A 135,449-nucleotide genomic window follows, 5' to 3' on the forward strand; every position below is an offset into this window, starting at 1 on the left:
AAGTCGCCTCAGCGCCTTCGCCTTCGCCTTGCCTGGTTTTCTGCAGCTTGTTTGTCTGGTTCAAGGAGGAGGCCGGGTTCAGACGGTCCTATCGCGGGTCAGCGCACCCGCCTCAGGCCTCTGGAGCCAAGGGGCGCCCTCCCCGGGCCCTCGGGCGGGACCCTGGAAGGGGCCGATTGGACACTTATGCCCGCTTCCCCGTACAGTAACTGCCCTTCCCAAGTAGCCTGCCTCGGGCCTGGTTCACACGAACGACCTGATGCTGGTGTTAGTTTTGGGTTCAGTTCAGAATGTTAACTCGTGTATCACTCTGGAGGCCTTTGCAGAAGAGCCTCTGAACGCGCGTCAGGGAACTCCGCTCCAGGACTGACTTCCGAGGAGGCCTCGGGGCCGCTCGCTAGTCACGCCGGGGCCGGCGGGGATGGCTGCGGCGACCCGGCAGGATCCCGGCCGAGGCGGCGCAGCGCGGTGGGGCCTCCGGAGCTTCTGCGGCCGGGAGCGAGGAGGCCGGCCTGGATTCCAGGTAAGGCCAGACTGACTCCGGGGGGGACGTTTCACCTGCAGGCGTTAGGATAGCAGGGGAGGCGGCTCCCCACGCAGGGCATGAGGGGGGGCGCCCTTCCCAACCTCGAGGAAATCGCGCAAAGAAAGGGGGGTCTTTGCCCCCAGCACAACGGGGACTCCTAAGGCGGGGGGGGGGGCTTGCCGCCGTCTGGAAGGTGAGTCCGAGGGAACCTCCAGGAAAGGCCCGGCGGAAAAGCACTCCTTTCCCGGTCAGAAAGAACAGCAATGGGAGCATTTGAGGACTGCTGCTGCGGATGAACGAACCGCTTTCTTCTTAGCACGCGTGCTGGGCTCGCACGTGGGAACTTAGGCAGGGGGTTGAGAGAGGGCGAAAGTAGATGCTTCCTCTACCGCGGAGCTCAGGTGGGAAAAGCAGGTATTAGGACGTGGCCGGGAGGAGGATCTGGCCTTTTGAGTAATACGGGGGGGCACCTTCGGGTGCGGGGGGGAAACGGGCCTCGAGTTTGGGGGTCCGGTCTCCGCCTGATTCCAGACTAAGCAGCCGCCGCAACGCGGGTCAGGGCTTTGAAGGGTTTCCCCGCCTGGTTCCGACGTGTCGGGCTGGAGAGGGGGTCTCCGCGGGCACTAGGTGGTGCTGCCGCCCGGGGAATAGCGCCGGGGGAGGGGAGGGGAGGGGAGGGGGCGGCCGCGGCGGGCGGGGGGGCGGAGGCGGAGGCAGCTCCGGCCGGGCGGGTCTGGCCTTGCACGTGCGCGGCCAGAGAGAGCCGAGACGGCGGCGGCCGAGCGGGGCTTCGCTGCGCGGCAGGCAGGCAGGCAGCGGCTGGGTCCGAGCCCGCCCCCCGCTCCTCCCCCGGGGACGGGCTGAGCTCCCGCGGGCCGAGGGCGAGAAGGGGCGGCTGGGTTCGGGTGGGGCGCGGAGCCGACGGAGCCGCCGACGCCGCACTGCGCCCAGCCAGGCGCCGCTTCGGGACTCGGAGCGCCGAGCCGGGACGATGCCGACGCCCGCCCGCCGACCCTGCGCCTGAAGCCGCGCCTCGATGGAGCCGCGGGTCCTGTGCGGCGTCCTCTACTGGCTGCTGCTGCCGCTCTCGCTGCTGGCCGGTACGCGGGGCCTTCCCGGGCTGGGCGGGGGGCATCGCCCGCCTCTTTCGGCGCTTGAGCGCTCGGTGCCGGTCGCGCCCCGTCCCACTCCGGCCGCGGGGCCGCTTCCTGCCTGAAGGAGCGGGAGGGGTGGAAAGACGCTGCCGACGGTCTGTCTCGGGGAGGGCTGGACTAAATGACCTTTGAGACCCTCCCCGAGCCCGCCGCAGCGCTTTAGCTGTCATGTAAGCGCTGGAGGCTGGCTTTGGCCCGTGAAATGGGGCGGCCCGAGCCCCCAGCCGAGAGAAAGGGCTGAACTTCCCGGTGGAGCGGGCGACCCGGGGCAGGTCTGGCCGGACTTAGATAAAAGCCGCCGTGGCAACAGCTGCCTCCACTCACCCCCGCCCCCAAGATCCTCCTTGGCCCTGCTCGCGGAGCGCTTCTCCCGGGGAGGATTTGTATTGCACGCACGCCCGTGCTTGGCTGAGCCAGCGGAGGCGGCTGCGGGAGAAGGCAAGTTGTCATCCGGAGGCTCTTCCGGCTTCCAGCCTGTTAAACCAACCCGGGAGGAATGTTGCCGGCGCCCAGGTCGGAATCACCTGGTGGGAGAGGGCCAGCGGTTGAAAACAGCCTGGCTCCTGGTCGCTGCGGTTGTACTGAAGCAGCCTCAGCCAGCCAGCCTGTCTGCTGGAACTGCCCAAAAAAGTCAGAGCAAAAGTTTTGCCAGTCAGCCCAGCAGCTCCTGGGGTGAAAGTAATTGGCTGGGTAGGTAGGTGTGTTGCATGAAGGTAGCAATTACTTGTGCTCACATAGTGGTGAAACCTCTTGAAAGCTTCATACTTTCTATATTAGGGTGACTTGCTTGTTGAAGGAACTGAATTAGTGGAGACTCACAGGAAATGCATGTTGCAAAAAGCAAAGTCCCATCCAGGGGGCTCTCGGGAATGAAACCGAATTGCTGGGGTCATAAACCTCCCCTCAGATGCCTGCTGTGGTGGTGAAATTGAAGGGTCAGCAAACAGATTGTTAATTCTGATGACCGGAGGCTGGATGGAAAAGCAGTGTGTGAACAATGACTCTTGTGAGCTGACAGGGAAGAGGAGGGCCGCAGAGGGAGGGGTGATAGATGGTGTGTGAGATTTTGCATGAAGCAAGAGCTCTCCCCTCAAAGAATACTGGAAGAAGAACGGGAAATTCCTGGCAGTCCAGGTGCCCCCAAATACAGCCCCATCCTCGGCTTGAAGGACAGAGAGTCCTCCCAGCATCCTGCTCTGGCTGGTCACTGTAGAGAGAAGATGCAGGAAAGACGTGGCTTGAATGAGGGTATGTGGCCTTTCCAGCTGTGGAAAGCCAAGCCTGGTAGACGTCAAAGTGTGCAGGTAGCCTTGCCTTCCCAGAGCCGAAGGGGAAGGCCAGAATCTGCAGAGCAGCAGAGGTAGGTCATCAGCCAAGGCGCCCTCTGTGCTCAATAGTCAGGCCTGGCTTTCTCTGTCTCTGGCACTATCAGCAATTCCAGGGAATTTGTATAAGTCTGAACTGCTGTTTCCCAGGACATCGTTCCAGGCTAGAAGTGAATTCCGCAGGGGTGAGGAGGCCTTGTTCAGTGGCCCTGAACTCTTTCCTGTGTACTCATAACCGGCCCAGCGGGTGCAACCAGTTCTTCACAGGCGCTTCTGCTCTTCCTCACTGGGGCTGCGCTGGAGCCACTGGGGTGCACATTTATTTATTTAGCGTATGGCTGGTCACACACAGAATTAAAAGCACTTCATATTTACAAGTTAGAACAGTTAAAACATTTTTTTAAAAAAAAGAAGCAATTATAAAACCTAAGAGGAAAACAGAAATAACATTTCAGAGTTTAATGTCGAGTTTGGAGATCCAGTCAGTAGCTGCCGTTGTTACGCAGAGGAAGTCCTTAAAATCTCCTGGGTATCTTCTATTAGTGCATTCCCTCACTATATGTTGGATAGTCTGTCGGGGAGCCCCGCAATCACATTGTGCCGAAGGTGTCTTTCCCCATTTATACAGAGAATCGGCACACACCCCATGAGTCGTTCTAATTCTATTGTATGTCACCCATATGTGTCGGGGTAGATTAAATCCTGGAGGTATACTATTAGGATTAATATGCTCAGAACTATCTTGGGAGGTATAGCTACTCCATGCTTCCATCCATTTTTGTGTAGTGCTCTGATGTTCGGCCAGCAGCTTAAGCGCTGTGAGGAGTGGTGGATTTCTTGACTTTAATCGACATCTTAAGAGATCAGAGGTATAGGCATGAATGGGTAGAGAGGAGTTTAGCATGATCTTACTATACTCCCGAATGAGAGCTTCTTGTCATCGTAAGTGCGGGGGAAGTATGTGGCTAAGAACTGGTAGCCAGTGAATAGGTGTAGATTTTATGCACCCAGTAATTAATCTCATCGTATGGTTGAGTTGAACATCAACAAGTCTTGTACGTGAGCTGTTTATCCATACAGGTGCGCAGTATTCCGCTACAGAGTAGCAAAGCCCAAGGGCTGCGCATCGAAGAGTTGGAGCTGAAGCTCCCCAAGTTGCACAGCCCTGGGGAGACGGGGCCTGGCTTGCATCGCGGAGACGGCTCCTCAGCTTGCGTGGTTTGTGTGATGATCCCTTTTCCTTACATCTGTCTTAAAACTGGCACTTGCCCACACACACACTCAGGTATGTGAACCTGAGTATCCCAAAAGCGCCTTTTGCTGAAATTTGTTGTGAAACAAGGTGATGCAAGTTTCCTAGTCTGCCTCTGACTTCATTTGAGGATTATTCTGATTGGGAACTATCTGTCCCATTAGAAGGCTTGGCTTTACTACAGCCCCCTCCCCACCACCATGTCTGCCTTAATTTTCCTGGCTTCTCGTCCCAGGTCAAAGGGCAATGAGTGAGTCCATCCAAAGGGTTGCCGCCTTTTTTCCTCTCTTTCTCCCTCCCCTCCCCCATACACGCTAGGCGGCCTCTGTTTCCAAATCCGTGTGCAGCCAGCCTGTTTTACACAAATATTTAACCAACACGTACAGTACATCCCTGCCATCCTCCGACTGTTGTGAAGGCGCAGCTTCCAGTTTATACAGCAGCAAGAGCAGGAAGAAGGGCGGGGGGGGGCTGTGTCCCTCCAAGTTGTTCAAGCAAGAACATCCTTGGCCTTCTCCAGCGTGTGCTACTGAGTTGCCTCAGCCCTGGTGGGCATCCCATTTATTCTGGCTGTGCAAGGCGTTTTAATCCTGCCTCTTGAAAAATGGTTGCATGCTTACATACTGGGGGGAAAGAGACTGGCCAACGCTTCCTTCTCCTCCCCACGAGCCCCACGTTGGTGGTGCTTTGCTTCTCACAAGAAACCTGTTTTTCAGCAGTAACACACTTTCTAAAGTGCTCTTCGACGTGGAATCTGCTCCCGTGAATTGTCCTTCTGCAGACATTTCGGAAGAGAAGGATACAGCCTTCATTTCAAGCTTTCTGGGTTGATCCCCTGCAACGTGTATTGTGTGTTGTGTTGCTTTGGTAATAATGGAGAAATGCGTGACAGCGAGAGCACTTGTTGTAAAAAGTTTTTCCCTTTTGTTAGGGCTCCATCTGGCACCCCTCATCCCTTTTCCAGGGTGTTGGGCTAGTTTGCCCTGCCCCCCAGCGAGAGTTGTGCTCGGAACAATTGAACTGAAGGGGAGAAAGAGTAATGCAAGGAGCAGGGCCGTTTCCCACCTTGCTCTGCAGATGGAATCGTCTTGATCGCTTTCCCTCTGGCATTCTGAACCAGGAAGCTGTGCTTCTCTGGACTGTTTGGGTAACATGCCCACGATTAATCATAAATGCTGCACACAATTACAGAGGCGCATTGGCTGTTGACTTAAGTTGCCACATGTGGTGTTTTTTTTTAATTAGACTGGATTTTTAGCAGTTTGCTGATCGATGGTCTGAGGGTTTTTTTTTAATCCTAGAAGGAAAAAAAAGGATATTCTCTGAAATGGAAGGTCCAGATTGGGTAAGGTGTGATGGATGTTGTAGTCCAACATCTGTGCAGGACGAGGGAGTTGAGGAACGCTAATAGAGGGCAGCCATGGAGAAGTTCTCATTGGACTCCCAAGTAGGTGTGAATGGGGTCAGGCCATTAAGTGCGAAGGTGTGCAGTCGGGCAAATAAAGCGGCAGTTTTTCTTCTTCTCCTCTTTGGTGACACAGAAGCATTCTGGGGACAGTTGCTGGAGCAGAGCAGGAGGTGGGCCTGGCCTTTGGGGGGGGGGTTGGCTGGGGAGTGGATCCCGCAGGAGGGGAAGAGGAGCCAGAGTACTTCATGGGGAAGTACTTACTCTCTCCAGCCTGCCCTCCTCGGTCTGTAGGAAGCGGTAGAAAAAGTCAAGAGATTTAAAAATGGGCAGACTCTTCCCCACCTTGCACCCTTCTGATTTTGGGGACCAGGCTGGCTGGGGATTCTGGGAGCTGTAGTTTCATCCAGCTGGGGCCCCCGGAAGCCCCCCCCCCCCGGTGTTACTCACAGAAGCGGGTCCTTGGCTCCAGAAGGTGCTGAGGCTGAAGACTGGATCAAATTAAATGCTGGCTCCTCCGACAGGCTGCCAAGGCCAGGAGATCAAAGAGCTGCTGCTTTGTTCCTCTCTGGCGTCTGCTACTTTGTGTCTTCCTTGGATTCCTTTCCAGACTGAGGCCTTTGGAAGTACACACTGTGCGCGTGCACACACACACACACACACACACACACACGCACACGCACATCCTGCCTTCAGGGACACTGATTTCGCCTCCAAGGTGGGAACTGAAGTCCACAAGTCTTAAAGCAGCCCCGTTTGGAGACCCCCGTACCGTATTAGAACTGAAGACCTTGAGGTTTCCTTGAGAAAAGGCTTTCAATAATTGACTTTACTGACTGTGATGTACCTCCCCCTCCCCTTATTTCATATCCCATCTGCCCCTCCCCCACAGTGCCAGCCTGGCCTTCTGCCCGCCCTCTCGGACTGCCCTGGGGTGGCTTGGCATTTCTGAGTCTGACGGGGAGGGGGGGAGTTTCTGCCAAGCGTGTTCAGCAGCAGCAGCCTGGATGGCTGGGAGGGGGGCAGGAGGGGGGCTGGGAAGGGGAGGGGGATCCCTGCCCCTCCCGGTGACTCAAGCGGAGGCGGCTTCCTGACTTGGTTCCCCGGAGAACAGCAGCTGCTGCTTGTTTCATTAGGGAAGTCTGCCCTGCCCTGGCCTGCCTTGCTTGGCCGCTGGGCTTGGGTAAGTTGCAGGGCTGGCTGCCCCATCTGAGCTCCCGGACTGGACAGCGGCAGAGCTGGTGACTTCCTGGCCTTGGCTCTGGGTGGGGGTGGGGCAGGAAGGCCCTGGGGCACTTCAGCCATGCAGGGTTTGGGGGAGGGGGAGGCTGCCAAGTGCCTTAGAAAGAGGCCGGGGCTCCTCTGCTCCCGCTGCACTCCCCCATTCACTCCTAGCACAGACACAGGTCATCCCTGACTTACGACCACAATCGGGCCCAAAATTTCCACTCCTAAGAAAGACAGTTGCTAAGTGAGTTTTGCCCCATTTATGACCTTTCTTGCCAGAGTTGTTAAGTGAATCACTGCTGTTGTTCAGTTAGCAACAGGGTTGTTAAGTGAATCTGGCTTCCCCGTGGACTTCGCTTGTCAGAAGGACACAAAACGGGATCACGTGACCCCAGGACGCTGCCTAACCGTCATAAATGTGAGTCAGCTGCCAAGCGTCCGAATTCTGATCACGGGGAGGCTGTAAGGGCCACGAGTGTGAAAAAGGGTCATAAGTCGCTTTTCCCAGGGATGTTATTTTCAAACAGTCACTAAACGAACTGTTGTAAGTCGAGGACTATCTGCAGCCAGGGAGTAAAGGTCACCCAGCCTAAATGAGACCCACCATTGAACGGCTGCTAACTTTAGCTTTTCCTGATGTTCTGGCACAATCTGCAGTTTGGCCGCTCTTCCTTGGAATGCCTGCTCTTGTCCTGGGGACGGGTTCCGCCCTTCCCCGTCGTTTATTTTAATTATTCCCTTATTTAAAAGATCTATATGGCCTCCCATCTTAAGCGACTCGACTATAAAACAATCATAAAAACAGCAAAACTGTAAAATGAAACCCCTGTGCCTTAATCGGCCCCCTAGATAGCCCCTCAGCTGCCCTCCTTTCCAAGCATCTATCCCAATGTTACACAGTCCCTTTAAACTGTGTGGACTTCAACTCCCAGAATTCCCTAGCCAGCCTAGCTGGGGAAGCATAGCTGACTTGGGAATTCCGGGAGTCCACAGGGTTTAAGGGGGGCGAGATTAAGAAACACTGATCTATACAACCCTATCCAGCACCTGGGTTAAAAGCCAGGTCTTAATGGCCTTCTGAAAAGCTGAATGGGAGAGACCTGCCAAATCTCGGGCTGGGGGGGGGTGTTCCCTAAGATAGGAGGAGACACCAAAAAATCACATTTCTGAGGTCCCACTAAATGACAGGATTTCAGGGAAGCAGTGCGCTCAAAGGATCTGCTTCCTGTGTCCGGCCTCTTCAGGGCCTTCTCTGCTCTTGGTCATTCCCGGGCCCCTGTCCTCCCCCACACTCCCCCGAGAACACTGCTAGATGCCTGCATTTTGGAATTGGATTAGTTTCCATAAAAACAGGATAGGGTGGGTAATATGGTTCCTGCCGCTCATTTGTGTTTTTTCCCATTAAGCCAGAAGCCCAGACCAGGCCCCTCTCTTTGTGTTCGTTCTCTTCCTTTTGCTTTTCCTCCGAATATGGCCAGCTTAGCGTGAGCAGACCTCTTCCGCATCTTCCCTGGGGGAGCCGAGAATTTGGCTCTGCCTTTTCACGAACACCAAATTAGTGTTCCTCTGGCTGCTAAAAGGAAATTGGCATCTGTGCTTAGATTTCTCTGAAGCTGAAGCCTTCACTTCGAGGGGGAATTCTTTCTTCCCCCCCCCCAAAATAGGGCATCTTGCACCCCCACCTCCCCCTAAATCCCAAACTATTTTAGGCTTCCCCTTAAGCACGAGGCTGCTCTTCCCCTCTGAAGGATCCCGTGGCTGCGTGAGTGAGCAACCTGCTCTTCTTGGATCACTGCTTCTAATCTGCAGTCCAAGCTTCAGAGATTCGGTCTGTGGAAATGAAGCAGGGGTGTCCAACCTTGGAACTTTAAGACTTGTGGACCTCAACTCCCAGAATTCCCCGGCATCATTTTTCACCTTTCAAAGATTCTTAACTGGTACCCAGAAACAATTTTCAGTGGCCCCAGACAAGGAAATCCAGATGACTTTGATGGCTGAGCTTGAGACTCTGGAAACGGAGATTGTGAACGAGGGGATGCCTTGAAAGCTGGTGTGTTGGTGACTCGTCTGCAGAAGTGACTTGCATCCCTTTTCCTTTGACAAGACAAACACCTCGGAAACATTGGGACGTGCCTCACTTGGAAGCACAAAATGTATTTAAAAAACCTGAAATGTATCTTTCCAAGGAAACAGAATCATAAAGCTTTCTGTTGTAAGCTTGCTTGTCATTTCAAGTGAATTGTCCAGGAAATTTGGCAAGTGTTGTTCTCAGATTTTACCAAAAGCAATCATACTTCTCCTCCTCCTCCTCCTCCCCCTGGCCAAGCAGGCCAGCTTCTGTCTCCTCTGCCGCCCTGTTGTGCCCAAGAGAATAAGGGGGCTTGCCTTGGAACCCCCCACGGCCTGAGCTGCTCTCCCCCACAAGCAAGTCTGCCCCTTTCTCCCCCTGGCAAGAAGATCCTCCTTCGGACAGCTCAGAGGGAGGACCGGCCGGGGCGCCTGCATCAGAACTGCTGGGCCAACCCAGCGATGTGGTTGGCAGGACTTCCAAGGCAAGGCAGCCCTCAGGCTTGGATGGCTCCTTCTCTTAGTCGAAAGAAGAAGAAGAAGGCGCGTCTGTCTGAACTGCGTTCTGAGGAAGCGCTTGGGCGAGCTCAGCAACGGGAAGAATGAGGTCAGGGAAAATAAAAGCCGGTCAGTGGCCGGAGTGAAAGTCGGCTAAGAGAAGCAGCCAGAGAAGCAGCCTGGGTTTCCCTGTGGTTGGGGGGCCTTTGCCAGCTCCAAATCATCTTTTTAACCCTCAGACAACTTTGGTTCTTTCCAGATCTCTGAAGCGTGCTTGGATTGTGCATCTTGGACCCTTTCTTCTGAGGGGAAACTTCCTGGGGGCGTTTGAGTAATCGTCTGGCTGTGTCTGGCTGTGGCATTGAATGAAATGAGAAAAAAGTCCCGCGTTTTAAGGCAGTGCTGAAAGTTCCCTGGGAAGGACTGTCTCAATTTAATCCACATGGGGTCTTTGCTTTTTTCGGGCTGCTGGCCTTGCTGAACTGACTCTGCCCACCCCTGACAGGGGGCACAGGAAAAGCCCCCTCCCCACACGCGTCGCAACTGGCTGGGTCAGGGGAGAGGCCAGAGGCAGCTGAAGAATGTGGAGAAGCTGCCTTTTGGAATGAAGGAAGGGCGAACTGGGCTTGGCGGAGGGTTTTTATTTTTTATTTATTTTAATTCCATTTATATCCCGCCCTTCTCCGAAGACTCAGGGCGTCTTACAAGCTTAGCAGTAGCCTTCATTCTATGTATATGCCTGCTTATTAGGGCTTTCACACCCCTCCCAAGCGGCATTATTACAAAGTCAGCTTATTGCCCCCAACAAACTGGGTCCTCATTTTACCTACCTCGGAAGGATGGAAGGCTGAGTCAACCTTGAGCCTGGTGGGACTCGAACCTGCACTAATTGCAGGCAGCTGGTGTTACTTAAGGAGGCATTAGCCCACTGCTCCACCAAGGCTCCCACTGCTCCACCAAGGGTTGCCCCCCCCAGGGAAGATAAACAAAGGAGAGGGGGCAATGTGGCAGTGAGCCAGCTGAGGTTTCCAGAAGGCTGGAGGGGGACTTCTGGAATTTGGTTTGAGGATGGTCTGCTGAATCTGCCCCTCAAAACACAGGAAAGGCCCCCCTATTCTCTTTGCACCCTGGGCTGGGCTGGCCTGCAGGCCTTTGAGCCGCTGGATGAGGGCTATTCATGGGGCAGTGTTTCAGAGCCCCTCCCCACCCACCATTTGGGGGCCATCCTCTTTCTTTGGGTCTGTTTGTGTAGGGAAAGGAACTTCACTCCAATTCTCTGGCATTCCAGCCTCTGGCTCTGCTGGGACATGCAGTGTTTTCACAGAGGGGCTAATAGGTTGTGAATGAAATTGGAGGCAATGAAAACTCAGCCTAAGTGATGACATCTGGAAAAACAAATATTTTCTTTGAGCGTCAGCCAGGCTTGCTTGCTTGTATACGGTGACTCAGAATTGCCTCCAGGTGACCAGGCACAAAGCCCTGTGATGAAGAGAAGGGCCAGAGTCCCATTCTTCTTTTCTCAATTTTGACTCCTTATTCCAATAAGTTGGATAAGTGGCTGTTTGCTCACCCACGTCCTGTGTCCTGTCTTCTTGAGCCGGATCCCTGGACATCTGAGGGGGATTGGCCTGCAAGACACCCCCCCCCCAGTTGACTTCGGTTGCTCCTGGTGCAGGTGCTGGTCTTTTTTGGGGGGGGCGCAAGCCTGGGCTGTGTCTATATGGCCTTCTTGACTGAAAAGATGGAGCTGTCCTGTGCAAGAAAAATTCCAGCAGGCAATTTTTCCTGCTGTCGCTACTGCTGTTTCTCAGCCCTCCTGCTGCTCCTTCTCCAGGCTGCAGCCTGGTTCGACTTCTTCCTCTTCCTCCTCCAAGACAGGGCAGATTGTTTTCACTCCCAAAATTAAACTGTCATTTTTGCCTAAAAATAAAACTGAGAAGCGTGGGTCTTGTGATCGCAGCTGAGGCCCTGCCGCCAAGCTTGCGCAAGGCTGGCCCAGGAGCCCGGCAGTGCACTTTGCACTCCTCGGTGGCAGGAGGCTTGGGGCCGACTGCTGGAGTTCAGAGTGGCAGGCGCTGAGCTTCGCCCCCTTCCCTTCTCTGCACAACTGCAGGGACAGATCCCACTGGCGAAGGGAGAAGAGGCTTCCTTGATTTCACACTAGACCTGCCTGGGACCTAGAAACAGACCCAGTTGCTGGGTACAAACAGAGATTTCTGCCTAGATTACCAAAGAGGATGAAGTTTCCAAATTTCGTGGTGCAGCTTCCTTCAAAATAAAACACTTTTCTGAGGATAATGTGGCCATGAGGTCTGGCGCAGATTCTGGATGGCCGGCGGTCAGCCCTGCAACGCAGAGCACAGGGACCCCCCATTTCCTGTCCTTTTGGGGGAGAGGCTGGAGATGCAGGGGCTGAGCCCTCCCAGGCCAGATGGGGTGAGAGAATCAGAAAGTGACCGCTGGTCTGGTGTGGGAGCCGCTTCTGAAACCTCCACCAAGCTTCCCCTTAGAATAAACGAAGGCTGTGAAAGCCTCCCTTGCCCAGAATCGGGTGTGGGTCACTCCCCTTTCATTCTCTTGTCTGGCTTCGACCGGCCTGCGCATAATTACCTTCTTGGATGGCGCACCCTGGCTTGAGAGATGTGATAAATGGGGCTGGCGTTTCTGCAGCCGCCTGCATGGCTGATGGGGCTGTTCGGATGTGCTTCCTGGAGCCCAATGGCCGGAGGACGAGCAGGAAAGGCGAGCAGGGAGGCAGTTTGGCCGCGGCTGGTGCAGAGATTAGAGCTGGAGCTACCGCTGAGATGGACCTGGCCTGCCAAGCAGCCAGCATTGCGGGGGGGGGGGGGGCAGGCTGCTAGAGCTTGCAGGGGTGAAGAAGTGCAGTTCTACCTGTCATCCTTCTCAGCCTGCTGCCCAGTCATTTCCTTGTCGCATTTTCACCCGCGAAGCAGCAATTTGCTTGCTCTGCAGCCAAGGAAGAATTGATGACTTCTCCCAAATCCCCAAGCGCTGCTCAACCACCTTCCCAAAACCACCTTCCTATTTCTTCTCCCTAATGGAAAAGATCCTGCAATTACCTTTGCAGAGAGCCCAGGCCAGAGAAAGACAGGCAGACATCCAGATACCTTAAAAGGTACAACTCCCGAGAGCAGCGTTTCCTTCCTGCACTCGATCTGCTTGCCTAAAATGCTTACCAGGGATTAACTGAACCATGGTTTATTTGGATAATCCATCAGCCTGGACTGTTTGACACAGGTGCACTGGGTTTGCCCTGCAAGGTAGAGTAAAATGTGGTTGGCTAGTTTGTGGTGCCGTATTGGTATGAACAGAGCAGTCGCTGACCCCAAAGAGCAGGACAGCGCTCCTAAGTTTTAATGGTGAGCCATAGCAAACTGCCTCTAACCGTGTTTATCTCTTCAGCTGGACTACAGCTATATAGCTTACTTTTAAAGTGTGCATGCAATTAAGCCAGTGTTTCTCAAACTTGGCAACTTTAAGATGTGTGGACTTCCACTCCCAGAATTCTCCAGCCAGCAAACTAGGAGATAAACCAAGGTTAGGATACTGGGCTTTGCTTTGGAGGTGGAAAGAGGAAAAAAAATCTGGGCCTTGTAGTGCTCATGGATACCTTAGACTACAAAATCAAGAGAGTTTTCCTATCAGGTGATGAAAAGAATGAGAGCCCCTATTTGGGAACCGTGATCTTATCAAAGGTGGGTTGGGGATAATTTTTGTTCACCAAACATTCAGGGAAGGGCTTGTTTTAAACCAGAATGATTAAGACGGAAGGCATTTCCAGCTGTTTGTTTCTCTCTCCACCTTCTCCCTTTAATTTGGCTAAGTTCTGGAGGTTTTAGGGAGGCCAGGAAGCTGGCAGGATTGGGCTGGAAGCCGATTGTGTAAGACTCCCTGTTGGAAGTTTGCAAAAGTTCTTCCTCACCCTCTAGAGCAGGGGTAGGCAACCTCGGCTCTTTTATGGCTCATGGACTTCAACTCCCAGAATTCCTGAGCCAGCCAAGTCATAAGAGAGCCGAGGTTGCCTACCCCTGCTCTGGAGTCTAGAGACAGACTCGGCTCCGTACCTCCAGTCTCCTTTCTTGGCTTGTCTTTAAGCATCAAACTGGCCTTTTGGTTACACAAACCTGGCTCTCCCTTGACAAGGCAGCAGAGCCAAAGACTTTCCTGCTTTGGTGGCTGAGTCTTGTGCAATCTTCACTGGGGCTAGGATTCTGCAGCGGTGGTCTCCACCAAAGCAGGAGGAAAGTGGCAGCCCAGCCCAATTCCTCTCACAGCTTCTGGTTCTCCTTTCAGGGGGCTACAATAAGGGAGATTGGGCTGGGCTGGGTCCCGCCACTTGCTGACTGTGGCAGGGGGTCCCTTGGAACTCAGGGCTCTGCCTGGGGGAGGTGGAGTTGAGCCTCATAGGTCCCTTGCTAAGAGGACCGGATCCCAGCTTCTTAACCAGCAGGAGACGATGCCAAGGGCAGAGCCGGACCTGTGCTCTCCCCATTACTGGCAGGTTGATCTCATCTGTCCTGCTTTGAAAAGTGATCCTGCCTTTGGCTTTTCTCCGCTTCCACCTTTGCTGTGGATTTCTAAATTAAGGTTATAGTTGAGGGCCAGAAATTCACAGCTGCGTAGCCAGTGCAATATGAGCCTCCGCACATTAATATACCCGGGCTTGAGTTCCAAGCGGCAGCTGGGCTGCGTTGCTCTTTTGGTGCCCCTTGCACTGATTCTCTTGCCACAGAGAGTAGAGAAGAGGCCGTCATTCCTCCCCTTGCGGGGCGGGGGGCAGAGGAAAAATGGATGAGGAGGGAAGAGGAGAGCAAACCAATTCAGGGACCTTTTCCTGAAGCTGCAGAAGCTCTACTATGTTTTGCAAATGCCTGAAAACGCGATCTCGAAAGCCAAGAACAAGCTGCTTCAATGTCTTACAATTTGTGGGCATCCAGATCAGACTAACATCCCACAGCTTCTGCTGATGGGAGTTATGGAAAAAGAGTCTGAATGATCTGGAGGACACCCTGTTGTTTCCAGTTCAGGACTGGTTCTTTTAACACTTACAGCAGGGGGTCCAGCCTTGGCCAGTTGCCATGGTTGCCCCCCCCCCCCCCGCCTTAGAGGAAGGCAACCCCTCCATTCTCCTCCAGATTCTCTGGATATCTGAGCTGCAGCTGTTTTGTGCAACACTGGGAAAGGACGGCTTGTTTGGCATCCCCTCCCCCTCCCTTCAAGGTTTCTGCCTGGGGGGTGGGGGGTGGGGTGGAAAAACATCAGCAGAACCTGGAAAGCCCCAAGGAAGAAATTGTTCTGCTGTAAGGTTTCTTCCCCTTTGTTCCTTGGGGTTCAGGCCAGGGCTTGAGTCAGCTGCTGTGGTTACTTTGTCTGCCAGATGTGGGATGATGTGTTGGCCGCTGGTGCTTGGAGAAGGCATCAGGGACAGGCCACGCTAAGGTGGCCCACAGCTCCAACTTTCAAAGAAGGGACCGCAAGACACAGCCAAAGCAGCCTTGTCCAAACTTGAAACTTTAAGATGGATGGAATTTAGCTTCCAGAATTCCCCTGGCAGCATTCCGTAGCTATGGAATATTCACTTACTTGAGCTTGGTGTCCCCTCATCATCACCTCCAGTCTTTACACACACACACACACACACACACACACACACACACACACACACACAAACAAAATAATCTCTGGCTGCAACCAGTGGAAGAACGAATACAACATCTCGTTGCACTCATATAGGTAGTCCTTGACTTACGACTTACGGAATTACAGTCATAAACCACAGCAGTCATTAAGCAGGTCACCATGGGACCCCGTTCAATTTTATGAACTTTTTTGCAGCGGTTGTTAAGTGAACTTATTTTTCCCAAATAGATGTTTTTGGCTGGAAGCAGATGCCAGAAACCAGCATAAAATCCCAAGGATCACAGTCTGGGAACCAACCGTGGGATGCTCCCAGTGGTTATAAATATGAGCCAATTGCCAAACATCCAAAATGTGGTTATAGGACTGCAGGGGCGGCTGTTGGAACATGTGAAAAGAGTCACAAGATGCTCTGGGGAGGTCTGTCATAATTCGAACAGTCACTAAGTGAGTTGCTCACCAAGATAAGTAGCTGGGCCTCCCCGCTTGCCGTGAGGAGCTTCCCTGTTTAAGCCAGGACTCCAGTTTGCTTGTTCTGCCTCCCCAGGCTGGTCCTGTTAGTTTATTTCCAAGATCCCCTTAAGGGAGGAAGCCCAGATCCCCGAGAAATCCTGGGCGATCCTTCTGATCTGTGCTGACTGCATCTCCCTCTCTTTTGACTCCCCAGCCTGCCTCTTCCGATTCAATGGCCTCTCCCTGGTCTACCTTCTCTACCTCCTGCTCCTGCCGTGGTTCCTGGGCCCCACGGAAGACACCATCAAAGGTAAGGCAACCATGTTCTCCCAGCTTCCTTGCCCTCCCTCCCTCCCACGGGCCTTTGCCCTGCTTTTATCTCCCCCTTAGGACTGCCCCACTGCCCAGCCAGCGTCCCTTTCCTTCCTGTTGCTCATCCCAGGGATCTGCAGGCGACACCCCTCGGCCGGCCGGGCACTGTGCCCACTCTGGCTGGGCTCTGGCAAAGGGACACACCATGTCCGGTTTCCGCAGGGAGTTGGACTTAACCCTTCCTGTTTGGAAGGCCAGAATTCTTTGGCTCAGGCGTGCTGGAATTATGGGCTGGAGCACTTAGCTCACTGTGGCCATTCCTGCTTCAGGCACAGGAGAGCTGTTTGACCAATGCCAAGCAAGGAGGGGATCCCCTGCGCGACTCCCTTGGTGAGACGGTGGGGATGGTCATCGTCGTTATCGCTCTGCGATAATTGTTAGGTGGACGGTTGCCTTTTTCTTCAGAAGCCCAAAGCAGCTTTCTCTGTTTCAGCCTCACAACCGTCGCCCGGTGAAGGAGGGCTTCTTTCTGCCATGTTTTCTCTGTTCTGTATTTGCTCATTTTTAGCTCCCTGCAAAAGGGAGGAAGAAAGAGGATTTTTATTTTTTTTGCAGAGCAAAGACAGAACTGATTTGTGGACACACACACACACACACCCAAAAAAGTCCCGGGGATGGTCCAGGCTGCAGAGAGAGCCCCAGGGGCAACCCCCATCCCACCCCGTGTGTCTTAATCTGGAGAACAGCCCTTCCGCCCTTCCATCCCTCTTCACCCCATGGGTCCACTTTGCCAGAACGATTTGCTTCGTGCACAACGCGAGGGTTTCTTTCTGAAGATCATCATCACTCCGGGCACAAATAGAATGACAGACAGTGCTTGGCACCAATTCCGGCAGCGTCTCTGCATTAAAGCAGGCTTCCCCCCAGGGGATAGAAACCCAGAGTCTTCCTCCTTGTTCCTTTTCTCCACTGAAATTTCTGCTGTTTTGTGGGTGTCCTGTGCCAGCTTGGGTGCCCCAAGTTGAGACTTTGAGCGCTTTCTTGATTGGTGGGTGGGCGACTTTCCAGAAGCCCCTTTCAGAAGACCAGGAGAGCAGCCGAGGATGCGTGCATTCACCCAGGCTGGCAAATCCTGGCCCTGCAGGCCCTTGGACGCCTTGGTTGCAAAGGCACTTGGGAGCCCTCCAAGGGTGCAGCCAGCTTCTTCCAGCTCTTGTTTAATCAACCATCCTGCGGAAAAGAAAAACAGGCCTCTTGAACAAATATTTGTCTTCCGCAGGGCTGGCAGGCAAGATGGATGGAGATCTGCTGGAGGGCAAACAACCCCAGCAGTTTCCATCGGAGGGAAAGGTTGCTGCAAACTCTTCCGCAGATTGTCAGGCTTTTAGTTCAGCTGAGTTGTTGGTTCGCTTCCAGTTGACTCCGCTGTCACACAACGTCCAAAAGCCCCCAGTTGTGTAACTTTATGGCTTTATGGCCAACCACGTGATATACGGAAAACTGGTGTCTCCGCACTTGAAAGACATTTCAGGGCCACTTAAAATCTGCCTGGGATAATCCGAGTTCTGGGACGCGAAGCATTTGGCCGTCAAGGAGATTAGCTCATGTTGTTTCTTCTGGTCCGGTTTCAGCTATTCAAGGCAGTATTTTTTTTTTTGCCCACACTTTTTCCCATCTTAGCTTTTTAAAAACAGACTGTAAAGTAATCTCTGCACCTAAGAATACAAAAAGAATCCTGGTAAAACCATTTGCACCTTAAATGTTTACATTTTCCCGTTTTCTTACTTTTTAAAGCATTCAGTTAGGTAAATTAAGACAAAAATACTTTTTAGAGGAGGCACACAGATCATGCTAACCATGGATTCTTCAACTGTGTCTAACCATGAAATCAGACTGGGTTAGATTTTAGCGGAACCAAAACAAACCACGATATGGGATGCCTATTTTGGAAGCCATAAATTCTGCGAATGCGTTCGGTGTTGTACAGTCATTTGCTTCCCTGATTGCTGGAAAAACTCTTCCCTGATTTGGGAGGCCTGTGAAGTTTCATCCACGTTAAGCCCCTTTGCACCTGGTCCTGGACTTACGACCACAATTTCCGTTGCTAAGTGAGACATTTGCTGAAGTGAGTTTTGCCCCATTTTACGACCTTTCTCGCCACAGTTGTTAAGCAAATCCGGCTTCCCCATTGACTTTGCTTGTCTGAGGTCGCAGAAGGGGATCACGCGACCCAAGGGTGCTACGACCGTCATAAATATGAACCAGTTGCCAAGAATCTGAATTTTGATCACGTGACCATGAGGATGCTACAATGGTCATAAGTCACTTTTTCCAGCGCTGTTGTAACTGAGCAGTCACTAAATGAACTGTTGTAAGCCGAGGTCTGCCTGTGTTCAGCTTTGCAACGAGTTCACAAGAACGGCTATTCCCGTGACTCAGTTGTGCCTTTGGAGCAAGATTTGGAAAGCGGCTTCGCTTGACCGCTTGGAAGTGGCAACTGCTTAGAGGTTCTCCTGCAGTCCAACTGGAATTCCTCAGGGCAAAATCCAGCAGCTTTCCTGGTGCTTGTGATCCCTCCGTGGCTGCCGTGGGACTTGGCAATCCAGTGTTGTGTATTTCCCACAACCTTTTGGATCTCCTTCCTTCCCTGGGGCCACCACAGCATCAGCCTTCTCTTCCTCTGCTCTGCCTCTTTCTTCCTCCCCCAGCAAATCTATTTAGGAATATGGAGGGGGACAGAATGAACCTCTTCGCTGTTTTCTCTCCTTCTGAGGTGGGGTGGGGACATTAGTTTAAACGAGGAGTCTCCAAACTGGGCAGCTTTGTGGACTTAAAGCTTGGCTGGCTGGGGAATTCTGGGAGCTGAAGTCCACAAAGTTGCCCAGCGTGGAGACCCCTGGTTTAAGTTATAAAGCAGCTTTATCTTCTCCACTTTCATAGCTTCATGCCGTGAGATGATCGAGCCCAGCCGAGAGGGAGTAATTAATCCAAATAATTAACCTGAAGGTTGGGTAGGTGACTGTCAACTGAATAGCTGGAAGGAAGGAGGTGGTAAGGGGCAGGAAGGAAGGGGCTGGGGAAATGGCCTTTCTTTGCAACCCAGAGCCATGGAGCCAAAGAGAAAATAACAAACTGGTTAGGAGGAATTGGGGGGAGGGAAGTAAGATCCAGCCTAGGTGGTGTAACTTGTTCACACCCACACATTTGGGGATTTGTCCCTATAGTCAGCATTGCCCACTCTGACTGGCAGCATCTTCCAGGGTTTTAACCAAATTAAATGCCAAAGCCGGAAACTCAACCTGCCCAACCTGTAAATTAGGTTTTGTTTTCAGGAAAATGCCATGGATAACAAAGGTCTCTCTTAACAAGTTAACAGCACTTTTTTTTAAAAAAAATTGCCCCATGACATTCACCGAAGGGCATTGTTAAGAGTTGAGTCAAACACCGACAAGTACAGAAGAGCGTTACAGAGCGGAGGACTTCCATTGTTCATGAAACACAACCTTCTATTAAGTGTGTGCTGTTGTGTGACACAGAACAAATGGTGGTGACCTCATCCCCTGGCGTATGAACCCAAGGAGGTAAATCGGAGAAGAAGCCCTTTCTTGGTTCCAGAAAAAGAGTAGAGTCAGACCTCTTTGTAAATGTTAATGGAGGGGTTTCAAGTTGGAGCTTGTCTTTTGCTCCCGGAGATTAAGCCATTCTGGCATCAGCTTCTGCCCATTGAAGGCAACATTTCTTGAAAAGCGGGATGTTTTGGTTGTGTGTGTGTGTGCGGGTGCGCACGCGTTCCTTCAAGACAGTTTTGACTCCTTGGAACTGTCTAGACAAGTCTCTGCATTGTTCTGGGTAACATGTTTGGAAGTGGTTTGCCTTGCCTTCTTCCTGAGCTGAGAGACAATGACCTAGCTGGCTTCATGCCTAAGGCAGGACTGGAACTCAGGGCTTCCTGGTTTGTGGCTGGGTGCCTTTAACTGTGACACCAACCTGGCTCTGCACCACCACTCAATATGCCATCAATTTTAAGGTGCCCCAGGACTCTGGTTTTGCTGATTCCAGTTGTAGCCGCACGTCTACTACGAAATAAATCATACTGTTTAATGAGACTTATTCTCAGTTGAGTACAGGTGTAGTATTAGGCTAATGAAAAAGCAGAGGTACACAGCAGCTGCACACGTGTGTAAATGCCAATGCTGAATTGTGTAAATGAAGCAATAATTTAGCAATTATATATCCCACAACTAACCCACACACCTGGCTTCTCAAAGCATTTCACACTGAAGATGTCGCCTAGCTAGGTAGAGAGCCATCCACAAATGAAAAACCAAGTTTAGAGAATCCCCATAACCCGTCCTCCAGGCTTCTCTCCCATTGCTGGCAATCCATTGCTAAAATTCCGCTCTTATCAGTTAAATGCAAAGCTGCGTAAGGACTGCCTGTTGCAGAGTAATAGTTAAAAGTTTCAGCTATTGCTAACTATAACCCCAGCATTTTCCCCAAACCTTGATTGAATTAGCTGCAGTTCTTCAAGTTGCAGTGAAACCTGGGTCTTGAATGTTGTTGGTCTCCGGCTCTTGTGAGCCCCTGCAAGCATGGCCAGGAGTTAGGGTGATGGAGAACATCAACAACTAGAGGTTCTCTGGAAGTTCCTATGCACTGCTGCTCCGGGGACAGGAGCCAGTTTAGGTAATTGTGGGGCAAGGGGCTGAGGACGCTCAAACTGGGGTTGTGTGGTAAAGAAGGTTGCTTTTTGGCCAGGCCAGGCCAGTTCAGGGCTCGTCTCTTAGGTGATCTTAACCAAGCTACTTTTAACTCTGAACCTCAGCGACGTCTGGAGCAGGGGCATAATTGCCGGCTGTGTTGGTAAGACTTGCATACAGTAGCCAAGGGTGAAGGGCTGAAAGGAGTCTCCCATTTGGCATTCTGCAGGTCACACTGGACGCCTCCTCCGAGCTGTCTTAGGAACCAGCATCCTTTTCCTTCTCGCTCATTTGGTCTTCCAAATATGCCTTTACACTGTGCCCAGCCTGGACCAGCTCCTCGGAAGCAACTGTGAGTAGTATCCTGTCCCCTTCCTGTCTTACAGAATCTCGATTCAGAGAGAAATGATAAGCAGAGCAGAAGACAGTTGTAGTAAAAATGTAAAATAATGCAATGGGAATTCGGTGATTGACAGACTATTGAGCACTCAAGGGGGGAGGGGAGGGGCAGGAAGGGATGCTTAATTCAATTCTTTTTTCTACATTTGTTCTCCCAAATGTCTGTTTCCAGCCTCTCTCGCCAAAAGAGGAGGGGGTTTTGTTCTCCTGCAGCCCCCAAGCCTGTGTTTAATCCTGTCCAGGGGGAGGGCCAACCAAGCTGGCTACAGATTAGCATTCACCTTTGAGAATATAAATATTGACCTGAAGCGGTAAAGCAAAGCTTGGAAAACTGAACGGCGAGCCCAGGTGTGGCTAGATCGAAAGATCCGGGTCCTGGTCCTCTTTGTTCCTCTGGCGATCTCTCCTTACCATGGGATCTGCTGTGGGGAGGGACCCTCCTTTCTCACTTCACACGCTAGTATTTGACCTCCCCCCCCAAACCTGGAAGTGTTGCTGTCGTTTCCTCCTGACCTTCCCCATCCAGGGGGAAAATTCTGAGCCTTCTCTGGTTTCTGCTCTTCCGAAATGGGGGCTCCTTGTCCCAGCTAAACTTGTGTTTGACAAATGCTTTTTTTAAAGATTCAAAATATTCCCGAAACATAACATTGGTTTCTCAGAAATGTACGTTATGATTTTCCCTCTTGCTTTCCCTGCAGTTTTCCATACATGGAACAAATTCCTTTATCTGCAGGGGATCTCTATAAACTGTTCCCCCTCCCCTTTGGCAGTGGGGCTTAACCCATAGCTCCACATTACCATGTTTGGAAGTGGGGGGGTGGTTTACTTGCTTTGGGCCCTTTCAGCGCCACACGAACGGAGCAGAAGCAAAGGTTTAGCAATCATTGGTGGGCCTCCTTCTCAGAGGCTGGCGTAGCGGTGACTGATTCAGTTGAATTTTACTTAGACCTTCCTAAGTTTCTCCACTTGGCTTCAGTGGGCGCAGAATCCCACCAGCCGGAGCCAGAGGTCCTGGGGGGGATGGGAGAAATGCACAGCGGTGACTCCAGAGATCAGCCGGTGGTCCTCGGCCAGATGTCCTGTGGAAGGAGCTACATCTGACCAAAACAGAGCAATGTTTTAAGATAAAGAGCCAAGCGAGAACATAATCAGAATCTATGGTCAAGTGATTAAAAGTTTTTTAAAAAAAGCTCTACCCATAGATCTGGAAATATAGTCTTCCCTTCTGATTTTCAAAAGAAACCCCTGAGACAGTTTTCAGTTCACCTAGAACTCCACGGTCTGCTCTGCTATTATTCAGAAATTCTCGGTTCTGGGGTCTGGAAAAGAATAGATGCAGGGAGCTTTAGATCCCCAGAGGAAGGATCTTTTATCTTAAACATTCAGTTTCACCTCCTGGCTATGGAAGCAACCCAAGGCTGGATCCAATTCATATTGCCTACAGATGATAGAAACTGGATCCTCAATGGATTCATTTGCTGCCAATTGGATGTGCTTGCTCAGAATTGCATTTGAAGGCAGAGCTGGTAGTTGATTTGGGTTTGTTTGTTTTTGTTGTTGTTATTATCATTATCATCATTATCATTATCATTCTCCTTGTCTTCCCAGGCAGCACATGGGAAACTCTGGCTCAGCACATTGGGGTCACCAGGTAAGGGCCGAGCGAAAAGGGTGGGCAGAGCTGCTTTTTCAAAGATGTCTGCCGTGTTCTCAGGGAGGGGATTCCGGAGTGCCCCGTTATGCTCACCCTCATGATTATCACCCTCTTGGGCAGCTGGGGGGCAGGATTTGCCCTCCAGTTCATTACTTGCTTTGGGGCTATCCCACCCCTAGGCTGGCTCAACTGCTGCAGACGACCCTGTTTGAAGACCCTGTGACGTCTCTCTCTCCCTCTCTAGGCTGGACCTAAACGACATCCCCAATTCGGTGCGCTTAGTAGCCCCCGACCTGGGCATCCTGCTGGTCTCTGCCATCTGCCTTGGCATTTGCAGCCGCTTGCAGCCAGCAAGGGAGGTCGTCACCTGGAGCCAGCAGTCTGAATCCCCCCTCCCCCCAGAACAGGTGAGCTTGGTGTGGATCTGCTGGCCTTCCATTCTCTAAGCTTCCTCTCTTCTTTGCAACTTTTCCCAGCCTGGGCTCATCCCAATGGATTGGATTACAACTCTCATCATCCCCAGCCCCCCCCCCCCAACATATTGGCTGGGAGTAGGACCAGCTGTCCTGTTGTCCCTTCTCCATAGGTGAGCCCGGCCAAAGGAAGGCGCACCCTCAATTTTTCTATGGCCTCTGGCTCTGCTCTGGGTGCATCTGCCCTTCTGATCTCCAGCTCTGCCCAAGTGGAGTTGGGGCAGCCTTAGAATCCATGCTTAAAATGTCTACGTTTTTCTCTTCTTTCCCCAAATCATCTCCGCTTGCAGTGAAACAGGAGCTGCAGGGTGAAAACCCAGCTGGGTGCATCTCCTCCTACGCAGGGAAGGAGAATGTGTGCCTCCATTCCACCCCTTCGTGTTTGCAGGATTCCTCCACACGCGTCTCCTATTTCCCCTCCCTGCTTGGGGGAGGGGGGGAGTTACCAGCCATAATGGGTGGATTCCCCCAGAAAGGGGGGGGGTTCCTCAGCTCAGGACATGTTTGGACAGTGGGCTGGCCTCGGAGCCAGGGGTCAAGGAGGCAGAGCCACAGAACTTTGCAGGTCAAGATCCCCCACCCTGGAAACATCAGTGGGCTTGGGAACCTGAGCCAGGCAGCCGAGCCAAAGAGGCCACTCTGTGTGGAATGAACTTGGCCAAGCACTTGTGGGAGACAAACAGGGCCAGGTGCTGGTCGGGGTGAGGAAGGGGCCTTGTCCATCAGAGAGCACCAGCTGGACATCTCCCCCCCCCTTGTACTCTCAAACCGTCCAGATTGGTAACAACAGCTTAAACTGACCGTGCCTTGATTTATAAATTGGGAGGGGGCTCAGTTTTGGATTTTCTACAGTGGCATTATTCCATTTTTAGATGAAAGTTTAGAGAAAGAAGGGGGCCCACATTGAAGGGAAGAGGAGGGCACTTCCATTCTGCAGCTCAGGTTGCCACCCTTGCCCCCAGATGGACACACACACACACACACACACACACACACACCGTCAATTCAGTATTGAGCATTTCCCCCCCAGCCCGTTGAATTTCTCAGAGACCTGATCGGCTTTCCCAGAATTCTTGCATTAAGCTGCTGCCCCAACGGCTGCCAGACCTCCTTCGCAAAAGGGCGCTTGAGTCTCTCGTAGGTGTGGAGTGACCCCTTGTGGCTTTTCCTTTTCCTTCAGGAAGAGGCGGCCATCGATGAAGGCCGGCCAGAGTCCCCCGGAGGGACTGACGCTCCGGCCCCGGACTCGCCAAGGCGGCGGGCACAGTTGGCTGCTCGGCTCCGGGTGAAGGCTCACGGGCTCTTGATGGCGGTTGGAAAGATCTTGGCTGTTGTGTTAATTGCACTGGCAGGTAGGTGTGGAGGATTCTGTGGAAAGGGGACGACCCAGTTGTGCATTTCAGAAGAAGCTCCTACTCTGAGTAGCTGCACCTAGTTGGAACCTTTTAGGCTTAAGTGTTAAGCTAGAAGTGGAGAGGACGTTCTGTCCAATGCAACACGCAGGAAAATATTGGCCAGCCACATTGAAGAACCCAACCTGGGTCTCTTGCTTTGTTAATTAGAAGCTTCTCTTTTACATCTTTTTAATTAGCCCCAGCAACAAAGACAGAACTCATTGCTAGCCCTACCTATCCCAGTTGAATAGGAAGCAGCCCTCCAGAACACACATACAGGAAATTTCCAATGACCTAGGGCAGGGGTAGGCAGCCCCGGCTCTTTTATGACTCATGGACTTCAACTCCCAGAATTCCTGAGTCAGCTGACTCAGTTGAAGTCCATGAGTCATAAAAGAGCCGAGGTTGCCTACCCCTGCCCTAGGGAAAGGAGCCAAGAGAGGAAGCTGCTATCGGAAAGGGAAGAGGCTGCTTCTGGGGTGCTGGGGGAGAAGCATCTCCTTGATGGCCAGGGATCTCTAATCCATCTGACTAGGAATGCTAGGCTGTTACCCAGCCCACCTGGAAGGTCCCAGCTGGGGCCACAGAAATGTGCTATGGCTTCATGGGTGTTCAGATCTTGGTGACAAAAGTTCGTCAGGACTCTGCAGGAGCAAAGAAAGCCGTGCTTTGTTTCTGGCACATCTGGAATGTGAAACTGAATCACTTTTCCGGCAGCGCTGATGTGGCTTCTTAAGGGTTTCCCAGACTTCTCACATTATCATGAAGGGTTTAATCTTCTGAGGATTAGCTCTGGATTCGTGCCTTGAAATTCCTCTTGAGAATGGAAGGTTTGTAGAAGACAAGCAGGCCTGAAGTGCCCGTGCCAGCTGGTCAGAGCTGGTGGCGCTTTGGAGCTCTCGGCCACCCCAAAACCTTAGAGAACTACCCTGGCAGTGGGATCGATGTTTCTTGCCTTAAAAGGCTCCAGTCCTCATGCTCTCTTCATGAGGTCCATTATGCCAAGCAGCCTCTAAATCTCAGTCAGCCTGCTGCTTCTCTCTCTTCCAGGGATCACCTTGCCCTCGGCCTTCTCCAGCGTCTACTACCTGCTGTTTGTGGGCCTCATGACCTGGTGGGCCTGCCACTTCTCCATCAGCCACCTGGCCTTCAACGCTTTGTGCATCATGGTGGATGTCTTTGCTGGGGCCCACCTCATTTGCCTGTATGGCTACCAGACCCCCTTCATGCAGAAAATCCTTCCACCCACTGGCCTCTGGGCACGGTAAGTGGGGTGTCCTTTTCACTGCTCTGGAAGGATGCAGCATTTGGTGGCCTGACCCTGGAGGCAGATGCACCATCCCCAGAATTTAGTTCCTGGAAGATTTCTCTGCTGGTGGGGTGGCACTGTGGAGCAGCAAGAGTCAGCCTGCATATCCACCTTCTTAATCTTTCAAACTTCCCTCTTAAAATGGGGGTGAGGAGAGGGACTCTCCTCTTTATTGGTGTAGATGTTGATCTTCTGGATCTGCCGGGTGGCAAGTGGGGGATCTGAAGCGGTTCAGTCTTTCCCCAAAGAGGAGAAGGTCCTCCCATGGCCACGTGCCAGGCAAAAGCTGGATTGGGATGGCCATCAGTTGTGAAGTTCCCTCCTGATCTGGTCCCACCTTTGACAGAAGAAGAGCAGCTGAGGTGGTCTGGGGAAAAAACAGCCTCCCCCCCAGTTTTATTTCTCCCCCCAAGTCCCCTGAGTGGCCAAGATAGCCTCCTTCCCTGATTTTGGGGGTTTGGCAGGGTCCCACTGTTGATGCATCAGGGCCCTGCGGGCAGCCTGGCTCCAGGCACCTCCTAGTTGAATAGACAAGAGGCACCTTTCCCTTTGAAGAACAGCTCAGGATCCAATCTGCTGTGGACCTCCTGAACAGCTGCAGGTGTTTGCTACCCGTTGGGTTTCTCATGGGAGGGTCTCAGAGTGGGAGGGGGCTTCCCTTCTTCTCCGCTGCAGCCTTAATGGGAGCGTCTGAGGTTCTCACAGCCTACTGGATAGAGACAGCTAGGAAGTTCGGCATGCCAGAACCGTCTTGAACACAGAGGAGCGCATGGCTTGAAAAGGATAACATGCTAATACGAGGCTCTGAACATTTACTTTCTTTGCATCCTGAAGACCCCGAGGTTTGGGTCCAGGGTGCCCCCCCAGGACTAAAGAGTAGTTGGAGAGCGACCAGAAGACCTTCAGTCATTGTATCTGCAGTCGGTCTGAATGCTGCTTTTCTCAATCTCTCCTGTAGGCTGTTTGGGCTGAAGGCCATTATCCTCCCCGGAGGCTGCACCCAGCCCAACAAGCTGCTGCTGGACCTCAACCACCCCTGGCCCGTCTACGCCAATCCAGGCATCCTCCTGCTGCTCTGTTACGTTTTGGCTACCTTGGTGAAGCTCCGAAGGCTGCGCTCCTCTAAACAGGTGAGCCCTGAGTTTCTCAGTGGGATGTTCGTCACCTCAGTGATCTGGTTACAGGAGGAGCATCAGTCGCCTGACCTTCCCTTTTAAACCCTTGAAAAACAGAGGGATTCCGAGTCTTCCACCTCAGAGCTTCTGGAGCTGGAAAGCCGGTCAAAGGACAAAGACCACCTGCCCGAAGATGCCAAGGTGAGGGGGTGGGCGGGTTTTGCTCCGGGGGCCAAGTCCCCTTAGTTGGACAAGAGGCAGGGCAGGGAGCAGGGAGGGCAGGGAGGATCCCCTTCAGCACCAGCAAGGAATCGGCTGGCACGAGGAGCAGGCTGGGTCCCTGGAAGCAGCAGAACATGGTGGGGAGGACCGTGCCATCTTAGACCGAAGGTCCAGATCGTGGCATAGCATCGTTCAAAGGGGAATCCACCCAGAGGGGAGTGAACAGGGCTTGAACGTGGCTCCTTCCGGATGCGTCTCTGATGCTTCCAGGCCTTTTGGGATGTAGGTGAGTTCGGGCTGCTGTGGGTTTTCTCTGAGACCTGCTAATTCACTTTGCAATCTTTGCAGCCGATGCTGGTCCAGGATCCTGAGGCTTCTGGGGCCGAGGACCTCACCGTGCATGAAGCTGAGGGAGCCAGTCACGCAGGTGAAGCTTTGTATTGCTGTGACAAGGAGGCTGCAGCAAGACTCCCCTGCAGCTGCTCTCCCCACCGCCCTTAAATTGGGACATTTAAGGGGGGGGGGGTCTGGACCATGCTCTAAGGGAATCCCTCCTCTGCAGCCCTCCGGAAACAGAAGCCTCCCCAGGAGAAGCTGCAGCTCCTTCATTCCTTGGGCCACGTCGTCATGAAGCAGAGCTACGTTTGCGCCCTCATCGCCATGATGGTGAGCGGGTGGGGAGGGCTCTTAAAATGCAGCTAAGGAAAAGCCCTGGCAGCAAATATTTAATCTTTTTGAAGGCGGGGGCACTCCATCCCCGGTCCCGTTGCTCTGAGGTTGGCCAGCGCTGGCCACTCACAAAACAGGCCATTCTGGCCTAGTATCACAGCTGGGTTCCTTGTGAGGTCCAGAACCAGATCTAAAGTGAACTGTGACCATCCTTTTCCTGTAGGATAATTTAACACGATACGATAACATAATGAGTTGTAGCAACCATCCTAGACTCTCTTAGACTCATTGAGAAGCACGTCATTCAATCTGAAAAGCAGGAGACCTTAGACAATCTGAAATGGTCTCGGGCCGTGGTGGCGAACGTATGGCACGCGTGCCACAGGTGGCACGTAGAGCCCTCCCTGTTGGCACGCACGGCATCTCCCCAATCCTAGGCCTTCAGCTGGGTTTTATAAAACCTTTTCGCTTTAGGCCTCTGCCACTGTGTGCAAAAAAAAAAAAAAGATGGCAATGTCCATTTTGTTCTATGAGTTCATGGTGACCTAACCCTAAGTGGCATTTTCCTCCAATGGGATTTTCCCATGTAGTTTACCAGGAAACGTAGATAGGGCAGGCTAGAAAAGTCAGTGCCCCCCCTAACCATACCCAAGCACTCCCGAGTTTGTTGGCAAAGTCCATTTTCCTGTATGAGTCCATGGTGACCTAACCCTGACCCTACGTGGAATTTTCCTCCATTGGGCCACGCCCACTTGGCACCCGACGATACATTAGTGGGTTTTAGGTCGCAGTTGGGCACTCGGTCTTTGAAAGGTTTGCCATGATTGGTCTAGGGTCTCCTGCTCAAGCAGGGGGTCAGACTAGAAGACCTCCAAGGTTCCTTCCAGCTCTATTCTGATTGATTGATTGATTGATTCCTTTAGAATTGTACGGGATTACTGAAATAATGTACAAATAATCTGTAGAAATCTATAATTATTTTCTATGTTTCCTTTTTGTATTTTATCTTCCCTCTTTTATAGTTTTTCTCTTTTTTTTCAAATCCTTTAATCTTGTGTTTTTGATCACCCATAAAGTTGTGTATATAAAAAGAGAAGCACCTCCCAGCCTGCTCACTCTGGGGTTGACTGTCCTTTCCAGGTGTGGAGCATCACCTACCACAGCTGGCTGACCTTTGTGCTGCTGCTCTGGGCCTGCCTCATCTGGATCGTGCGTAGCAGGCACCACTTCGCCATGCTCTGCTCGCCCTTCATCCTCCTCTACGGTATTGTTCTCTGCAGCCTGCAGTACGTGTGGGGGATGGATCTGGAGCCCGAGCTGCCCACCAAGATCGGCTTCATGCCCCTGGAGCAGCTGGGGCTGGTGCAGCCTCCGTACCCCTGCCTGGACCTGGGGGCTAAGGTAGGGTCAAGCCCGGAGACCACTTTGACCTATGTTGATAGCTGCGTTGGTTTAGATTCTTCTCTTGCTGTCATATTGGTCTTCCTTCCTGCTCTCTTTCTCAGCTGACGCTTTGCTGGGCGGTGGGGCTCCGAAGGAGGTCCGTCAGCCGTCCAGGGCCTCTTGCACAGCTCAGCACGGAACTGGGATGTTCATCCTGTTTCTCAACCTCGGCAGCTTTTAAGCCGTTAACTTTTGTCGGCTGCTGGAATTCCCCAGCCAGCGTGCTTTAAGATACGGGGACCCCAATGCTCAGAATTCCCCAGCCTGCTGGTGTGCACGACTGAAAATGACACCCAGTTTCATGACAAAGTGCAAGAATGGAGGACGCTGCCTTTCCGTATATGCACTTCTTTCTTTTTTAAACTAATTTTTATTGGGGAAAAATTTTTACAGAGTAAAGGCAGTACAATTAAAAAAAAGAAAAAGTATGAAAAGTAAATACATTTTAATATTGTGTTATTTTTCAATCCAGGCTGGCAAATAATTTTGATTTCAGGCGCCTTTAAGAGGGACGTGTGTGGGGTGGGGAGTCTCCCGCTTTGAGGAACACGTCCGGAGGGAAGATGCAGCTCTTTCAAGTCTGCCGTTTAAGTTTCAGCTCACAGACCATCCTTGCCTACCTGAGACCAGGCCCGCTTCTCTTCGTCCAGGGCTTGACTGAGATGCTCTGACCTGCGTTTCTGCATGCCTTCTTCCCCACAGCTCCTTTATACCTTGACCGTTTGGCTTCTGGTGCGACAATTTGTGAAGGAGAAGCTGCTGAAAAAGAAGCCCCTTTCGGCCCCCCTGATGGAAGTGACGGTTATCGAGGCAGGTGAGTACGGAGGCTCTGAAAACGTGGGGTGACAAGCAGATCCAGTAAATAATAACATGTATTTTAATTTTTAAAAATCTGACTTTAGTGGGACTTAAAGGCCATTATACCTGCTAAATGATTATCCAGCTCCATTTTTGCATTTGTGGGAGGTTTATTGGTGACCTCTTGGCAACCCAACAGTTGGACTTGCAAAGAATTCTGTCCAGATAATCTGCAAACCTTGTCTTAACTTGCACTGGAGAGCGTTTGTTTGCTCACCCAACATTTCTGGAATAAGCTGCGATGGGCTGGGTTCCCAAAACCCAGTGCATCACTTTCTAGATGGGCCTGATGTGTCAACTGGGCTGCAGCAGTTTTAATTTGAATGAGGGTTGAGTTCTGCCCTGGGGTCCAGGTCATTCTGAGCCCCACTGTTCCGCTCCCCTCTTCTTTGCAGAGCCAGACCCCAAGCATGATGTCCTGAAAGTCCTGGGCAGCTACGTGAAGGACTTCTACGCCAAATTCTGGATCTTAGTCTGTGCTGGCATGTTCATTGTGGTCAGCTTTGCTGGACGGCTGGTGGTCTACAAAATTGTCTACATGTTCCTCTTCCTCCTGTTCCTCACCCTCTTCCAGGTGATTAGTGGACCTTAGAGCAGAGAGATGTCAGTATTTTTAGGGATTAAAGGACTGAAAAAGACAAGGGTGCAAAGAAGGGGAAGAGAGCAGGGGAAACCATCCCCCTTTTGCCGCGTCCTGATGACCCACAGATTTCTTGCTAGAGTTCCCAGTCATTGTGGCTTTCAAGCCAGACTGGTCCATCTACCCATCAGATGGGGCAGCAATCTCGGTAGCTGTTCTAAGAGACTTCTTGGGGTCTCTTGAACCAATACAACAGAGGGGATGAGTTATACCACAGAGTGAAGATGACTAGGCGCTTTCCTCTGCCATCCTCTGCAACCAACTTCTTCTGCAGGTTTACTACGGTCTCTGGCGGAAACTCCTGAAGGCCTTCTGGTGGTTTGTGGTTGCTTACACCATGCTGGTTCTTATAGCTGTTTACACCTACCAGTTTGAGGACTTCCCCGTGTACTGGAGGAACTTCACCCACTTGACCGATGAACAGTGAGTGGAGCCACAGCTTCGTAGCCCCAAACCCCATGGATCTGTGGATGACGGCTCCTTACCTGGTCTAAGTCTGGGGATAGGTTGGGGTAGATCTCGTGTTGATTTCAAATAGATCCAAATACTCTCCTCTGCCCAGGTGGGCCATGGGACAAAGAGATTTGAGTGGATTGAATGGTTCCGAACTGATTTGTCAGTCAGAAGAGAACTGCACGTAGGTCAGGTCCTGTCTGGGACTCAGAAGGTCCTCCCTTCCTCTTTGTCCAGACTGGGTGACCTTGGCTTGGAGCAGTTCAGCGTCTCTGAGCTCTTCTCCAGCATCTTCATCCCAGGCTTCTTCCTACTGGCCTGTATTCTTCAGCTCCACTACTTCCACCGCCCGTTTATGCGTGTCACCGATCTGGAGTGCGTCATCTCACCCGGGTATGTCCATTGCTTCCGAGTGGGAAAGTCCCGGCTCCCTGAGCCAGCTTTTGATTCATTTGCTGGTTGGAGGAGAAGGAAGCCTCAGCCACCGCCCCAATCCCAGGGAGGCTTCAGCTCTTAAGTCCTCTTGGCGTTCTTCTTGATTTTAGGAAGGGAGAGCTTAGTGGGAGCCAGGAGCTGCTTCAGGCTGAAGGGGGCAAAGCAGAAGACCCCGAGCCAGACGATGACATTGATGCCTCTTCTGAAGGTAAGGGGAGAAAGCTGAAAAAGAAGGTGTCAAGGGAAAGCAAAGGTCCATCTCTGCAAAAGGTACACCACCCAGGAAGAGAATTAAGCTGGTTTTCCTTCTAATGGAGAGTTGTTTCATTCCAAGCATCCTTTCTCTTCCATTGGGGAGGACAAAGCCTTCTAAAGAACCAGACTTGGTGAAGTCTGAATATTCCCAGCTCTGCCTCCTCCTCCTCCTCCTCCTCCTTGCTCTCCCACAGAGGGTGTGCCCAGCAAGTGGGGCCTGGTGCTGGAGCGTCTCTCGGTGTTGGGGAAGAGCTTCTCAGATAGTCTCGGCTGCATCCAGGTCTTTGTCCTTCGCCTGCTGGAGCTGCACATCTTGAAGCTTTTGGCCCTGTACATCATGTGGGTTGCTTTGCAGGAGGTGAGTCCTGGAAGAAGGGCTGGGCCCGGGAGGGGAGCTGCCGAAGGCCAAGGGGAGGGCTTGATTTAGGCAAGGAGCCACCTGGGGATCAAAACATCTGACCTCCAAAGTGCCAGCTCAGGAAGCCACAGAGGTCCGTAAGATACAGGAGATGCAGGCTGCAAAATTTAATGCCTCGGGTATTTTCTGTCCCATGAAATCTCCAAAGTATCTTCACACAAAGCATGTTTTAGTCATTGAGCTGAGAGTAGCAAGGAAAGACGAAGATCTGCTTTGGCCCAGGGAGGTTGCAATTGGCTGTGGGCCAAGGTGTGGGCCATGCAGAGCCCCAAATCACCTTTGAGGCTGCGGGAGTCCTACCTGGATGCATCCTTCAGCACCAGGATTACCTTCTCATCCCTTTTCTGCCCCTTGAGGAGCTTCCTTTTTGAAAAACTAAAGGAAGGTTGCTCAACTCATCAGAACGCTGCCAGCCAGCCCGCCTCCCCTGCACGATCCAGGGTTCCAACTGCTGTTCTTCCTCTCCTCTTCCAGGTGTCGGTGATGAACCTGCTGCTGGTGGTGTTGTGGGCCTTTGCGGTGCCCTACAGCCGCTTCTGCCACATGGCCTCCTGCCTTTCCACCATTTGGGCCTGCATCATCATCGTCTGCAAGATGCTGTACCAGTTGAAGATTGTCAACCCACAAGACTATGCCAACAACTGCAGCTTGGTAAATGTGCCCCAGCCTCAGACCCAGAAATGGGAGGAGAGGGAAGTGCCTTCCAACTTGGGCTGTATGTGTGGGAATCGGAGGCATGGAAGGGGAAAAATAGTGGTCACCAGGGAAATGATGGCTGATGATTAGATTGAGAGTTTATACCCTATCCCAGGGGTAGGCAACCTCGGCTCTTTTATGACTCGTGGACTTCAACACCCAGAATTCCTGAGCCAGCATGGCTCAGTATGGAAACCTCTCCCATTTCTCCTCAGCATGGCTGGCTGGCTCAGGAATTCTGGGAGTTGAAGTCCACAAGTCATAAAAGAGCCAAGGTTGCCTACCCCTGCCCTATCCTAACCTCCCAGGAAGAATAGTGAATTCTGTTGATGGCATAACATCTTCTGGTTATAGTATTACAATATAATTCCTTTTTGTCCTTCTAGCCTCTGCTCAATAACACCAATCTCCAACCAGAGGAGATCAGCAATTCCACCCTCTACCAAGGTCCTGTTGACCCGGCCAATTGGTTTGGCATTCGCAAGGGGTATCCCAACCTGGGCTACATCCAGGTGTGTGGCAGCTGTTCCCCCCTAGCAGGTCCCATCATATCTGAGAGGGAACCCATTTGATACTAAGGCAAGGTGGTTTCTGTTTCCCGTTCTGCTCCTCCTTCTTCCTCTTTAGAACCATCTGCAAGTTCTGGTCCTGCTGGTTTTTGAAGCAGTGGTGTATCGATGCCAGGAATACTATCGCAAGAAACACCAGCTGGTGCCTCCCCTCACCCAGACCATCTTTGAAGATGCGACACGCCAGAACCTAGATCAAGGCTTGCTGAACTGCATCAAGTACCTCATCAACTACTTCTTCTACAAGTTTGGTCTTGAGGTGAGCTGGGCCCTGCTGGCTGGGCCGAAGAGACGATGCTACCCAAGTTATGTACAATGAAGAAGATAAGACACCAGGAGTGTCTGGAGCAAAAATATCAAGGCATATGAAAAAGGGGTGGAGCTTTTGCAGTAATGAATAAGAGAAAGAGGTGTGGCATTTGGCCAAGAGAATAGAAGCTTCTTAATGACAGAGCAGAGATTTCTCGTTCATCTCCCAAGATGTCACCAGACCAAAGATCTCTTCCTTGACTTCGTTCCCTTCTCTTTCCCCAGATTTGCTTTCTAGCGACAGTGAACGTGATTGGCCAGCGCATGGACTTCATGGTGATCTTCCATGGATGCTGGTTGGTTGTCATCCTGACGCGGAGGCGGCGTCAAGCCATTGCCAAGCTCTGGCCCAAGTACTGCCTCTTCCTGGCTCTCTTCTTCATCTTCCAGTATCTTCTCTGTGTTGGGATTCCTCCAGTTCTCTGCATTGGTGAGATTCCAACCTAGGGAACCAGCCAACGGTTGCTGCAGTCTTCCTTTCCAAATAGAACAAGTGTTTGGCATCCTTTCTGCTTCTCCTCCATCCCCATAAGGCATTGATGGAGGTCATTGCAAGTTGCTTCCATAAAATGCTCAGAAAGCCACGTACAACCCAAAGAAAGCAACCAGCCATGGTTGTTATACCAAGTGCCATTCTGATCCTCACATCACAAGGGCATCGCTGAACCAGAAAAAAAGTCATCCCAAACGTTCAGTGGGCAGTTCCCCACTGAGAAAGGCTTGCAATATCTGGGGAATTTTAGGCTAGGAAAGAGCTGACTTAAGGATACTAGAAATATACCAAATTCTGCATAATGGGGAGATGCGGACACAGGAAGAATTTTGTCCTCCTTGAACCGGCAGATCATCCCAAAACATAGGGAGTGAGAGATCCAGGACACACAGGGGAAGCTGCTTTTGGTTAAACCATCAATTAGGCTTTAAATGAGAATTGTACAACTCCCGGGGGGGGGGGGGGTGGAGATCATTGCTGTCTGCTGCTCAAAGCTACACGGTCAGCACACAGCTTGTCTCTTCCCATCCTCCTCCTTCTAAAACAAAAAGCTTTGGAGAACCTGAAATGATGGGGGGAGGGCTGCTGTGGTCCGCAGCCAGGTGCTTTTCCCTAGGTGCCATCTTTGTGCTTTTTACCTGTCTAGATTACCCATGGAGGTGGAGCCCCTCCCTTCCCATTACCTCCGTTCTCATCAAATGGATGTACTTCCCCGACTTCTTCATGAAACCCAATTCAGTCAATCTCATGAGTGAGTACCTAGAACAGCCCTCCTGCTGTGAGAAAATCTGGTGGAAGAGAGCTGTTTCTTCATTTCATTCATTTTCTTTATTTATTAAAGAAATTTATATGGCCTTCCATGAATTAACTCACAGGAATAAAGCCCCAAACACAAAACCCGATACTGCCTCCCCCCTTTTTTTCTGTCCTTATGTGGCAATTAGTGTCAAAACAAGATATGGAAGCAAAGAGACTGTCCCTGTTTGCAAGTGAATTCAGAAAGGGTGTAATATTTTGCTACTTGATTGGGGTAATTAAAATCTTCCTCAGTGATCCACTGAGCCCCAGCCTTAATTCAGGCATGAGCCAAATTCAGCACCAGGGACAGCTCCTGAGAAGCAGGTTGGGGCCATTGTCAATTTTGCCCCTTAGAGCAGAGGCCCCCAACCTTTGGGGCACCAGGGACCGGTTACCTGGAGAGACGTTATTCCACGGACCAGAGGGGGTGTGGTTTTGTGTGCTGCCTGCATCCTGCAGATGAGGCTTTGCTTGTTTGTGTGGACCGGTTTGTGGCATGCCACGGACCGGGGGTTGGGGACCCCTGCCCTAGAGTGACAGTTTGGACACTTTTCCTTCAGGATGTAGTACAGTTCTTAAATACAGTCTGTGATATTCTCTCTCTCTCTCTCTCTCTCTCTCTCTCACACACACACACACACACACACACACACACACACACCCCAAGCTGTGGTATGTAGGTTGTATGAATTGCAGAGAGGAACCCTGATGGGCCACACCCCTTGGGATGGGAGGCTCTTCCCCCTCCCCAAAAGAGGAGGCATTTCTGCATCCCACAGGCCACAACTGCTTTCCTGTGTCTGTTGGTGTGATGGGCATTAAAAAAACCCTCACTTCCCGCAGGTGATTTCCTGTTGCTGCTCTGCGCGTCTCAGCAGTGGAAGGTTTTTGTCAACGAGCAGAGGGAGGAATGGGTGCAATTGGCTGGGGACAACCGGGAGCAACTGGAGCCTCTGCAGGGGCAGCCAAACCCCGTGCCCAATTTTGTCAACTGCAGGTGAGAGCGGAATAGTTCCCCCCCACACTAGTAATAGCCATGTTTTGCCCCTGGGTGACTCTTCCTAGCTAACTTCATGCTAGCTAGGATGATTTATCCTAGTTAAGGATAAGGAGGGGTGTTTGAACCAGCGCTGCATTTATATCCCTTACAGCTGGGTTTTAAATCCACTGAGATCCATCAAAGATCCATGACTTGCTGGATTCTTGATTCGATTCCGCTGGACTCTTCTTATATTCTCAATTTTTTCTTCCCCGCTTGCCAGGTCCTACCTAGACATGGTCAAGGTGTGTGTGTTCCGCTACCTCTTCTGGTTCGTCTTGGTCATTGTCTTCGTCGCTGGGGCCAATCGCATCAGCATCTTTGGCCTGGGCTACCTGATGGCCTGCTTCTACCTGCTGCTCTTCGGCACCACCATGCTGCGCTGGTCCCTGCGCGCCCGCCTGATCCTGTGGGATTGCCTGATTCTCTACAACGTGACGGTGATCATTGCCAAGAATATGCTCTCGGTAAGGCTGAAGTTCCCTGCAAAGCCTTCCGTCCATCAGGCTAAGGGATGTTCAGAACGGTGGACCCAGTTTTTTGTGTGTGCAAAATGTGAGTCTTTGGTCTGAATGCAGACAGCCGCTTTTGGGTGGGGTGTGACTCCCTTTCCGTTTCCGCCAGCTTCTCTCCTGCGTCTTCGTCCAGCAAATGCAGAACAACTTCTGTTGGGTCATTCAGCTCTTCAGCCTGGCCTGCACCGTCAAGGGCTACTATGACCGTGAGTATCCGCTGTTGCTATCCAAGCGACTAAGAGGGAGAACTTCCTTTCCCCACTTCTGGGGGTAGACCTGGAGTCTGGCTATGGAAAGAGGGGAGCGGGAGGGTTGCGTAGCTGTGCTGTTTCTCCCCTGAGGATTTGTGACGTTGACGGTTGTCACCCAACCGTCCCTGAAGTGTCAGAGTTCCTGTCCGTGTTACTGTTGCTTTGGCCCAGTGATGATTGGGGGACTCCAGAAGTTGCCAGAAGTTGCTTGGGTGGAAAAGACTGGAGAAAGGCCAAAGACACACCTTGCTTTGGGCCTCTTGGATGAGGTTCAACCAACCAGATTTAGCCAAACAAGATTTGGTTTACTTTGGCCCCATATTAAATAGATAACCTTTTTTGGCATGTTTACCCAAGGTTATCATTTAATGTGTTGCATAAACAACACCTGAAACCTGACCTAACGGCTTCTGTTATTTCTAGTCAGTTTGAGTGGACTTGTGCATTCAATCATAAAAAAACAGATTTGTGTGAAAAGATGCATTTTGCACCTGATGACAACCGTGACCTGAGCTTGTACGGAGGCGTCCATTTGAGTGGGACGGGGGAACCTCCTCAGGTGGAGAGCCCAGAGTCCCCGCTGGGGGGGGGCGTCGGGGTGGGCTCCGAGGTGTGGGGAGGGGTTCGGGGTCCCCACCTGCTTTGCTCCACATCTGAGCCCCTCCCTGCCCCCTCCTTTGCCAGCCAAGGATGCGGACAAGAGCCAAGACTGTGCGCTGCCTGTGGAGGAAGCCGGCATCATCTGGGACAGCATCTGCTTCGTCTTCCTGCTTCTCCAGCGCAGGGTCTTCCTCAGCTACTACTTCCTGCATGCCTGGGCCGACCTCAAGGCCTCGGCCCTGCAGGCCTCCAGGTGAGCAGGGGAAGGGCTGGGGTGGAGCAGCGCTTGAGAGGGGCGCTTTGCACATCTGGGATGCAGACTGTGCAGTCCACTTTCCAGCAAAAGGATGTGCATAACAAACAGCGGGTTTGCTTAGCTCAATGACCGCCACAAGAAAGATTGTAAAATTGGGAGTGGTCACCTGTTGACCCACTTAATGACCGTCATGACTCACAACCATAATTGCTAGCTCGATTACGGCCATAAGTCAAGGACTACCTGTATTGTAATCATGCACAGATTCGAGCGAACACGTCTTGGTGTCTGGTCGCTGAGGCTGAAGAGCCGTGGCCTGTTTCTATGTTTGGTTAGGCCATTCTGGGAAATCAGGAACGTGGCTCGGCAGGGCTCTTTCTGACATTCATGGATCCTGGTTTGTGTCTCCTCAGGGGCTTCGCGCTTTTCAAAGCCAGAATGATCAAGCAGATGACCGCCCACCTCCAGGCTGAAAAGAAATCCTTGGTCCAACTTAAGCGGCAGTGAGTGTTCTGGGGAGGAGGGGGAGGAGAGGAAGACGCCCAGCGGGGGGGGGAGAGGAGGGGGGGGCAGATGTTTATCCTGGCTTTCAGGACTGGGGTCCCGAGACACCCTTCCCTGGAGCAAGGAGTAGTTTTCATTTTTGTTGATTTGACCCAAACGCCAGACTGAGGTGGAGCTCAGCCATCAGCTCCTGTATCACAACCATTTCTGGCTCTCCTGGGAGAGATCTTGTGACTCAAGTGGGGAATCTGCCAGGGGGAATCAAGGATCTCTGCAGGATCTGCAGATGAGAATCAGGGCTGTGGAGGGTCAAAGCCCCTGAGATTGCTTGGAGGTGAAGCTTCTGCCCTGGTGGACGGAGTTCCAGGGCCCAAGCTGGGGTCTTCAGGCAGGGCTGAGGAAATGCCCGGAGGAGGCTGCCAGTCCAGCCTTGGCAGGGTGGGGCAGGGAGACACGTGGTCACTGGGGAGGGAGGGCCTTGCAGGGTCAAGCCGCCCACTTTGACTCCTGGGGCCCAGAGAAATTACTTGAGGTGAGGAAACCCTGCAGGCAAAAGAGGATCCAAGGTGGATGTTGGCATGGGGAGATGAAGCCTCTGTGCCACTGCCTAGTTCCTGCCCTCTGCCCACAGGATGCAACGGATTCGAGCCAAGCAGGAGAAGTACCACCAGGGACAGCTGCCCAGAGACCCAGAAGAGGCCACGGAGGCAGACACGCCAGGTGTGAAGGGAGCGTCAGGGCCAGGCTGGGGAGCATTTCTGGAAAGCCTCTGGGAAGCCCACCGCTTGGCCACGCCCAAGGGCAGCAGATCTCCAAGTGGCCTGTTCCACAGTATGGTTTCACTGGATGCCCACGTCACATCAATGCCACACCGTTGTTCTGGCAGCGGACCCTACGAAAGCCGCCATTCTGCTCACAGGATACGCCGGAAAGTGTGACCGGATGCCGTTTGGAGCCATGGAAGGCAGGGGGGGGAGGATGTGGGTCTTCCTTTATCCTTGCCAGTCCCACCCGCCTTCCTCCTAGGATTTGGGCGCTCCCTGCCTGCCACCCCCACGTAGCCTTTGATTACACCCTGCTTGGTCTCCGTGAAGAGTGGTGGGTGCTGTCTTCTTTCACCCACTCCCAGCCGCATGAAGCAGGCATGGCTCTTGCCCCTGAGAGATTATGGGTTGCCTGGGAGGGAGACCCAGGCGGTGGCCCCGGTTCCTTTGGGCCTGGGCTCGCAGAAGGCATCAGTGTGCGTTAGGAGAGGAGCAGCTGCTCGTTCAGGCTCGGCTGGCATTGTCCACGGTCAGCCCTGCCCTGGCCCTTCCTGTGCCCCTCATCTGCCTTTGTACCATGTTCCACAGTCTCAGGTGCCAAGAAGGACCCTGGCCAGCAAAGGAAGCGCTGGTGGCGCCCGTGGTTGGATCACGCCACAGGTACAGCCCAGCCCTGCATCGGGGCTGGCAGACATACTAACCCCGGTTCATCCTCCTGTGGGCGAGCCTGGCTCTGCTGGCCATTGCAATTGCTAACCATGGTGTCATCTGGGTTCTGAATCCATCTCCTCCATCCCGCCTGCCTCTTTCTGGATGGGGCCTGTCTCTCTCTTCCAGGGTCTTCCAGCCGTCGCTTGCTTGGGCTGCCTTTCTCAGTCAGCGTCTCTTGCTGCCTGGGTCCTTCCAGAGACCGCTGCCGCTTCAGGCCTCATCAGGCACCAGGACCCTGGTTGCTCGTCTCAGGGCTACCAGACGCCTTGGGCAAGCCCTGTCTTGGTTGGAGCCCATAGCTGAGACCTTTCAAGGCGGCCCAGTTCAGGCCCTGAACTGCGTGTAGATCCCAGGCTCGGTCCTGAAAGCTAAACCACTATGCAGACCAGCTGGTTCGCACCATTCTGTGACTTTGGGGGTTTGATTTAGCCAGCTGTGCCTTAGTCAATACACCGAGATTAAAGCATGGCTTGCTTGTAGTATATAGACTGGGTGGAGCGCAAAATGGTCTTGGATCATTGCTTATCTGTCAGTGCAACTAGGTAGACCAGACTGAGATGCCAATGCTATGTAGATCAGTCCTGCTCTTAATGTAAAGCTATAGTAGCAGAACCTTGCAAGTCAGAATGTGCTTCCCCTGCCTTTATCTTTGGGCGAATTAGGTTGGGGCTCATCCTTAACACTTCCTCACATTACATTCGTGCCCAGGGCTGAGTCCCCTCTTGCCTGGCAACGGCCTTGATAGCGCCTCTCCCTCTGCCCATTAAGGACATCCCCGCTGCCCTCTACCCTTGCCTTAGGCACGTTGGCTGAGCCACCAAATCTTGCTGTGAAAGGCTTGCTGGCTTTGGCAATGCATGCTACGGGTGCAGCTGTTTTGGAGTGCTTAGTGAGCGTCGTCCTGCAGCGCAGCGTTTCTCAGCCTGGGCAGCTGGGAATTCTGGGCACTGAAGTCCATACATCTTCAAGCCTCCAAGGTTGAGAATATTTTACTGTGTGGCCTGGACTCTGCCTGGTGGACCAGGATCTGGTTTAGTAGAATGAACTTCCAAAGAGAGAGAGAGAGAGAGAGGTTGGTTCTCACTCTACGGGACAGGAACCCTCCCCAAAGAAGGGAAACGGGGCCAGTTAGGTGCCGACCAAGCCACCCCCTTGGCACCCCTGCAGTCCTAGCCAGGATGGGAGGCTGGGCTGCCAGAATCCCCGCTGAGATGTTGCGTGGACAGCTGGTGGCTGGTCTCCTCCTCCATTGCTTATGCCTGCTTGGGGAAGGAGGGTCTCTGCATGTTTTTGTTGCCTGGAAAACGTTTTCTCCCTGCAGCTTTTTGACTTTCTCTGCTTCTCTTTTCTTCCCTCTAAGGAAAACCACATTCTGTGGAGGGTAGCGCCACCTCGCCTGCTGTACCCTCCCCAGAGGAAGTAGCCCTTCCTTGCCGGGGGAGGCAGGGCCATTACAGGGGTAATGTGTTTGCACGAACAGAGCAGGGTGGGGGGAGCGGTGCCCGTTTGGGAAAAATCTTCCCTCCCGCTCACTCGAATTCCAGCCGCAGGAGGGGGGCCTTCTGAGCATTGCCCCCACCCCCAGGAACGCACTGGATTTTTTTTTGGGGGGGAGGGTACATTTGCAAGCCCCAGGGGGTGTGTACCCATGCTTTTAGGGCAGTATTTCTCCACCTAGGCAGCTTGAAGATAGGTGGGCGTTAACTCCCATGCTGGTTGAGAGATCCTGGGAGTTGCCATGGTTGAGAAGCCCTGGTTTAGGGCGCACGCAGCGTCTTGCCTTATTGACAAAGCAGTGCAAGGCAGTTTCCCAACCGAAAGCACAACATCACAAGTTGAAATGAGCCAACAAACGGCCCAAAGCATCAAACCCAAAGTTCACAACAGCAGCAAAAGAGCCTAACAAGAATGCTGAAAGATGACTTGACAAGTTTGGGACGCTTCCCCGGACTTGGTCGGGTCTGTGTTGACTCTCCGCCACGAGGTCAGTCTAGGAAGAGCCAACTCCAAGCCAGCCTTAGCGCAGATGCTCTGGCTGGTCATCCGGCGCTCTGGCCTCGCTCTGGAGTTGGACCCAGCGCCGAGAAGAGCCGCTTGTGGAGAGCAGCCGGTCCTGGCGGGTTTTGAGGCTCAGCTCCTCTGATCTGGACTCTCTGCAGTCTTTCCTGTCCTCTTTTCCTGTCCTTGACCTGCAGAGTGGCCCTTCTCTGTACATGCCTAGAGGCTCTCTTGTTCTTCTGTCCCTTTTCCCGCATGTCTCTGTCCTCGAGGGAGCCGTGGCCTTCCCCAACCCACGTGGGGCTGTTGAGGAGGGGAGGAGGAGGAGGAGGAGGGCATCGGCTGACGCTGCCTTTTGCTCTGGGGCTCCTAGTGCTGCACTCGGGGGATTACTTCTTGTTTGAGACGGACAGCGAAGAGGACGAGGAGTCGGCGGTGGAGGATCCGAAGCCCCCAAAGCAGAGTGCCTTCCAGGTAAGGCGGGGTAGATTCCCCCCTACAAGGCCGTGGGGAGCACAGGTGTTACTGGCTGGCTGGGATGGATTTATAGGAATTGTTTTACAATACAAGGTACAAAAGCTGCCTAATTCTTTTGTAGCTGGGCTCACAGCTGCTGGATAAATAAATATATTCCTCTTTTTTAAAGACAATTTTCCTGCTCCCCAGGCATTGATAGGCTGCTGCATGAATGCCATATATTAATAAGAATACCCTCTGCACATGCTCAAGGTGGCTGTGTCTTCTCTTTCCACCTGCTTGAGTTGTTCCTTGGCAAAGCTCTTGAGACTACTTGAGGCAGGCAACCCTGTGCCGTGCGGACGTGGTCCTGAGACGGTTCTCCTGGGGGTGGACTCTCCTGCTTCTGGGGCGTTCTCAGCTTGACGTTCTCCAGCAGTTGAATGAGGCCATCTCAGTCTCTCTTTTCGTCTTCTGGGTCCAGCTAGCTTACCAGGCCTGGGTCACCAGCACGAAGACTGTCCTGCGTAAGCAACGGCGCCAGCAGAAAGAGGAACTGGAGGCAGATCCAGCCAAAGGCACCTCGTCGCCAGGTGAGACCTTTTTTTCCAAACCCAGCTGTGGGACCACAAAGGGCTGCTTTCCTGACACGATTCAGAACGTGAATGGTGAGCGTGGTGTAGCCAGCTGAACACCAGCTCTCCCTCTTGCAGGTGAGGGGGCCAAAGAAGAGACTCTGCCAGGTGAATTGCCAGAGGAGAGACGCAGCCAGCAGGAGGAGGAGGAGGAGGAGGGGGAGGAGACAACTTCAGGTAGATGGAAGGCAAGGCTCGCAATGGAAGGGAATGCCCAGGTCGCCTTTGACCCCTGCCTTCAGATTCCAAGTCCCTTAGGACAAGGTTTCTCAACCTCAGCTATTTTAAGATGGGGGAACTTCAACTCCCAGGATTCCACAGCTCCATTTCTTCAACTTTTTTTGCACTGGTCATTAAGTGAAATGGTCATTGAACAAACCTATCATTTACTTTTGGGCATTTTTCATGAAAACCAGATGTAAACATCAGTTTTCAGTAGCAATGTCATTAACCGTCACGACCGTGGGATACTACACGTCTGTAAATACGGAGTAATTGCCAAGCATCCAAAATGTGGTCATGTGACCATGGGGTGGTGGTGGAGGAATCAAAACTCTGAAACCGGGTCGTAAGTACCTTTGGGGGGAGTCTGTCATAACTTTGACGAGTCACTAAGTAACTGGTCATAAGTCAAAGACTATGTGTACACAGTTAATCAGGAACTTGGACAGGGTTGCCGGCCTTCAGAGAGAGGTAGGCCAGTTGGACAGACTCCCTTGTAAGAGCTGGATCCTCCATGTGCAGGGGCAGTTTGCTGCAAGCAAAGGGAGGAGGGATACAGTATATGGAACAATTAACCAGAGGAACAGCTTGCCACCAGAAATTGTGGCTGCTCCCTCACTGGAGGTTTTTGAGAAGAGACTGGACAGCCCTTTGACTGGAATGGTATAGGGTCTCCTGCTTGAGCAGGGGGCTGGACTAGAAGACCTCCAAGGTCCCTTCCGACTCTGCCGTTCTATTACGGGCTCCCTTTTCTGCCTGGAGATTTTGGGGTGACCCGGGCGGGTCTTTTCTCAGGAAAGAGCAGCGTCCTGCAGCGGGTGCTGAACGTCCTGCGCTTCCTGTGGGTGCTGTGCCAGGCCACGGTGGACGGCTTGACCCGGTGGCTGAGAGCCCTCACCAAGGAGCACGAGCACCTCTCCACCATCCTGGGCCTGGAGAGGTTTGTCCTCACCCAGCAGCTGGAGGAGGTGAGCGCCCAGCAGCCAGGCTGGGGCTGGGTTGGAGGGGAACTCGGCCTGCTCAGGAAGACCCACCTCTGTCCCGTCCACGCAGGCAGAGGAGGTGCAAAGAGGCATCCTGGACAGATTGTACCAGCCACCCCTGCCGGCCGACAGCGCCTCGCAGGACACGGCCTTGCCTGGGACGGCAGCAGTATCGCCCAACAGCTTGGCTTCCAGGCAGGTGCATATGGGGCCGGGGAGGGGAAGCCGGAAGGCAAGGATTGGGGCAGCTCTGCCTTGTGTAGGTGGGGTTGTGGCCCCAGAGGGTGTGCCTGCTCCCTGTAGGGCACAGGAGTTGAGGAAGGAGCACCCCTGGACGTATAACGGGGCCACCTTCCCAGGAACAGAAAGTTGGACGTTGGACCCGTTGTGCCAGACCAGCTCAGGACAAGGATCCTGTCTTGGAGGTGGATCCCCCAGGCTTTCTAGCCCTCGGTTCTGCCTCCCCCTCCCTCGCCGTCATCCTTTTTCTCTCCACCATCTTGCAGCCCTGCTTTGGGGGCAACTGCCGCGATAGCCCCTGGGTGGTGGGTGCCTTTTCCTTCCCTGGAGGCCCTTGACAGCCACCTACCAGGAAGTTGGCAGTTCAGTCTCTCGTATTGATTGAAATAGGGTTGGATGACCTCTTAGAGCCCTTCCAACAGTAGACCTGGACAGTTTCAGGCTGAGTTCATTTTCTTAGTGGCTCCAACGTTAGGCGTACCAGCTGGTGCACTTAGTTAGCGTCTTGTGTAGCATGTTGTGTGAATGTCTCTGGAGAGTCTCCATCATCCAGGTCATGGTTGTCCCAAACGTGTTTTTTTTCCCAAAAGGCAACTGGACTTTCTTGTTTTTTTCCTTGAAAACTTTTTGCTTCTCATCCAAGAAGCTTGGATGAGAAGCGAACTGAACAAGCTTCTCGGATGGGAAGCAGAATGTTTTCAAGGGAAAAAACCACAGAAGTCCAGTTACTTTTTGGAAAAGCAGCTTTGGGACAGACCTGTGAGGTGAGCTGGGAAAAGGTGAATTCAGTCAAGTTTGCACCAACTTCAGCTAACTGAAGCCCCTTGTTGTGAGACGCTGCTTAGCCCCCGTTATGACTTCACAGTGGCTGCGACGGGCCAGAGGTTTTCAGTGCTGACAGCACCGGCTACGAATCTCGAAGCGCCAGCGAGGAGCAAATTCCAACCGTGGATCTTCCAGACAACGCAGGACTCCTTCCCAGCAACTCCCAGGAGTTGCTGGCTTGTGCTAAGAGTCGCCCCCGCACCGCCAGTGAATTGCTACTGAACAGGTACTGCGTTGGGCAAGCAAGGGCCGCCCCCCCCGCCCCGCGTATCTTGGCTTCTTAGGGTCACGTGTGCCTGAGATTCCATTAACATCACCCAGTTAAAGATACGCAGCTTCAAAAGTTGGCATGGAGGTCCCAGTTCATGTAGGGAAAACTGTAAGACTATAATTTCTGGGTGCCTTAAGGATTTCCCAAACGGTAAGGCAGGAGTGTTACTACAAAGTTCACGGGACAGTCTGTGTTTTGGGGAAAAAGCACAGTTCAAAGATAAAGACCAACATTGTGTGCAAGAGTCCTCCAGAGCAGGGTTCTCCATCCTTGGCAACTTTTAAGTCTTGTGATCTTCAACTCCCAGAATTCCCAGGCAGAGAGGATCATTGTGGGAATTACAAGCTCAGTATAATACAGAAGCTCTGTGAACCATGCAGGTGGTGGTGGGTGTGGTGATTACAGTTTGGAGGAACTTTGCTCCTCATTGTAGATTTCCCAACCTCCTCCCCCCCACACGCACACACCTGTCCCTTCCGTCTTCCAGATGTGTCTCTTTTGAGGAGCTGGAGGAATCTGAGCAGTTCTACCACTCCCAAAACCGCTTTGTGCAGCTGCTGGTGGCCTGTTACCACTTTGTGGCCGGGCACTCGGACCTGCTGTGTTACTTCATCATCATCCTCAACAACATGGTCACGGCCTCGGTCATCTCGATCATCCTGCCCATCCTCATCTTCCTGTGGGCCATGCTCTCCATCCCGCGGCCCAGCAAGTCCTTCTGGATGACGGCCATCGTCTACACAGAGGTGGGGCCTCCTTCAGCACAGGGGGGGGGGAGGAAGTTTCTGAAGCTAATTTTGATGGGGAGAAACTGGAGAGGGCCAGCTTGAGGAACTGTGGCTTAGGATTCTTGTTGTTGGGGTAGAACAAAAGAAGAGGAAGAAGACAGCTCAACACTCAGTAGGAACCTCCTTTGTGGCTTTGTCAAGTTTCAGGAGAGATCGTGGTTGAGCCACAAAGGCTGAAGATACTGGCTGAGTCTAGCCCATGCTCTGGACTCATTATTTATTTATTTATTCGGTTTATATACCGCCCTATTCCCGAAGGACTCAGGGCGGTTTATGATGGTTGAGAGTTGAACCTCCCTATTCAGAGGCAATTTATCTTTAGCCGCTGGGTTTCAGATAATGAGGAAAGATGCTGCCTCACATTGTTCCTTGTGAGAAGACACTTCTGGCAGAAAATCTTTGTCCCTGTTCTAGAGCTCTTCTCCGCTGGACTCTCAAGCCTCTCTTCTTGCACAGGTGATGGTGGTGCTCAAGTACCTTTTCCAGTTCGGCTTCTTCCCCTGGAACAGCTACACCAGCGTGGTGCGCTACGAGGGGAAGCCTTTCTTTGCGCCTCGCATCCTGGGCATTGAGAAGACAGACAATTACATCAAATACGACCTGATTCAGCTGCTGGTGCTCTTCTTCCACCGCTCCCTGCTGCTGGTAAGAGAGAGGCTGCAACTCCCACCTGGGCTGGGAGAGCAGCTGTGGATGAGGCCGGTGACATCTGCCAAAGAACGTGAGATGGGGGAAGTTGCTAGGAATTGGAGCCAGAGACCCATCTGGGGTGGCCTGGACTTGTTTCTCCCAGGCTTCGCTGCATCTGGGTTCTGCAGCACAGCGTGGTCCCTTTCTGAATGAGTTGTCCTCTCCAGAGCTATGGCCTGTGGGACCATGAAGAAGACCTGCTGGCCAAACCTCAGCTGGAGACAGAAGAGTCGGCAGATGCGGCCAAAGAAGAGGACGAGGCAGAGCCCGTGGCATTGGCCAGCTCCGAGGCAGAGAACGTGGTGGTGGAGGAGAAGACGGAGCCAGAAGTGCAGAAGGGGATCCGGTCACGGTTCAGAAAGAAAGGGGGAAAGAAGAAGCAACTGAGCAAATCTCTGGATGACCAAAGGGAGGCAGGTACGTAGTGACCGCTACAGAGGGAGCTGAAAAGTGGAAAGGCTTGCTTGTTCAATGGTTGCATTGATTAGATTGATTGATGTGGCCATCTGGGTCCCGTTGGAGGGCACAGATTAACAGAGGATCCCCACCCTGGCAGGCCCTATGCCAAGAGAGTTAATTTGGCTGGGATGATTCGGGGGTGGGGGGTGAGGGGGATGTGTAAATGCTCCCTAGCTAAAGCACAGAGGTTGGCCAATAGTTCATCCTGTTCCTCTCTTTCCCATCCCCCACCCCGCCCAGAGGTTGAGGAGCAGGAAGGAGAGGAAAAGGTGGTGGAGGAGGAGGAAGAGGAGGAGAAGAAGAAGGCAGGCCCATCCGGAGAAAAGATGAAGGCTGCCAAACGCCAAGTGAAGCGTTTCGTTGCTTCTGCGTAAGTGCTGGATAACTGGGCTGGTGGTGGGAGGGGAGGGGCAGGCAACAATCTTTGTGCGGATTCTCCTCCCCCAGAAATAGTGCTTGTCGTGTTTGGGCCCTTCCTCCCGTGAGTCAGGCTGTGGCAGGTTCATATTTTGTGTTCAGCCTTTGCCGTCCCTGTTAGATGGACCAGACAGGGAAATCAGTGCCACAGCAAAGACTGCTTGGCGGAGATGGGCCCTAATAACAGAACCTTGCAAGTCAGATTGTGCTGGACATCCTCCCCACCCCCCTTATACTTCTGTGAATCGGTGAGGTGTCTGCCTGAGCCTCTTCCCCATGTTACCTCATCGCTCTGGACTTTAAACACACGTCAGCCCCGTTTCCCTAGGACCCCCTTCCTGCATATCTCCATCAGGGTCCACCCTTCCTCCTTCTCTACAATCACTGTGTTCGTGGCTCAGCCCAATGTGCAGCCTGTCCATAAGCCCACCTTCTCTGTGACTCCGCTGGGCCCTTCCTTGCACCCTACACAGGTGACCTGGGTCCGAACTTCCTGGCCACTGGCAGTTCTGCACTAGAGCGCCCCTGGGAAAACACACCCACACGTCCTTACTCCACCCTCTTCATCCCTCTTCCTCCAGAAGAGAGCGCGCCTTCCAGCCAGCGTGCCAGTTCTTCCAGGACATCCTGCACAGCAAGTACCGTGCTGCCACAGATGTTTACGCTCTCATGTTCCTGGCTGATGTGGTGGACTTCATCATCATCATCTTTGGCTTCTGGGCCTTTGGAGTAAGTCTGGCAGGGCCAGTTGGGACCTGAAGCTTTCCTCAAGCTGTTGCCCTGGTTTTCCCCAGGTGACACTTCCCACCCGGAGGTCTTGGTCACCTGCTGGGAATTCTGGAGTTGTAGTCACTGGGCACCTAGCAGGTGCTTTTTGGACTATTCCAGCAGAACTTTAGGAATCAGAATACTGCAGGACTGAACTCTGTCAACTGAGGAGGGACCAAATGAAGGGGATGAAGGAACAGGGGTCTCCAGTGGGCTTACCTGCTGCCTGGGGACCACCCTCCCTTTGACTCTTGCTGAGCTTTGGGTAAAACAGAGTGGCAAATTCCAAGCATGGCTAAAATTCAGCACAGGTTCACCCGTGTTATACCAGGGACAGTTAGCTTGGGGGTCCCTGGACAGGAGGAGAACATTTCCTAGGAAACTTGGGGCCGTGGGAGAAGGTGCATCTTTGTGTTTGCCTGTCCTTCCTACCTGAGCTTCTCTTCCGCTGCAGAAACACTCGGCTGCAGCCGACATCACCTCCTCGCTCTCCGAAGACCAGGTGCCCCAGGCGTTCCTGGTGATGCTTCTGATTCAGTTCTCCACCATGGTGGTTGACCGGGCACTCTACCTGCGCAAGAGCGTCCTGGGCAAGCTCATCTTCCAGGTCATCTTGGTCTTTGGCATTCACATCTGGATGTTCTTCATTTTACCTGCCGTCACAGAGAGGTGCGCAGCTGTTCCTTTGCCTCCCCTGCCCTGACTTAGGCCTGCTCCTTTGAGGGGTGTGGAGGTTGGTTCATCCTTGATCTCCCTCCCCAGGAAGTTCAGCCAGAATACGGTGGCCCAGCTGTGGTACTTTGTCAAGTGCATCTACTTTGGCCTCTCTGCCTACCAGATTCGTTGCGGTTACCCCACCCGCATCTTGGGGAATTTCCTCACCAAGAAGTACAACCACCTGAATCTCTTCCTCTTCCAAGGGTAACAGCTGATCCCCAAGCAAAATAGGGGAGGGGGCTGCTGGGAGGCATAGAGCCTGATATGGAGTCCTTTAAGCAGAGGCAGACAGCAGGACCTTTTGGGGGGAAACTAGAACGCTTTGCAGCAAGGTAGAACTTGCAGACCTTTCTTTGGGCGGGCAGCTGAGAACATGGATTCCACCACATCCCATGCCTCCATGTGTCTCTACACCTGGTGCCCCATTTCCTTACCATGCATCGTGGTAAGCACCATGCACCATGATGGTCAGGGGGAAATGGTGACATGGATTTCCGCAGAATTGTCCAGCGTCAACCGGAATCCACCCCTGAGGGATCTGAAGGTGGGTCTCGTGGCTCCACAGGTTTCGCCTGGTGCCTTTCCTGGTGGAGCTGCGAGCTGTCATGGACTGGGTCTGGACGGACACCACCCTGTCCCTCTCCGACTGGATGTGTGTGGAAGATATCTATGCCAACATCTTCATCATCAAGTGCAATCGTGAGATGGAGAAGGTGGGCCTCCGCGGAAGGGGAGGAAGCCTGGTGGAGCTGGGTCCCCGAGGGTCTCTTCCCCAGGACAATTCCCGTAGCCCTAGTGAGAATGGTGGCCTTCAGTAAGATGTTAGTCGTAAGTGGAATTTTCCTCCAATGGGATTTTCCCATGTATTTTACCAGGAAACATAGATACAGCAGCCTAGAAAAGTAAGTGCCCTCCTAACCATACCCAAGAACTCTGAGTTTGTTGGCGAAGTCCATTTTGCTCTCCGAGTTCATTGTGATGTAACCCTAACCCTACAAGCCCAACACAACTTAAACGGAAGCTTTCTGCAGAAGATTTCCTGTGCCAGAGCTGACCCCCTCTCCCCTCCTGCAGAAATACCCCCAACCCAAGGGTCAGAAAAAGAAGAAGATTGTCAAATACGGTATGGGAGGCCTCATCATCCTCTTCCTCATCTGCATCATCTGGTTCCCACTGCTATTCATGTCCCTCGTGCGCTCCGTGGTGGGGGTGGTCAACCACCCCATCGATGTCACAGTTACCCTCAAGTTGGGAGGCTACGAGGTAAGAGGAACTGCCTTACAGAGAAGCAAAACAACAGGCCACCCAATTTGCAAATGTTGCAGACTACAGCTCCCAGCATCCCTTTCGGTTAGCCACGCTGGCTGGATATTGTAGCCTGGCCATGGCCCATGTCAGTTTTAAGGGGCAGATGGGCTTAGCTATTATAGCAGTTGCAGCCCAAGTGCCTTGCTAGCGCCTGGCACCCAGAGACCCATAGATTGGGCAGCTCTAGACACACACCCCGCAGCCCCTCTGCCTCTTGGGACCTTCTCTCTGTTGATGGTTTCCCTGTGGCAGCTACGAGTGCGATGCTGTTGAAACGTGTCCCTGAAGCTGTGGCTTCCCTTCATCCCACCCCCTTGCTTCTTCTTCAGCCCCTCTTCACCATGAGCGCCCAGCAGCAGTCCGTCCAGCCTTTCTCCCCTCAGGACTACGAACAGTTGACAAATCAGTTTGAGCGGCAGCCGGTGAGTCCTAGCCAGATGGGAGGGCAGGCAGGAGGGGCATCCCCTCGTTCAAGGGGGTGGGAGGATCAGCATCTTTCCCCCACCCATTCAAATGGAAGGAAGCCCTGGCAGGGTGGGCTTGGCCTGAACAGGGACGAGGGGGGGGGCTGCCAGGCTGTGCTCCGCTGACCCGGCCTGGGACTCTCTGCTGCCCCCAGCTGGCCATGCAGTTCATCACCCAGTACGGCTACGAGGACATCGCCTGGGCCCGCATCGAGGGCAGCTCCGGATCCCTGTGGAGTATCAGCCCCCCCAGCCGTGAGCAGCTCTGGCAGGAGCTGCACAACGGCTCCTCGGACATCACTCTGCGTTTCACCTGGAACTTCCAAAGGTACGTCAACCGGGGCCAGAAAGCCTCCCTTGCAGGGCGGTGCTCTGCCTGCTTAAGCCAGACGCCCCTTTTGGCCTTGTGGGGTGTGCCTGGGACAGCCCTGTGCAGCCCCGAAGAGTGCTGCTTCGGGCATTTTGAGGCTTAGGAGAGGTTGCAGGTGCAAAAGAGCTCCTTGGATGGAGGGTTGTGTGTGACAAAGGGATGTGGGACCCCCTTCTTTTATTCCGCTTCTCCTTGACCCTAAAATTCCCTTCCTTCCTCCTCCTCTTCCTCAATCGCCAGGGATCTCCGCAAAGGAGGAAAAACGGAGTACACCACCCAGAAACACACCATGGATCTGGACCAGAAGTCTCTCGTGAGGCAAAATTTGGCTGGAATGCTGCAAGGCACCCATCGTGCCCCTGTGTGAGTCCCCCGTCCTTGCCCCTCCAGCAAGGCACCCATTGCCAAATGGGCCAGGGAGTGGGGGGGTCCAGCAAGGCGGGGAAAGGGGTCTAGATTCACACACTGCAGAGCCTGAAGCGCACGGTGGCTTCACCCATGTGCAAATGCTGCCTGTCTTTTCAGGCTTATTTACCTCGCTGTGTTTTGTCCTTGTCCCAGGCGGATACCCCATCTCTTCCCTCCCTACATACGGGCACCCAGCGGCCCCGAGGCGGACCCGGTTGAGCCCCTGCTGCCAGGTGAGGACACCGGGCAGAAACGGCTTTGCACAAACTCACAGCTGACCCTTTAATTTCCCAGCTCCTCTCTCTGAGTTGATGCAAGCTCCTGATGCTAGTTGGAAAGCAATCCAGGGGCCAGAATTGGCTCCCCCCCATGGGCAGAAATGCCCACCTGCCATCGCAAGAACAGCCGGGGCAGCTTTCTGGCCTTTTAAGGTGGGAGCAGGAACAGGAGGCAAATTCTCCGTCTCCCTGTTCATAAAAGGCCAACGTCACGCCCGAGGCATTTTTGGTTTTCCAAGGTAAAAAGAGAGCGCCTTGCCCTCCATCTCTGCTTTCCTGCTTGCTTTTGAAACAGAGCAAACTCAGGAATTTTGCTCCTCAATTTTGGTGGTACGTAGTCTGAAACCACAGCAAGAACAGCAAAAGGAATCAAAATGGTCCGACGGACAGATAAATCCCTGATGCCGCTCCTGAACAGTGCAACTGGGGCAGGGAGGATCTAAAGAAATGGGAGCAACTGGTGAGGAATAGAGTTCCCAGTGCCAGGATGGACATCGCTCTCGACAAGCGGGCTGATGCTTTTTTCGGCACCTTCTTCCCCTCCCCCTCTCTCCCAGACGGAGAAGACAGCTACCTGGATGTGCAACTGCAGCTGAAGCAGCAGCGGATCCAGCCCGGGAACAGCAGCACCAGCTTCCTGGAGTGGTGGATGATCCAGCTGGCGGACTGCCAGGCGGACTGCCACATCCTGCCCATGGTCATCTTCAGCGACAAAGTCAGCCCCCCCAGCCTGGGCTTCCTGGCGGGATACGGGTGAGTGACCGATCCACCAGCCCATGAGGGTGAACGCTAGGTGTGCTTGGAGCAGACATGGATGCCTCAGATCCCCAGGGAAAGAGCAAGCCCCCCCCCCAGTTGAATGGGGGTCCCTGGGTTCAGCTGGCTTTGCTGCAGCCGGCCCACTTAGAGTCCACCACCTGAGACAACGCTCGGAAGATGGTTAATGCTGCCCCTTTGTGCAAGAAATGCAACCAGGGTTTCTTTGCCCTCAGATGTTAATAGCTTGCAAAAATTTAACCACCTAAAAGCGGGGGGGGGGTCCCCAATCTCCCTCCCACCTTGCATGGCCATCTTGCAAAGCGTTTCTAAAAATAAACAGCAGGATTAGGGTGTCTCCTGCTTTGAAGTGACACAACCTGTACGCATCGATCAGAGAGGGAAGGCAGGTCATTCGGTCCCTTTTCAAGCAAATGGCTGAGATCACGCCCCGGGCTAAGCCATGGGATCTGGGCTGGCAGATCCCAGCAGATCCTGCTCAGCCAGCCTGCTGGTGCTTTGGTGGTCGTGCGAATGGGCTCCGGAGTCAGGGGGTCTTTCAATGGCCTGGGGGAGGGGTTGCCTGTCCCACCAGGCGAGCTGCACAGCGGCACTATAGGGGCTCTTTCTCTGCTCAGGATCATGGGCCTCTACGTCTCCATCGTGCTGGTGATCGGCAAGTTTGTGCGGGGCTTCTTCAGCGAGGTCTCCCACTCCATCATGTTCGAGGAGCTGCCCTGCGTGGACCGCATCCTGAAGCTCTGCAACAACGTCTTCCTGGTTCGGGAGACGGGGGAACTGGAGCTAGAGGAGGAGCTGTACGCCAAGCTCATCTTCCTCTACCGCTCGCCAGAGACCATGATCAAGTGGACCCGGGAGAGGGACTGAGCGGACGGGAGCTGCCTTCACCCACGGAACAGCCATCGGAGACCCGCAGCCCAGGAGGGGGGACCAGGGCGTGGACCCAGCTGGCTGCTGCTCCTGAACACCAACCCGCCCCGCCCTGCCTGTTCCGCTGAAGGCTCGGGTGGGGCAGCCCCATAACCTGAGCCACACTTGCAGGGGGAGACACACAAAACACTTTTTTAAACACTTCCTTTTATGCTCCGCCTCCTGAACCTGGACTCCTGCTTCCTTCCCCCATGGAGACCAGGAAGTATTTGCAAAGGAATGGTGGTCCTGATGCTGAAACGTCCAGAGCCACCCACCTATCGCCCTCTGCAGCCACCGACCTTCCCTCCCTCCCCTCCCCCTCTCGGCACACATTTTGCTGCTGGAAACAAGGATGCTGGGAGTCTACAAAGTGTTTTTTCTATAGGTCATTTTATTTATACAGATCTATACAATAAAAAAAGCTGTGATTTTCAAAAGGTGGGGCAAAGTCAAGGTGGACTTTGGGAAGCCAAGGAGAGAAATTTCTCTGGTTCAGCAGCCAAGCTTTGAAGGTTCGGTTTCTCCGGAACAGTTTTCAAGAGTTTAAAGGAGGTCTTGGGAGGTCTGGATGGGGGCGAGTGCCAAGAAGGAACCTGGTTTCCTTGGGGTGCTTATAAAACTTCTTTGAGCAAGCCTGCTCCCTTTATACGTTTTAGGATTTGTAGAAACAGAAATTCAGTTCACTTGCGTATTCAAGGAGCTTAGGAGGCCAAACTGGGCACATGCGAAAGATCCTTCTCTGGCTGTTGCTGGATCCAAAATGGCTTCTTTGCTTGAAAAACACTTGCGGAAGCAGAGCACCAGGCCTTCAAGAGCATTAACCCCACACCCCTTTAGGCTGTAAAGCAGGGGTCCTCAACCTTGGCGACTTGTGGACTTCAACTCCCAGAATTCCTCAGCCAGCTGTAAAGCACCGATGCAAATTAACCATCATCTTCAAGCAAGAATTCCTGGATTTCTTGTTTCATCACAGCCCTGCAAAGAAAGAGGAAACTGGCATCACTGCAAACCTGATTTTGCGTATCACTCTAGACTAGGGTTGTTTGAATAGCGTGCCGGCTGGGGAATTCTGGGAGTTGAAATCCAGGTATCTTAAAAAGTTACCATAGTTAAAACGCACTGATGAACTGGATGACTGCCTGTTCCAAACAGGAGCCAGTGCATCCTTCAAGGACTTGTCCTTTTTTGTTTTGGCCCCAACAGCTGCAGGAGTGCAAGCAGCGTCCCGTTAGGGTGCTTCTGTGTCCCCTTGCCCTCTTTTGCCAATTCTGTCCTTGCCACTGATGTCTGGGCCACAGCAGGGGGAGCAGATGTAGCTCAGGTTGAATTGGTGGGGTCTTGGGGTCTCTGAGCTGGCTTTTCTTCTTGGGCCCCTTTTGTTACTGGGCTAGGAAAGCACATCAATGCACCAATGACAAAACAGCTGCAAATACCCAACAGTCTCTTTGGGCTGCATTGCTGCCTCGGAGAAGAGCAGCACAATCTCGTTTCTCTTGGCACAAATTCCTCAGGCAACAACTTTGCCCCATACCTGCATCGCTGGCGCTCGGCCTCCTCGTGAATGTATGGGGGTAGAGACTCCACACAGCTCTGCAAAGGAATTGTTGGAGTGAGCGGGGGCAGCAGGATCCACCAGCCTTGTTACTTTTACAAGGGGTAGCCCCTCAATTACCCTCAAACCATAGCAGGGCAATCCAACAGTCGCCCACCGCTTAACCTGAAGCGCCTCAAAAGCCAGCATGGGACCCCAGGAATTCTCCAAACTTCAAGCCAGAGTGCTGTTTGTCCTCAGCCTGGCTGCTTCTGCCTCGGGCCCAGCCCTGGGAGCAGTTGCACACCTTTGCGTCAACACATACATGGGCCCTTCTGGATGCACAAGCCCTTCCTTGCACACTTACCAGCTCCTTGATGGTTAGACGGCAGCCGTAGCAGAGCAACGGGACAAGCTGGGAGGTGTCTCTGGGGGGAAAGCAGAAACTCAGTCACCTGTGCTGACTGATGATTGATTGGGGGGGGGGGGCTACAGCGGGCTCACCACATCCAGCAGTACATTCTTTGTGAGGGCTCTTACCTTCCTGCCGGGGGTTTTGCGCAGCAACCTGCCTGGGTCCTCTCTCCGCAACACCCCTCCTCACCTGGAGGCCTCCGGCTGAGCTTTTCGGAAAGCAGTGTGGCCTGCAAGGAGGATCCGTCCACTGGGAGGAAGGGAGAATTACCGCCCCTGGCAGCTGGTCCTTGGCCAAGAGGCAAAAGCCGTGACGGCTGAAGCTGGATTTTTATACATTGCAGGTAAGCGAACCTCACAGCATCCAGGGCTCAAAGATAGGCTAGCCCCCCTGCACACATTAAGCCAGCAGGCAGTCACGTCTGGATCTTTCTGTTTAAGCAAGCAAACTCTCCTGGCTGAAGCAGCAAGTTTGCATTTATCTCAATGCCTCTTTGGCAAAACAACAGGGAGGGAAACAACCCCTCCCCCCCATTTCAATTCCCAGGTTGCTGCAAGAACCGGCTGTAATTCTGACACCGTAAAGATCTGGCATCTCGGCCCTTGCCTGTTCTAGAACCTCCAGCAGGTACCAAAAGTTAATCTAGAAGTGGGTCTCCCCCCCCCCCCCCGCCCCCTAAGAAGACCACTAACCAACATTGGTGTCCAGGGGGCAGAGGCAGAGGAGGCAGTGGGCTGCTGCTGTCGGTCCTTCAGACTCAACCTCTCGAGGACCTGCACTCAGCTTCTCTCCTGTCCTGGAACAGAGAGCAGAGGGGGCATCAGCAAGAGAGATGGAGGGAAGCCCACCTCCCACCTACCCCATTCACACTACTTGCACCTCCTGAAGAGGCCATAAAAACCCCTTTGGGACTAGACACCACTTGTTTTAAGAGGGCACTTGCAGTCGAGAGCTGAAAGGATCCTGCCTATTAAATGCAGGCAGAGAGGGCTGAGCTGGATTTTCAGAAAGCAAGCCAACCCGCCCCCCCCCCAAAAAACCCCAATCTGTTTTCTAGCTTGCTCTGCTTTGCCCACAGAAGCTCGGAGATGTAGCCAGAGCTGAAGAGGGACCATGAGTATGTGGGAAGGGAGTCGTGCCTAATGGACAACCTTGCTGATCGTTTACCAGGCACTTCATCCAGCAGTTGGTCCTTTACTGGACGAAGGGAGGGATACTCACCGGTAGACCGTGCTGATGGTAGAAGGGAATTCCGACTGCAGCTTGCAGAGAAAGCTCTCTATCAGAAGGTGAATGCTGGATCTGTCCGAGGCCTGGGGGAAGCGAAAGCATCTGCCACGCCTGCTCAGACCCTCCGTCCCCTTCCACTCTGCCTCCAGCCAAACTCCGAACTGCCTACTTTGGTGTCTAGTCCAGGCGTGAAGACGGTGGGCACCCCAAAGAGGTAGTTGTAGAACGCGATCTCTTTGGCAGGATATTCCCGCATTGGGCGCAGGATCAGGACGTCCCCATAGCGGCTGTCCAAGAAGCCCTTTGGGGAAGGAGAAAGGAAAAGGGAGGGTCAGCAGGGAAAGGGAGAGGGGGAGAAACACTATGAGCCACTTTGTTCTCACCGTGTCCATAGCCAGGAAGGCCCCACGTCCCAGACAGAGGTTGGTCAGCAGCTTGGCACTCACACGGGTGCAGCTATCTCCCACCATCACCTTCCTGTACCCATTTTTCCGAGCCACATGCAGGATCAGGTGGGTCCTAAAAAGCAAAGAGATCTATCTCCCATTCCGGCCAAGAATTTGGGATCCAACTAGGGCCCCAGAAAAAAACGTTTGTTGTTTTCCTAGAAACAGCCGCCTAGAATACCACAGAATCGGCAATCTGGGAGGACCAGAGAGAACAGCCTTTGACTACGAAACCCTCTCTAAGTCTGGTTACGGGCTGCTTGCAAAGACATCCTTCCATCAAGAATGCCGGCCTGTTTCCTGAGGCTCCTGAACTAGGATATGGCACTGAATGACCCTCTGTTAAGAGGGCTAGACAACAAGAACGTGTGAATACACCTGCAAAGCTTATTTCTAGTTCTCATCTCATCCAGCCCACATTGTGGGCATTAATATCTGAGCAAGGAGCTCACCGGAGAGTCTGCAGAAGCTCCTCTTTCGCAGTTAAGGATCTGACACCCCGAAAGAGGCGGGCCAGCTCTTCCACGTGGGAAGCAGGGGAAGAGCCAGCATCATCCAGAACTGCCAACCGTTCCTGCCACGAGCAGCCTGGCGTGCTACACTCTGCCAGCCGGGCCTCCAGGGAAGTCTCTGCATCCCCCCTCTTCTGCTGCTGCTGCTGCCGCCACCTCGTGAAATCAGCCACTGCTTCCTTGTAGCTGGGAGCCTGGTCAGCGGGGCTGTGGGAAAGCGGGTTCAGGACAGAAGTGGGAAGGTCAAACACCTACGAAAGAGCACAAGGATATAACTGGGTCAGACACTGACCGAAGCCTGCACAAACTACAATTGCTTGGACAGTCTTACAGAACTCAGAATTGTATTTCTTTCCTGCCTTGTCAAGCTTAATGTCACTTTTCCCTTATTCTTTTTTCTGAAAGTGACAGTACTAGAAGTGCATCTATATCATCAGCTTCCCTTTTCACAAGTTTTTTCTCTGATCCTCTGTTATTTTACTTCCATAATGCAAAAGTGGGCAAACTAATCTGGGCCAAAGTTCATTCTCAGGACACAAAGGATTATACTAGCAACATTTGATGGAAGAAGGATAATACTGCCCTGCCTGGGGTCTTCCTAGTGTCTGCCTTTCTGATGCTCTAAGTCAGCGTTTCTCAATCTCAGAAACTGCAGCATATGTGGAGTTCAACTTTCAAAACTCCCCAGCAAGCCCCAGAATTGCTGAGGATGTGAAACCCTGCTCTAATTTAATTTGCTGAACAATACTAGTATTAATAATACAATTTCCTTCCAGGAAAATCACATCAAACCTGCCAGTTGACTAAGGCCACTGCTGTGGATGCCGTACCATCAAAATGTGCTGCAATGAGGGTGCTGAATCTCAGCCATGTTTACCTCCTCCAAGAACACCAGATGATAGGTAAACCCCGTGGCTCGCAGGATAGCCTCAACCTGCCTGCAGGTTTTCTCTCGCTCGCCCGAGCTCCGTCCACACACGGCTCCCTCTGCACAGCAAAACCAAAACTGTCAGCAAGGTGAGGTGGCTAGTCTGAAAGAACCTCAACAGCCCTGGGAATGTTCTCTGCCATCATGGCATAGATCCTGGATTTGCCCATTGATTTAGAACAGGGGTGGGCAACTATGTCAACTTTACCACCTGCAGGGTGTAAAATTGACATAATTGCCCACCCCTGATTTAGAAGGATGGGTCACTTCTGATTTCAACCTTTCAATGCACATAATGCTCAACGGTTAATATGTTAAAAGGGGATCCACTTTGGAAATCAACTTCCCTGAACACCCCTCTGCATCTCTCGGGAAAGTGGCCATCTTCACAAGCCGCAACATTTCAGTCAAAACAAACTGCGTGCATACTGACTCCATCCCCCAAAGCATGCACAGGGCTGCCAACACAAACCGTCAATATAGATTATTCCTGGTACGAAGCGAAGTTTCTTGGCCGCTTCTCGGTTGAGGCCCTGGCAAGGAGAAGCAAAATAGGCTTCAGTTCAAAAACTTTGCCCAGGTTATCATGCTTCATCTACTAGGGCAGAGGTTCCCAACCAAGGGTGCGAGACGATATTCCAGGGGGTGCGAAAACTTGGGTCTTCAAAATTATACTGTATATACAAAGTTCATTGCCGTTATTTCGAACTTTTGTAAGGGGTGCAAGAATATATCAGAAGCGTTCTAGGAGTATAGCAAAGATTAGAAGCTGCTGTTCTAGGGACTTCTGCTGTTTGGCTGTCCCCCCACCCCGTTTGGAGGTCAAACATACCTCTTGCACCTGCCGCAACATTGAGCTGGAGGCAAGACCCCCTGAAAAACCCAGGAGAACCTAAAACAGTGGGGAGAAAGCATCACAAAATTTCTTTCCCGCTTTTAGCTGCCATGCTGCCCATCTCTCTTGCCCTGCAGCAGTGAAGATTATGATAGGACAGGACCTTCTCTCCAGGGTAAATGCAGCGGTTCTTCCCAAGCATGGCACGGAACTTGTGAACAAAGTAGTCCTTGAAGCAGCCCCTGCAAAGCACGTGAAACAGTGTGGGGGAAAGCCCAGCTTCCTTGCCAGGGGAAAAAAAAAAATCTGCACCTGGATGGGGAGACCCGATCTGAATTATTCAAAATTCTCCACCTCACCCTGTCGCCTGTTGCACTTACTTGCAGAAGGCATCTCCAGCACGAATGATCACCACCGGGGAGCCCTCCTTGCACTTCATGCATTTGGAGTCACAGCTTGGGGAAGAGAAAGGGAAGATCAGGCTGCAAAGAGTCTTATCCGATACCCAAATCTTATCCTCCTCCTGTATCTCTCCGACGCGGAAGTTGCGGCAGTAGCAAAAAGCAATTCCTCTTTAGTATAAACAGTGTTTTTCAACCTTGGCAACTTTTCAGATGAGTAGACTTCAACTCCCAGAATTCCCCAGCCTACCTACCCATCAATCCATCCGCGGGATGGGGGATTCTGGGAGTTGCAGCTTACCCGCCTTAAAAGCTGACCAGCTGTGCCGAGCCATGGTTTGCTCAAGCCCAGTTTGCCTAACAAGCCACTGCTTATGCCCGCGACTAGCCTTCCCACTATCGGCTCACGCAATGGTGGCTTGTTCGATAACAATGCTGCTATTGCTCGTTGGCATGCCTCCCCTCCGCCAACGACCGCGGGGACTCGGGGTCGGCGGGCGGGGCTCCCTCACCGGCCCCGCGGCGCCTCCCTCGGGAGCGGCTCCCCGCCGCCGTCGCACATCGCCGCCTCCGCCCCGGCCACGTGGAGCACCGCAGTCCCGCCGGCGCCTCCCGATGACGTTCAGCGGCCTCTTTCCTTCCCCGGCCGGGGGACCACGATTCCCAGAGGGGCCCTTCGCGCGCACCGCGATGGCGTCGCGTCGCCGGCAAGTCTCGCGAGAGCCGCGGCGACGAGCAACTCCGGCCCCGTCCCGGCCTGGGACGCGGGGGGGGGGGCGATGACGTAGTTGGGATGCGCCGCCTTCCCTGCCTGCCTCCCCTTCCGCGATGGCGGCCGCGATGTTCCGGAGCTTGCTGGTGTCGGCGGGGGGGTCCCGCGAGGCAGCCTCCGCGGCCGGCCCGCCGGGCGCCGCCCCCGCCCCGCCGCCGCCGCACCCGCCCGAGCCCGGCGCCGCGCTGGAGGCCCAGTTCAGCTGCCCCATTTGCCTGGAGGTCTACCAGCGCCCGGCCCGCATCACCCCCTGCAGGCACACGTGAGCCGGGGGAGACGGGGGCCCCGAGGCAAGGTGGCCCCGGACAGGAAGGGCCGGGGAGGGAGCCGGGGCAGACCGCCAGGCCCCCTGCATGGGGGGGGGCTGCAGAGTGGGCCCTGCATCCGAGGGGTCCAGCTTCCCCTCCCACCGCGGAGGGGACCTAATTCTGCTCCCGCGTCCTTGGTTTGTAAGGCTACTTCCACTTGGCGTTTGGGGAGGAATTCCTGAGTTCGGGACGGCAAGGGCAGGACCGCGTGGCTTGCCTTAAACTCAGGAGACCCTCATCCACAGAGGCAGCAAATGCTCCGAAGCATCTCTTCAGTTTTGTTGGTGCATGGGTCATGATCTAGTATAGGGGTCTCCGAAGTTGGCAACTTAGTGACTTCTGGGAGTTGAAGTCCACAAGTCTTAAGTTGCCCAGTCTGGAGACCCCTGATCTAGTGCGTGTCCTTGGGCTTCCTTTTGGCTGAAGCCCACCAGCCCTCCATCTTGGGAGAGGAATTCATCCCCTCTTCACATTACCTTTTGAGCACTGTGTGCTCAATCAGACCTCTTTCTTCTGTAGATTTTGCGGCGAATGCCTGCAGCCCTGCCTCCAAGTTCCATCTCCTCTCTGTCCCCTTTGCCGCATGCCCTTTGACCCCAAGAAGGTGGAGAAGGCCTCCAGTGTGGAAAAGCAGCTGTCTTCCTTCAAGGCACCGTGTCGAGGCTGCAGTAAAAAGGTAATCTTAAGGGCTTGTGCAGCAAAACCAGATCATTATAAGCCACCTTTTACTGCCTGCAGTAAAAAATAAAATACAGAAGGCTTCAAATGGATATCCATCCTCTCTCTCAATCCTTCCTGTGTCCCAGGTGACCCTTGCAAAGATGAGATCTCATGTCACATCATGTGCAAAAGTCCAGGAACAAATGGCCAACTGTCCAAAGTTTGTGCCTGTCGTCCCAACATCCCAACCTATTCCAAGGTATTTCCTTCGAGCCCCTCCCCAAGTCGCTGGTTTCCAGGCTTTAGAATCTCTCCTGTACTCTCAAGCAGGTTGGGGGGAAAGAGAGAGTCCAGCATCTCTTGAATAAAGAAGTTGGAAGTCTTGTCCTTGGGGGGGTCAGTCTTTCTCAGGTTAAGCAGCTTGAAACTGTAGACCTTGGTTCCCCAAATCCCAGAATAGGGTGGACTTCAACTCCCAGAATTACTCAGCCAGCATGCTGAACTTAGGTCCAGCCATCTTCTAGTCACTGAGCTGTGCTGTTGTCCCTTTCAGCAATATTCCAAACCGATCCACGTTTGTCTGTCCCTATTGTGGAGCACGGAACCTGGATCAGCAGGAGCTAGTGAAGCACTGCATGGAGAATCACCGCAGTGACCCTAACAAAGTGGTGAGTTGTGTTCATGTCCCTGTTTGGTGAAATGGAAAGCCGAATTAGCCAAAAACTCAAAATAAGAAGGAAGCAGTTCTTATTTGAAAAGTGGGAGAACTTTTGCTTATTTCCTCCCCCTGTTTATGCCATAGCTGGAGTGTCCTGCCCTGCTTTTATAAACCAGGGATAATAAAATGCACCTCTGCAGCTGCAGTGGCAAATATGCTTCTTAGCTGGTGCAAAGGCTGTGCTTACCTTGTCCCTTTCATTTTGCATGTGGAGCTGCTAAAGAAATGAAATGTGTTTCAGGAACAAACTGGGTGGTGTATTTCCCTCATGTAAAGGCATGAAAGTGTCCCGGGGTCTAAAAGCATGCCTCCCTTTGTCCCAGCTTCACTTTATTGCTCAGTTTGTGTATGATTTTGTGACTGTTGGGAGCTTTATTTGATGGTGCTATTGGTTTTAATATCATCACTTGTCTCTGAAATTTTATAGAGAATAGAATATTAATACATCTGCATTTAGGGTGTTTTATGGCTAGCAAAGCATGCATTTTCGAAGCTGGATTCTGCATGCTGGACAACAGGAAATTGTTCTGTTTTCTTTTTTTCCCCATGAAGCGATCACACCATTGCTTCTAACTATCACTTTGATCCTGGAATTGAGTGTTTCTTCTTCTTTGTTGACTGTCCTCTTTTTCTCTCCCTGGGTGTTCCAGGTCTGTCCAGTGTGCTCAGCCATGCCTTGGGGGGACCCCAGTTATAAGAGTGCCAACTTTCTACAGCATCTCCTGCATAGGCACAAGTTTTCCTATGACACGTTTGTGGTGGGTACTGCATTCCATAGCATCTTATTTCAGTGGATTGTGTCTGCTGCTTCCAGACCCCAAGGCAGCACGAGAATCGCCTTTAATAATAAAAGCAGATCCAATTGCCCTTGTGGGAGGAGCTATGGCAACACTGGAGTGGTTTCTTCTTAGTATTCTTTATGTCCTGCTCTTGTACAAGTCCCTGCCATCCTGGTGGCCTCAAATAAGGTCACAATAATGTATTGGCATCAGAGGTATTTTTCTGTGCCCCCCTCCCTGCCTGCCCACCAGCACCATTGTGGGTGCAATAATAGGCACAGACTTCAAAAATCTTTGCTCCCTCCTGGTCAGATCCCATCTGAACTGCTGCGTCCAGTTCTAGCACCACAGTTCCTAAAGGACGGTGGTACAGATTAGAGTGGCTTCCAAGGAGGACCACCAAGATGGTGAAAGGTCTAGAAACCAAGCCTTTTGTGGGATGCTCTGGACAGGTGTACTCTGCAGTAGAGAGAACTGAAGGCAGACTTCACATTTTTGAGGAGTGGTCACCCAGAAGAGGAAGTAGACCTGTTGCTCAGAGGGCAGGACCAGGACCAGTGGGTCAAAACTACAGGGAAGGAGATTCAACAATATGAACCGTCAGCCAGGGGAAAAGCTGCCTCGTGAAGACATGAGGTGTCCTTCACTGGAGATGGTCAAGCAAAGGCTGGATGGTTATTTTAGCAGAGGCATATCAGTGGATTCTGCAGAGAGTCAGGGTCCGAGATGACCTCCAAGGTCATTCTGAACTCCAGCCTGCCATGCATGGAAAGTGGGGCCTACAACATTCTCCTGCTTTCTTTCCAGGACTATAGCATTGATGAGGAAGCGGCTTTACAGGCAGCCCTGGCGCTCTCCCTCTCGGAGAACTGAGGGCCTTTGACACTGCTGAGCAGCAGACAGGAACTGCTGCAGACTTGCCTGACTCTCCTGCGTTGGAGCCATGCGCCGCTTGCCCTGTCCGTTGGCTCCCGGAGGGCGGCTGAGGCCGTCTCCTCAACTTTCGTCTTGCCTCGATCGGTCTGGAAACCTTTTCCTCGGGGCAGGGGCAGCGAAAAGGGGTGCTTCCCTTTCCCCGATTCCATCGGACCCGCTCTGTACTACCAGTTGGACGTTCCCCACGCCACTCAGTACAGATGGTATACTTTATTAAGATGCTTTTAATACCGTTTTAGCACCATCGGCCCTCATTCCGTTAGCGGTTTATATAGCAACAAAACATTTTGTGGGGAAACTGTCGTTTACATTTTTTTATTGCCTGTCTCTTTGGGTTAATTCACTGGATCTTTTTAATTTGGGGGAAAACAATCAGCATGGGAGACATAAATCTTGTACGAATATTTATTATGCGTTTGGGTGCAACTTGCCTGCTCCTTGGCCATCGTGGCGAGGGATTGGGGAATAAACCCGTGCATGGAAAGCAGCCTTTCAAAGAGGTTTGTGATGCCCAAGCAAGAGCAGAAGGCCGCTGCTGACTCGAGCGTAATTGTTTAGCCAAATCTCTCTCTCCTCTCCCCACAACTGACCTTGCTCATTTTGTATCTGCTTTTGTGATACTCTAGAAGTTCTTGGTGGTTTTTTTCTACATCTCTCCGTGTAACAAATACTCTTCACGTTTTATAGAGAGAATACAAAGCAGTTAACCCTTGATATTGCAATATCTGTGTTTGACTAGAAACAATAGTATTTTTATGGAACATTATTTTTCAAAGTATATTTTTTAAAGAAAAGTGCCCTGGGTTCCAGATCTTCGGGCTCTCGAGAGGAGGGGTCTCAAACCTGGCGGGAAGGAGGCGCTTCCTTCCATCAGTTTCTCGGCAGTCGGCCGGTGGTCTTTTCGGGGGGGGCTGAGGATTTTTGTTCTCTGCAAGAAAAGAGGAGGGAAAGACAACTTGCGGGGTTTTTTCTTCAAGTAGCCTTTTAAGGGATTGTTGCAAGTTGTTACAAAGCAGAACTGCTAAGACTTTATTATCCAGGTGTTCGGATTGTGGGTCGGTGGGCCTGAAGTCGACTGGAAAGAAATAAAAGCTGTGAATAAGCTACAACCGGGGTGTGTCTGTCTGTGTGTCTTCAGAGCAGCCCTAGCGGTCGTTCGGCTGTGAATCCAGCCACGGGCATTTCTGTGTGTGCAACAAACTAGTATTGCAGTTTATTCAGTGAGGTGCGACTATACAAACCATGGCTTGCTATACAAGTCAAGCCCCCAGCTGAAAGTGGCTTGTCTTTGCTTATTGGGCTTGTAGAAACGTGTCTGACTCGCAGGTGCGTCCCATTCCTCTGCAATTTGGTTGTCCGTTCCTGGAATGCGTTCGTTGGGAGTGTCGAATAGCTGGATCCGTGCTCTGACAAGGGTTATTCAGGTGAGGCAGGAATCCCAAAGCGATTCTCTGCTGCCAGCATCACAACCCTGCCTTGTGGCTTCTTTGTCAGCCAGACCTGGCTACTGCTGCTTCAAAGCCTTTTTCCTTTCACAATTTCCTTAAGGGGCTCAATTACATTTCCTTCCCTCCCGCCCTTCCAGCTTCCTGTGATCTGAAAGGGTGCAGAAATGGAAAATGCTTCTCTGTTCAGAAAAAAACCAGGGGAACATTTGAGTTCAGCTGACAAATCAGGGTTTGTCCTTCACTTGCTAAACCTTTCTTCACTCTTGAGAGGGGGAAAACAGCTGGGCTGATGGTTTTCCAAAGCTGAAGGGTTTTGCAGCCATTTGCATGGATGGGTAAGGTTTTTGCACTGGTCTTCGGGATGAGGAAAATATGTGTGCCCTTGCCATCGTTCCACCCCATTTGTGTCCCATATCCTTCTCTCCACAAAATTTTTAAGTTATTGAATGTTCTTCTTTGGTTGACAAGACGACACAGCTTTTGAGCGTTCGGTAAGGTCTCTGTTGCCTAAAGGGAGGGGCTATTCATTCCTCCCACCCACCAATATTTGATGAGGTGTTCTGAGGTTCCCTTCCCCCCTCAGCCCCCAGCACCTCCACCTGCTTTCCCGCTCCTAACGGTTCCTTTGGAGTCTCTCCAGGAAAGCATTCCTCAGACAGCTCAGCCCTATATAGCCTCCCCGGCCGGCCGTCTGTGCATTTGAAGAGCCACCATCCCTACCAAGTGCCACTTAACATTCTCTGCTAGGCAGAAGGGCAGGCGGTGAGCTCATCCAACTGCCCTCCAAGGTGGGCAGGGGGGGAGAGGAAGGCTGTGCCTCCTGCCCTACCTAGTGTCCCCTTGTAGGTCAGGGACCCTCTTCCGCTCCTCCGGCTGCGCTGTCCTCCGTTGGGAGCAGCCCTTCCCCCCCTCCCCCAGAGTAGCTTTGCTGGAGATGGCAGCACTTCTGGGTCATCCAAACCCACTGAGGGGCCCACCTCGTAGGAGGGGGCTCGTTCTGAGGGACCATGTCTATTCTCATGAGGTCTACCCTGCAGCTCTTGTGCCCCCCCCTCCAACTTAATACACGGGTAGTGTAGTAGGTATAAAACTCCTATCCTGCCCCAAAGCCGCCACGCTGTCTTGCAGGACTGTAGGGTCTCGGAGCCGAAGGCTGTGAGGGACAGCTGGTGGAGGGCACCCCCTCTGCCCTGCCTGCAGAGCTCTCTCTGGTGAACAGCTGCCTGGAAAGCTGCAAGGGAGTAAACAATAATAGAAGGCCTGCTGACCCTTTTGAGGCGTAAGGAATGCTCTTCCTCTGTTCCTAAAAGTAGAACTGGCCCGTGACTGCTGATAGTATTTGAAACCAAAAAAATTCCTTTTCATCCCCCTTTTGAGCAAGCAGGGAAGGAAAAAACCTCGGGCTGAGAAGAGGAATTCTGTGCCCAGGTGAGTGAGCTGGTTGGGAGGGGCTCCTGCTGCAAATCCCACCTGCCTTTCTCCCAGAGGGGGGGGGGTATCAACCGTGGCAACTTTAGGACAGGTGGACTTCACTTCCCAGGATTCCCCAGCCGGTCGTGAAGTGAAGCAACCCTGCCCTGCTTTCAGTTCCAGCCCAAATGAAGCTTTTGCAGGATGTTCGAGTTGAATGTCACCCCAGGTTCGAGTCCCCTGAGCCCCCAGGGTTTGCCACAGTCCTGGCATTCCAGGCTGTTCCCTTAGTTCGTACCAGTCTGTGCCAAAGATGGGCACCGAGTCCAGTTTTCCATCAGTCCATCCATCCATCCTGAACGGCGCTTTTCCCAGGGCATCAGCCTGTGGGGAAGCCCGGGAAGACTTGACGGGGCAGAAGTCTCTCCCCGAGCGCCCCCCTGGGATCAGGCGCCGGGGCTTCGGATGCGTCTCCCTTCCTTCGCGCCAAGCGGGCGTGGGGGGGCGCGGGGAGCCACGAGGGCTCCGGGGACCGACCTGGACCCTGCTGGGCAGGGCTGCGGGCTCTCCCTGCCCCGAGCGCGGCCGCTGCACCTGCCGGGGAGGGGGCGGCGCGGCGGAGGCTCCGGACGGCCCTCGGGCGGCGGTTGGCTGGCGGCGGGGCCATGCTAATGAGGCCGCCGCTTTAGGGCACCTGCCCGGCCGGCCGCCCGGCTGAGCCACCGCCCGCCATGCCACGCTCCTTCCTGGTCAAGAAGCCCTCCGGCAGCCGCCTGCCCGACTACGGCCAGCTGGAGACGCGCCGCCGAGGTAAGCCACGCCGGCCGGGCGCCTCCGCCGCTCCCCCCTCGCCCGCCTCGGCTTGCGGAGGGCGGCGGGGCGCGGGGCAGGCGGGAGCGGCAGCTGCGAGCCGCCTTTTTCGGGGCGCCCCGTTCGGAACCCCCCCGCGCCCGCCCGGCGAGCTGCGCCAGGCTGCGAGGCGCTGGAGTTGGCTCCGCTGCGCCTGCCCGTCCCGCCGGGCTGCCGGCTGCGCTCTCGGGGCTGGGAGGGCGCCCCAGAGGGGGCTCCCCGAAGGCAGCGCTGCCCGGCCGCCGCGCACCGGAGCTCCTCCTAGGGGGGCGTCTCGGGCCCTGCCCCGGGGGGCAACCCCCAAGCGCCTCCCTCCGAGGAGAAGCGACCGCGGGCGGGAGTTTGTAGCGGCCGTTCGAGGAACTGGGGAAGAGCGAGGCGGCGGCGGCGGCGGCGGACGGAAGCCGGCATCCTCCCCCGACCCGGCTCACGAGCAGACCGAGCCAAAGTTCCCAGTTATGTTTAGGGAACTTCGGAAGTCGAGGCTGTTTCCCCTCTTAAGCCAAAAGGGAAGATCGATTGATTACTAGGCAGATTAAGTAGTCCTACTAGCCTTGGACCTGGTGGAAATTCTTCCCCGGCTAGACCACCTCTGCACATGCTCAGAGACAGCCTTCAGAATAACAGCCCGGGCCTTGTGGCACGGCCCACCGTGTCAGGACTGGTGACGCAGGCTATGGCACCTGGGATTGTTTTGTGAGTCTTTTTCTAGGATGTGCTCCATTGCAGTTGCCATTGGTGGGCTTTCAACTCCCATCTCCAGCCTCAATCAGCCACCAATGTCTAAAATGGTCTTTTTCTGCTTTTCACTCTTTTATCATTTTCCTGTTGGATTTAGGCATGCATCTTGTTTGTATCCTTAATTTATTTTCTTTCTCTCTCTCTCTCTCTCTCTCTCTCTCTCTCTCTCTCTCTCTCTCTCTCTCTCTCTCTCTCTCTCTCTCTCTGTGTGTGTGTGTGTGTGTGTGAATTAAAATTGGTGTCTGCCTGCAAAGAAACAAAATTGTTTTCCTGCTCTTTAATTCAGCAGCAAGGGAATTCTGGAAGACTCAATGAAGCAGAACAAAAAAAATCAGGCATTTTTAAAAATGTGGTGCAGAGGTATGGGATTTGTGGTCTCCAGGAGAGCTGGGGGTTCCGACTGAGGGAGCTTTCCAAGAGGAGAAGGAGGGCGAGGGGGTTGCAGAGGGTCCAAGAAAGGCTAGGTTTGATCTCTGGTGATTGGGCTGCCCATCGGAAGGAAGGGCTGGCTGGCCGTCCTTTGATCCCTGCCCTGGTGAAGAGGGACCCTGGGGCTCTGACCCTCCTCCCCTTTGGGGATGTCGATGTTTCCAAGAAGGCAGGCTGTGCGGCGTTTACCCTTCACTTTTCCGTGCCCTGGAAAAGAATGCAAATTCAACTGGAATGTAGATTATTTTCCAATGTACCAGAGAGGGTGGGGTGGGGGTGGTGGCCAGGAGTTATTTAAAATATTCCAAGTGCTTTCTCTTTGGTGTAAGATGCTGTTTGATTTATAATAGTCATAAGAGGGACTTGAAAATATTATGGCAGGTGATGCCACCTTGGCACATCCAAGCAAGGCTTCAACTGGGGGTATCCTCGCATTTTGGATCCTTACTTTTTTTAAAAAGGCAACTCTTTGGCCTTCAGGCATGCATGTTTCATGGGGTGGTTTAATATTCACCTTTCTTTTTTCACTTACCTGCAAAGATGTTCATCTGAGGAAGCCATGAAGAGAGGTGCCTGTTCCAAGGGGAGAGCCCTGGAAATGGGCTTTTGAATTAAAAGCACCACCCTCTGCTAAGGCTGTGGGAACCACAGCCTTTGCGTTTCGTTCTTAGGGACAAAGCCAGGCGTAAAGGCGGCGATAAGTTAAGCTAGGAAACAGCTTGCTTAGAATAAAAGAAGCAGAAACGGTTTTCCCAGGAGTAGAGTTTACAAGATATAAGGTGGTTAGCAAAAGTCTCCCGACTCCTGTTCAGCACCCCGGGCAGATGTTAGGAAGGGCAGCCATTGACCTTGGCTAAGGCTTAAGCAGGATCAGACCTGACTGTGACTGTACTTAGATGGGAGAGCTATAATCTGTCTGGGGATATTACGCTGCCTTCAGACGCTGCTGAGAAGGCCAGAGCATGTCTGAAATTGCAGGAGCCAAATGTGGACTCTGCTTGCAAGCTGAGCAAGTTTCCATTTGCAAGTTTTTGTGCGGAGGGCTAAGGAGAAGTGCCTGGAGGTGCCTCAAAGGGAAGGCAGGAATACCACTTTGGTCAACTTCTTTTGTGTTGTTTCCATCCCCAGAATGCAACAGGCCAAGTCACACCTGGATGACATGTTCCCTTTCTATCCAGGATGCTACGCCGTGCCCGTCCATACCCCGTGAAGCCAGCCCTCTGAGGAGCCACAGCTTTGCTCCTGCAAGCCTCTCCCCGCCTCTTTTGCAGAGCCGGGAGGCCAAAGGGCAACTCGCCTTGAACCCCCAAAGTGGGGAGAGGGCCGGAGGCAGCCGGGGGTCAGCCACCCCTCTTCGGGATAATCCCAACAACCTCAACCTCCCGCCAGCCTGCTCCCTGCTCCCTTGGAGGACGTGCCCCAGTCTGGGTCACCTGGCGGAGGCAGAAGGACACCAACTGCCAGCCGAGCCTGGTGTGAGGACCGATCCCCTGGAGAGGTTCACCTGCCTGGATTGCCACAAGCCCTACAGCACTTTCTCCAGCCTGGCCCGGCACCAGCAGCAGCGCTGCAAGCTGCAAGCCGCAGCAACAGCCAGGCTCTTCAGCTGCAAATACTGCAACAAGGGGTACACCAGCTTGGGGGCTCTCAAGATGCACATCCGGACTCACACTCTACCCTGCGTGTGCAAGATTTGTAGCAAAGCCTTTTCCCGGCCTTGGTTGCTACAGGGGCACATCCGGACACACACAGGTGAGGGGGAAATATGACGGGAAACAAGGGGAGAGGGCAAACGTGTATGTAAGGCTGTATGTGCACCATAGTTGTCTTCTAGGAACCCAGGAGGACCTAAAACACAGGTGTCAAACTTACCGCGTCACGTGATGTGTTGCGACGTATCGCAACTTTTTTTGCATTGCCGGAGCTGGGCTGGGTGCAGCCTCCACACGATGCAACCAGCCCACGGGCCGGCAGTTTGACATCCCTGTCCTAAAAGGTTGTTCTCTTTGCTGTGTTAGGCTTACAGCGGCCCTGCAGAGCAAATTCATCAAGAGAGTGGCCTATTCACCCTTGGCCTATTCTGCTTCCCCAGCTCAATATTTGACTGGATTCTTTGCCCTTCCCTGCAAGGCAGTTGGTGTCTATTCAGAAAATCACCGGTTCTGCTAAATGGCATGAACCAAGTTTAAATCGTGGTTTTAAAAACAGATTCTAGGCTTCATCTGTAGTGAGAGTGAAAATCTGGGTTATGCTTTTGCCTTTTTTTGGTGGTGGGGGGGTTGAAACTGAATTGTGCTTGTGATTAAAATCTGTGGTCACCAGAAACCTGCTATCCCTATAGCGATGTCACAATCACTGGCTAAATTAAAGATTTCTAGATAAGGCACAACTGACTGGCTTCTCTTACCAACCAGGAGATTTTATTTTGCTTTATGGAGTGTTCCCCAGTTTGCAGCATAGGGTCCCGTAATTGAGTATGTGGGCTTCTTTTTGCACAACATTCCTGGTCTTTGTAGTATTCTTCAAAGAGTTATTCAGTGCATATACAAGTAGTTCTCAACTTACAACTGTAATGGATCCTGCCCATCACAGCTGTAGGTCATAAAACAGGTCACCTAAGTGACCAATCCAACTTACAAACTTATTAAACAAACTTGCGGTTCTCTTTGGGCCAGTTTTGCTGAAAACCAGAAATAAATCCCATTCATTTTTCCTGGCAGTGGTATAGGAGAGGGTTTGCACGGCTTTTCAACTTTTCAGTCTTGTCTGAACTCTGTGATCTCCTGATAGTGATCCATCCAGATTCAAACCAGGTCTGATCCAGTTTAGCTCTACTCAGCTAACCAGGTGCTGCCATCTGTCTGATGGGCACATGCTGCCTTCATGGCATCCCATGTCTTCCAGGGCAGCTGCCTAGGAGCCAAAGCAGAAGAGAAGGGCCTGTGGGCTTCCCAAATACATCTTATGGGATTCAGGCAGTCTGATCAAGCCTCTGGGCTCTGCAGAGAATTTTATGTTGAAAAAAGGGATGGTTACATGGGTGAAGAATTTGCCTTGGTCCAACTAAGGTGCTTCTAAATTCCGCATGCAGATCTTGCCATCCTGGTGGAAAATTACCTAGCTGCTAATTCTGCCTTCCCCAGTCTGTGCCTTTTGGAGGTGTGAGAACCCCAGAGGCTACATCTGACTTCACTGGATGCATATTGAACATATTGCAAGGGTTAATTGATAAGCTACAGTACTTGGGAGCTGCATTCATGGAAGCTTCTGCCTTTTAATCCAGTGTGTCAGTCTGAAAAAGTATCTCCTGACTTCTTCTGATTTGGAGGTTGGCAGGGCCAGAGTTTCCGTGCATCCCCTGCCCCTGTGTGCTCACCTGTCTGCCTTCCTTCCCAGGTGAGAAGCCCTATTCCTGCTCCCACTGCAGCCGAGCCTTTGCTGACCGCTCCAACCTCCGCGCCCACCTGCAGACTCACTCGGAGATCAAGAGGTACCCGTGCTGTGCCTGCTCAAAGACCTTCTCCCGGATGTCGCTGCTTTTGCGGCACAAGGAGGCCGCATCCTGTGCCATGGCATCCTGAGCCTGGCAAAGAGAACAGGGCTGTTCCTCAGCAGGAGAAGCTTTGGATGAGCAAAGATCTGCAATCCGAAGGCTGTTTGCACCCTGACTGTGTGTACCTTTGCTCCAAATAAAGCAGTAAAAGAGTCGTGTCCTCCGCTGATTTTAAATTCCTTCTGTGAATTGCTCTCCTCCTGTAGATCTATCTGAATGACCCGTCTTGGTGCGACAGCATCTTCTGGGATCCAGGACGGTTCAGTTGCTTGAGCACTAGAGCCCATGTTCCCCAGCTGGTTTCCTTCCTAGCCCCAGGCTGGAGCTCAGAAACACAAATGCATTGTCCGCTTCAGTCTGCTAGCCTTGGCATTAAAAGATGCTCGTCTCCCATTTCTGGCCTGAGTTTATTATGGCTTTTCTGGATGCTGTTGAATCTCTCCCATTGCGGGAATGCACGGGAGGTCTACCTTGTTGCGTGGAATGGCAAGATGGGGACCCTCTGACAAAGCTGGAGAAGCTGTTGCTTAGTAAGATCTTCTCTGCACAGGCTAAATCCACTCCAGGGAGAGGCAGCCCCTTCCCAAAATTGAGGTGGAAGACATGAGAGTCTTCCCAAGAGGTTAGAGGTTGAGTGTTTGCTGATTCTCCAGCAACCCTTCCCTCCTTTGCCCCTCTGGGTGGGGCAACCTGCCTGTCTCTGAAGACAGGGTTAAGCTAAGAAAAAGGAGACTAGATGACCGTTAACGCCAAATTTCAGGAATACTTTGAAACAGATCCGTTAATGCTTGGAACGGCCCCAGCTGGGGTTTTAATTGAGTTCATAGGTGTGGCCAGCAGAGTGGGAATTTTGGAGCAGTTAAGATGAAAAAAGGATCTGGGTTGACTAACCTGCACGTGGATATTTACTGGCCTTCTTAGATGAAGTTTGTTGGTCTTGGTTTTTTCCGCCTTAAATTTCTTGGAAGGGTCTGGTTGGTCTCGGCTGAAGGCAAAAAATATTTATTCATTTCTGCCTGCCACTGTCTGCCTGCAGCATGTGTGTCCTGCTTCCCAGAGCATCCAAATTTGAACTGGTTGATTTTTGGGGGGTATGTGCTGTGATCTTTCTATCTCTGGCACATACCTGCATAATCAACGGTGCAAAAATAAAATAAGCAGGTGACATTTTGCAGCTTCTCCTTCTCTTCTTCGTTTTCCTCTGAGCTGGTGGATTCTATGACTGGTGTCAGTTCTTACGCTCCGGGAGGGAATTTGCGTTCAAAGGGTCCCAGCTTGTGATTTCTCTGTTACAGGAGTGAAGGGCACAGCACAGAGGGCTCCCCCCCACGCCCCCTGAGGTGATCCCCAGGTTATCATTTTTAACATGAGAAGAGAGGCAATTTTTTAAAAAGATCTCACCAACAATATTTAACATATGCCATTTATTAGGCAAATAAAATGAAAGACCATGTTCATCATGCAGCCAGGTTTTGGGGGGGGGGGCTCTCCAATGGACTATTTCAAAGCCAAATGGGCTCGAAAATCTGGAGAGAAATTCCGCACAATTTCTGCTCCCCGTGGAAAAGCTTCAATGCAATCGGGAGTATACTCTTTTTTTCCCCACCCATGGCAGCGTTTCCCCCATTTTTGGCCCAGAAGAACATCTGGACCGTCCACATGCTTCTGTTGCTGTCAAAGGGCTACCAGAGTGGGGGATGTTTGTACAACTTGTACACAGCAGTGAGGTCAGCCTGGCAGAGTAGGGAAGCAACAGGTATATTTATAGCCTTCCCAGTGGCCGGAGAGCATAAATAGGACTCAAGAGATGCCTCAAGAAAGCTGCATTGTAAACTACACACTATTTTGAGCTGCAAAACTTCTAAAAGTGGCTCTTCCACCTGTCGTGGGGAGGGCTGGAGCAGGAAAGTATGTTGCTGCTTCTAAAATAAGCCAAATGTTTTTCCTTCTTACTTGCAGCAGATGGAAAGTGCTGATAAATATAGCAGCAGGGCAAAGGTGGGGGCTTGAGACCCCCACCTGCCGATCTGCCAGCAGAGAAGGGAATGTGAGGATCAGATGAATGAGTCCGTTTTTCCATCCTGCTTAGGCGGCCTGAAGCTGGGAATCACCGAAGTCTCCATCTGGGCTCTTGCTTTGCTTCCTTCTTGGTCCACCAGAGCTGGCAGAGAAGAAAACGGGCTGACTCCCTCTTCTCAGATCAAGCAATCGCAGTAAAAAAAAAGCTTGTTTGCATTTGGAGTGATTTCTGCTCAGCTCTCTCCCCAAAGTCTGCCTTACTGGGGCAAAGATAGCTGGGATTGTAGAAAGTCCTGCGTTCAAACTCCAACTCTGCACAGCTACTAGGGCTCATCTACTTAAATAATGTTTATAGCTTAGGGTTGAAATGAGGGGGCCTGGGTGCTCTGGGAGCTTGGTGGTTTTCTTGCAGACCCAAACTAGCAGCTTCGTTCACATTCTGTAGTGTAACATGTGAAGTTTATTACATTGTTGAGTGGTTTTATTTTGATCAGGGTTGGTCTGATGTATAAATTCTCTCTTTTCGGTTGGACTATAATTCAGTGTATAGAGATTCAGTGACCGCATGCCATCAAGTCATTCTCAGTTCTCAGTGGATGCGTAGATAGATTTTCTGCATGAGGATTTGTTCCCAATCTGGTTCTTTGGGTCTTCCAATAATAGTTTATAGTATAAACAGTACTTATGGTAAGTATGCTGTACAAACCAATTGTTGGTTGATGAAGACATAGATACAATCCCATTTCAATTCCCAATTATAGGATAAAACAATGTAAGATTGCTTTCTGAAGCCCGAGGTCCATGGTGGCAAACTTATGGCACGCATGCCACAGGTGGCATGCAGAGCCCTCTCTGTTGGCATGCGTGTCGTCACCCCAATCTTATGCCTTCATCTGGGTTTTATAAAACCTTTGTGCTTTAGGCCTCCACCAGTGTGTGCAAAAATAAATAAATAAATAAAATGGTGATGTCCATTTTGCTCTATGAGTTCACGGTGACCTAACCCTAACCCTAAGTGGAATTTTCCTCCAATGGGATTTTCCCATGTATTTTACCAGGAAACAGGGCAGCCTAGAAAGGTAAGTGCCCTCCTAAGTCCATTTTCCTGTATGAGTTCATGGTGATCTAACCCTAACCCTACGTGGAATTTTCCTTCATTGGGACACACCCACTTGGCACCCGGCGATACATAAGTGGGTTTTAGGTCGCAGTTTGGGCACTCAGTCTCTTAAAGGTTTGCCACAATTGCCCTAGGTTTTTTAAAAATAGGTTTCTCACCCAAGAAAAGGTATTTCTGCATTACAGGAGTGGATTTTATGGTTAGGAATTGGATACAAACTGTCTTTCAGGGAGGAAGGGATAATGATGTAAACATTATTTTATTTTTTTATTTATTCAATTTCTATAGCCGTCCAACTCAAGGGACTTTTATTGTGTTTTGGTGTAAATGGACTGTCTTGGCCACATCAATACAGAACTTGAGTCCTTTTGAAAATTATTCTTCTCTAAAATCTTCCTGCTGTTCCCAACGAGGCTGTTTGATGGGAAAACGGAGGATCTGCACCCTGGGACAAGATAACAAGGCAGGCCGTGATATTATTGGGGAGTGGGGAACATGTCCCCATCTAAGAAAAGTGCAATGACCTTAATTTACAGGGATCTGGGTGAGGACCAAGGTACATCGAGTGTAGCTTTGAAACATTGGCTATGGGTGCCCAGATCTTTCCAGCTCAAGTTTCTTTTTCCCATGACAAGTGGAAAAGCAGCCCTCCCTCTCAAATGCCAGCCCCCAGAAATAGCCCTGCCCGCCTCTGGCTGAGGAAGTCGCTCCGGCCCCGGGGCCAAGCAGAGCAGAAATAGTCCGGCTCTTTCTATCTATAGCCGGCCGGGCGCCCCGCGTGGAGCCGAGCCCCGACCCGCCCGGCTGATGCTCGCGCCGGGGACGCCGAGCAGGTGGCAAGAGCGCGGGGGGGGGGCTGCCTCTGCTGCCGGGCTCCTGCTCCTCAACGGGGGGCTCCGCAGGTGGGCGGCTCGCGTGGGCGGGCCGGGACCCGGGATGCCCCACGCGGACCCCCTCGCGGGGGAGGAGGGAGGTCAGGGCACGGCTGCGTTGCCCGCTGGTCCCCGCGGGAAACGCTGCTCAGGGTCCCCTCTGGAAGAGCCCCGCGGGAGGAGGGCTCGCAAGGGCGGAATGTCCACGTGGAGATTCTTCGGCATCGGCTCCCGGTTGTCCGAAAGGGGCTTCTTCCAAAAGGCGACTGGACTTCCTTGGTTCTTCCCCCCTGGAAACGCTGCTCACCCAAGAGGGCTGCGAGAACCGAAGAAGCTTCTTGGGTGAGGAGCAAAACGTTTTCAAGGAAAAAGCAAGAAAGTCCAACTGCCTTTGGGGGGAAAAGCACCTGTGGGACAAAACGCGGAAAGAGGGCAAAGCCCCAAAGGTGCAGTTGGACTTCCTGAAGACGTTTCGCTTCTCACCCAGGGAGCTTCTCCAGCGCTGACTGGACGGCGGGGAAGGGAAGAAGCGGGACGGAAAAACCAAGGAAGCCCACCTGCCTTTCGGGGAAGGCACCCTCGGCGCAGCCGGGACCCGGGCGATCCCCGCAGGCGAGGCAGGCGAAGGCAGCGGGGACCGGGCGACGGGGTCCACCGGCCAAGGCGCTTCCGGCCGCCTTCGGAGCGCTGCCTCGGGCTGGGGGTTCGGCGGCCCCCCGCAGCCCCCGCATCGCCCGGCAAGCTCCCCGCCCCGCTGCGCGTCTCCGCCAGCCGCACGCCGGAGGAGCGCCTGGCCCGCCCGGGGAGGGCGCAACGGAGCATGCGCGCGCGGGGATCCTGCCTCCAGGGCCCCGGTGCCGCGCGGGAAGCCGCCCGAGTGGGAAACCCGTCCGGCTCCGAGGCAGCCGCGAAGGTTCCGGCTGCGATGAGGCGAGCCGGCGGCCCCATCGCCCGACGCGCTCCGATTGGCTGAGAGCGGCGGCCGGAGGGGGCGGGGAGCGCGCCGATTGGGCGACGGGGCCCCGGCCTGAGCGGCCTGAGCCAATGGCGGGCGAGGGGCGTGTCGCTCGCTTCGAGGGAGGCACGTGCGGGGGAGGGGGCGGGGGCGGGGGCAGGGGCGGACGCCGCTCCCAGTAAAGCGGGACTGGGCGGACTGGGAGGGCTGGGCAGGCCGGGCTGGGGTCCTGCTGAGGAGCGGAGCGGCGGCCGCGGCAACCAGCGGGGCTCCGTTGCAGGCGCCGCACCATGAGTCCGCCCGTGGCCGGAGAGAAGCGCCCGGCTCTGGTTACCTGCACGGCGCCGGTCAACATCGCGGTGATCAAGTACTGTGAGTAGCGCGGTGGAGCCCGCGAAGGCTCCGTATAAGGTTTTGCAGGAGGGCTGGTCGCGATCAAGGGGGCTGGGATGGGAGACCACCAGGTGTAGGTGAGACCAGGAGGTGGAAACGCAGCCTGGAAGGGCGGGGGGGGGTGTCCAGGGCTCCCCAAGAGGCTTTTGCTGTTCGTATTGATGAAGTCTCCTTGCGGGAAAGGAGGGGGGATGGGAAAACCAAGGAGGAGAGAATCCAGGGCCAGGAAGAGCAAGGAGAGAGAATGGATGATGTGACAATTTTGTTTCCCCAAAATAAAACGAGCCTCCTTGAAGAAGCTTAAAGGGTGCGATTGCTTTTACAAACAAAGGCGCCAAATAAAAATTGGGAGAAACTGGTATTTGGGGCTGTAATCTTCTATACCTTTCTAAGAATAATTGGCTAGAGGGAGATGGATGCCCAGTTTAAATGAACCAGGTTGAAGTTCTCTGCTTTTTTATTTAGCAGCAGATCCACTGAGTATTTGTATGTTGAAAGTACCTGTAAACTAAGAAGCAATATGTGGAACATTGAGTTTTCCACGGTAAACCCAGCTACCCACTCTGGCAACCATATCGACAAATCAGGAGAAGGAGGAAGATCCTCCACAAATAAATATAGGTTTGTCTGAAAGCTGTAATTAAAATCCAGCCTGCTGGCAGCCGAGAAAACAGGTTGGGGCAGCTCTATCCATCCCCCGATTTATGAGGTTCTCCAGCCTCGGCAGATTCAGTGACCTGCCCTGCAGTGCTCAGTTTATCATCCCCAGTTGAAGCCATGTCCTTCTTTCGTCATCCAGGGGGGAAACGTGATGAAAAGCTGATCCTGCCTATTAATTCGTCCCTCAGCGTCACCCTGCACCAAGATCAGGTTGGTCCTGGACTGTCACAAGTGACCTGTTTAGTTTGGGGTGAGCGACTTCTGCCTGCAGCCTGAAGGTGGGAGAAGGAAGCTCTGTGGCTTTAGGACAATTTCAAACCTCCTTAAAAGCTGCAGTTGTAACTGAAAATATTGTTAGGACTGCTTCTGCTATTTGTTCCTAGTTCATTTCTGTGCTTTGGCTGTCATATTGTGATTGCCGCTTGGATTAATGTTTGCAAGCAAGTGATATATCCCCTCACTAATGTGCAATCAGAAGAGATCCAGTGGCTTAACGGGATAGATAATCCAGTGAGAGCTCCAGGATGCTTAGTAGGCTTACTCACAGTTGTGACCCACCTGCCTTCTGTTGCTTTGTCCCAGCTGAAAACGACCACCACAGCCGCCTTCAGCCGGGACTTTGTGGAGGACCGCCTCTGGCTGAATGGGGAACCGGCAGATATCGGGCACCCCCGTCTCCAGTCTTGCCTGCGGGAAAGTAAGCGCAGGGTCGCCCAGCCTGGGTTCTGGCAGGGGCAACCGAGGCATTTGATGCTCTGTTGCTAAAAGAGGGAAGAACTTTCTCTGTGGAGTTCAGGGGCCTCTTTTGGCTTATCTGCTATGCTTAAAACGTTTCCAAGCCATTCTGCATTTCAATGGGGAGGAGGGGTGGAAAGAGAAGTCTGTACAGCCAAAGAATTCACGACGGTTCTGATGCTTTGTTTTGAAGGACTGAACTCAGGTGAGCAGCGCAGGTTTCTTTTACCTCTGAGGGCTTTCAGTGAACATGGAAACTGATTTCAGCCCCAGGATGGATGGCCGGGTAGCCTGGAGCCGCCTTGCTTTAGGTAGCAGAAAGTGACGCTGTATAATTGGAGGTTTTTGTTATGGATAATATTCTTTTACTCTTGTCTATAGTAACATAACTTTCTTCTAGTCTTTGACCAATTCAGACCCCTCTCCATAGAAAAGGGAGATATGCAGGAGAATAGTTGCTAGGGGAGACACAGCATGGAGGAAATGTTTGACCACGGTTGTGAGACATCCCCCAGCCAATAATAGGCTTCACCCAGACCCAAAACGGAGCTGTCCATTTCTGCCTCTTTCCTGGGACCTTCTGCTCTTCTCTCTGTCTCTTTCTCAGTCCGTCGTCTGGCTAGGAAGCGCCATGGCGAGAGCAGCGGGGGTGACGAGGGGGACCCCCTTCCCCTGAGCTGCAAAGTCCACATAGCCTCGGAGAACAATTTTCCCACTGCGGCGGGCTTGGCCTCTTCTGCTGCTGGCTATGCTTGCCTGGGTAAGTGAAGCTGGTCCGAGTGGGGCCCTGCAGATCCATTTCTCAGGGGCTGCCATGGCCAGTTCCGGGATGAGGATTATCTAACCTGGGCTGGACTGCAACTCCCATATGCCACAGCCAGTCTGCCCAGGACAAGAACTTGGGGAGTTTCTGCCCCAAACGTCCTAAGGGTGCGGCCACGGGGAAATTCTGCTGTGGAACTGGCTGCCCTCTCGCTTCCCTTCCAGTTTACACTCTGGCCCGGCTCTACGGTGTGGAGGGGGACCTGTCCGAAATTGCTCGCCAGGGCTCTGGGAGCGCCTGCCGAAGTATGTTTGGGGGCTTCGTGCAGTGGGTGATGGGGGACGATGCCGATGGCAAAGACAGTGTGGCCCAACAGGTGGCGCCAGAGACGCACTGGCCGGAGCTGCGGGTCCTGATCCTGGTGGTGAGTCAGGGCTGTCTAGTAGTTGGGCTGGCCCAGTTGCCAGGAGGTGGGGGAGGCAAAAGGCCCCTTCTGGAGGACTGAGCTGTTGGTGCTTCCTGTGCCCCCCCCCCTTGCTCCTCTTCCTCCTCCATGGCAGGTGAGTGCAGAGAAGAAAGTGGTGGGCAGCACAGCCGGAATGCAGACCAGCGTGAAGACCAGCCTCTTGTTGAAGGTAGGAGATACGACTGCCCGATCACATGCCCCCACCTTCCCACATGTCCCTGTTGGCACCTTTCCCAGCTCCCTGCCCTCCTTCTGCCCCATCGGCAGCCCCGGAGACGCGCTGCGTGGGAGCCTTCTGTCCCGGTCCTCTTCTGACACCGTGCATTTTAGCACCTCAGGCAAATGGTTTCTCTCCACTGTTCAGATAAACCTAAATGGGGAAAATCAAGGAAGGCCAACCGCAGGGCCCTTGACGGGGCTCCAGGATCGGACATGCCTCACGCCCACTCCATCCAGTTGCTTCATTTGCAGCAGTTGCAACTAGCCAGCTTGAAGTGTGGCCCTTGACAAACGACCACTCGCTTAGTGATGTTCGAAGTTACAGCACTGGAAAAAATAATTTGTGACCCCACCCTTATGACCTGATAAAATTGGTGGTGAGTCACTTAACTGCCTCTATTAGCAATGGAAATTCTCATCCGAATGGTGGTCATAAGTCAAGGACTACATGGTTTGCTCAGCCCTGGAAGAGCCTGAAGGATGAAGACGCTCCATCGCTTCCCTTGGCTGAGTTTTGAGGGAATCCTGGCCTCTCCCCTTCCAAACCGGGCCCAGCGATACTCTGATCACCAGGAGACCCACTGACCCACACACACACCTTGTTCTCCTCTTCTAGCACCGGGCCGAGGCCCTGGTCCCAGAGCGCATGGTCCAGATGAGCCACCACATCCAGCAGAGGGATTTTGAGGCCTTCGGTCAGCTCACCATGAAGGACAGCAACCAGTTCCACGCCACCTGCTTGGACACCTTCCCGCCCATCTTCTACCTCAGCGACACCTCCAAGCAAGTGATCGCCCTGGTGCACCGCTTCAACGCCCACCACGGGGAGACCAAAGTACGTGGGGGGCTGCAGTGCCAGGGGTGGGGCGAGGTGACCCCTTGGGGCCGGCTGGCAATTCTCATCTTCGGCCAGCTGGTCAAAGGATCAAGTCCAATTGGATCAAATACTTGATTTGTCCAAGTGTGATTGGACACACATGGAATTGGCCTCCAGTACAGAAGCTCTCAGTGTACGTCCAAAACAGCAGACTCATCAGCCTCATCCCAATAAAAGGGGGAGTATAAAAGATTATAATAAGGATAAATAATAATACTATAGCCATACGACAGCACTGTTGAATATCTGTGTTTATTATGCATATAGGATAATAAGGATTATGGCTGGGGAAAATTATTCCATCTACATTTTATCCTTTTCCGACCTTTTCTGACAGGTGGCCTATACGTTCGATGCCGGTCCCAACGCCGTCCTTTTCCTGCTGGATGAGACGCTGGAGGAGTTTGTGGAGGTGGTGAAACGCAGTTTCCCCCCCAAGAGTAACGGAGACCAGTGAGTGAGCCCAGCTTTGCTGCTTACTTGGGACGTTAGAGCAAGCCCCAAGCGCCCACTGAAAGTAATCCCCATTTTTTTTTAAAAAAAAAAGTAGCAGAAGTGGTCTTTGCTTATAATCCCTCCTGCAAGTGCTTGTGGTTATTCCCCTGTCTGACATTTTTGCACTAAACAGTTTATTTCTTGATACTTGAAAAGATTTCTTCCTCGTGAGAGCCACCCCAAATACTCCTGGCGGAAAACTGCTCTTTGTGAAAAATATTAATTCATAGTGCTAGTGCAATATATATAATTTGTTAATTCTGTAGTCGCTCCCCCGTTAAACCAATGATCAAGTGACGTGTGCTGAAAATCATGGAGGAAACACATTTAACTCTTCAGAACTAGCCAGAGGCAGCTTGTGAGGACGGATTCTGTTAGGAAATAGATGTTGAGGAATTTGGCTTCTTTGAAGTCATTCGTAAATATCAAAATGCTTCTTTTCTTTAGCAAAATGTTCCTCAGGTTTTGCTTCCTTGGTTTTGCCTCCTTCGGCCCCATCTCTTTAATCATTTATTTATTAGTAGATTTACATGCTTCCCATCTCGCTGTCCCAAGGATTTTTTTTCTTCATCCTCTCCTCTTAGGTTTCTGAAAGGTCTCCCCGTGAAGGCGGCAAGTCCCTCGGAGGAGCTGCTGGCCGAGGTGGTTCGGGATCCCATCCCAGGAGCTGTCCGGTACCTGCTGATCACCAAGGTAGGGGCCTTACTTGGTGGCTGCCAAGGGGCATCAAACACGAGGGCACCCTCTCTGCCAGCTCTCCCTGAAGGTCTGCCAGGTGTTGGGGGAAGAAGCAGGCAGGGGAGGGGGGGCTTCCTTTCCCAGCCTGACAGATTTCCATTTTATTGGTTCTTTATTGAGCCTTGGGGTGAGATTTGAGGGATCCTTGTGCCCTTGTTTTCTTGCAGACTTTTCATTACCAAACTAGGTAACGTCATCAGTGCTGTAACTAGTGGAGTCAGTACTCCGTATAGCTCTGATGAGGTTACCTAGTTTGGGTCATGCAAAGTCTCCAAGGAAACCACCAAGCTCAGAGACCACCAAGGACCCCCTCATTTCGACCTTGAGCTACAAATATTCTCCTTTGTTGGGATGTGGTTTCTCCGGAGGCATCATTTTAAGTGATTTTAACTTCCTTCTGGGAAAGAAACGAGAGAGAAGCCATTTTCCCTCCAAATGCTGGTGTTGACTTTTCATCCAGAGGAACATTCCCTTTTCTTGCTTATATTTGCCTGCACCTAAAACCCTTGGAACCCATGGGCTGAAGTGTGGCATAGGTATGGGGTTAGGCTCCTGCTTTTAAAGTCTACTTCCAGGTGTTTTAACCAGGATGCCCTCAGCAATTGTCCTTGTCGGTCACCCCAACATTTGAGAGATCTTATTTTTTGACTTAATGATCAGCCCCCACCCCACAAAAAAGATCTGACCATTTAAATACAGACAGATTTAAAAATAAGGAAACCTTGAAGGTGTTTGGGTATAGATAACAGTCATTAAATATTATCAATACATCAAACAACTAAGGCTTGCGACCAAAGTCAAAAATAACAAAAAATGCTTCTTTCAACATATAAAAAACAAGAAAAAAGTTAAGGAAATGATTGGTCCATTAGTGGGGGAAAGTGGCAAGAAGGTGACAAGCAATAGGGAGAAAGCAGAACTATTTAACTCGTTTTTTGCATCTGTCTTTACACAAAGGGAAAAAAACAGTCCAGTGCCATAAAAAACAGAATAGAAACGCAAGTTAAGATAGGCAAAAAAATGGTAAGTGAACACCTGTCCAGCCTAGACGAGTTCAAATCACCAGGACCAGATGGATTACACCCCAAAGTTCTCAAGGAACTGGCAGACGTGATCTCAGAACCACTGAACTATATTTTTCAAAGATCCTGGAGCACTGGGGAACTACCAGAGGACTGGAAGAGAGCTGATGTAGTTCCCATCTTCAAAAAAGGGAAAAAAATAGATCCAGGAAACTACAGACCTATCAGCCTGACCTCAATACCTGGGAAGATTCTGGAAAAGATAATCAAACAACAAATCAGTGAACACCTTGATGCGAACAAAGTTATCACTAAAAGCCAACATGGGTTTGTCAAAAACAGATCATGCCAGACAAAACTTATTGCATTATTTGACCAAGTGACAAAATTAGTGGACCAGAGGAATGCTGTAGTTATAATTTACTTGGACTTCAGTAAGGCATTTGATAAAGTAGATCACAACCTACTACTTGATAAGATAGAAAAATGTGGGTTAGATAGCATCACCACCAGATGGATTCGTAGCTGGCTGACAGGCCGTACTCAGCGTGTGGTCCTCAATGGAACTGCATCTACATGGAAGGAAGTGTGTAGTGGGGTGCCTCAGGTCTCTGTTCTGGGCCCACTGCTCTTCAACATCTTCATCAACGATTTGGACGAGGGGATAGATGGGAAACGCATCAAATTTGCAGACGACACCAAGCTGGCAGGAATAGCCAATACTCTAGAAGATAGGCTTAAAATACAGGAGGAACTGGACAGACTCGAACACTGGGCGCTATCTAACAAAATGAAATTCAGTTGTGAAAAAAGTAAGGTTCTACATTTAGGCAGGAAAAATCAAATGCACAGGTATAGTATAGGTGGTACCTTGCTCAATAGTAGTAACTGTGAGAGGGATCTCGGAGTCCTAGTAGACAATCACTTCAATATGAGCCAGCAGTGTGCTGCAGCTGCCAAGAAAGCCAACACAGTGCTAGGCTGCATTAACAGAGGGATAGAATCAAGATCAAGTGAAGTACTAATACCACTTTACAATGCTTTGGTAAGGCCACACCTGGAATACTGCATCCAGTTTTGGTCACCACGATGTAAAAAAGATGTCGAGACTCTAGAAAGGGTACAGAGAAGAGCAACAAAGATGATTGGGGGACTGGAGGCTAAAACATATAGGGAACGGTTGCTGGAATTGGGTATGTGTAGTTTAACGAAGAGAAGAGTGAGGGGGGACACGATAGCAGTGTTCCAATATCTCAGGGGCTGCCCCAAAGAAGAGGGAGTCAAGCTATTCTCCAAAGCACCTGAAAGCAGGACAAGAAGCAACGGATGGAAACTAGTCAAGGAGAGAAGCAACCTAGAACTAAGGAGAAACTTCCTGACAGTTAGAACAACTAACCAGTGGAACAACCTGCCTCCAGAAGCTGTGAATGCTCCAACACTGGAGGTTTTTAAGAAGAGACTGGACAGCCATTTGTCTGAAATGGTATAGGGTTTCCTGCCTGAGCAGGGGGTTGGGCTAGATGACCTCCAAGGTCCCTTCCAACTTATTATTAATAAAATGCAGTTGACAGTTCCAGCATTCTTTTCCCTAGCACTTCCTCTCGCCTGCCTTGCTGTTTCACTTATCCCCCTTCTGTTTTTTTCTCTTGGTTCAGCCTGGCCCAGGACCATCAGTTGTGGATGATGGGAGCTGTCATCTCCTGGGGGAAGACGGGATGCCGCGAAGCAGCAGCTGAGCCCAGGGCAGCTCCTCTGGGGCTACCCCGGAGCCAGCCAGTTGGAGAGGCTTGGCTGACAGTTGCTTCTTGCTGGGCGCAAAAGGGATAAATTTTGAGGGTCTTTTCCTGTCCTCACCACCCGTTTCGTACTCTGCTTTTTGATTCGGCGCCTTAAGTCTTGTGGACGTCCCTGGCCCATAACTATTTATATAGATTAATAACCTTCAGTTTCTTTCATACGGTTTTATTATTAAGAGAGATTTCTAAAATAAATGAGATATTCTGCGTGGCCGTCTTCTGGAAGCTTGTCTCAGCTGTGGACGTGACAGTCTGGGTTTCTTTGCCCAGCCTTTCCTGATCGTTCTCTGGATTTACATGGTGTCTTCCTCTGTCCCCAAAAGTAAAAAAGAGCGGTAACCATTTTTAAAAGATGTTGCATAAAGCTAGCTTGCAAATGTTACTAGAGAAAAGAGAAAAGTTGTAGGATTTAGGAAAAAAAACATTGTTCAATCTCTTCAGAAAGCAACTGTTCTTTCGCTCCCTCCTCGCCCAAATCCACCTGCAAACCCCCCACCCCCCACCTGGAAAGGAAGGGGCGGAAGGAATCTGGTTGAAGAACAATCTAGGAAAAGGTGGCTGACATTGAAAAGAAGGGCTGGAGTGGAATCCTGGCAGGAGGGCACCCTAAAGTCCAGCCCTGGTATAAGACCTGTGGACCTTCAATTCCCAGAATTCCCCAGTCGTCACATGCTCAAGTCTTAAAAGCCGCCAGGGTTGGAGACCCCCGCCCTAAAGGACCCAGACCAGGTTCATCGGAGGAGGGGGAGGGGCCGGCGCCCCACTCCAGCCTTGCCCGACCCAGGGGGAAGCAGGACCCCCTTTTTTCTTGCACTCAGCTGAGCGGGGGTCCCTGGGGACCCCTTGCACGGAATCCAGGGATGCCTTAATGGCAGCAAAGCCTCTTTGCGCCTCGCTGTTTCCACGCAAGGAATCGGGGGGGGGGCCTTCCCCTGCAGATCAGCCGCGGATGCTCCGCTTTCCGGCCGCCGCTTCTTCCAGCGTTTCGCCCCAAGCCCAGCGGGGAGCAGAGGGCCGTCCGAAGGGCTTTCCCGGCGCCGGGGAGAGCCGCCCGGGCTGCCTGCGAGCAGCGGGAGGGGAAAGTCCCCGGGGCGTTGCCGGCTCGGCCGCCGGAGGAGGAGCAGGAAGGACGTAGCCGCGACCCCCCCCCGGCTGCCCCCTCCGCCCAGCCTCCCCGCCCGGCTGAGTTGCGGCGGCGGCGCGATGGGGCGCATCGAGTGGGCCATGTGGGCGAACGAGCAGGCGCTGGCCGCCGGGCTGAGTGAGTCTGGCGGGCACGGAGAGGGGCGGGCGGCGGGGGGCGCAGGCTTCCCCCCCACAGCCACGGCTGGGATCTTGGCGCTTTCTCTCGCTTCACACGCACCCCCCCCGGGCTTTCTTTGGCTACAAAGTTTCGAAACTTGGCTACCAAGTGTCCAAAAGCCCCCCCCCCCGCCACGGCCAACCTCCGCTTTCCCGAGGGGTAAACGTTGGGGGGATTTAGACCAGGAACGTGAATGGAAAAGGGGCTGGGAAGGGTCCCCCCGTCTGCCTCCAGGCCTTGGGCTGTCGTTCCCATCATCCCTGACCCTCAGCCGTGGCAGATGGGAATCGGAGTCCAGCCACAGTTGGATGGACACAGGATCGACCGAAATGAGGGTCCCGGTGGCTTTGCTTATTAAAGACGCAACCGTCTCTCTCCCTCTTCCCCCCTCTGTGTGTGTGGGGGGGGGAGGTGGAGGGAGGGGGGCAGGTGCGGCCACAATTTTCTTCCCTGCGAGCAGCGTGGGATGTTGGCTTTTCTCGGCGGTCGCCCTTGACCCCCGCGCCTTCACCCCATCTTTCCCCCTTCTTGTAACGGGGGAGGGAAGAGGGGCCATCGAGCACTTGGCCCTGCCCTGCAGAGAGAGAGAGAGACTGCTTGCGCTTGCAGGAGGGCAGGAGGAAGTTGAAGCAGTGACAATAAGGGGAACGGCGTTTGGAAGGAGAAAACGGCCGTTGCTGGGGCCAGATCTCCACGTCCTTCCTGGCCCTTTTGATCTTCTGGGCAGTGGCCTCTGGGGGACCGAGATGGAAAAGAGGGACATAAAACTTTTTTTTTAAAATCCAAAAAGAATGATCCTGCCCTGCCCACTTTCCCTCACAGCTCAGCTTCACAGGTTACCATCAGCAAGTTGCTGGCTGATTCAACAGGCGGGTAACTCGCCCAAGTGAGCCAAGGGGCACGCGGTTAGCCAGCCGTTCCCTTGTTAATGCAACCGATGAAATATTGGGTCAGAATCCACCGAATATTCCCCCCAAATTTCATAAGGACAGCGGTAGTCCCAAAGACACTCTTTTGAAGGAACATTCCTTGAAAATTTAAAAATCGTTCTGTCCACTGTGGGGTTTCTGGTCCAGCCCGAGTGATGAAGTGGGCACTCTTGTTGACCCCCATTGGCCCAGGCGAGTGGACGGGAGCTCACGCCAAACACCGGCCACGAGAACCGCCTGTGCACATGAGGAAGCAGAGTGGGGCTGCTCACGGGGGCGGCAGCTTTCACTTCTCCCTTTTGAGTTCTTCCTCCTTGAAACGGGGTGGGGTGCAAGCGAAGCAGCTGCCTGCAGTTCTGTGCCTGCACTGAATCCTAAAACCACAGGAAAAAGGGCGGAACCCCCCCCCCCAGTCCAGTCCAGGATCCTGATGCTTCCAGGAGTTTGAACCCCTCAGGAAGGCACATCGCACGCTTCCAAGCCTACAACCGAAAGTTGCAGCACAGAGTATCTGCGTCGCCCTTTGCCAAGATACTCTGCTCTGTTTTATCCCTCTTCCCACCCTCTGTCCTTTGGCACCATGGGAGAGTGGGCACTTGGCTCTTTGGAGGAGGAGGATGGGGGCTGGAGCCCCACCCACTGAGAAAGGGCTGCTCTGCTTGCATGTTGGACCTGCCGGAGCCTATCGGGAATCCAGATGCTTCTGGATGGCGTAGAAGGTGTGAGAATTTTGCCCCTGCGTGTTATTGTTGCCCAGCAGCTGCCCTTCGCAGCAACCTGCCTCTTCTGGCAAGGAATTCCCTAAAGGAATTCTGGGAAAAAGTGGGAACTTCTCTTTGTGCAGCTTCAGGTTGCAAATCTGTGCTGTGCTCAGCAGGCGACAGGCAGTCCCCAGCTCACAACAGTTTGTTTAGTGAGAGCACTGGGAAAAATGACCTACGACCGTTGCAGCCTCCCTGGTGATCAAAATTCAGATGCTGGGCAGCCGACTCACATTTATGATGGTCGCAGCGTTCTGGGGTCATGTGATCCCCTTTTGCGACCTCCTGACAAGCAAAGCCCGTGGGGAGGCCAGATTCATGTAACTGTTTTACTGACTTAACAACTGCAGTGATTCACTTAACAATTGTTGCAAGAAAGATCATGAAGTGAGGCAAAACTCATCACTGTCTCACTTAGCAACAGAAATTTTGGGCTCATTGTGGTTGTAAGTTAAGCACTGCATGTACATTTACACACAAGATGATTAAAAGCATGGTTAAACGTGTTTATCCACAATGTTCCTCTTCAGTTGCCAACAAAGTTCTGCCATTTCACACGGGCTCCGGAGTTGACGCAAGTTCCCAGTTTGCTTAATTTTGGATCTGAAAAGTGCATTGTGGATAGAAAACAAATAATCACAAACAAAATGATTTCCCTTTCTCTCTCTTTCTCTTTTAGTCTTAGTGACCGGTGGTATCGTGGCTGTTTCAGGCCAATTCAAAAGGTGGGAGATTGCAGTTTATGCAATGTATCCTTTTGTGAAGATACGTTAGTTGTATAAATTCTATTCCGCTGTAGCCTTCTAGGACAAATAACACCTGGAATGCTTGTATCTATTTTAAAATGATATCCATATTAAAAGGAGTCTGAACGTTAAGTTCTGCCTTAGTCATGGAAGCTGGTTGGGTGACTTTGGTCCAGTCTGTTTCTCTCAGCTAAGCCTACCTCGCAGGGTTGTTCTTGTGGGGAAAATAGGAGGAGAAAGTTATGTTGGATATGTTTGCTGCCTTGAGTTATTTGAAAAATAAGGCGGGATACAAATAAATATTCAACATGGGGACTCAGTGATGATTGGGTTCCAAGGCAGAAAGTAGAAAAATTAGGGAAGCTTAGACGGCTTTGCTTCTTGCAGCGTCTGATTGCAAAATTTGGAATGTTTGTGGTTGAAGAATTTGGAAATGTTGTGGCTGTGAGTAGGATGGAAGAGTGAAGGTCAGGTCCTGTTTGCCAAACAGGGTCCAGGAAGTTGCATTTTGTCTGCTCTCCGGGGTTTTCTGCAAAGGTTCATGGAGGAAGAAGAGTGGTAAAGGCGAGGCCAGCACAGCAGCACAGGCAGATCACGAGGGAGGGAGCCCACATTGGGTGATTTCACCCCGGGGCGAAAGCCAGGGTTTGTGAAAGAACACACAAGAATCTGGGCATGACCGACAGGGCTGAATTCACCCAATTTTACCCAGTCTGGAGCCATTGTGGATTTTTAGACTGGCAAATACAGCATTGATGATCAGCCACAGTCTTTGGGAATATCTTTGCAATGATTACTTCTCTCGGGTTCCAAAAGAAAAAAATAATAATCAAAGGATGCTTTTTCCCGCATATGCTGGTAGAAGGACGGTCTCTTTGGCCCCCAACAAAGAGCACCAAAAATTGTGCCAGGATTTAGGTCCCAGCTGTCTGTACCGCTCAGCCAACCCCCCCAGCGAGCCTTGTTAGAGGGCCCACCTTTCTCCCTTTCCATCTCCTTTCCCCCCACCCCCCCACCCCCAGAGGTGCTCTTAATCCTGTCCTTGGATGGGGGGGGAGGGCAACAGGGCTTATTTACTTCTTATTAGTTCTTAAATTTGTTTGCTGCCCATCTTGCTTTGATGGGACTCCTCCCTCTCACCGCCTGTTTCATCTCCCTAAGATTTTTCCCTCTTCCTTGCGTTTCTCCCATGCTGGGGATGGTGTGGGCCCCGGCCGGTGGCAAATGTGCTCTCACTGTTGTACCACCCCAGGGCCTGACCTTTCTTAAATTGCGCGTCTCTGCCTGGTCTCTGCCCCTCCTGCCTAAAACTGGCTGCCTGGGGTTGTTTCTTGTAGTCCTGAACTCTTTCTTTGTCTCTGCTTGTCTCTCTTCGCTGTCTTGGAGAAGCCTTAAAAATAATCCTTATTTTTGTCCTTAACCCTTTTGTCTAAAGAGTGGCAGGAGTGTTTGTTTGCTTTTTGGAGTATCCCCGAGGAAAAAGGAAAAAGGGATCTACTCTAGAGAGATGGTGAGTGTTGAGTTTCTTGACTTTGTGAGGGGGAGCCTGGATTGGAGACCTGGTGCTGGGCGAAGAACTCAGCCTGCTGGGAAAAACAGCTTTCCCTAAAACGAAGACAAGCCTCTACGTGGTCTTCGTGCCATAAAAATGTTGCATCAGGGATTGGACGGAGAGATGTGATTATTCTCTGCGCCTCCCTGTTGCTAGCACTTAGAGGGTAAACTATGTAAATGGAGGATGGCCAGATCGATCTGGATCTTTTTGAAAGGAGGAGTTGGGGGAATCTACAAGGTGAGATTAGTTGGCATTTTGCATAGCCTATGGCAAGACAAGAAGCAACGGGTGGAAACTAATCAAGGAGAGAAGCGATCTGGAATTAAGAAGAAACTTCCTGACAGCGAGAACAATCAACCGGTGGAACAGAAATTGCCTTCAGAAATCGTAGGCACTCCATCACGGGAGGTCTTTAAGAAGAGATTGTCTGAAATGGTTGGTATAGGTCTCCTGCTTTAGCAGGGGGTTGGACTAGAAGACCTCCAAGGTCCCTTCCAACGCTGGTGTTCTGATCTTATTCTGAATCTGTGTTCAGTACCAATAAATGCATGGAAAAGGGTGTCCTTTTCTGAGTGTCACAGAACGCTTCTTCCCTTGAACTCGGCGTCTAACTCTGTGCTGTCTCTTTATTCTGATTTCCCGCAGCGGCCAGAAGTATTTCACAGCTGCTGTGAAGACCTGTGGACCTCTAACTAGGAATTATTATGTCCGGGCCATTCTCCACGCATGGTAATTCGCATCATGACCACTTTCAGACTCAGGCACATCCACAAACCCTGGGCAGGATTTTCAGCAGCCGCTTCTCCTGCTCAGGGTTGGAGGCTGCGGAGGAGGAGAAGGGGAAGGAGGGCAAAGATATTCACAGATGGTCCTCGGCTCACGGCTGGTGGTTTAGCAACAATGTGAAGTTACAACGGACCCCCTCAAAAGCTTTTTATGACCCGGTTTTGAAGATATGACGTCTGCCTCTCCCCATGGTCATGTGACCACTTTTAAAGCCACCTGTATGGCCATTTGCTGTATCCCAGTGTCACTTGACTGGGATTTATGACATTTTTCCAGAAACACCCCAAAATGGGTTCAGTTATTGACTGGTGCAAAAATTAGGTTGTGAAGTCGGGTGCTGGCCAAGTGTCAATTGGTCATTGGGAGGGAGTTTGATGATCGCTCATGGGGAGTTTTTGCGTTTCAAAGACACTTGTGGTGCAGAGAAAAATATTTCTGCATGTGTTTGGGGAGAAGAGGAGGGGAGAAAGGTAAACCACAAGACTGCATTATTTTAAAAAATGTAGACTCCTCACTTATCACGAACCAGGAGAGGTTACAGGGGCTCTGATTGTCGGCTGCAAGCAAACTCCATAGTTTAGACATGCCCTCACCAAATTGCAGATTTATCTGTCCTGCATCGCTCAGTTCTTGAAAAGAAAACCACATTTATGTCCATGGATGCCAATCAATGCCAAATAGGAGCTGTGGCTTTAGAGGACCATATTTCTCAACACTACATGCCGTGGATCTGATGCCCGGCTTGAGGAAGCTGATTTGATAGCTTTGGTCACTTAAGGTTTTCTGGAGAGCCAAACTCAAACTTGTTAAATTATATAGTTTTCACAATCACAGGGGCTACAAGCCTAGCTAACTTTTTTCTCTTTTAAACCTTTGCTCTGGCAGCCTAGCCATTCCTGCAGGATATTTGCTGGCCACCATCCTTGGCACCGTTTGCCTGGCCATAGCAAGTGGGATCTACTTATTGGTAAGTGGCGGGCAGACTAGCACAAAAATGAGGGTTATAATTCTGATTCTCCTACTTAGTTTTCTCCTCCCCTCCTTTTGAAAGAGCCAAGAGCATTTTTTAATAGAGGATTTTGGACACACAGAGAGATAAAATATATAATTCTGTGAAGTCACCTGTAATAGACCCATCGTCCGCTTGTAGAGAAAATTATTCTAAAAGACACCACTCCTCTATTGCTCATTAATTAGCCACTTAAAATGTAGTGCGTTGTTCATGAGTTGTCAGTTTATCTATTTAATTTAGCCAAAATTTAAGGTAATCCTTCCTGGTGGCAAAGGGACTTTACCTGTGCAAGGTAGGGAAAAGCCTTTGACAACCCTCTTGCACCCTCTGCTGGCTGCAACGGATAGGACTTTTTTTGAAGACAATTTTTTTTATTTATTTTTTTTTATTTTAATTCCATTTATATCCCGCCCTTCTCCGAAGACTCAGGGCAGCTTACAAGCTTAGCAGTAGCCTTCATTCTATGTATATGCCTGCTTATTAGGGCTTTCACACACACCCCAAGCGGCATTATTACAAAGTCAGCTTATTGCCCCCAACAATCTGGGTCCTCATTTTACCTACCTCGGAAGGATGGAAGGCTGAGTCAACCTTGAGCCTGGTGGGATGCGAACCTGCACTAATTGCAGGCAGCTGGTGTTACTTAAGGAGGCATTAGCCCACTGCTCCACCAAGGCTGTGGTTGCGAATGTGTTTTTGGTTTCACACAGGTCCTAAGAAACGGGTATCTGTATCTTTGGGTCTAAAGTGATATTTGTCAAATTAAGATTTAGTTGGCTGCATTTCCAAACTACATTGAGCCCAGTGAATAAATCAGTGAACAAAGATTAAAATCCAAAGTTTAGCCGGGGAATCCTGGGAGTTGAAGTCCACCAGTCTTAAAGTGGTGGCCATGGTTGGATGCCCCGGCTGTAGATATTTATCTCATTTGATTCATTGCACTGCATTTTCTTTTCAATTTCTTTCATATGCTTAATTTTACTTGAAATTCAGCCTTTCCTAATTTTCCTTCCTTTCCACAATAAACTCCCTCTGGTTTTTATCCCTCAGGCTGCCATTCGTGGCGAAGAGTGGCGCCCCATTGAAGCGAAGCCTCAAGAGCAACTCCAGGTGGGAGGCACCATCAAGCACCCCCCCAGCAACCCACCGCCCCGCCCCCCCGCAGAAGCCCGGAAGAAGCAAAGGGAGGGAGAGCAAACTGGCCAAGACAATCCTATTGAAGTGGTTCCTTAGGAATCTCCCCCATCAGATAGACTGCAGTTGGAGGGGGAGGCTCCACTTCTGCTTGACCAAGGCATGGGAGACGTCCTCCAGGATTGAAACCCTGGCCAGATCTTTCTCAAGCAGAAGGATGTGGCTGTACCTGAACTCCTGCAAGCCCCTGGGGGGGGGGTGTTTCTGTGTTCTTTCTCTTATCTTTCCTTCCTTCCCCCCTGCTGACCCCGACTGGATGTTTCAGACAGGCAGGGCCAGTTACTGCCAAGCCATAGCTGATGCTGATTTTAAGCCCGAAGGAAGGCAAAGTTGTCAATTAGCTTTAGATACAGTAGGTGTCTTTAGACAGACATAGACTTTTCTGAGGCTGGATTCAAATTTGAAAAGTTTTAAAGAAAAGGTTTAACATTTGAAATACTGATATAAAAAGGGATCCCAAAGCTTCCTGGAGCACATCAGACCTGGCCACACCAGTAAAGCTCTTGGCTTTATCTCCTCCCCTTAGAAGGGAACAAGTTGCTCCTATTTGGGGCAAAAGAACCGCTTCCGTCTACCCGCCCTCTGCTCCTTTGCTCTTTCCTCTTCCTTCCTCCCAATCCAACTTATTTTGCCCCCACGTCGACCCACAAGAGAGCAGGACTTTTGCACCCACCCTTCTCAGGGGTCTTGCCAGCCCCTCCCCCGACTTCTGTCCTCATTTCCCAAAGTTTTTGCCCCAAACTGCTGCAACTGGCACCCACTGCTTCCCCTCGGCTGCTGCTCCTATTCCGCGCTTCTTTCCCCCCATCTCGTTGTTTCAGCTCTGATCAAGTCTGGCTTGTCTCCTTTCCAAAGGGCGTCAAAGAGACCGTGTTTCTACAAATCATGTATACATCGTGTTTTAGTCAAATGTTCCCAGAAGCAACATTTTTTAATTGAATGAATTAATCTTACCACTTCTTCCATGTTTATTGTATTTTATCTGGCCTTCCCATGCTTTATTAAATTCCTCAATTTAACGTATGAAGTCTAATCTCCTCCCCCCGTGCTTATTTTTAACTAGTTCAATAAACAAACATCAGTTTTGAGAACGTTGTGGTGGGTTGTTTTTTTTTTTGGCTCAGTGTTTTAAATTTATCTGTTTACTATAAAATATATCTTGCTCAACCCAGCCAGACTGAACACACCTCCTCATTATCAACAACCCCCAAATCTGAACTGCCCCCCCCCCACACCAAGGTGCCTTGAGGAAGAGCCGAGACTGGCCTGCTTCTCTCTGGAATATCGGCAATGCTCCCGTGTTACGAATAAAGCCATCTGAGTCAGCTGCTTTCAGTACAGAAATAAAACTTTTATTAACGCAGGGAGTCCACCCCCCCTGAGGAACAATAAATATTGTATGGCATTACAATAAATACATATAAATAATCCAATAATTTAAATTAGTTTACAATACCGGGGGAGAGCAAAGGTCTCATTAGGACAAGGAAATAAACAGGTGGGGAGCAAACCCAGATCGAGGACAGCCCTCCCCGCTCCCCAACCAGGTTTATCTCGGAGAGCATCTGGGAAGCTCAGCCGGAGACCCACCTGGGGCAACTCCAGGAGAGAAACCTGCTTCAGTCCAGCTGTAGCAGCTCCTGGGGGTGGGGGCGAGGGGGGGGTTAGGGCCAGCCACGTCCCGGCTCAGCCCATCTTACCAACTGTGGTGGGGATAAGATGAAGGCAGAGCCTCACGGCAAAGATCTCCCCTCTCTGATGGAGCCCCGAAGGCCCCCTCCCCTGCCAGAAGGCAGATCAGGGCCAGCCCTGCCTTACGCAGTCTCAGAATATTGGGGTGCTGGGGTGACCCAGGGACAGCTGGGGACACTGGCCCCCCAAAAGGGAGGGAAGGCTTCTTTGGCCCCACTTCTTTGGGAGTAATAAATATAATAGCTTGAAGCACTGGAACATCTCAAAAATACATTAACATAAATACAAATAAATAAGCAGGAATTCCTTTCCATTTGTTGGAGAGCAAAATGCTTTTTAAGGAGCTTCCGGTTGGATCCCTCAAGGGTGGGGGTGAAGGCCAGGTTTGCGGGGGCCCCCCTCAGAGGAGGGGTGTCACAGCCACCGGCTGCAAAGCACCAATGCTTTAAAACAAACACAGTTCCCGATGAAGCTGGAGGGATGAGGGACGCAGACCGAGGCCCAGCCTGGGCCCTGCTCAGCTGCTGTAACGCGGGATGGCGCAGGTGCAGGCCACGGGCACATCGATGTAATCCTTCTCGAAGGAGAACCTCTCCACGCTGCCGCCGTTGTGTGGGCAGGCCTTGCGGCGGAAGACCATGGTTCTCTGGAAGACCTCCACCGAGTTGAGGGAGGTGGTCTCCCGGCCCGTCTTGGCATCGATGCAACCTTTGCAGCTGCACCTGGCGAAGGCCAGCTGGCGGGGGAACCGGTTCTCGTCTTCATCGATGCTGCAGAACAGAGGGAGGGGAAAGGGGGTTAGACACCGCCATGTCTCTCCCCGTGGAATTCTGGGAACCGTTTGCTGAGAAGTCTCCTGGGAACTACTGGGGAAGGAAGGCCAATCACAAAGCTTTTGGGAGAGGCAAGAGCACGTCTGTCTGGTGGGAAGACACATGTGCTCACTGGATCAGACCAACCACTGGGGAAACGGAGGACTCGTTTGCCCCAAAACATCCCAGAAGGGTGGAGCAGGGGATCCCCAAGGAGATGCCCTCACCCAAGAGGGCCAAGCCATCACGGGGCTTCTTTGGCTGACCTCTGGAAATGGGGTGAACCCAGTGATTCTTAGCCAGCCATAGCTTGCGGAGGTCTTCAGATCCAGGTACACCTGGATGGAATCCCGGCCAGGAAAGGGGAAAGGTGTGGGGGGACTCGGGAGCAGATTGAGGGCAATCCCAGTTTGGCCCCTGCGTTTCAAACCACCCCAGGCTGCCTCCAACTCTTGTCGCAGGGTCCTTACTGGTATGTCCAGGGCGAGATGGACCTCTTGTGCACTTCACCGCTCTGCATATCCTGGAGCTTCAGGTTCGGGCAGCCATGGCTGTGATGCCTCCGTGGGTGTGGGTGGCTGTTCTGCTCATTCTCCAGGAACGGGACCAGCTGCACACAGTCTTGCTGTTGCAACAAGGAGACCCAGTTCCGAAACTGCACCGGCATCGGCTCATTCCCCAGCTCCTCCGTGGTGAAGCACCCCACGTGCTTGGCATCTGCCCAGGCGAGGCACAGAAGGGCAACCAGGAGGGACCACTGTGGGAAGTAAAAGAGGACAAGCTGAAGAAGGATTGGGGGGGTTTTCCACTTTTCCCCATGCCTTCTTCCCCCCACTAAAGTGTCAGGATTAGTGAGAAGTTATTTCAAGTTTATATGTCTATGGAGAGTCTCAATCATCCAGTTCCATGGTTGTCCCAAAGATATATTTCCCCCCCAAAATAACTGGACACTCTTGTTTTTTCCTTGAAAACATTTCGCTTCTCAGCGAAGAGGCTTCTTCAATTCTCAGGGAAAAAGTGCCTTTTGAACTATCACGTTTACAACAAAAAGGAGCATTTATCATCTCTGAGGGGACCTACTGTTGCTTAATTGATCCCCATTTCCTGAGATTTGTAACCAGGAATTAAACCACAAAGCTTCTCTCTCCAATGGGAGGTTTACAGCTGCACAAAGCCAATTAATTTAAAACCTCTTTCCTTATCCATATTTGAACAGCGCGCATTCCAAGGAGGCTTTGCCCTTCGCACTTTCTAGAGAATAACCTCTGTCGCTTCCTTTTATGCAAGCGACCATAAAATTGTCCAGCAAGGGTGACTGAAAAGAAGCCAGGATATTTTTATGACCAAGAGCGTCACCTGAGTTTTAGAGACGGTTGGCCGTGTCAGATGCTCTCTCTTTTTAAAGGCCGCTCCCCGAAACCAAGGGATGCAGGAGAACAAGGCTCTTCCTTGGAGACTCCGCCTCCCTTTTCCTCTCCCCTCTGCACCCGCAGCCCTCTTTGCCTTAGCCACCTCTGGAGCTGAACATGTGCAGAGTGCTTGAAGCACCTCTGAGCAGATGCCCCGTCACCGGCAGGTGGGCAGACCCAGGGGCCATCAGCTCCTTGCTGACTTTGCTGGCCAGTTGCCCAGAGTCCCTGGCCAGGTGTTCAGTTGGCCCCGAGGCGTTTCCTTCCCACACCTGGTGGTGGCAGAGGCCGCCTTCTTACCATCTTGACTGAACCGGCGGGAAAGAGGCAGAGGCAGAGAAGGATGCTCCGGAGTCCCTTTTCGGTTCTCAGCTGCTGCTCCGAGGCAAGAAGCCCGTTGTAGGACCAGTGATCTGAGACACCTTGACACCTGCCGCCGGTTATATACCCAGGGATGTTACACACCTGGAAACTCCAACTTCTTCTCCCTCCTCCCCTTAGGGAAATAGTTGAGTCTACTCATTTCCTCCTTGGCTGCCCAACAGGGGCGTGCAATCACTCCTATCTCTTCCCTGTGAGCTTCTCGCCTTCAGCCTGGATGGCTGATATGGATGCTGAGCCCCTGCAGGCAGCCATTTGTGGGGGGTCCTGGGCTAGGATGATGAGAACGAGTCCAGCCACACTTGAACAGGCACCTGTTTTGCACTTCTGCCTAGCATTTGGGAGGTGGAACAGGCAAGGATTGGAGCAAACTAGGTTTAGTGGCTTGCACAAATCATCTATTGGTTTTCTACTCTTCCAATACTTTATAAAGAAAAAGCACGTGTTCTTATTTCTCTAGTTCAGGGCTATCCAACCCTGGCAGTTGTGAGACTTGTGGACTCCAACTTCCAGAAGTCCACAAGTCTTAAAGTTGCTAAGGCTGCATACCCCCTGCTCTAGTTCCTTATAGGCAACAAATTAACTTGTTATTTCAGTTTCTATTTAATTTTGGCTTATGCTGGATGTACAGACCTGCTTCCAAAAAAAAGGGGGGGGGGAACGGGACAAAAGTAATAATAGCTTTCTTTTATTTGACCCAACTCTTGATGGGAAGGTGAAGATGAAGAAAATTAAAAGTCTCCACTGCATGAACCTGCTCACAAGCAAGTGCTAAATTGAATTGAATCCCAAGATCCAATAAATTAACAGCTTTTAACTCCGCAGCTTTAACCATCTTTGTAATTGTTGTTTTCACATGTATTGGTTTTCAGGATCGTGATAAACTTAGTCAAACTGAAGAGCTCAGATCAAGGTATTGGAAATAAATCTCATTTAGAAATCAAGATTTAAAGTTACTATTTGAAACAAACATACCAGGGGAAAAAAATCTCCCCTAGAGTGTGAATAAATTGGATGGTTGCAAAACTGTGAGCAGATTTCCAGGATCATGGGGTCATCTGGTATAAATAAGGCTGTGTGACCAGGGATAATCAAGAGGGCAAAAAGGGAAGCTGAATGGAAAAGCCCCGGGCTGTTTAGTAAGAGAGGCTGGTTGGGAAAAAGAAAGGCAGCAGGAAAAAGGACCCAGCTGGGAACAAGGGAGAAGCAGGAAACATCCTGGTTTTCTTTCTGTAAATTTCCCTGTAAAGGCATTTGTGTTGTAGCTTATTGTGTGTTAAAAGATTAACGCTTCCCCCCCACCGCACAACAGCAACAGATCAAGGGTAAATTAATGTGCTTGTTTGTCGGATTTGTGTTACTTGTTAGTTTGTTAATCCCCAGGCCAGTGGGAGCCCCTCTCCAGGTTTCTGTAAATGAGTTCCTCGACTTGGCCTAGTGGCTTTGCGGAGGCCCTGACTCTGGGCCAAGCAGCAGAAGCGGCTTTCCCGACTGGGGCCCTGAAAAGAGGAAACCCCTCCTGCGCTGCCTCCAAACTGGTCCCTGCCAAAATGGTTCCATTCCCCCCTCCCCCCATACTTAAGTGGGCTTGTTAGGCAAACAACTGCAAAGACCTGGGAGCAAAATCAATCCAATGCTTGCTGACCCTCCGTTCGTTCCTTTGCTTGGGAAGGGGTGAGCAAGCTCAGCTTGATCCAGAAGAAGGGAAGAATTTGAATAAACGCACTAAAGTGGGTTTCCTGTTTCAAGGAGGTTTTGTAGGCTGAGGGTGGAAAAGGTTGAACCGGGAAGTTCTCAGGTCTGCTGAGTGGTGGCCAAGCTGACACATTATGAGCAGAACAGAACAGAACAGAACAGAACAGAATAGGAAGGGACCCTGGAGGTCTTCTAGCCCAGCCCCCTGCTCAAGCAAGAGAACATCCTAGACCAGGGGTAGGCAACCTCGGCTCTTTTATGACTCATGGACTTCAACTCCCAGAATTCCTGAGCCAGCTATGGGAGTTGAAGTCCATGAGTCATAAAAGAGCCGAGGTTGCCTACCCCTGTCCTAGACCATCTCAGACAAGAACATGGCTGATATCCAAAGCTGGCTAAGGAAGGCTGGGACAGAAGAATCCCTCAACGCCTCACAGGGGTGTTTTCACTCTGACCCAACATGTGGATTGCCGGCTTGGAAGTGATCTGTGAACTCGGCCATTCTGGTTTGGTAAAGTGAGGGGCCTTAGAACCAGAAAGGAGCCCAATCCTTGGCCGGAGTAGGGAAACCAGGGCGATGGCTTGACATCTGCCAGGAATTCTTCTGAATTCATCCAGATCCCTCCTTGGCTGAAGCCTCCCCACTGCATGGAAATGGGCTCCCCCCTCAGCCAATGGGGAGGAGGAGGAATATTTTTTTCCTCACACTAGAGAAGGAGAAAGAAGAAGGAGCAGAAACCATCATTTAGCACCTGAAGGCAGCCCAAGAAGCAATAGGTGGAAACTAATCAAAGAGAGAAGCAGCTAAAGAGAAATTTCCTGACAGTGAGAACAAGCAGTGGAACAATTCTTTGCCTCCAGAAGTTGTGGGTGCTCCATCCCTGGAGGTTTTGAAGAAGAGATGGGACAGCCACATCTCTGAAATGGTAGAGGGTCTCCCGCTTGAGCAGAGGGTTGGACTAGAAGACCTCCAAGGTCCCTTCCATCTCTGTTATTCTGCTAGTACAGCCATCTGTGAACAGAGTCAGGAGCTGCAAACTCCCGTAAGGGGTCCCTTGCCTGTAGGTGTCGGTGCCTGGAGAAGTCACAAGGGCCTCCTGTAAATGCAGATTTATAGATTTTCAGCATCCTCTGCCAGGAGCCGTGCCCGGTCCAGGACCAGCTCATTCCATTGTGGAAAAGAGCCTCTTCCTGCCAAGCCCGTTTCTGCCCACTCTGTACTCTCCTTGATTTCAGGAGAGTCACCAGCCGGTGGAGGGCTGGGGGTGGGCAGCGCCTCATGTCCTCTCTTGCCAGTAGGGCCTGGCACAGTGGCCTCCTCTGCCGAGGACCCTGCCAGCATCGTTCTTTCTCTTCCTGGTCCTGATGTTGGCGGCTAGACGAGGTTTCTACCCAGGGCGGAGTGGCAGATGCCGAAGGGGTTAACTGGTTTGCAAAGATGTCGAAATTGGGTGAAAAGGCAACTGGAGTCAGAGCAGGTTCTGATCTCTTTTACTGGGTCATGGGACCTCTGCAAACCGGCTTCGCACGTTCCCTTGGTCGCCCTCTCTCTGCTGTCGTTATCCTCTATGTGTATTTGTGTGTGTCATTGCCTCCCAAGCATATGACTCGCTGCTGCCTGCCCACTGCAGGGAAAACCCCTCCACGTGGCTTGGATGGCGTCAGGCAGCCCCGTGAAGGGGGCGGGGGGGGAGCAGGAAGAGAAGTTGCCAAAGGACCCACGGGGGGGGGGGCAGCCTCCTCTCCTCACGGGCATCGGGGGAGGGGGCAGGCAAGAGGAGCTGAGGTGCCAGGCCAGGTCTCAAGGTTGCATTGGAAGCCTCTTCCCAGGTGACCTTGTCCTGGCTGCTCACCCAAACTGCTGGGAATTAGGGGAATTGGAGTCCAAGGCCTATCAGGGACACCAGGTTGGAGAAAGGCCAGCCTGCTTGGCTTATCCAAAGAAGCTGTGCTGGAGATTTTCCTGGGGGTGCTCTGCATTCCTCCTGGGGACCCCCTCCCCCAGGCACGTCTGGCTCTGCAGACACTTGTCTGGGAAAGCTGGGAAGTCTCCAGGAATTGCTGCGGGATTCCTGGACGGGACGGATGCCGAGTGCATCCAGCAGCCCTCGGAGGGCGGCCTGGATGGGATCCAAACCCCACTTGTATTCCAGGCTTTGCTGATTTTAACCAGGAGGCGTCTGGCAGCAGCTTGACCAACTCCAGCATTTGAGGAATAAAAGAAGCTTCTGCCTTTTAATCAATTTTTTAATAGAATGGTTGCTCTCCGACTCCGGATTTCTGGCTACCAATGTACTAACACAGCTCTTCTACGAGGATCGTCAGCAGATCTTCCTTCTTTTCTTTTTCCTTCCATCCTTCTTTCCCTCCCTCCCTTTCACGTTCAAGGCAGTGGACATATCCAAAACACTTTCCTCCTCTTATTGACCCCACAATAACTTTGTGATGTGAGTTGGGCTGAGAAGAGGAAAACAACTAATAAATTAAATTAAATTTGTGGTGACCAATAAACTATCAATTCTGCTGCATATTTGTCAGATTACCCTATAATTTCCTAAAGACAACAGACTCCAGCCTTCCGTGAGTGCAGGGGCTGCAGAATTCTTCCCAGCAAGATTCTTCTGATCTTTGACCTGGATTTGCTCAGATGATCCAGCTTGCCCTCAGGTGGCCCGGGGCACTAACCAAATGGGGTCACCCTTTTGCAACAGGTGTAAAAATATATATATATATCTGGGCAATTGCTCAACATCTTGGTGGAGCAGTGGGCTAATGCCTCCTTAAGTAACACCAGCTGCCTGCAATTAGTGCAGGTTCGAGTCCCACCAGGCTCAAGGTTGACTCAGCCTTCCATCCTTCCGAGGTAGGTAAAATGAGGACCCAGATTGTTAGGGGCAATAAGCTGACTTTGTAATAATGCCGCTTGGGGTGTGTGTGAAAGCCCTAATAAGCAGGCATATACATAGAATGAAGGCTATTGCTAAGCTTGTAAGCCGCCCTGAGTCTTCGGAGAAGGGCGGGATATAAATGGAATTAAAAAATTAAAAAAATAAAAACATCTTGAACAGGCCTTTGCACGGATGCTTGCTGGGGGATTTGTGCAAGTGGAGCTGGTCTGCAGCCACCTCAACGCTTAGCAAACTGTCACGCAGGCAGAGCTCCAGCCAGTCAGTGAGGGAAACCACGCGGCACCACGAGGAAAAAGGAGCCGCTGGGCCATTTGTGGTTTTTGGGACTTGCTTGTACCTCTCTGGACTGGAAGAAGACACGGTCTCTTCGGAAGGACTCCTTTGCTGGGGCTCCAAGTGTGTACAGGGGAATACTGGCAAAAACCAGTTTAAAGACGCTCCTGCTGGGATTCGCAGGACACACTCGGTTGTGACGTCAGGTATTGTGTCTAGCTAAGCTCACATGGATCACAATTACATTGATAAACCCATCAGGTACACTTCTAGGCTTTCTCCACTTTGATTACCCCAATCTGGTACCCTAAGACACAACAGGTCAAAGAAAGAAGATGTTTATCAAAATACTTTATTTTCAGCATAACCCCTCAAAAAACAAACAAACAAAAAAAAAACAACAACCAAAAACCTCCCTCCTTATTAGACATACATCCTGACAATATCTTTTGTTTTTCCTCTGGTTTTAAATCAACTAAAACAATCTTTTGGTTAAAATAAAAGACACATGGAATCTTCTCATCATAGGTCTCTATGCAGCTGGGGGGCGCGCGAAGTGGGCCGACGGGGGGAGTTTCCGGCTGCTGATGGTGTTTGGGGGCGTCTCTTCTTACACGTGTGCAGAAGTGCATGGCTGGAGACCCCTGACACGCAGCATGGCTAACTAGGGGGATACAATTCATAGCTAGCAAAGAAGAGGGCAGCGCAAGGAGGGCAGGGAGGAGGAGGAGGAGGAGGAGGAGGAGGCATCTGACAGGGCTGCGGAGAAGAGTCCACTGTGCACGAGGACCAGGAAAACGATTGCGGCAACCACTTGTACCCGAGGCCAGCAGCACCCGGGTGGGAGAGGCACTCAGGGGACCCTCTCCCACCCAGGAAGTGGGCAGGGGTGGATTCCAGCTGACAAAATTTATCCAATTTGTTGTTTGTTTTTTTAAAAAAGGACCACAGCCAAAATAAAACAGAACTGCAAAATCCGAAGTGGCTGCTTGTATGCTATTTATAAAAACACCGGCGCAGTCTCTAATCCGGGCTGGACCAAGGCTGGACTATACTTTCCCGGGGATCTTGGCCCGCTTTCGAGCGATGGCGTCTTCCACAGCCTTCAGCTGCTTCAGGAGTTCCTCCCTCCGCGACAACGTGCTGGACTTGCCCGATTTGGCGGGGGCAGCGGGAGGGACCGGCTCAGGCACTCTGCCCGGGATGCTTGTGACCTTGCTGGAACTCTTAGACTGAGGTGACAGCGGACGCTTCCTGCGAGAGAGCAAAGATGGCGTTGGGGAGAACCGGGGGCTCCATCGTGTTGTAGATTTGCAGCAGCAAGCAGGCTCTGCCAAAGGGGTGGCAAACCTCACTCACAGGGGGGAAGGAGCTGCATTGCTCCTCTACTGCAGCAGTCCTCAACCGAGGCAACTTTAAGATGTGTGGACTTCAACTCCCAGAATCCCCTGGCCAGCCATTCTTAAAGGCAGCATCTTAAAGTTGCCAAGGTTGAGGAACAGTTATCCAGCCCAACCCTCTCCATCTGGGGGAAAACCAATTCAACCACCCCTTCAACCATGCCAAGGGGAAATGGCAGGAGACGTTGCCATCCTGGCGGCAGGGATTCAGGAAGACGAACCCAGAGGAAGGACAGCGCCCGGAATGCCAGGCAAGTCCACGGCCAGCAAAACTCCTCCAAACAGAGGTCTCCGTGTGTGTTCCAACTGACTCGGTGGTGGGCTGATTAAGCAGTGGGAGCTCCCGATAACTGTGACTAATGCAAGGGAATGTCACACATTCAGACATTTTTTTCATGTGACACGCTCTCTTGCAATGGCTTGGCACGAAACAACTAAACCAATGACACAATCGGCCAAGGAGACTAGGCTGAGGGCCAGCTACGCAAGGGCTGCTTCAGACTGCGGCTTCCCCAACTCTGCTCTACAGCTGCCAGGAAATGGAGAGAGCCCAGGCAGTTCTTGACTCAGGACTGCTCATTTAGCGACGGTTCGAAGTTATGACAGCTTCGGGAAAAGTGACTTGCACACCATCCTCAAAGTTATGGCCATCGGCCCAGCAGCCCAATCAGGTAACCCCGTTTTGGGTGCTTGGCAACCAGGCAACCTGGACGGAAAAGAACTCACTTGTCAGCCTGTGCTGGGGAGGGCTTTGGATTGGGCCCCCGCTGACGGTCCTGTTTAGGAGAGGAGAGCCTTCCTGCGAGCTTCCTGTCGCGAGTACCTGAGCGGAAAGAAAAATCAGCCAAAGGGCTTGGAGCTGATGTCATCCCTGCAAGGTAGACCAGGCCAAGCTAAGCCCTTTTTCTTGTAAGGTTATTATAGTCCCAGATCTTGCAAGTCTGAATGCATCCCCCCCCTTCTATCTTGGTGAGAACTGGGGAGGGTGTTGCCCAAGACGCTTTCCCAGGTTACAATTCTGGCCCCCGACTCCGGTTTCGCTTCTCTGACTGGTGCCTCGGTGGCGGCTTCCCCCCCCCTTTCTCCAGGTCCTTCTTCCTCTCCAGGAAGTGCCTGGGGTGAGGGCATTTTACCTAAAGGGACCAGCCAGCTGGTACCTGGGCGCAGGTGGGCTTTTTAAGGGTGTCGGCAGGAGGGCAAGAGCGAATGGGGAGGCCCACAGGAGACACAGAAAGGGGCCAAGTCCAGGCTAACAATACAGGCCGGGACTAGAAATAATGTCCTGTAAAGCCTTAAATGCCAGCCACACTTGAGCGCCATTCTTAGCAGTCTTTACGACAACTCTGTAAGGTAGGCCAACGATCTTCTCTCACAGGGCAGGAGGAAGGCCGAAACCAAGAGAGAGAGAACCTGAGCAAGCCCAGAGTTCAAGGCAGAGGTGTGATATGCACTGGGGATTTTCCACTGCTGCTCTTTTAGCGACACCAGTTTAGATTTACACAATGCATTGTTCAGGTGGCAAGATCAGCGGGAGGAATGTGGCATCGTTCTTGGCGCTCAAGAGGGAAGCCTGGGCTTTAGCAACAGGGCCCGGGGCCAAGTCAGTGCCCGAGGTGACATGAGCAACAGCGGGTGCTGAGCAGTGCCAGGGAAGCCGACACAAGGGCAGCGTCCCTGGTGAGAGACTTGGGCTGAGCTTGGCCTGGCCTGCATTTTGGAATGAAAAAAAAAACAGTCTTCTCCGAAGCCGGCCGGCCAACCAACCAACCAACCGGATGGCCGGCCAGGAGTTCTCCAGACAACGAGGCATCAACCCTCCAGCCTCGCCTGGCAGAGTGGATTAGGCAGCCCCACCTGCCGGGACACGCTCTCTTGCTTTACCGCTTGCAGGAGGATGGCTGCAGACCAAGGCCTGGCACCTCCCTTTTACACACACACACATACACACACACCCTTTCCGGCTCCTGAACTCTGCCCTGAGCGCGAAGCAGCCGATTCAGGGTGCAGCTAGAACAGCTGGAGAGCAAAGACAAAGCCAGCTGCTCTCAAGGTTCGAAGTTATGACAGCTTCGGAAAAAGTGACTTGCACACCATCCTCAAAGTTATGCCAATCGGAAGGAAGGAAGGAAGGAAGGAAGGAAGGAAGGAAGGAAGGAAGGAAGGAAGGAAGGAAGGAAGGAAGGAAGGAAGGAAGGAAGGAAGGAAGGAAGGAAGGACCGGTCGGTCCTCAGACCTGCAGCCGAGTCTGCCAGGCCCGGCTCCTCACCTGGAGACAGGTTGATCCTCTTGGCTGGGGGAGAAGCCTGCCGGTCTTTGTCGGAGGGCTCGTACCTCTTCCGGCTACTGTTTTTGTCAGCTGCCTAAAAGCAGAGCAGGAGGGGTCATGGCGAGCCAGGCTCCTTCCCTGAGGAGGGGGCGGGGGGGAAGGGATGGCGGCTGGTCGGGCTGCCAGCCTGCCTGGTGAAGCACCTGGTCTGCATTGGAGGTGCCCACACACATACAGGGTGGCCTCCCTGAGAGAGACCAATTACACTTAATTCTAGCTTGGGGCAGTGAAGTTAGCAGATGTCACTCAAGACGAAGAGGCTGCTTTTGATGTACAAGTCCATCATATCAGGAGCGCCCCCTCCCCCCTCCCGCCGGAAGGAGCAAACTCTGAGTGCCCGAGTGGGTCAGAGAGCCCTCCTCCTTGCCTGGGCAGAGGTTGGGCCCTTAGAGAGCCCAAAGAGGCTCCTGGACAGGCCTCTACTCGGTCCTAGTTTCCTTTCCCAGGGATGCCCCTCCCCCTCCCCTTCAGCTGAAGGGGGAGGGGAGACTCAGGGCCCTTTCGGAGGGGCCTTACCTTGTTCAATAGGGTGAGCTTGATTTCCTTGTGGGCACTAAAGCCGGCAGGCTGGGCCTGGGGGGTCGGGTGAGGGGCAGGAGGCTGCTGGGACTTGCCCCCCGAGGTGGGCTTGGCGGCTTTGGCCGGCTGCGCTGGGACGTCTCGCTTCCGCTTCTCCTCCTTCGGGCCGCTCTCCCTCTTGGCCTTCCCTGCGAGAAGCGGAGGGCTGTTCAGGGCAAGGGTGGCAGCCGGTAGCTTGGAGGGGCTCAGGTGCCCCCTCTAAATCAGGCCGAGGCCACCCTTCCCCCGTCAGAGGAAGCTTTCTGCCGCCCCCCCCCAAAGGCAGCGGCAGGTTCCCAGGAAGGCCGTTCAGTCACTTGTCTTGCCCATTTTTCATCTGGGAAGCGGTGGGAGGCAGAATCCGCATCCACATTAGGTTTTATTGCTGCCCTTTCACTCTATGGGAATTGGGGAACTGATCTGCACCTGGGAGAGCCCATCAGAGCTCCCCCCCCCCCGAAAGGCCTCAGACAGCCTTCTCCCTCCCCCATCCTGAGGTCAGCGATTGCCCCGGGCTGGGCCCTGGTCTCTGCCGGGGGGGGGGGGAAGAGAGAGAGAGAGAGAGAGGTGTCTTCAAAACGCCTGTCTCCTGGGCTCTGGGCGGCATTTCCACCACGGGGCGAAGAATGGGATCTGCCAAGCCTCTTTAAGGAGGAAGCCTCCGAATGTGCCACCCGTGGCACTGAACCACCAGCTGCCAGACGGCTTTGCCAATGAAGGGGCAGTGGGCCCTCTGAAGAAAGCCAGGCAGACGCCCTACCTCTTTCTTTCTTCTGCTGGGCAGGGGTTGGGGAGCGGGAGCTAGCCGAAGAAACCGGGCTGGCCAGATCCGCGTACATGTCTTCCGAGTCGGCACTCCGGACGGAGCTGCTGCTGGAGGAGGCACTGGAGGCGGAAGAGACGCTGCTCACGCTCAGAGACCTGACCGGCCGGGAAAGAGAGGAGGGCAGAGACCGTTAATGCCCCCCTTCCGCCTCTCCGTGGCACGGGGGGGCGCAGGTGAGCCAGCCCCCTTCTCACCCAGCCCTGCTCCCTTGGGGAGAAAAAAGGCTTGGAGGGAGAAGTTGCGAGTTACCAAAACAAGGAGCCGCCAACCCCCCAGGGGGCTCCTGGCAAAAGGGCCCGGTTGGCGCTTCCCGACTCCCAGAGGAAGAACGAGGCTCTCACCTGGATTTTCTGGACCCGGACGGGGACGGGGAAAGCGAGGCCGAGGAGGACCGAGACAGGGACCGAGACAAGGATCTCGAGTGGGAGCTGGAACCGCTGTAGCTGCTGCCGCTGCCGCTGCAACTGACGGCCCGCCTGCAGCCAAGAGGATCCCCGCGTAAGCTCCCACTGGCGGACACGAGGGGACCCTCTCCCCACCGCTTTGGGCAATGCCAACGGTCCAGCACTTGGGCACAAGCGGACAGCTGACCAGCCCGGGCAGCAGAGGCACTGCAGGCTTTTTCCGTGCAAGCTTCCCAAGGTGACCTCCATGAGACCCACCGCTTAGGAGGAGGGAGGCGTTTCAGCATCAGAGAGCAAATGGGAGAAAGGGGCAGTGGGCAAAAGCAGTCTCCGCGGGCCTCGTGAGGTCTGGCTAACCCTCCAGGGCCAGGAACGAGCCAGCGCTGCCTCCGAGACCCCTGCAGACCCTCGAGGTCCAGGCCTCGTCCCATGAAGCCGTCGCCTGAGCTGCTCTCCTCCTACCTCCTGGGCGGGCTCCTCGTTTGCCGCTCCTTCCGCCTTGCCTCCCTGGTGTCCCCTGCTTTGGCTGGCTCTGGGGCAGAGGGGGCAACTTTTGCCACGGGTGGCGGTGCTGGCGGGGCGGGTAGTTTCTTCACAAGCTTTTCACTGAAGGAGGGCGACAGGTAAGAGAAATCAGGTGAGAAAAACCAAAGTTTAGTGACCGAGGTTAAAACAGATACGTTGTCATCTCTGGTAACCCTTATCAGACTTTTTCTCATTTAAGGACTGAGGTGACCTGCCCATAAATAAGACAAGTAGACTGTAAAGGGCCCTGAAACGTTATTTTATGAGCCGCAACAGGAAAAGCTGCTTCTTGAAACTGCCAAATAGAATTTAGGTGGCATCCAAAAAACTGGAAGAAAGAAAAAAAATGAGTGCGATGGATTGTTAAAAAACTGGTCAACCAGATTCACATCCTGTTAGCCAAAAACCCCATCTTGGACCAAGCACTCTTCATAAATCCGGCAAGAAGGGTGCCGGATCATACGAAGATTTAGGCTGATAATCTCAACTATAATTACGATGTGAACACACAGCCCTGTCTTGTCCCTGAGACTGGCATGGAAGGGCACATTGCTGGATCATTTTGGGTGCCCTCTTTGGCCCAGTTCTGAGCCCCCAAATCAGGTTTCTGAGATGTGGTGGCCAGAATTACACTCTGGCTTCCGAGTGATTGGTGTGGAAGGTGTAAAGGATTCATCCTGACTGTGCTCGGAGAATGCGAAGCAGGCCGGGGCCCGAGGAGGCGCCCTCCTTACCCCTTTCCAGCCAGAGCTGCCGATTCCCCTTTAGCTTTGGGAAGAGGCTTGTGTGGAGAAGGCGTGGGAGATGGCGACGGCGAAGAGGAGAAGGACTGCGACCTGCAAAGCCAGGCAAGACAAGTGGTTAGAGCAATGCCTCCATACCCACAGGAGGCTCTCTGACTGAGAGTGCTCCTGGGGGCGGGGGGGTGGGGGGTGGTTTCAGCTGAATTGCCCAACTGAATTAAATCAACAGCAGGAAAAAGTGATCAATAGGTTGGATACTTAAGGCGCTTTGCAAAATATATATACGAAAAATGGTTATGGAACAGTGAAAATATTTTGCATAAGCAAACTAGAATTAATGTTTACAATTTTTGAATGTTAGGTGAGGTGAATTCACGGTTGACTGAGAATTCTCTGTCTTTGACTGTGGGGGGAGGATGGCTTACATTACGCTGCAGCACGAAGAGCAGAGCGGAAATAAAGCAAGTGAACAGCCGACAGGGGGGAGTATTTGTAGCTCAGGGTTGAGATGGGGGTCCTTGGTGCTCGCTGGGCTGGGTGGTTTTTATGTTTCATTACTCAAACTGGGCAACCTAAACAGTGCTCGCAAGGACTGGGGTTTCCTCTCAACTGAGAGTGAGCAAACGGAGAGCAAACCCCGATCCTTACGAACCCCGATTACGTTGCCCAGTTTGAGTAATGAAAGGCCCGCATTAAAACCACCCAGCTCAGAGAGCACCAAGGACCCCGCAGGCTAACAGCCATTCTGAAAGGCAGGGAAATCAAGGGAGCCCCAGACAGGCCCATCTCAGAGAGTTGTGATCATTACAGCTTGCAGAATATTTGCAACTGGCGTTCCAGTGGAACAGATGGGCCACGGACCGGTCTGCCCACGCTCCGTGCTTCTCTTGCAGAGGACCTCCCTGAAAGCTGGTCTGGATGACCAGCTGGACGTGGCCAAAGCTTTACTGTTGGAAAGAGAAGCCAAGAATCCACGCAAACTCCTCACCTGGATTCCCCAGTTGCAAGTAAGAGCAAGCTAACAAGGTGCCTGAAATTTCCTGGGGAACGCTGCTTTCCGGTTAAAATAATCAACCAATCAACTATCCAAATAGTTTGGAAGCTGCTAGTGGACACACACTATGTTCCCCAGGCTCCGCGTAAGTGCGGTTGTGATGTGTGACATGCCACACGTAGGAACCACAGGAGGAATGTCACGAGAACCCAGTCTCCACTTTCATCGTGTCTTGTGTGCCAATGAGAACACAAACTGAGGAATTGGCTCTTGAAGGGCAGGCAGGAAGTTACCAAATATGTGGGTGGCACGTCCCAGAAGAGGCGAAACTCAGGGACACACCTCGGCAGCTTCCAGTAATCAGGGCTGGTGCTGCTACTTGAAAGCGCAACCCCACGAGCCCTCCCGCCTTAGTCCCACTGCAAATGCCACGCTTTGCCAATACGTGGTATGTACGCACTGTTAGCTTAGGTATAGTTGTGCTCTGGCCTGTTCAGGACCCACAATATGGGGTGGAGAGGTGGGGGGGGGTTTCTCTTCTCTGCAGGGCCCTGGGGTTGCGCTTTCAGCTTCAAAACTGAAGCTGAACTTCAAACTTGCTCTGATGGTGCAAAGAGCCCCCCCCACCACCACACACACACTGTTTTAGACCAGTTCCCCCCATTCTTGACAGGAATGAGGAAACCTGAGCTTGGGCCAAAGGGAGACTTTCAAACCAGTCCACCTTTGAGCTGCTAGAGAAAAATTCCATAGAAAACGAGGAGTGGACTTGAGGTGTGTGTGTGGGGGGAGGGGGGGATAAGTGACAGCTGAAAGCATCACCGGATTTGGTGTCAGTCATGAGACTCCATAAACAATCTCTGCAATTCATTTTGCTGCAATTCAAGTCACTCTGCTATTTTACGCGGATCACAGGATTGTCATTGTTTATTTACTCAACTGTCCTGTTTTGACACTTTGTTGTGATAAGACATGGGTGTCGGGTTAAATCTGAGTATTTCATCACCTTTTATCAGCTATAATTGCAGCTGCAAATGCCAACACGCAAACCTGACTGGCACCCTGCCCGCTCGGAAATTTCCTCAATTTCTAAGCCATAAAGCCCTGGAATCGGAGAGGCAGGGATCAGCCCCACGGAGGTGTTCTTGCCTGCAAGAAGCGGCCAGGAGCGCAAGGCTTGGACGAGAGATGTAAACACCCTACAAAAACTACGACGGGATTCACGTTTGGCCCCTTCAGATGTCCCTGGTCATATCCAGACAATCCGAGGTTGATGGGTGGTTAAGAAAGACGAAACACAAATAAAAAAATTGTATTGTTTTCTCTTTACCACGTTCTATCTAGGAACCCTTTGTTTGGCATGCCATTCCAGGGTTTCATAGCTCCAACGATGCGGTGGGGACCCTGAGCTTTGATATTCCCCACGGCAAGGGCCTGAAGGGAGAAGGAGCGGGCAGAAGCCTCACCTGGACCGACTGCCTGAGAAGGAGCTGTGCCTGGAAGAGTGACTAGAATAGGAGCTGTAGGAGGACGATCTGGAACGTGACCGCGAAGAACCCGACCCAGAATAGGAGGAGGAGCGGGAGGATGACCTGAAAGGGAAAGAGGGAGGGAACTCAGCTACCAGAAGACCCGCCACAGACATCCTGGCTGGCTTCCTGGTCTGGTTTCAAAAAGAGGCAAGGCCCATCTCACCTTCGCTTTCCCCACCGAGATTGTTTCCAAATCCTACCAGAGGCAGGAATCTCTCTCCTGTTTTACTGCAGTGCATCCTTAAAAGGTACCGGTATCTTTCGAGGGACATTAACCTTCCTCCTTAGTGGAATGGGACAGCAACCCATTCCCACAACTCTCGGTTGTACCCTGGTTTACACAACAAACAGGCTTTCCCGCCGCTGGTCCCTCCCGAGACCTTTTGGTGCAATCTTTAGCTTTTCTTCCAGAACTTCTTCTACGAGGTCCCTTCGCCCTGGGGACTCACCCGAGGGGAAACACCTGCCAGGTTTATACCTTGAAGAACCCGAGCCGGAAGCTGACGAAGCGGAGGTTTTCCGGCGCCTCCTTGCATGACTGGGGGAAGCGGACATGCCGTGTTTTTTTTTGGGCGATTTGGATCGGCGCCAAGGGTCCTTCCATTCGTCGGCTCTCTTGGACTGGGAAGGAGTGGTGGTGGTGGTGGTGGTGGTGGTGGCGGCTGCTTCCTTCTCCTTCTTCGATGGCTCCGGCTGGCGGCTGTAGAGGGTGGACCAAAACGATAATCAGAGGGGAGACAGCTTGCGCTGGGCCTCCCGGTGGCCTCTTATGGAGGTGCCTGACCTTTTAAGAAAGGGCTTGTTGAGTGCTAACAATGGGATGGGCTATTGATATATTTTTTTACACAGAGTTTTCAAAAAACCTTTTTAAGTGGTTTATCAGAAAAAAAGTATAAGGCACAGTATATAAAAACAGCAGCCATGAAACACAGCAAATATAAAAACCAACAATTCCTCGAAAGCAGAACCTTTAATCACTGTTGATACAGAAGTCACTTTAAGTGGGCATGATAAAGAGCGAGTCAAGGCCGCAGGTATCTCCGCAGGAGCTGGAACCTTAAAGTTAGGTGCCACCAACCTGCAAATCCCTGGAAAGGAGTTTGCAGGTGCAGAAGGCAACACGGCAACTCCGCAGAGGAAGACTCTGCTCTCCAGGGTCCTTTTCTCATTACTCTAACTAACCTGAAGGCAAACCACAGAGCACAATGCTTTATTATTTAATCGATTCTCTAAAAAATCCTTCTATGCCTTTGCTTTCGCTGGAAGAAGAAAGATGCCTTGGCAATGGCATCATCGGGAAGACCAAAAATGAAAGAGAAGGGAGTTTTGCCAACCAGAAAGGACTTTTGTAAATGGAGAACTTAGGGAAAACCCAACAGATGTTTCGTTTCTGGCCAGGTTATTCCCTGACTTCGCCAACTGTAGACACAAACCCCCAAGGAGGAAAAAGAGCCACAGGGTCAGGCAAAGAGACCAGGAGGTTTGATCCCAGCCTTCAGTCACAACCTCTGATAATTTCTCTGTGTCTGGAATGAATAATCAATGGGGATGTCTACAGAACAGCCTCTACCGAAGTAAGGAACAAATGTTGGTTTTGTAATTTTTCTACCCTGGCATTTCCACTGATATCCAAGTCTGGATTTCAGCCTGTGGTCTTACAACTGGCATTCTGCAAGTCCCCAACCATCCTTTCGGGTCTCCTTTGATTTTTATAGAAATTTGGAAAACTGCAAGGATAGCGGGAAGGTTTGAGGAGCTCTTAACAGGGGTTTCTTTGCTTCTCAGCCATAACGCCCATCTTCATGACCCCACAATTATCCTTTCCCAATAGTGTCTCTTCTCCAATACCTAACCCTTGCTTAACTCAGAATCTGCTCTGGTTTGTTGCACCAACATTCCTCTGTAAGGATTCTTCACATTCTAACTCAGGATTCTTGACATTTCTTGCAGAAACGAATGCATATCTACCCCTGGGCCAAGTGCCTCCTTCTTCAGCTCCACCTATAATCTCAAATAGCTGGCTGTTCAAGGTAAAATATGCCAACCTCCCGACCCAGCCGTGCTTTTTCAGCAAGAAAATCCTGCTGAAAGAACGAAGGCAGTGCTTTCCAATATGTTTGTATTTGTTTTGCTGCAACAAGCTCTTTTGCTTCAACAGGAAATCCAGAAGAGATATTTGGAGCTGTGCCAGGGCAATAGATTAAGGGGGAGAAATTCCACCCAAGTGTTTCAATGCAAATGATGCATTATTCAGACAGGAAAACGAGAGAAAGTTACTCCCCCCTCCCCCCCCATCCTTCCCCTTCCTCTTTGCATGACATAAGCAAGCCCTTTCACTCATGGCCTAATCTTATCAGGCACAGAGGCTTTCAGTGCAGGAATATTGAGACAACGTGCACCTTGCAAAGGCAGAGAGCCCTCTTAGAAAGGAAGTTAAAAGGAAAAATTAAGCAAGGTGACACCGTGACATCACTGCAAATTTCCCAGGATTGATGACAGGAAATGAAGGTCTGGAAACGGTTGCTCAACAGATACCTAATTTAAAAGTCTGAATTAAATCTGCACATACACTTTAAAAAATGTGCCCTTTGAAAAAAACCTCATGGACAACCTTTAAAATGGATGTTTAAAAATGCAGAAAACTATAGTAGCCCAAGGAAAGGAAAATCCACAAATTAGCAATTATCTAACGTTCTTACTTGGAGCAAATAAAACAAAGCAACACACACACACACACACACACAAAACAAATGAGGTTGGGAACTAGCTTTTAAGTTACAACAACTCTTCCCCACATCAGCAGACTGGATGGCTACTGATCTCAAAAAAGAAGTAGGGCTGGCTACTGTTGGTCTTATATATTTTGATGCAACTTGAGATATTTTGCACGTGGCACAAATCAACTTACTTGTTTGTGGAGAGATTCTTGAATCACTCATATATGAAGGAATCACACACTGCAGAGCGAGCCTTTATTTACTGTTTTTCATTGTCTCTTGGCATCTATTTAGCTTTGCCAATTAAATAATATGTAGGAAGGAAGGTAGGTAGGTGCATAGATACAGAGACAGATGATAGAGATCAGTAGACAGAGACAGACAATCTAACATTTAACCAGCAGAAGGAAATTTAACTTATATTATAGCGGCTTTAACATTGCTTTAATAAACAGAGAATGATTACTGCTTTTAAGCATTACCTTCATGTAACTGGCATCAACAGAGATTATTGTTAATAAAGGCTGGAGCTCAAAAAGAATTTGGTGATGTTTCCAACAAATCAGAAATACGTACTGATTTTCCTTAGGAAAAACTTCAGCTTTCTATGCTATATTTCAAACAACTTGGGGTGTAGGGTGGGGGGGCTGCCTTTCTTTTAAAAACACTTTACATTCAAATAGGATCAATTCATTTTTAAAATACACCAATATGTATTTTCCTTTTACTATACCCGAATCTTCATACATCGCTTTAGATATATCTATGGGAGAAATGTTGATTTTAAGTTGTTTTCCAACTATAATAATTGGCTTTCAAGTACATCCCTGAGCTCTGTCCCTTGAAGCCAGCTTGGGAAAGCTGCTTTTTTACACAGGAGTCAACAAGGTTACTAAAGCCCCATCTCTGTACTTTTAAGGGCACGAGCAAACACGGGTTTTGTGGCCTTTTGGTGAGCTTGGCTGCTTGGACTGAGGATGGGGCTTTAACAGACACTGGGATTTTTGAGCTGAAGGGTGTGTTGCTCTGACACCTCCCAAGAAGCAAAATGGCCGTGATGCCACAAAGAAAAGAAAAAAAAAGAAGAGAGAGAGAAAAGAATTGTGCGTCACTGTGCAGATGGTTATATTTCCATGTGCTTGGCCAAAACGTATCACGAGAGCAAGGATGGCGCCAACTGGATTCCAGACCCCTAAGAGAGATCCTATCCAAGTCCTTGTGCATGAGGAAGAAGACTCTTGTTCATTATAGTAAGATATTTCCTGTGGGGGAAGGATGATCCAGGAAAGAAAACTGGACCGGCATCGACCAGCAGATTACTAATCAAGAGGGGACTCATGACAACCCAGGAATCCAAGAATTGCAGGCACCCGTTCTTGCTAAATCCTCTTGCAAGGTCGTGACTCTTACTGTATGCAAAACACAACTGTGTCGTTCCAGTTGCATGACCTGAACGGGACACTCCCTTCCGGCAGGCAGCCTAAGACTTTCCCATTTGCTAAGCTCGACCTGGGACTAGACTAAGTCTTCAGTGAGTGCAGAAACATGAGGAAGACATGAGGTTTCTTCCCTCGGAGGAATGAGCCTTCATGATGAATTAAAAAGGTTGCTTGGCCGACGAGAGGGTGGCACTGTAAATGCAAGATAAGAGGAACAGAGAGAGGGATTGGGCGGGCGGAGGAGAAGGAAGCCGGTTTTTATCTCTAGTGGATCTACATGGAATTTCTCACAGACAAGTCACACTGTACGGGGTTATCTTAAATCGGTATCCATGAACTCTCCAGTCACCCAGAAGAGAACAAATAAATCAGCTTTTAGGTGCCACCTTCTGACTAAGAGCACGACACAGAGGAAGAAATCAAAGCAACGGGAAAGCTTTAGAGCCCCTTTTTGCAGGGACAGTACAAAAATCTCGCCGTTTAAGCCCATCGATGCCAGCCAACTAAAGGTTTATTTCGTCCAACGTGTGCCCAAGAAAAGAAGCAAAGGCATCTGCAGCCATTCTTTGCTCCCTTGACGCAGGCGACAAGGCCACTGGCAAACTTGCACCAGGGACCGAAGACTCAAACAGGGCATTAAAGGCTCAGTGACAGTGGGGAAAATATTTTGGTATCTCTGAATGTTTGGTAATGACATCAAGTGGCAGAGCTGGGACTTGACTGGAATACAGGGAGTCCCCGGCTTACAACAGTTTGCTTAGTGACCAAAGTTACAACAGCACTGAAAAAAAATGACTTATGGCCATTTTTCACACTTACGACCGTCGCAGCGTTCCTGGGGTCACCTGATCAAAATTCAGACATTTGGCAACTGATTCATATTAATGAGGGTTGTAGTATCCCCCGGGGGGGGTGTCACGGGATTGCCTTTTGCGACCTTCTGACAAGCAACGGGGAAGTTAGATTCACTTAACAACCGTGTTGCTAACTTAACCGCAGGGATTCACTTAACAACTTTGGCAAGAAAGGTCATTAAATGAGGCAAAATTCATTTAACAACTGTCTCGCTTAGCAACAGGAATTTTGGGCTCAATTATAGTTGTAAGTTGAGGACTGCCCGTGTTCTGATTTGGTTGAAGAAGGCGGTTAACGTTGCTTCTAGAAAGTCCGAAATTGACCAAGTGGGGCCTCTGTACAAAGCCAAATCATGTGAGTCAGCTGCCCTTTTGAATATACTCCTTCACGGAGGATGAGTGAAATGAATCATAACAGGTATAATTAGGAGAAAATTGGCTACTGGGCAGGGTTTCTCTTTCTCAAAGGACTTCGTATGTACTTTGGCAAAATCCTTATCTTCAAAAAAATCTGACCAGGGAAGAACAACCTTTGATTAAACAGATGAAATTCATGGTTGTTTTTTTTTTTTAAAGAAACTCATTTTAACCTAAATTGCTTCCTTTGGCAATAAACCAATTTAGGGCCTGGCTACCTCTGCTCTCCCTGCCCTTTCTATTTCACCCCATTCCCCTCTGGTGGCCACAGAAAAAGGAAGAATTCTTCTGAGTCCATTTAGATGAAATCACGGTGAGCTCAAACACACCCCTGGGACACCTGCTTCGCCCGCAAAAGCTGCCAAGCCTCCTCGTCTGAATTTCTTGCTTCAGCATCGATTTTCACAACCAGATACAAGTGACGGAGCAGCAAAGAAAACCCCCCTATGTATTGCCACTTCCTGCCAAGTCAGCCGGGGTGGCTGACAGGGGCCTGAGCTTCACCCAGCTACCCTACCAGGGGCGTGAGAGCCCCAGGCCACCATCTCTTAGGTGAAGCCTGGAAAGGGATCTGAAGCAAGGCCTTGCCAGCTCTGCACAATGGAGCAGCGGTGCCAGCTCCAGTGCCCGCCCCCGGGGCCAACGGAGGATGGAGCAATGGGAGAGTCCAATTTCCACTCAGGCAGGAAGTTCCTCTGGGGTGGGGCTGAACCACCTGTGAACTCTCAGCCCAATTTACGCCCTTGGTGGGATGAAGAGGGAATGCGTCCCTCCCCTCCCCGGAGCGGAGGTGGGGAACAACCGTGTCCCTTTTATGACTTGTGGACGTGGCTGGCTCAGGAACTCTGGGAGTTGAAGTCCACAAGTCATAAAAGGGCCACGCTCCCCCAACCCTGCCCTGGAGGAATTGAGGACGCCCCTGCAAGTAATCAAAGAAACTCCCAATAAACAAGGGCCCACAAGGGTCCGGTGTGAGGAGCTCCTGAAGGAAACAAAGCTGCATGGGACACGACCCGCCAAATCTGCCACTTCCAAAACCCAAAACCAGCTACAGGTAGACTTACAACCATTCATTTATTTATTTATTTTATTTATTTTAATCCCATTTATATCCCGCCCTTCTCCGAAGACTCAGGGCGGCTTACAATCTAAGCACAAATCAAATGTGCTTAGCAATAGCCTTCATTCTATGTATATGCCTGCTTATTAGGGCTTTCACCACCCCCCAAGCGGCATTATTACAAAGTCAGCTTATTGCCCCCAACAATCTGGGTCCTCATTTTACATTTTTCACACTTACGACCGTTGCAGCATCCCTGTGATCACCTGGTCAAAATCCATATGCTTGACAATTGGCTTGTATTTATGACACTTGCTTAAAGTGTCCTCTTCTTGATAGTTTTTTAGACTTATGGCCAATGACAGAAATGGAGGAGGCAGGCTTTAACAGGCATTCTGGAATCTCCATCGAGTCACGTGACTCTCTGGGTAGCATCAATCCAAAACTACGCAAGAGGACAAAGTTGCCAAGAGCTGAGCCAGGGTTTAATGATTAGGGAAAGCACAGAAGTCTATAAATAAACTCAATTAATGTGAAGTCACTCCTACTCCACGGAAGAAGCCGGCTAGTTAAATAGAAAGAATACACATTAAACAATTCTCTAGATTGTTTTCTTCTTAGAACATTAAATTCAGAACTAAAATTAGACACCAGTTTATGGAAAACACAGAAGCACATGACTTTGACTATGGGTAATAAAGCAACATATACTGAGTAAAAGGATTGTAGCTAATTAAACACAGTATAAAAAAATAAGCATTCCTGAAAAACAAAAAGGAAATCGACTTCCCAGTTGTTCAAACATCAACCTGTTAGGTAGATTTGCAGATAAAACTGATGGAGGTCTGCTTTTGTTGCCAAAGTAAAGAGCCACCTTCCTCGTTACTTTTCTCTCATTTTGGGGGAGAAAAATCACAAATGCGGGAGGTTTATTGAAGGACTCATCATATGAACCTTTATGAATTCAAAAATAAGTCAAACTATTTAATAGAACTTACTACCAAGAAAATTGATAGAGGATTTAAGCACAATTCTCCAGAATTAAAGGCACACGGCATTTGACCCAATTTGTGGAAGATGAAGGTTGTACTTATTTTTAACTTAACTATATTAATTTTATTAATGAAATGCATACAGTACAGCCTCTGGGCACTGTAGAGCAATCCAACAAAACTGTACACACAGGAAAAAAATCATTATCCTCGTTGTGTAATAATTATTTAAAAAGCATTAAAAACACGCAGCAACCTCAGGAAACCCGGCAACCAATCTTTTTCATCCAGTCCCTTCCAAAGTCATCTCCCCCACCAGGAAAGAAAACCAAATTACGGAGGCCCATCTGGGTCTTTGTGGAAAACTAACAGTGGGGTCAATCTCAGAGGAAGCCATATGCGGTTCCCTCCCTATGGGGGACAGGCTCAGCAGCCTGGGGAAACTGACTTTTAGCAATCTGTGTACATTTCAGTCTTACATCAACACGACTTCACCCGATTATTCACACACATTCGTACTTCGGAGCGAAGCAGCAGTTGGGACACGAGGCACTTTCTTGGCACGCTGAGACCAATCCCCAGCCAAGGCAAGGAGGCTGCTGGCGCAACTCAAAGCCAAGAATGCCAGAAATGCCAGGGAGGGCCTGGCAGTCCTCGGGCCTGGCTTGCCGCTCTGCCAAGCGCAAAGAACACCAAGCTGGAGAGGCAACTGGCGTTGAGGAAAATACGCCGCAGAGGAGAGAAATAAAAGCCTGCACCCAGGACGGCTCTGCGGCCTGCTTCATCCTCATCTGTTGATGTCGCCTTTCTCAGAAAAACACAATATCCTTCTAACCCCACCGCTACCAACAAGAGCCCACATTCGGCCCAAATTATCCAAACTGCGTGAAAAGAAGGGAAGGAGGGGTTTTTTGGGAAGAAGGACAAGGACACAGGTGAACCCCCAGAATCCTTTTGTCATTTGCGGCAGCATCAGCCGCTTTCCAAATCCTCCAAGCAGGCTCCTGTGCTTCTCCAGCCTTTGGGGATGACCCCGATCCTAACTCTGCCAAGTAGAGGCCTCCGGCTATGCCCAGCCGTTCCCAGAGCTGATGTAAGGAGACGCTCTCCTGAGCTGGGAGCCACCCGGAACCGAGGAACACGCCACTAGACCAGAGGTCTCCACTCAGCAACATGGCGGATTTCAACTCCCTGAATTCCCCAGTCGGCCAGCCAGAATTCTGGGAGTTGAAGTCCACAAGTCTTCAAGTTGCCGAGTTTGGAGACCCCTGCGCTAGCCCATCAAACGCAATCCATACCTGGCTGGCTGTGGCGATCGCGGCTTTGGCTTCTCTTTCTCCTTCTCCCGCTCTTTCTCCCGCTCCCGGTCCCGGTGTGGGCGGTCCTTGTCATCTCGCTTGATGCGCTCCCGCTCCCGTTCCCACTCTTCTTTCCGTCTCTGGCGCTCCTTGTCCCGCTCCCGTTCCCTTTCACGCTCCCGCTCTCTCTGCCGCCTTTCTCGTTCCCGCTCCCGCTCCCTCTCTCGCTCCCGTTCCCTCTGACGGTTCTCCCGATCCCTCTCTCGCTCCCTCTCCTGGGGAAGGAAAGAAAGAAAAAGCCAGGTCACAAACCTTTGATCCAGAGGAAGTCTTGAATCGTGTCACACCAAGGGAAGTCTTCAGTTGGCTTAACAACACTTAACAACCTCATTCTCTAGATATTTACTCCCAGAGGCCCACCATTATGCTAATTAAAATCACAGGTTGCTCTTCTCCCTGCTTTGTTCCAATCTGTATGGGGTAAAAGCCACACTTTTCGTTTCTCAAAATTCCTGGAGCAATTTGAGACATAGAAGCAAAAAATACTAATTAATGAATAAACGACAGGTAGTGACTGTTCAAAGTTACAGTGGCACTGGGAAAAAGTGATTTATGACTTTTTCACACTTACGACCGTTGCATCGTCCCCACGGTCACGTGATCAAAATTCAGACAATTGGCAACCGTCTCATATTTATGACAGTTGCTGTTTCCCCAGGTCATACGATCCCCTTTTGCGACCTTTTGACAAGGAGTCAACAGGAAAGCCAGATTCATTTAACAACTTAACTTCATTTACTAACTTAACAACTTAACAAACAGGGCAAAGAAAGTCATAAAATGGGACAAAACTCACTTAACAGCTGTCTCACTTAGCAACAGGAGTTTTGGGCTCAGCTGTAGTCGTATGTCGAGGACTGCCTGTACCGCCAAGGCCAAATGAGCTGTTAAGCTTCAGCCGCTTCAGTGCAAGCTGCTGGCCCAAGCGAAATAGGAAGCCCAGCCCAGGGCAGGCATTTACCTTACTCAGTCTGTAATTGCGGTAGGGGTCCGGATCAGTGTACTGTACCCTGAAGTTCTCATACTGTCCTCCCCGCCAGGAGCGTTCTATTTCATAATCATAGTAGGGATCGGAGTAGGGATCGAGTCTGCAGAGCAACGAAAAGAAGAGAAGTGGTGAAAGAGCATGCAGTCCCACATTGTTCTCATCAATTCTCATCAAGCAATATTTGCTCAAGGGTCATATTTAGCCGCCACCACCACCTGAAAGCAAAAAAAAAGTGTTTCACAGGGGATGCCCTTTTGCAATCAGACAAGCACAAAGAGCCATTCCTCCCCCCTCCCCCCCCAAAAAAAAATAATAATTCCAGATTCAGGCAAATCACATCAACTTTTCAACAGCAGCCACTTGAGTCCAATCTCTGAAAAACAGTGGGGGCCAAAAATAGAAGATGCTTTAAGGAAGGTGAGGCTCTGGTTAACAAAGGGCTTTAATGGGTCAGCAGACCATGCTCGACTTACGCTAAGAAGGGTACGGTTAGATTCTTCTATTGTTTTATCCGTGCTATTAGTTCTGCCTCTCCTCCTCCGGGAGAAACAAAGCGGAATAAGAGCAGGGTGCTCAGCACTTCATTACCAACAATTAGCCTTAGCAAATAATTGAAAATAAGCCTTTCTGGATTAATCCTGAAATCAGCACAGTGAAAACAACAGCAATAACTTTAAAAAAAAAAGTTCTCATCCTCATCATGACTGCACGACGTGATAATAACAAATGGCCCCTGACAAGTGGAAGGATTTTGGAATAGGCTTTGGAAAGGTTAGGGTTGCTGTTCTTCCTTCTGGGATGTCTTCAGAAAATGCCAACTATTTTCTTCTAGATGTACTTAATTATTTAGAAGTCTTGCGATTGCTGTAATCGTTGCCAAGATGTTGCCAACCCATGGCAACCTCCAAACAGACGGGCATGCCAGCACAGAAGGCCAGATGAAAACAAAGAACTCTGCAACCACAGATGCTGAGCTAAGAATTCTGAAGAATCAAAATGAAAGTAACGTGGACTAGTTAAGAATCCACGAGCAACCAGGGATTGCTTACCCAAAATTAGCATTCTCTTTGACGTCCGTGTCACTGGTAGTTTTGAGGAAACCGGTGGGGGGAAAAAAACCAGATTCATGAATCAATTAGCAGTTATCACATGTCACAGGTTAGTCTCAGAGCAAACAAAAAATTGTTTCAAAAATAAATTCTTTGGGAAGTGAAATGATGCAAACTGGGAAAAATTTCCAATTAACTAAACCACTTGAGATTGTACTTAGCATTTTTGGCACTGTGAGAAGTTTTATATCCAAATATATTTCATTATACTGTTTCCATCTTCCCCTTAAAATATTAACAGAATCCACAATGGTCTGAGAATCAGTGTCTCTGCTAGATAATGAACAGTCAAGCTGAAACTAAGTTAATCAACTAAAATTAGCAAAATTCCTCAAATAAGCAGACCTAATCTACAAATCAAAGGATAAGATCTGCAAACATAGAATTAAATTAGGTCTCCCAGAGGAACTGCATGTTCACAAGAATAAACATGCCTACATACATATATGCCCCTCACGTGTCACCCTAGAATTACTGAGAACCCTACTAGGATCAATGGCCAGAGCGACCTCAGCAAATCTGTTTGGTCAACCTGTCTGCGTCTTGAAAGAAAAGGTGTACCTTTGCAGAATTTATATCCTGTTACTGTGTCACAAGAAGGAGCAGGAAGAATGCTATTCCTGATGCTGTGTAGTGCAACTGAGGATGTCAAGATGAGGCCACTGGTCAGCCTTTGTCCCCTTGGCTTTGTCCTCCTAGACCCTCCCTAGCGAGGGCTTTCCAAAGGAGGCTCAGAAAGACTGGGATGAGACCCCAGATCAAACAGGATCTATGATCCATACGTACCAACCCACTCAATGTCGCCAGAGACACTTGCCCGGCTGACTTCTTGAATGTAAGGGTGTATCTTAAACCCAGCTATCCTACTGAAAGAGGCTCCAAGCGCTAAAAGGGGTAGTCAGAGCAAAACCTGCACGTGGGAAGCAGTCGTGGGCTCCAGTAGTACCCACCGTGTTCCACATAAAGCACCTGAAGCAGGCGGGCCTGGGGCTGATTTTCAGTAAGACAGAAAACCCAACAATTGATGAAATGCAGCCGTTCCGCTTCACACGCGCAGTGCTGCTGTCGGGATCCAAAGAGCCACTTTGGATAGTGAGATTCGCAAGTTTAATAAATAAATAAACGGCTATGCAGAAGAGAAAAGCACCAGGCTGCATGCACACACGGGGTTGGGCCCTGCAAACAGCAGCAGCCAAGACAGGATGGGCCGGCTAGCCATTAAGCTGACAGCGCCCTCTGGTGGATGGCAGCGGGACTGGAGAGGACGGCACAGAAAGAGGCAGCCTAGCATGGCGCCGAAGAAGACCCCAGCGGCAGAGTCCTACCTGGAATCCCGCACGTCCCAAGTGATGCGATAGTTCCAGTCCCGTAAAAATTCGTTTTCCTTGTCGAATTCGCGTTCGTCTTCCCCAATCGTTACCGTAAACCGTTTTTCTTCGAAATCGGGTTCCTGCTCTTTCCTCATGGAAGCCTTTTTCAGCACCTGGCGGGAGGAGTGGGCGGGAGCATCAGTTTCCCAAAGGGATGACAGAACGGACACAATGTCCTCCCCAGCCTGACGCCTCCAGATGTATTGGGGCACCAACTCCAGAATTACTGAGCGCAATACCCAGAATGCCAGCACATCTGCAAGTCACTGGCTGGGAAAACTGCTTTGTGTTTTAGAATTGGTGTGTGTGTGTGTGTGTGTGTGTGTTTCAGATTAGAATGCTGAGCACCTGGCACTTTTTAAAAACCATAAACGCTGAATCTTGCTACTTTATGTTAGAGAGGTGCACAACACACCTGGAAATAAACATGCTTTTTTAAACAGTTGACTTAAACAGCTTTGAGGAAGGATCTTAAGTACTGTTCATTCAGGGGTGTTGCAACTTTAGTCATTTAATGAGTGGCTGGTAAGCAAGGATGACCTGTAGAGTCACTTCTCAGCCCTTTCCCCTGTTCTGCACAAGGACTAAAGAAGATCCAGTTTACCTCCTTCGCATGTCGGAGGCCCCGTTCCCAGGCACCTTCAGTTGGAGGGTCAGGAGGTGGGGGTGGGAAGATTTCATCCACACCGGGCCCTCCCTGTTAAGAAATAGGGGAGAAAGATTTCAGTTATGCTCATTTTCACGAAGCCCATTTTTACTCCAGAAAAGCTATTAGCTGCTAGGTGGCTGGCCTCACTTTTCTCCTAGGTTGCCTTATTACTTTATAAGCAACTACAGTGTTTTCAACACTTGCACCTTGGCTCAGGTGAACTGGATCCTTAGTCCAGAAGAGAAACACTGGAGGAACAGCACTGAGCATGGCTTCTCCCTGCTCCAATCAGCATTGCTTGTACAAGACTACAAGTATCTCTGCTCTTCTAATATTAGACCTACAACAAGGCCTAATACAAGAGCCCCAAATGCATGCCACATTTATTACGCAGCCAGGTGACCTGGCTCTGCATCTCCTTCTCCTCCTCCTGTTATGTCCTGTGCTCGTTATCCATTCAAAACAAGGGGTCGGTAGAGGATACATTTAGCAACCATCCAGTGGGTGCTTGTTTTCCCCAAACTCTCAAGCAACAGGATAGGGTCATAGCATCCTCAAATAGATTCAGGCTATAAATACTGATACAATACTGTACCCAAGTATTGGCTGGCATCAGAGGATGAGGACCAGGGCCAATAGGAGGGGCACCGTTAGAAGAGAAACGATCTGGCTTGGTAATCAGAGAGTAGTTTCCTTTGTCATTCACACCAGGATGAATAAATCGGCAGTTTGTGCCCCAAGTACAGTTCCCTATGGAGAAATAAGCAGGAGGGTTTTTTAAAAAAAGGCCCAAGCAAAAGAAACTTCACACCAAACACAGGATGCCAGTTTGAGAAAGTCTGTCAACACACCCTACCCCTCTCTTGCCTTGCCCTGTTCTTCAACTACCGAGTTATGTGAAGGAGATTCTTCTAGAGCATTGTTTGGTTTATTTGAAGAGATTATATTTTACGCTTCAAATGCTTTCCTTGCATTGCTTGCACTATGAAGTAAAAAACCGGAAAAAAGAGTACAATAAAACATATTCAAAAACTGAAACTGCAGCACAAATCGCGTGAGAACCCACACCAAAGGTATTTTAAAAAATGGTTGCCAATCAATCAACCATGGCTGCAATTGCGTTAAATTCATGTTGATCAAAATAATTGTACAATGCTCATAGCTAAACTAAGTTTCCATATGCTGAGACAGTATTACTGGAGGAGGGCTACTATCTTGATGCTCCATGTTTGGGCTTCTTTAAAGCATTGGAACACGGAGAGATTTTTGGTGTAAGGCGACCTCTGACCTCTGACAGCTAGAAACCATCCAAGGAATGGAAGCCACAAGATTCTGAAGGGTGGCTGTCAACGGAGGCTCCTTGGTGTCGCTCAGGAGGAAGGGACACAACTGGCTTTAATGTGTACCTTTCACAAAAAAACGGCAGGTAACACGTGGCCTCACTTTTCTGTCACTGGGATCTTTCACCTCTCCCTCCTCCAGGTCATCATCCTGAAAACACAGAGAGAGACAGGAACTCAGAAGGCAAAAGTTGCAATGACAGAAGGCCTTCACCCATAAGAACTGGAGGTGCTTTTTCAGGAGACAACTGGACTTCCTTGAGAATCTCCATAGCCATGAGAACTGGAGCAACCCAAGAAGAAGAGGAGAAACCAGAGAAGGGAGACGGATTCCCACAGCCCATGTGCTCTTCAACATGGGAATGGTTGTAAGAAGACACTCACACTAGAAGTCCCCAACTTCTTCGGTTGCTCCTTGCTAGCTTTTTCTTCTAACCCTCTAGACTCAGGAGATGCCTTTGAAAGTGGTCGAGCAGAAAGGTCAGATGGCATCTGGGTTTCAAGGCCAACTTGGTCTTCCTTCCTGTCTCCTGCCAGAACTCTCCTCAGCCCAACCACGGAGGGCTTTGCCTTTCTTGCTCTCCTGCAGGCTTAGCTCAGATTAGGCTGGCCCCCCACCCTAACACTCTTCCGGAGGGTGCTGAAGACGTGGTTCTGCCAGCGGGTCCAGGGAACCCAGAGCGGGATGGAGCCCATTAAATGGCTGGTGTGAATGTGTGCTGTCACCGGAGCGGGTGGGTTATTTTATTATTTTTCTTACTTTCATTTCTTTTATATAGTGTTTTTATATCTGTGTAAGCCACCATGAGTCGCCACGTACGAGTAGGTGGCAATAAAAATTTTCTAAATAAATAAATAAAAATAAATAAACTGTGATAACATCAGCACCATCTATCCTTGGAAAGACTCTGCAGATGACTTCTTAATTCATCTTCAAAAAGGTGAAGCAGACCTTGAAACTTGGGGTAGGATAGTAAGCATGGAACTAAAAGCCAACACTAAGAAAACAGAACATTCTTTGCAACAACCTTCTAAATTAATATTGGAGGTATCAAATAATAAGATGGTAATAGAACTTCTCCAGAATCTGTGCCAATCCAAGAATTTAGCTCAGAATATTCCCTCTATTCCCTCTCACCCGACCCCGGCAACAATCGTCAATGAAAGTCATGCTTTCCTTAAGCACTTTCAGAGAGAATCATACTGTCAGAAGAAACTTTCTGACTTCTGAACAAGCTGATATCTAACACAGATACTAACTATCATCTGGCAGGAAAACCTGTGGTTCAGAGCTTCCCAGCTGTTTCAGCTCATCTGCACTTGGCTTCCTTGTCACTTCCTACTTCCAGCATTCATCACAACACATCTCCCTCTTTTTTCCTGGGAGGAACACAATTGCTGCTTTGCAGGCTCAGATGTTATCTGGGTGTCTACAGGGCTCTTAGAACCACCCCTTTCCAATCCAGACCAAGGGCACTCGCCAAGCTGGATGTCTATGGAACGACAGTTGTTCCCACTGCCATCAGGGGCTTGAGCTTGGCCAGTACAGTGACAGAAAATGATGCTGAGATTCAGCAACTGCTCCCAGGATTCTGAGCGCAAATTTTGCTAAATACTGAAGAATCAGAACAGCTTCCCAATTCTTGGCAATGGTCACACTGTAGAAAGTTTGGCAGCTGAAACCTATTCACTGGAGGGTGAGAAAACAGCCCTTTATTGACCTTTCTGCATTACCAAGGGTTGTGGGGACCTGCTTTTTCCCAGGGACACCCTTGGTGGAGGGGGAGGGGGGCAATCCCGAGACTGCAGAAGGGAGATGAACTTACATCAATCTCGCCATCATCAATTTCTCCATCTTCTTCCTTCTTCTTCTCCTTGGGAGGCTCCTGCCCGTCCTTCTCATTGTTGCTTTTGGGGGTAGGCTGTTTTTCATCTTCTGGAGGCTTGTCTCCCTTTTCTTCCTCTTCCTCCTCCTCCTCCTCCTCCTCCCCCACAGCTTTGTCAGCCTCATCGTCTGCAGGAACAGTGCTAGGCTCCTCAGGAACCTCCTCATCATAGTCCAGTTCATGCTCGTCCAGTTCCCGAATGACCGAGGAGGCTTCATCACCCAGGTCATTTGCCCCCTCTTCCTCTTGCTCAACGCGCAGAGAGGACTTGAGTGGTTGGCTTTGATCATTACGATCAGAGTCCGGAGACTTGGTTTCGCTTAAGCGCTCCTCTTCCTCTGAGGGAAGGCCTTCCTCCTCCCCATGGCTCAATGTTCTAGTTACCCTGTCTGCCCCTTTCCCCAAGCAGGCACCCTGTCCTTCCTCCCCATCCTGCTCTGAACTACTCCCTTTCAGGATTTCGTCATCAGAGGGCTGGTGGTCATCCTCCTCTTCATCTTTCTCACTGGGAGAGCGGGGGGTTTGCTCAAGTGTTTCAGAAACATCCATCAGGACCCACTAGTCTGTAACAGAGAAAAGGCTCAGATTAAAAAAAAGACAACAGTGGATTCATAGCTGCTTCTTAGCTACAGATTGTTAAGCTGTCAAGTCAACATTTTTAGCTTGCAATGCCCTTCACCAATCCATATTTAGATGCTGGCCCATAGGAGTTAAAGAGCGTGGAAGATATTCTCAAAGAAGAGCTGCTTTGTAGCATCTAAGCCCAAAGTAAGTCAAAACCATTCATAAAACATTCATTGACAATGGTTTCCTGACAAGATTTTAACTTTTTAACAGAAATTGCCCCTTGGTGAACACAAACGAAGCAATCTGTCTATAAATGAGCCCATCCAAAGTTAAAAGTGAAGAGGGAGGCAGAGACTCTCCTTCTGCAGCCAAGCTAAGAAGCCATCCCGTCACCCCGTCAACACAACCGTCCGCCTTACTACCAGCAGGGGATGATGGGATACAATCCCACAGACGTTGGAAGGGACCACGGTTCCAGCATCGCTCACCCCCTTTCCAGACGGGTCAAAACAGGAACCCCCCACCCCGGCCAAGGCGGACGGGAGCGCGCAGGCCGAGACTGCAGCCTCCGCCAGGGCAAAGGTTGCCCCCGGACCTCCCCTTCGGGGGATCTGGCCGAGCCCCGAGCCCATCCGGCCCGGCGGGCTGCACAGGATGGGTGTTGTAGTCCTGCTGCCCGCGAGTGCCCCAGAAGACCGCTCTGGGGGCGCCGGGGCGCGGAGGCCGCAGCCCGCTCGTCGGCCCGGGGCTCAGGCGTCAGGCTGGGCCTCCCCGGAGGACCAGCGAAGCGACAACCAGCGACGCCCCCGGCGCCTTCCCTGCAGGCCCCACGCCGGCCCCCGCGGCCCCGGCCCCCGCGGCCCGCAGGCGGCGCCCGCCGCTCCTCACCTGGCCGAGCGGGAGGGGGCCGGGGGCAGCGGGGAGGCGGCTCCGGGAGGCGGCGGGGCGCGCGACGAGGCCTCTACTGGCGGCAGAGCAGGGCGGCCATGGGGTGACGTCATGGACGCGCGACGCCGCCAGCGGCGGCGACGGCCTCCCACCTGCTCAGCGCGCTTGCGCCGCCCGGGCAGCGCGAGGCCAACGAGGAGCGGGAGGGAGTGGGCGGGGCGGAGCTGCTTCAGGGAAAGTGACAGCCGGGCGCGGCCCGCCCCTTAGAAGCCTGGCTTAGCCAATCGGGAGACGGAAGGAGGGGGAGGGCGCGCGCCTGCGTGTTCCCTCTCGCTGCCCGACCGCCGGAGAGTCTGGCGTGCTCTGCGCGTTGCCGATTGGGAGGGATGGGCTTTGTAGTCCGACGGGTGTGGGAGCGCAGGGCTTACCGGTGCGACCGATGTGGCGGCGCGCACCGGAGGGCGGCATGCAGGACGCCGGCTGAGCGTGTGCAGAGCGCCCGCTCCCTTCCCGGGCAGGAGCCGAACGCCCCGAGGCGCCCACCAAGGGGAGAGGTCCGGGGGTGATGCGAATGTCCCGGTGTCCCTCGCACGCACACCCCAGCAGCCCCTCTCTCGGGCTGGGTCAGCAAGCCTGGGCGCCTTCGCGGCCGCAGCGGTGGGACGACCATGCCCATGCTCCACAGCCAGGTCGTCCCCGAGGAGGGCGGAGATCCTGTACCCAGAGTCCGCTGCCCTTGGGATCTGCTCCAGGGCCGGAGCTGAGAGCCCGGATCCGCCAGCCCCGAGCCGATCCCTTGAGTGGGCACCGACGGAGCCCCGCGGCGGAATCGGGGCAGCCCGACCCGCGTCTTTGCTCGGGACCCGGCGGGTGCGGACCCCCGGCTCCGTGCAGGGTTCCCACCCGGCTCCCAGCGCCCTCCCCGCTCCCCCCCCGCGGGCCGAGCGGAGGAGCCCCGTGTCCGCCCCCTAGTCTGGCCGCGGCCAGGAGGCGAGGCTGGCAGGTCGGGCAGCTCCGGCCACCAACGGTCTCCTTCAAAAGACCTTCAAAACGGTGCGGCGTTTTATTCCACCGTTGCTAACGCTACTTGCTAAAACTTCTCTGCTCAGAAAGAAAGTCGGCAATCCGGCCCTATTAAGGTGCTTATGAAACTCGACAGAAGAGGGAGCTCAGATCCAGCTCTGCAGCCCGGTTGCATAGTTGTCTATTCTGGGCAAGCCGGTGGCGGAAATATTTGCTGTGAAAAGCCCCATAAAAGAAAGAACATTTCCTCTGCGGGGAGACAGGAGACCAGTTTGCTACAGAGATTCCTCTGGAAGAACCACCGGCTATGAAAATTACGGTGGTGGGGGTGGGCCTCGGAGAAGGCACAGCCCACTCCCTATTCATTCCTAGTCTGTTAGTTTTAATTCAGTTCTTATTATAAATAACTCAAGGCAGTGAACATACCTAATACTTCTTCCTACTCCTGTCTTCCACACGAGAACCCTGTGAGGTGGGTTGGGTTGAGGGAGAGGGACTGACCCAAAGTCACCTAGCCGGCTTTCATGGCTAAGGCAAGACTAGAACTCACCACTTCCTGGTGTCTAGCCTGGTGCCTTAACCACTAGACCAGGCAACCACTTGCCGTGGAGGACCAAAGAAACACTGGAGGCAGGAGAGCAAGAGCCCATATCCTTGAATCTGCCACTTAATGGTGTTTGTAATAAGTTACAAAGCCTGTTTTCTGGAAAACCCATGTCAACATTTCTTTTAGACAAAAGACAAAAAGTTGAAGAGAAACATGTTTTGGGGTGAACCTGGGGCTTCTGCTTGTTATCCAAATGTGAATCTAATGATTGTCAAACTATGACGTGTCACCTAACTGGTGTTAAATATCTAACTAGCTATAAATGTGAAAATCTATATTAAAATTGTGACCTTATAGAGACATTCCTGGAAGTAAAACACATAACCCAATGAAATTTATTTCAGAATGAGCTTCCTATAACCTTAACCTTTCCCTTAAGTAACATTTACTTCTGGTTTGCCATTTTTAAAAAGTAGGTTTTCTAATTCTTGCAAATCTTCTAAGGTAAGTTCCAGTTTCCCCCCTCATCAGACTAGAATGTACTGCACAATATGGGGGCAGTGATATCTTCAAACCGAACCAACAAATCAAAGATGGCCTGCTGAGAATTATCTGCAGGTCTCCTCACGAAATGAACAGAAGCTGAAATGATCATTTTTTAAAGGAAACAAAATCCATTATACATTAAAGAAATAGACCCAATGCTGCTAGGTTTGAGCTGGAATTCCTAGAATTATGATTAGGGTTTCTTTCATGAAATCCAGATACAGAGAGTGAAATTCTGCACTGGGTGACAGGGAGATACTTTTGAAGGACCTGATAGCATATCCATTTTGGAAGACAATACCTTATTGCAAGTTTCACTGGATTATTTGAATTTTAGCCTTCCAGCTGACAATAGTAAGGGCATTAGGTGCAGGATCTGAAAATGCTTCTTAATTTACAGTAGATACTCCATCTTTTTTCCCTTCCAGTAGATTTATTTATTAAATTTATTTGTTGCCCACCTTATTTGGAATGTTCAGTTAAGAGATGTGGAATAGGTTCAGTCTGAGGAACATGAAACAGCGAGGGCGGGCTGTCTGCCAGCTCCCCATGGTCTTAGTCGCTTTATTAATAGTGGGACACTCATTTCCTTGAGCCAAAACCTGTCCACATTTGGCACAAGGAAAGCACAAAGATGAATCATTTTCAAATTAGGCAGGCCATCTCTTTCATATATCATTGATCTTTCTCTATAATCTATCCATCCATCCATCCCTTTTATCAAGTGAGAGGGAAAGAGAGATAATTTTACACGATTCCCTTTAAAACCTTCTCCCTAACTTGCTCAGAACTCCTCAATCATTGTCCGTGCTCATTGGGCTAAAAGTCACTCCTGATAGCGAGATGGGCAGCATATAGATTTGATAAAACAAACACACAAATACATACATCCTACCTGGGCTGAACCATTTACTAAGGTGAAAGAGATGGAGACAAAAATTTGCTTCCTAAGACAGAGTTCCAGGATCCTACAGGTAGGAAGACTCATGCCTGGGCATCGTGCCCAGCACTAAGAAGAAACACTGCAAATGTCAGAGAGAGGCAGAAGTTTCCGATATGTGTTTGCTGGCCTCTTTCAGCACCCCCTTTCAGGGACAGCACTGCAGTTGGCATTCCCTGCATGCTTTCCTCACTGGAAGATGTCCACCCGTAGCCCCCCCACCTCACATGGACATCTAAACAAGGACAAAATTAAAACCCAAGGAACTCCTTCAACTGTTGCTTCAAAGGTGTGACTTGAAAGTACTCCCTTTGAGGAACAAGAATTAGAAATTCTGGAATACTTGGCTCACTGTTATGAGCAACACATATAAAGATGGATTTTGAATGCACACAATGAAAGACTGTTGAATCTGCCAATAAAGGAGAATATTTGTAGCTCAGGGTTGAAATGAGGGGTCCTTGGTGTCCTCTGTTCGAAAACAACCAAGCTCGCATTTGAAAACAACCAAGCTTGGAGAGCACCAAGGAACCCTCACGGTTGAATTTTCCAAGTGCTTCAAAAAATTTTGACCAAATAATCAGTTATCAGGACACTGGCATACATTGATATCATTAGGAGCAATTTTCTAACAATCCTACCAAGAGATGGACTTTGAGTGGAATGGAACATGACCTAAGATTATTTTCAGAGCCTGCAAAGAACTTTAAAGGTCCTTAAACTTTAGGGACCATTGAAAGAATTTCAATGAGCTTTATCAAGTGAAAGTAAAAATGTCATGATAACTTGTGTTTAATATAAGAATTTTATATAACAACGGTATTACTTTTCATATTAAATTATACACACCATTGGCCAAATATTGCCAATAATCATACTGCATCAGTTCCCTTCAAATGACTGAGCTCCATTCATTTAAAACCAAGTTAGTATATGTGATGGTCCTTCTGAAAGTATATTCAGAAGTAATATGTTTTCCATCTATAATTAAATCTCCAGTTCTAGAAAAATCTTCTATCTTCCCATTTCTTGAACTGAATAAATTTATCCTCTTGCTTCAGAAGGGAAACAGTCCAAAAATGGAACAAGACAGGAAGATCAGGAGGCAAAAGTTGCTTCCACAATTTAAAGTAAATATAGATTTGAGATAGTAGATATTAATTTCTTAGTGTCAAGGAGGAATTGCACCACCTGAACTGAGAGACACCTCAGAGCTAACTTGGTTTGGTCCATCAACCAAGATTATTGACACTCAGTTGCTTAAGAGGAGCTGCATCAAAATAATTCTTCCTTCACTTTGTTTATACTGTGTGTAACAAAAAGTGAATTCACACAAAAAGACTAAATTGACTTCACTTTTGAGGCTCAAAACAAATTCCCAGGCTGATGATCTGGCACTCAATGAAAGCTTATGCCGGGCATCCCTGCTGCTTTAATGCTTGGGTTCACACATGAGGCTAAATCAAGGTCTGTTGACTAAGCCCCAATTAGCTGGGATTCTAAAACAATTTACAAGCCATATGCCATCATTAAAAGGCCAGGATGGCTACAATCAGACACGTCAAAGCACATAAAAACAGGATGCAGAATTAGGGTTACCAAGCCAAACAGATGGCAAACCACATCATGGCTTAATGAAAGGAGCCCCCCCCCCCCGCTGATGTTCTCTCCACTTGGCTCCAGTTTGCAGATTTTTATGTCCTGGGGAGGAGGGTGGGGGTGGGGAAGCTCCCTAAGGATGAATCCCACAAATCTCACCATGGAAGGAAACGGGCCCCCTTTTTGTCAGTTTGCAAAATTCATCAGCCTACACAAAATTCTGCATTTAAGGATGGATCAAAATCCAAGCATTTCTCCCTTGTGCCGTCAGTCCCCCGTCAGTCCCTAAAACACCCTCTGTCTAATCTGGCAATGTGGGCACACAAACCCCGCAGCAAAACGCTGGCATTGATTTGATCTGCTGCCCACTGTCTGATTGCGTTTCTCTGCAAGTTGTGTGTCTTGTGTGTTGATTTTCACAGGCAGTGAGAGGGTCTCTCTGCTTACAGGTTACTCTGTGGAGGGAGCTGGATCAGCTGATGGGCAGTCCCCCCCCATCCCTGAGCAGAGCCATTCCCCCCCCCCCAAGCGGCACAGAGGAGCTGGAGGCAGCTGCTGT

At 51.5% G+C, this 135,449-nt stretch overlaps 8 protein-coding genes across 27 annotated transcripts; 5 read left to right on the plus strand and 3 right to left on the minus strand.

Moving 5' to 3' along the window:
• Positions 1-1,312: 1,312 nt before the first annotated feature.
• Positions 1,313-54,242, plus strand: PIEZO1 (piezo type mechanosensitive ion channel component 1 (Er blood group)). 2 transcript variants are annotated; one of them, XM_081335851.1, is made up of 52 exons: positions 1,313-1,626; positions 15,780-15,875; positions 20,807-20,929; positions 22,585-22,627; positions 22,875-23,037; positions 24,284-24,455; positions 25,548-25,761; positions 26,765-26,936; positions 27,039-27,122; positions 27,492-27,570; positions 27,706-27,809; positions 28,953-29,213; positions 29,958-30,069; positions 30,509-30,687; positions 31,028-31,176; positions 31,444-31,599; positions 31,752-31,849; positions 32,091-32,254; positions 32,789-32,965; positions 33,397-33,522; positions 33,638-33,838; positions 34,114-34,318; positions 35,028-35,132; positions 36,023-36,176; positions 36,442-36,685; positions 36,843-36,939; positions 37,669-37,837; positions 38,254-38,343; positions 38,976-39,064; positions 39,697-39,768; positions 41,180-41,278; positions 42,191-42,291; positions 42,758-42,866; positions 42,987-43,085; positions 43,926-44,098; positions 44,184-44,308; positions 45,219-45,404; positions 45,937-46,195; positions 46,694-46,882; positions 47,095-47,344; positions 47,627-47,756; positions 48,385-48,532; positions 49,026-49,240; positions 49,334-49,492; positions 49,854-50,001; positions 50,363-50,551; positions 50,926-51,018; positions 51,216-51,388; positions 51,671-51,793; positions 51,992-52,071; positions 52,674-52,869; positions 53,511-54,242. In XM_081335851.1, exons 1-52 carry the CDS (start codon positions 1,563-1,565, stop codon positions 53,758-53,760), a joined length of 7,656 nt encoding a protein of 2,551 aa, XP_081191977.1. In that variant the 5' UTR covers positions 1,313-1,562; the 3' UTR covers positions 53,761-54,242. The 2 variants fall into 2 exon arrangements, with proteins under 2 accessions (XP_081191977.1, XP_081191978.1); XM_081335852.1 differs by lacking the exon at positions 41,180-41,278.
• Positions 54,243-54,460: 218 nt separating this feature from the next.
• Positions 54,461-60,804, minus strand: CTU2 (cytosolic thiouridylase subunit 2). Of its 14 annotated transcripts, none has more exons than XM_081335862.1 (15): positions 60,616-60,804; positions 60,083-60,157; positions 59,866-59,944; positions 59,700-59,759; positions 59,340-59,400; positions 58,817-58,926; positions 57,880-58,190; positions 57,365-57,500; positions 57,151-57,282; positions 56,973-57,064; positions 56,444-56,547; positions 55,877-56,000; positions 55,704-55,764; positions 55,337-55,395; positions 54,461-54,780 (listed from the first exon to the last, which is right to left on the minus strand). In XM_081335862.1, the coding sequence occupies exons 1-15, from the start codon at positions 60,663-60,665 to the stop codon at positions 54,729-54,731; spliced, it is 1,506 nt and encodes a 501-aa protein (XP_081191988.1). In that variant the 5' UTR covers positions 60,666-60,804; the 3' UTR covers positions 54,461-54,728. The 14 variants fall into 14 exon arrangements, 10 of the variants coding, with proteins under 10 accessions (XP_081191988.1, XP_081191987.1, XP_081191982.1 ...); XM_081335861.1 differs by having other exon boundaries at positions 55,239-55,395; XM_081335856.1 differs by having other exon boundaries at positions 56,973-57,500.
• Positions 60,805-60,928: 124 nt separating this feature from the next.
• Positions 60,929-65,379, plus strand: RNF166 (ring finger protein 166). Its single transcript, XM_081335559.1, has 6 exons — positions 60,929-61,137; positions 61,703-61,859; positions 61,990-62,102; positions 62,397-62,511; positions 63,212-63,319; positions 64,148-65,379. The coding sequence occupies exons 1-6, from the start codon at positions 60,932-60,934 to the stop codon at positions 64,211-64,213; spliced, it is 765 nt and encodes a 254-aa protein (XP_081191685.1). The 5' UTR covers positions 60,929-60,931; the 3' UTR covers positions 64,214-65,379.
• A 2,241-nt stretch (positions 65,380-67,620) lies between these two features.
• SNAI3 (snail family transcriptional repressor 3) lies at positions 67,621-73,183 on the plus strand. 2 transcript variants are annotated; one of them, XM_081335565.1, is made up of 3 exons: positions 67,621-67,944; positions 70,282-70,905; positions 72,550-73,183. In XM_081335565.1, the coding sequence occupies exons 1-3, from the start codon at positions 67,866-67,868 to the stop codon at positions 72,732-72,734; spliced, it is 888 nt and encodes a 295-aa protein (XP_081191691.1). In that variant the 5' UTR covers positions 67,621-67,865; the 3' UTR covers positions 72,735-73,183. The 2 variants fall into 2 exon arrangements, with proteins under 2 accessions (XP_081191691.1, XP_081191690.1); XM_081335564.1 differs by lacking the exon at positions 67,621-67,944 and having other exon boundaries at positions 69,630-70,905.
• A 4,649-nt stretch (positions 73,184-77,832) lies between these two features.
• MVD (mevalonate diphosphate decarboxylase) lies at positions 77,833-86,047 on the plus strand. 3 transcript variants are annotated; one of them, XM_081336258.1, is made up of 10 exons: positions 77,833-78,044; positions 78,865-78,935; positions 79,308-79,422; positions 80,068-80,220; positions 80,448-80,647; positions 80,784-80,858; positions 81,525-81,743; positions 82,123-82,238; positions 82,865-82,973; positions 85,696-86,047. In XM_081336258.1, the coding sequence occupies exons 1-10, from the start codon at positions 77,963-77,965 to the stop codon at positions 85,774-85,776; spliced, it is 1,221 nt and encodes a 406-aa protein (XP_081192384.1). In that variant the 5' UTR covers positions 77,833-77,962; the 3' UTR covers positions 85,777-86,047. The 3 variants fall into 3 exon arrangements, 2 of the variants coding, with proteins under 2 accessions (XP_081192384.1, XP_081192385.1); XR_014027543.1 differs by lacking the exon at positions 85,696-86,047 and having other exon boundaries at positions 82,123-82,302; XM_081336259.1 differs by lacking the exon at positions 79,308-79,422 and having other exon boundaries at positions 78,865-78,975.
• Positions 86,048-86,889: 842 nt separating this feature from the next.
• CYBA (cytochrome b-245 alpha chain) lies at positions 86,890-95,213 on the plus strand. Of its 2 annotated transcripts, none has more exons than XM_081336238.1 (6): positions 86,890-87,097; positions 89,509-89,578; positions 91,011-91,085; positions 91,776-91,859; positions 92,802-92,883; positions 93,979-95,213. In XM_081336238.1, the coding sequence occupies exons 1-6, from the start codon at positions 87,040-87,042 to the stop codon at positions 94,159-94,161; spliced, it is 552 nt and encodes a 183-aa protein (XP_081192364.1). In that variant the 5' UTR covers positions 86,890-87,039; the 3' UTR covers positions 94,162-95,213. The 2 variants fall into 2 exon arrangements, with proteins under 2 accessions (XP_081192364.1, XP_081192365.1); XM_081336239.1 differs by having other exon boundaries at positions 87,025-87,097; positions 89,509-89,554.
• An 817-nt stretch (positions 95,214-96,030) lies between these two features.
• IL17C (interleukin 17C) lies at positions 96,031-97,479 on the minus strand (the record flags this gene model as incomplete). The annotated part of the gene is made up of 2 exons (XM_081335645.1): positions 96,031-96,584; positions 97,097-97,479. Coding segments are annotated over 2 exons (636 nt in total), but the record flags the coding sequence as incomplete, so codon positions are not given.
• Positions 97,480-103,629: 6,150 nt separating this feature from the next.
• Positions 103,630-130,372, minus strand: ZC3H18 (zinc finger CCCH-type containing 18). 2 transcript variants are annotated; one of them, XM_081336082.1, is made up of 19 exons: positions 130,236-130,372; positions 128,721-129,343; positions 126,961-127,045; positions 126,150-126,304; positions 125,510-125,602; positions 124,861-125,018; positions 123,476-123,508; positions 122,400-122,526; positions 121,379-121,653; positions 113,080-113,301; positions 112,536-112,661; positions 110,067-110,168; positions 109,270-109,413; positions 108,745-108,879; positions 108,338-108,498; positions 107,536-107,726; positions 106,960-107,053; positions 105,420-105,516; positions 103,630-104,547 (listed from the first exon to the last, which is right to left on the minus strand). In XM_081336082.1, exons 2-19 carry the CDS (start codon positions 129,327-129,329, stop codon positions 104,343-104,345), a joined length of 3,012 nt encoding a protein of 1,003 aa, XP_081192208.1. In that variant the 5' UTR covers positions 129,330-129,343; positions 130,236-130,372; the 3' UTR covers positions 103,630-104,342. The 2 variants fall into 2 exon arrangements, with proteins under 2 accessions (XP_081192208.1, XP_081192209.1); XM_081336083.1 differs by lacking the exon at positions 123,476-123,508.
• Between the last annotated feature and the right edge of the window lie 5,077 nt (positions 130,373-135,449).

Source organism: Vipera berus, assembly GCF_964194415.1.
Source record: "Vipera berus genome assembly, chromosome: 10".
Classification (NCBI taxonomy): domain Eukaryota; kingdom Metazoa; phylum Chordata; class Lepidosauria; order Squamata; family Viperidae; genus Vipera; species Vipera berus.

What these genes read in the sequence shown, in the direction of transcription:
- PIEZO1 (XM_081335851.1), top strand. Translation starts at nt 1,563, where the DNA reads ATGGAGCCGCGGGTCCTGTGCGGCGTCCTCTACTGGCTGCTGCTGCCG. An exon ending in GGCTGCGCTCCTCTAAACAG is followed by an intron (nt 26,937 to 27,038) that starts GTGAGCCCTGAG and finishes CTTGAAAAACAG; the next exon opens with AGGGATTCCGAGTCTTCCAC. An exon ending in CCCAATTTTGTCAACTGCAG is followed by an intron (nt 36,177 to 36,441) that starts GTGAGAGCGGAA and finishes CCCGCTTGCCAG; the next exon opens with GTCCTACCTAGACATGGTCA.
- CTU2 (XM_081335853.1), bottom strand. Translation starts at nt 60,665, where the DNA reads ATGTGCGACGGCGGCGGGGAGCCGCTCCCGAGGGAGGCGCCGCGGGGC. An exon ending in AGGAATAATCTATATTGACG is followed by an intron (nt 58,927 to 59,339) that starts GTTTGTGTTGGC and finishes TTTGCTGTGCAG; the next exon opens with AGGGAGCCGTGTGTGGACGG. An exon ending in ATCTGGTGTTCTTGGAGGAG is followed by an intron (nt 58,191 to 58,816) that starts GTAAACATGGCT and finishes GCTCTTTCGTAG; the next exon opens with GTGTTTGACCTTCCCACTTC.
- RNF166 (XM_081335559.1), top strand. Translation starts at nt 60,932, where the DNA reads ATGGCGGCCGCGATGTTCCGGAGCTTGCTGGTGTCGGCGGGGGGGTCC. An exon ending in ATCACCCCCTGCAGGCACAC is followed by an intron (nt 61,138 to 61,702) that starts GTGAGCCGGGGG and finishes TTTCTTCTGTAG; the next exon opens with ATTTTGCGGCGAATGCCTGC. An exon ending in TTTCCTATGACACGTTTGTG is followed by an intron (nt 63,320 to 64,147) that starts GTGGGTACTGCA and finishes CTTTCTTTCCAG; the next exon opens with GACTATAGCATTGATGAGGA.
- SNAI3 (XM_081335564.1), top strand. Translation starts at nt 70,116, where the DNA reads ATGTCTGAAATTGCAGGAGCCAAATGTGGACTCTGCTTGCAAGCTGAG. An exon ending in GCACATCCGGACACACACAG is followed by an intron (nt 70,906 to 72,549) that starts GTGAGGGGGAAA and finishes CTTCCTTCCCAG; the next exon opens with GTGAGAAGCCCTATTCCTGC.
- MVD (XM_081336258.1), top strand. Translation starts at nt 77,963, where the DNA reads ATGAGTCCGCCCGTGGCCGGAGAGAAGCGCCCGGCTCTGGTTACCTGC. An exon ending in TCACCCTGCACCAAGATCAG is followed by an intron (nt 78,936 to 79,307) that starts GTTGGTCCTGGA and finishes GCTTTGTCCCAG; the next exon opens with CTGAAAACGACCACCACAGC. An exon ending in TGCTGGCTATGCTTGCCTGG is followed by an intron (nt 80,221 to 80,447) that starts GTAAGTGAAGCT and finishes CTTCCCTTCCAG; the next exon opens with TTTACACTCTGGCCCGGCTC.
- CYBA (XM_081336238.1), top strand. Translation starts at nt 87,040, where the DNA reads ATGGGGCGCATCGAGTGGGCCATGTGGGCGAACGAGCAGGCGCTGGCC. An exon ending in GGCGCTGGCCGCCGGGCTGA is followed by an intron (nt 87,098 to 89,508) that starts GTGAGTCTGGCG and finishes TTTCTCTTTTAG; the next exon opens with TCTTAGTGACCGGTGGTATC. An exon ending in CAAGTGGGATCTACTTATTG is followed by an intron (nt 92,884 to 93,978) that starts GTAAGTGGCGGG and finishes TTTATCCCTCAG; the next exon opens with GCTGCCATTCGTGGCGAAGA.
- ZC3H18 (XM_081336082.1), bottom strand. Translation starts at nt 129,329, where the DNA reads ATGGATGTTTCTGAAACACTTGAGCAAACCCCCCGCTCTCCCAGTGAG. An exon ending in AAAGAGAATGCTAATTTTGG is followed by an intron (nt 122,527 to 123,475) that starts GTAAGCAATCCC and finishes GTTGCTCTGCAG; the next exon opens with ACTCGATCCCTACTCCGATC. An exon ending in GCAGCTCTGGCTGGAAAGGG is followed by an intron (nt 109,414 to 110,066) that starts GTAAGGAGGGCG and finishes GCCCTCCTTCAG; the next exon opens with TGAAAAGCTTGTGAAGAAAC.